Below are 144,179 nucleotides of genomic sequence, written 5' to 3'. Positions count from 1 at the left end.
GGACCAACTGAGCCTCCAGGATGAAATGGGTGTTGGAGGGGGCGATGGAGAGGTTGTAGAGGGCTCGGAGGGCGTCCATCTTGCATTGTCGGGTGGTCCCGGTGGGGCGTCGGAGGGCTCCAGCCAGAATGGGGACGGCACCCGACGATCCGATGATGGGCTTGTTGGAGTCGAGCGCGCTCAGGCCTAGAAAGTTGGCCACCACCGCCTCCAACGTCTCTCGATCCTCCTCCTTCGATTGGACCATCTTCAGCATCTTGTGCACGGCTCCCGCCTTCACGATAGCTGCTTTGTTGCTGTAAAAACTCAAATTTTTTTTTTTCAATTACTTCTCTGATCTCTTTTTTTGTTTTTTTATTAGTGTTGCTGAATGGCTAAATAAAAGAGAGAAAATCGGTCACAAAAAACGTGATTTAACCACCGTACAGTCTATAAATTAGCCAAATTTATTTTTGGTTGCAGGCAAAAGAAAAATGGGTTGCTAATCTGATCACCACCTTCCGAACCAACAAGAGAAGCCATCAACAAACAAAAAGAAAGGGCTGAGGATCAAGAAAACGTATAGAATAGCAACCCCAACTCCATCAATCCAAAGAAAAACAAAACAAATTCATTACCAATTTGGAACTCAGTCGATCAAATTATGAATCCCAAAATGCTGATCAACAATTACGGCTTCCATTTGCATGTTGGGACGGAAAAGGGGGTAAAAAACAAATTAGCACTTGTTTTGGTGAAAAAGAAGACTGAAACAAGAACAAAACAAGAGAAAGAAGAGGTGAAAAGAAAGAAAGAACTTTCTACAACAAGACAAATGAGAAAGTAACCCTTTCGCACCCAAAACACACGAGGGCGAAAAACGATAAAAAAAAAAAAGGAAGAGGAGTTGCTAACAGTTCGTTTCCGATGGCGAGATTGAGCAACGCGTAGAGTGCCGCGATCCGAGCGTCGGAACCCACCGACTCGAGCATCCCAACCAGCGGAGGGATGGCTCCCATCATAGCCAGCGTCACCCTCGCCTCCGCATCGTCCTTGCACGCCCTCCGGACGCCCGTCGCCGCCTCCACCTTCCTCTTTCCCTCCTCCCCTTCCGCCTCCAGCTCCTTCACCGTCCTCTCGAACCCCTTCAACCTCTCCACCTTCCTCCTCACCACCTCCTCCTCCGCCTCCCTCTCTCCTTCCTTCTCTTCTCTGGCTTCCAACCTCAACAGCTCCGCCAGCCTCTCCGATCTCTTCTCCCCTCCGTCCTCCGCCGCCGGAGGTACGGCCATCTCCGGATCGACGATCTGCCTCCTCGATCCGCCACAGCTGACGGCATCAAAGATCTTTCGCCGAAAGTAGGCACCGGAAATTGCGGTGCAGAGACGGTGGCGGCCTCTCTCCATCCCTCTCCCGCTAATCTCACCTGATCAGCCTTACCACGAACCTACATTGCTCAGAATTCCGTTCCCTGAACAAAACAAAAAAAAAAAAATCAGTAGCCGCAAGTCCGAAGCTGGGAGCAGTGCACTTCAACCAATTTCAATAACGCCATAACCCATCGCTTTGCGAGTGCTTCATACCTCAACATAACACATAACCGCATTCACAATCATACTGAAAGCGACTAATGAAGACTGGATTTTCTCTTGGCTTAGCCAAAAACCAGAAAGCCAGATCAGTAGAAGAGGGTGTGGGAGAGAGCAGAGAGTAGGGACTATGTAGAGTGTGCTGCTTGTTCTTATGAAAAGGTTTGGTGGGGCATTCCTCTTTGCTGCATTTTTAGCCAGCTGCCCACATATGTACATATGTATAACAATTATCCCTTAAAAAAAAAAAAGAATGCCAATCTTTGTTCCCCACCATTTTGCCCTCTCTCCCGTCCTTGCTTATTTCTTTATTTATTGGGGTGTGGGGTTACGAATTTAAGAGTGAAAAAGAGAGAGGCATCCTCGATCCCTCATTGCAAGCATCTCTTTTTCTTCTTACCCCTCGGAATTCTTGACTTTTAAAGAGACGTCAATGCCAAAGTTACGAAAATGCAGCAGCTGTCGATGGGAAAACGAGGACCTGGTCTCCATGATTGGTTGCTTTCGTGTCGAAGGTCGTTTTGGTCATTTACGCATGTAGAATTCTTTCGGGTCAACAGCACTGACGCTGATACGGAGGACCCAAAGCTGGTCTTGCTGTGTAAACACAGCGTGACCATCTTCTTTCCCGTTTTGACAGCTTGACCTATCCCAAAGGAAGAAGTAGGGATGGCAGTGGACCGGGGCGGGGCAGGGGACAACGTCTCCACCCCTGCACCATCTTAAAATCCTGCCCACCATTCTTGCTTTCATCCCTGGTTTGGATTTTAACGTTCATCTTGGCCTCCATCTCCGTTTCATCACCGGTTCGAACGGAGCGAGGCAGGGCAGGGTCTGATTTTTCCTCGATCCATTGTCATCCCTAAGGAAGGATTGGGGACAGGGTCGGGTGGGGCAGGGAAAGGCGGGGATCGGGGCAAGGTGAGAGAAAGCCTAAGTCCATCCATGCCTCTATTCCCGTTTCATATTCTTTATCCCTGGTCTAAACAGAGCGAGGCGGGGCAGGGCCCTATTTCCCCCGGACCACTGCCATCCCTAGGTAGAAGTGCAAATAGATCGGGTTTGATCGGAGTTTTTGTTCCCAATCTTTGGGCCTGTTTGTGTCACGAAAGAGAGCTCCATGATAGCTTTTACTGTAGAGTTTTTTTTTTTTTTTTGCGAAGATGAGTCTTACCCTCCCTCCTTACCCATGAGAACCATTACTATGAAAGAAAGGGAGGTCCAATGCTGATTTTGGGACTCCTTTTCCGTGAGGAAAGGGAATTCCGGGTTTGCGTTCCTGCTGTGGGTTCTGCAGAAACGCATCAAAAACTGTGCGTTTCTGGGAAAATTCCCAACTTTTCGCAAACGTGCCCTTAAAGTAGGATGTCAAAGTGTGATTTGCATTAGGATTTACGTGTTTAGGTTATTTTCACATCCCGATCAGATTCATGGGTCAAATATATGTTCTGGTTCAGATCTAATCTGATTTGCTGCTTTCACTTTTTGCATGTGAAAATCACCAGATTTTATTATTGCCATAAATATTGAATCCAGATTCTGACACTTGGATCCAGATTCAAATTCAGCCCTACTCACACTGCACTCAATAAAGAGAAATTGAGGATTGAGGGGGGAAAAGAAAGAGGCGAAATAAACAAAGCGGAAGTGGGCGTTTGACTTAACTGGGGATGTGTTTACATTGTAGTAAACAATATAAGAAACTGGGGCTGCCAAACTTTGGATTTTGGAGCGGAGTGGCACCATATAAATAAGTACACCAGTAACCCAGAATTGCAGGAACGCCAGCATTATCGAATTTGGTTATTAGTTTTGGGGTTCGGACTTCGGACGCTAAAGCTCCTTAATTCGTTGACACATTCTTCTAGACCGACTCTGGTCACCCGCAACGCTGAGTAGGAGAACATAAAGAAGTCGGATTTTGGATCTTAAAAAAAAAACACTGGAAAATGTTGACGACCGTAAGTGCGCGTGGGCAGCACTGTACGACGCCAGAGTTGTCGGTGGGTTTAAATGTGACTATGTGAGATCCCGGGAATCACATACGTACCGTACCACTGACTGTATGTCCCTTGGATGCCGTTCATCTTAAAAAACAGGATGCAGATGGCCGTGCCGTGTGTGTCAGAAAAAAAAAATGGCAGGCACCGTCCGAATGATAGACGTCTCATTGCCGTTGATCTTGAAATGAACGGCATTCAAGGCACCCCTCTACCTGATGGCCTCTCGAGAAAAGCAACCCGATCTCCACTTCTCCCAAACAACGTTGCATGGGAAAATTTCACCCCGGAGTTGGAAAGTCAATTTAGGGAGAGCAGATCAGGTGATCTGTCAAATCACTTTAAGAAAGTGATTTGACATCTTCACCGTCCATTGCTTCATCTCACAATTGCATTGTTGAGGTTGAGTATGCCACCAAATCACTTTTCTAACTTCATTGCTCTCCAATTAAAGAGTGTCCACGGGTTGTGTTTGGTTGAGAACCAGGTGAGACCAAACCCTTACCTGATTTGAGATGGTGGCACCGGTTTGGACACGGTACCAATCAGACCCAGCGTAAGAAAAACCATACCCGGGTTCTATATGGACTACAAGAGCCAGACCTGGATCATACCCGATAAAATAATATTTTTAACCTTTTTACATTGAAATTTTGTGAATTATAGTCGAAACTCGAGTTGCGCCTGGGTCTGGTATAAAATTTTGCAAACCATACTAGGCTCGGCATATTAATTGAACCTTTTGATTCCAATTGAACCTCCTTGCTTATCACCAAACCTTGGCTCAATAGGGTTTGGTATGAGTCTGGTCTGGGTCAAACTCAGCCCATTGACACCCACTCCATCTTTTCAATGAAATTTGTAAGACAGAGCCCGAAAAGTTTTGTCTTGGTACCCATAGTTTTAAAAGAAATTGCCAAATAACTAGAGATGTAAATGCTTCGAGAGTTCAGGACCAAATCCGAGACCGTTAGTTAGATTAGATAAGCAAAATCATATTTGAATGATGATTAGACTCACGATCGATTTTAGCATTTTTACATTCAAGTCCAAATCCAAGTTTGACTCAAACCCCAAATCTACTTCATCTTGCAGTGTAAATGGTTCGAATTTGGATCGGATGTCCTGAATACCAGATCCAGCTAATCAGATGACTAAACGAATTCTGATTCGTTTAGTTTGGTATGCTGAAAAGCTTATACTAAAACCAATTTTTCTACATGTAAATATCCATAAATCCAGGCATCCATCGAATTTTGGTAGCAAAAAGGCAAAGCCATAACTGCATCCATAGAATTGTGGCTTACCAAATCCGATTAATTTCAAAATATTGAATAAAATCCAATCTGATCAAAGATACATGATGAGCTCATTTGCATGGTTGTTGGTGCCCAAGTTGCTTTAGGGTAGGGATGGCAGTGGGGCGGGGCGGGGCGGGGGACAAGGTCTCCACCCCCCGCCCCGCCTCAAGATTTTATCCTCCAACCCTGCCTTCATCCCCGTTTCATGTCCACCCCCGCCTTCATCCCCGTTTCATGTCCTCCATCCCCGGTTCAAACGGGGATGAGGCAGGGTGGGTCAGAGATATTGCATGGAAAAGTGGTCGAGGCGGGGTTGAGGCGGGGATCGTGGTGGGGACGGGGCAGGGCGTGGAAAAGTGTACGTCCATCCCCGCCTTCATCTCCGAACGGGGATGGATTTTAACCTTCGTCCCCGCCTCCATCCCCGTTTCATACCCTTCATCCCCGGTCCAAACGGGGTGAGGTGGGGCGGGCCCCGCTTTTCCCCGGTCCACTGCCATCCCTACTTTAAGGCACGTTTGTGTGTCACGGAAAATGACTGTTTTCCTAAAAAACGCATCTACTGACATGTGTTTCTGCGGGGCCATCATGACAACACAAACAGCGGAAACGGCCATTTCTGCAAAAAAAACAGCGTGCCAAAATACATGCTCGAGGTGGGTTTTCTGCGGAAACAGTTCACGTGTGGGGATACGATTCTGTTTCCGTGGCAAGGATTTCCACGGAAGTGGGGGTGACGCAGCACCACCTTCCATGACACACAAACGTGCCCTTAGACTGCCAGACCCATCTCACCCTTGAGCCAGTTGAGCTTCATCAGCTGCTTGTCGATAATCTTTACATTGATGGGTTTTTCGCTTTGCACATGAAAATTAACATAATCTTGTGATTGGCTGATGTGGGGTCTGCAATCTGCTGATGTGGGTCCCATGCAACGCTATCATGTGATTGGCTGTGTTACATACCCGGGCACTTAAGCACTCTCTGGATTCCCTCTCGCTTTGTGCTATGCTTCACTATGTGATGGCATGGAATGGTTGCCCCGAGATGCAGAGTGGATCAAGAGCCCATCCCCATAGAGGGGGGATCCAGGGAGCTTTTAAGTGCCCCCGGTATGTGACGCAGCCAATCACATGACAGCATTCAATATGGGGCCTGCAATCTGCTGCTGTGGGTCCCATGCAATGCTGTCATGTGATTGGCTGGGTCACTTACCCGGGGCACTTAAGTGCTCCCTGAATCCCCTCTCCCCATCCCCAAGAGCCGTTTTCTTAGCTTGGACTCTATTGGCTGGTGATAACACCTTAAGACAGATTGCAAAAGGTGGATTTCGACCTTGTAAATCAAGGTGCATTATGTGAACAGGCGGGCGAACCGGCCACCCATATTTTCTGGGTATGCCCCTTCTTTCAGATCTTAATTAAGCATTCATGGCTTGACATCTCCATCCAAACTAACGAATTCGATGACTTCAGGCAATTGATCTTTGGACCATCTAGGCTTCAGACTCGGCAAAGTGAAAGAAATTAAAGATTGGTGATTTTTTATATTATCGGCTTGGTAGCAAATCTGGGAGTGATCACAAGATTTAGAACTCACACAAGCTCACTCACAAGATCACACGATTTAGAACTCACACAAGCACACTCACAAGATCACATGATTTTTATCGTGGTGTCCACAAAAAATCACACGAAGTTCTCTGAAGATGAGATTTTTAGGGCCATCAAAGGTTTGTCGAGGTGGAAAGCTCCAGGTTCTGATGGGTTTCATGTGGATTTCTTCAAAAAAATTTGGTCTTGTGTAAAGCCTGATGTTATTAACATGTTTGATGAGTTCTATCGCAACTCCAGATTGCCTGTTCAAACCCACTTGGCAATTATTTCTTTAATTTCGAAACATGTTGCTACTGATATCTCTAGGTTTCGCCCGATTTCTGTTATGAGTGTCCTTTATCGGATGATCGTCAAGGTGTTGGCTAATAGGTTGAAGGCCATGGCTCACCAAATATTTTTGAACTCTCAGTTTGCCTTTATCTACAACAAGAGGATTCATCATTCATTCATCTTGGCCTCTAAAGTCATTCATTCCTTACATCTTAGTGGGCAACCTTAGATTCTGTGCATTGGCCCTTCTTATTTCAAATGTTATTCAATTTTGGCATTGGTCGTCATTTTTCTGGGTGGGTGAGGGAATTGGTCTCCAATGCTCAGGTCATGATTAAGATTAACAACATTAGAGGTGGCCAGATCAAGTTGGGGTGTGGATTAAGGCAAGGCTGCTTTCTCTCGCCTTTGTTGTTCAATGTCATTGCTAAGGGTCTCGTGGTGTTGCTCAAACGTGCTGCGGAGAAGCGCCTGATAGATCATTTAGATGTTTCGGATTTCTCAGACCATATTCTTATTTATGTTGATGATATGATTATTTTTGGACGAGCAAACATGCAGCAGATGCTTAGATTCAAGCTTATTCTCCAATTTTTTCTTTCTCTTTCTGGGCTTTCCTTAAATGATAGCAAACACTCTCTTACTATGTTCAATGTTGAGTCTTCTATGCTTGCAGCGGGTCAGCGGATTTTTAATTGCGCAATCTCTGAGTTGCCGATGATGTATTTGGGCCTGCCATTACAAGTGAAGCACCTCTCTTCCGCTGCTTGGGCTCCAACTATTCAAAAAGTGAAAACAAGCTTTTTTCGTGGCAAGCGTCTTATCTCTCCATCGCTGGCCGTTTGACTTTAATCAGACATACTCTTTCTTCTATTCCTGAATTCTTCATGTCAATGTTGGTGATGCTTGTGGGTGTAGAGAAGCAGATTTGTCGTTTAATGGTGGATTTTCTTTGGTCTAGGTGTCAACTTCAAAGTAAGTGCCATTTGGTTGGTTGGCGAACAGTGGTCTTACCTAGGCCTATGGTTGGCTTAGGTGTTTTTGCTCCAAGACAGAGGAGTATTGCTCTTGTAGCTAAGCAATATTGGATGGCCCATCAAGCAGGTTCTCCATGTGCTCGTTTGCTTCATGCTAAATATGGTACTCCAGATTTATCTCTTTTTCGTCATAGAACCCGGGGGTTGGCGATCTCGCACTTGCGAAGCATATGGCTGAGAGCCTTATCGTTCTTCAGAGATCAAATTGGGGATGCGGGAAATTATGATCAGTGGTTGCAATAGGAAATTGCTCCAAATGGTGTGTTTCACACCCATAAAGTGTATAGATCGTTGCTCCCTTCGGGGGCTGATTGGTTACCTGAGTGTGTGTTATGGGCTAAGGGCCCTTCCCCCAAGATCTCGGGTCTTGGCTTGGTTAATTTTGCATGATAGGGTTCAGACTCACAGTTATTTAAAGAAGTTGGGATTTCAGTTACCTAGATGGTGTGTGCTTTGTCAAGCTGCTGAAGAAACTACTTCTCATTTATTCTGGTCATGCCCAATCTTTGTGGCCTTATTTAATAGGATGTGGAGATCTCTGAACGTAATTGTCAAAGAGGAGTCTTTTGCGCTTGATCTGCTCCTGGGCCCTATTGAAATTAGGTGATGCAAGCGGTGGAGACTGATTTGGAAGACGTGGTTGCTTACTACTTGGTGGTTTGTTTGGATGGCACTCGATGATGCTACTTTCCGTCAAATTCCGATCGTCCTTAATAATCTTGTCCATAAAATCCTGGTTGATGTATATGCGATTCTACATATGCATCTTAGAGACCTCTCCTTCCCTCTGAACAATGTTCACTCATCGGTGGTTTCTTCTAATCCAGCGGATCCTGGTTGAGCTTGGCTTTGTTGTCTTTTGCTATCTGTCTGTAGTTTCTTTTTCTTTAGCTTTTTATTTCTCTATATTTTAGTTTTGTTTTCTATATTGTTCGGTTCATGGGTTCAACATTTTGTTGATCTTCATGAGTGGTAATGTTGATCTTCTTTCGGCTCTCTCTCTCCCTCTCTCTCAATAAGAAAGAGAAAGAGGCTTCTTTATTAATAGTTTGAGTTGGCCGATTACAAGCTTGGAGAGGAAGCCTCTCTTTATACAAGTTTCCAACCGTTTTTAGAAATATACTCTCATTAGGAAGATGCTCTAATAAGTTTTTGTTTTCACATTGATTTTCTTCAAGTAACTAGACAAGGAGATCACGTTGACGCAAGCGGTCTTATTGCCACTTATCAAAATAAACTCGTTCACCAATGAAAGCAGTCTTATTGCTACTATTAGATCTAATTAAATCAATTGAGTAAACACCATTTTTGTACCCTGACGAGCAAGCTCCCTTCTTGACTCCAGATCTATGACTTTGCAAAACAATGGGTGAAACTCGAAGGCTACTTTGTTGTCTTGGGTGAATCTTTGCACAGAAAACAATTGTTTAGTCATGCTTGGCACATGTAAGATATCAATAAATAAAAGTTTAGAACCACTTGAATGACAAGTAGAGTTGTCAATATGAGAGATTTTCAAAGCTTTGCCATCACTGATATTCACTTACTCACTTCCTTGGTAATCCAAGTGAATTGATAAAGCATTCAGGTCTGGAGAGATGTGGTGTGAGGCACCTGAATTAGGGTACAATGAATCATCTCCGATCTTGACCGGTGAAGCATGACACACATGTGAAGGACCTGGTTGGAACTCTGAATTGATTTGCTGACATGTTTTGGCCATATGGACAACCTTATCACAAAAATTGCTTATGACTTGAGGACCAGCTGCATTAGAGTCATTTGCCGACCTGCTTGAGGAACCAGAGAGAAGTGCATGACCATTAAAATGACCTCGACCTCATCCTCTAAATCGGCTACCATGACCTCCTCTAAAGTTTTTGCAGGTATTATTTTAGCCATAGTAATTCTGATCTCTCTGAACAAAGTTCACCTCATGAACTTCATTGACTTCATCTTGGTCCAATAGTGGAGCCTCGTGAGTAAGGAGAAGGTTTTATAACTCCGTCATGGCGAAAGGATAAGACCGAGTTGAGAGCAAGACTTTAAGAGAGTTGTACTTAGTAGGAAGGCCCCTCATAATATAGCTCATTAAATTGTCTTTCTTTGAAGGCTTCTCTACCATAGCCAATTGATGAGCCAAGAGTTTGACTCTTAGCACATAGTCATCAATAGACTTACTTCCTTTCTTAAGAAACTGAAGTTGCTCTTTTTGTTGCATCACTCTTGCTCTCAAGTGAGCAGCTTAAGCTTCTCTCAAAACTTTTCACACATCATACAAAGTCTCAAGACCAACAACTTAAGTGTTGATGGGCTCAATAAGATAAGATATGATCTATCTCAAGAGAAGCTGGTCATGTCTACACCACACAATATATTTAGGATTAGGCACACTCTTATTACTGTGAAGAATGAACTCATTAGGCTTCAGTTTCGAGCCATCAATGTACCTATCCAAATCATATGATATAAGAAGAGGTTTAAATTGATATGACTATAAAGCATAATTATCGACAACAAGCTTAGTCCCAAGAAAATATCAAAAATTGTTGGGAGCGGGAAGAGAAGATATAATCGAACCGATGAGGAGCTGACCTTGTTCATGTTGCTTTGGGACGACATGATAAAATTTGCAAATGGCGCATGCCGATTATGCTGAACTTTATTCATCACCGGCCGAAAGCGATGCACATATGTGCATTGCATGGGGTCTATGGTGACACGCACATTGCTAAGTGGAAAGCTCATGCCTTGACTATGGCATGCAGCAACGCCACGAGGCAATGCTACATTGCTCGTTAGCAGCTCAGCAGGCAAATCTTAGTGTGTGCGCTACATCTCAAGTGCATTTGCTTATCTTCATGCTCCGTGCCATGGGGTCTCTTCGGCCACCCGCGGCTATGTGCTATGTTTTAGGAGTGATACGCCACCCGCAACCCATCTCAACTTTGTATCCGCAAACAGAAGCCATTCATGCAAAATTTATGTGTCACTGTCGAGTATTGTTAGAACACTAAAATGAGTTACCTCATCTGAAGGTGCTATGTCGGTGCCCATTGTAAAACCCGTAAATTTTTTATATTTTACAAGAAATAATAGTGAATTTAAGGCTAAAATATTATTTGAAATTAAGATAAAAATTAAATTATAATTTAAGCATTAATTAAGATTTAAAATAAATTTCAAGTTGAGAATTTATTCTGAATTAGGGTTTTAATTTTTATCAGATTTAATCTGGGTTTAAGTTGAACTTAACTGAAATTTGATTTAAGTTTTAATATTAGTTAGGACTCGAATTAAGTGTGCATTTCAATTTGAAGTCTTATTGAATTTTAATTTCAATTTCTAAAGTTTTATCAATTTAGATTTTGATTTGGGAAATTGAATTCAGATCGGATTTGGATTTAAATTTGAATTTTTTATAAATATGTCTCAAATGTTATAATTATATTTGAGTTTGATTTAAATCTAAATCAAGACTTAATTGAATGTCAATTCGAGTTTGAATTGTATAATTATTTGAATTCTTGTTGAAATTGAGTTTGGAGTCTTAAATCAAATTTATAAGTAATACATATGATTCTTCAAAGTATTTTTAATAAATAAAATAATAATTAATGATGAATTTTATGATAAAGAAGTGTAAAAATATAAATTAGCCTAAAATAAATTATAAAAAACATCATATAAAAAATTAAAGTTGATTTAGGTGAAATTCACATTCAGAATCAAATTTTGGAAAAAGATAGAATTTAATAAAAATAACTGGTAAATTTTATTGAAATAAAGTTGAATATGATTTTAAACAATTTTAGGATAATTTGATATGTATATAATATAAATTTAATAAATTTAAATTTTAGTTTCATAAGGTTGAAATCTAATTTACAAAAAAAATAAAATAAAACACTCAAAATGACGAGTCTTGTCAACCGTAGTGGAAATCGCTTTTGAGGTTCAATTATGAGAAAATGGCATTTTTAGAAAAGAAATTTCATAATTTAGATAAATTGAATAAAATAATTTTAGTTGAGTGTTATGCTATAGGGTATGTAAAACTTAGAAAAAAAATCTAAGTGTATGAAATGCACCCACACGCCCATGGGTCTCATCGACTCTAGTGAATTCTTTTCTCAAAAATTATTTCTGAAGAATTCAAAAATCCTTCGAAAAGAAAAAAATATATATAACATATAACTAATACACATCCAAAATTTCAATAAGAGGACATACCCTACATTTGAACCTAATTTAGATTTTATCTGGTGTCATTTGACTAAAACCTAAATTCTAGTTTTGAAAGAATTGAAATCCAAAATACCTAATTTAATTAATTAAAAAATAATTAAGTGGAATAAAAAAATTTATTCAACTAAATTTAATGAAATTGTAAGAGTCCATAAGTGGGCCATCCCATCCTATGTGGCACTCCTTTCCAACTTAAAAAAAACAAGGTTAAAATGAAAATCTAACTTTAAAATCAAAAGTTTATAAAACTTACAAAAAAATAATACGTGAGTAGAAAAGTCAAATGTTCCTAAATACCTAAGGAGAGACCTCCCAAGGGGGGAGGACGTCCCATCCTAGATATTTATAAGATGGGCTGAATGTTAAAAAGAAAGGAAGAAAAAAAAAGAAAAGTGCAAAAAAGAAAGAGAAAAAATACTTGAGAAAAAAAAATAGCAAGTCAAGTTTGACAATAATATTAATATGGAAAGGTTGAAACCCCCAAGGGGGTATCGACCATCCCATATCCCCCACTATATTTACTATATCATACTAAGTCTAATATGAATTATATACATGTAATAGCTATTCTAAACTAATCTAATAAAATACCAATAAAAAAAAAAGAAAAATTAAAATAAAGAAAAAAAGAAAGTAGAAGTATTAGAAGAATGAAAAAAAAGCTTGGGAAAGATCAAGGGCTGAGATTAACCCAGCTCTTTTCCTAACACCTAAGGCCTATAAACGCACAAGAGGGGCTCACGCCCCACCCCCCGCTCCCCCCACTTATTTGCCTCTCTTGGTTTTTTTGCTACTTTTTTCTCTTGCTCCCTTATTTCCTCCCCCTTACTCTTCTCTTCCTTCGTACGTATCCCTTGTGCTTCCCCTCTTGGCCTAACAAGGAAGACACCCACGTGAGTTGTTGGAATGTAAGGAGTTCGTTGGCATGGTCACCGTATATGTTGGGTAGCTGGTTCATGGTTGAACTTCGATTTTGCAAGCGTAGGAGCTTCGATTTTGCAAGCGTAGGAACTGATTTCGCCAAAGAGGTAGGGGTTCTATTCTCTACACGTAAATTAGAATTTATAGGCATGAATTCCTCTAATTTTTTATAAGGGCATACCTTAAATCATGCCTCCCTGACATGGGTTTGGCTTAGAATTGTCCATATATAAGGTTGAAATGAGCTTTCGAAAGAAAATCCCTCTAAAAATGGATTTCTCTAAAATTGGGTCTGAGGACCCGATCTAAAATTTTTGTTAAAAGGAGCAAAAATTGAATTCATGTAAAAAAAATTACATTGGACCTAATAGAAAGGGGTTGATTTCATTTTCCCCTAAAAAGAATTGATTTACCCCCAAAAGTAGCCAAATTTTAGAGTTAAAAATCAGAAAGAAAACATATATGCATGCTATCAATTTTCTCAGAAATAAAATTTGTAACTTTTAGAAAATACATGTATTACTTAGTTGTTTTCTTGCAAATTTTGGTTATAAATAGTAAACTAGGTTCACGTGAATCTACTGTGAAAATTAGCATGATTTTCATTATATATTTTATATAAAAATATGTGTTTTATGCTATCGACTTTCTTATAAATAAATTCTATAATTTAAAAAAAAAACACGTAAAGCCTATTTGTTTTCATGCAAATTTTTGTTGGAGATCATAGTTGACATTCATGTGAGTATATTGTAACTATTTGCATGATTTTTTTATTTTATGCTATAGAAAAATTACATGCTTTATATGCTTTATTTCAAAATTACCGAAACTATTTTTGAGGAAATAGGCTTCAGAAAGATGGGTTTATTTTTTGGCCTAACAGCTGAGAAAATGAGACTTGTCCATGGTGGATTAATTAAAAGTGGTAAAGTTATATTTTTATGATATTTTGTGACATGTTCATGTAATAAAATTCGAAAATTTTAAATTTGGGTGGACTATTTTGGCCCACCCGAATACATATACCCGTTAATACGTACTTTTAACCTGACAGCCGACCATTAAATCGCTCGTATCTCCCTCGTTCGGATGAGTTTTAATGAGTAATTTATTGTGTTTGAAAGCTCACAAAATTTTACAGCTTCTATGAAATTTTGAGTTGTGTTTATAGAATGAGCACTGTTCTGTGATAGTTGAAACAGAAAAGTATATGTCTGCACCAAAATATTCGTAACTCTCTCATTCAGATGAATTTTTATGAATAGTTTATGACATCGAAAAGCTAACAAAATTCTCTACATACTTTAAAAATTTTATTTTTGTCCGACGATTATAGGATTTTCTATAACCTCTATAACAGTCAGATAGAGTTAAGTTTTTGCAAGTTTGTAACCGGTTTAAGACCCGACAATCGATTGCTTGTGAATCTTGTGCATTTTTGTGTATGCCCATGTGAATTCATATTATGCTATTTATGGACCGTTAAAAATGAGTTTGCTACAGGTAATTTAAGTGCCTCTCGTGAATTAATGGACTGAAGAGTTCGCTTAGCAAATTTATGTGAATATTACAAAACTGTGCATGTTGTCTTTTTTTTATATAATGCTGACATATAATTGCTATTAAAGATGGGAGTGTTTGAATACATTTAGCTGCAAAAGAAATTCATTGTTTCATTAGTGCATATGGGCTAGAAATTGAGATGAACTAAGCATGTGCAGTATTTTCGAGCCCAATGCTTAATGCGAATTATTAACAAACTATGCATGCTGTAATTTATTTTCATATGACTGCCATGTACATGATGATGATAATGTGAATGATTGGATGCATTGAGATGTAAAGAAATTCAATGCTTTATGTTTCACATGTGATTAAGTTTGAAATGAAAGAACGACATGTGCAATGATACTTAAAATGTATGTTTTCAAATGTGCATCTATGGGCCCTGAAAATGTTGAATCCCTTAAGTGGATTCTTATGTTGATGTTGTATGTAAAATAATTAACTTAAAAGTTTAAACATGTAACACTAAAAGGTCGATACTTACTAAGAGAAGGTAAGTGGTACTAGTTTGGCTTCGTGGGTATTAAATTGAGCATGAAAAGTTACTCCTCCTCAACCACGAAGATAAGGGAACCCTCTACATTAGACTATAGCATAGAGGATACAAAATCTCATGAGTAAAGTCTGATACATCGAGGATGGTAGTATGGGAGATTCTCTCGCTTTTGGCATCCCTCACCCGACACTGGTGAATGGTGCCCTGTCCGGCCAAAGCCACCCTTATTTGAAAATATTGCCTGCACCGTGGCCCCGACCCATGACTACTGCATGTGTTTGTACTTACAAGGATAAAAATTATAACCTAATCTGACTGTGCATTAGATAGGTATGGCATGCATTATATAAGAAAGAAAATTTAATTAAAGATAATAAATGGCTCATTTATAAAGTTGACTTCTGCAATAGTAAGTGCATGCATTTTTAACTGTTCATGCATCTTTAATTATTTGTATTTAAGTGAATGATTAAGTGAAAATAATTTCGTAAATGCCTACTTGAATGACTTGTTGGATATGTAAACATGTAAATTTTGATGTAATTAGTTCTATTTGAATGTATGAAAGATCGAAACGAGTCTTGCTTACGTGTTTTAATTTATGTGTTTTGAATAGCTCTATTCTACTGAGACATTGTTGTTTGACCCTATTGATTTTAAATATTTTCAGGTAGCGAATGAATTCATAAGCGATGGCAAGAGGTTGCGACGGGAACAAAGCCAAGCCTTTCCCACTCATTCAGTTATTTTTGGATTGCGAGCATTTATAAATGCTCAAAACTCTAATTTAAATTTTAAAATGGATTATTATTACAAGATTTCAAATGTAATGGATATTTATTTGATTTATGAATGTTTAATTTTTTAAATTAAATGCATGTATGGAAATAAATGTGATCGAGAAGTAATGCGCCAAGTTTTTGTCCCATTTGAATTTTCTGCTATAATTTTATAAAAGTATTTAAAAAAATCATGGTTTTCGGGATTCAAAGATTTGGGGTGTTACACCCATAAGGGTCTGCTCGAACTTCGGGGCTGCACATTTCCATATACGTTGAAAATTATCAAGTCAAGATCAAAATCTCGCTGACACATTCATATATGAGGAAGACTCTGGTGTAATCATTTCGGCGAAATACAAAGTTTATGTTTGGGAACTCTATTGAGAACAAAAGCGATATGTTTTCAAGTGATATTAGGGTTCCTCCTATTGGTGGGGATCAGTGCCCATAACACCTATATAGGAGACATTTCTCTTCACTTGCATTGGTGCGCCACCATGCAGTCCAGAGTAGGTAACCTCTATATCTCGTGAGTAGCACATCAAAATGCACGGGAGTTCTTACAAGTATGAAAAATCTTCATGGGCATCTCAGGCATGCACGAAACCTTCTCTTATCACCCACCTTGCCGCCCAACCTCACACTCTTGCAAGGGGCTCGACGAGTGCATGTCAAGCGACAATGATTTCTCTTAGTTAGGGAGCTTCACTATGTCATACTATCAACTAGCTTATGCTAGGGGCTTAAAGGTCTTCTTCATCGCAGTGGGGGTTACCCGTGGGGCGCGTGCTGCGCTCTGCGGGGCCCGCAAGTCTAAAAAATCAATATGTTTCTTGTTCGGTGCGTCTTTAGAATTCGATGTTTGTGATGCTTATTCGGACTCATAGTTGGCTCTATCGACCCTCGACTGGTCATCACAGGAAGGCAATACACACGTCCCTCATAAGTTTGAATGCTCGTATGCCAAAGACTTTGGCATCGCCCCCACCCTATCGACCCATTTGACTGTTACTTTAGATATTTCGTTGTGCTATGCGTGCATGAGATATATGTGTCTCAAATTTGCTTTTGTCAGGCTTAAAGCAAGTTGCATGCCTCATGACAAAAAATGCCCATCAAATTCTTTCTCCGCACAAGACAGGAAGACATGGAGAAAAAGGATGTAAGACTATGTTGATCACGAAGAGATGAATCTTGACTATGATACCATCACAAGATTTAGAACTCACACAAGCGCACTCACATGATTTTTAGCGTGGTTTGATCCTTCTGAATGATCTTAGTGTCCGTGAATAGGCCTCTCTCTCTCCCTCATAATCATAGAGAAAGAGAGGCCTTTTTATTAATAGTTTGAGCAGGCCGATTACAAACATGGAGAGGAAGCCTCTCCTCATTCAAGTTTCTAACCTTGTTTAGAAACCTACTCTCGTTAGGATGCTGCTCTAATGGGCTTTCATTTTTACTTTGATTTTCTTTAAGCAACTTGCCAAGGAGGTCACCTTGAGGTTGATCCCTATCACCAAGATATTTTGTGCCTTGTGGATTCTTCTTGGATCATGTCCTTCAACAAGCAGAACAATAAAATGTTTCGGTCTAAGGTGTACTATCTGTCCTGTCAGCTGTGTAAGGACACCTACTATTCACTGCCAGGGTTGCCTCAGTCGGAACCGGGTGCAATATGATTGCACAAAAATTATGCATTAAGCACCCGATAGCCCTTCATCAAGTCTTGTGTCCCACACCTGACAGGCCCTGTCCCAAGATGGAGGGTGATCAGGTGATTTGTGCAATCATATTGCAATTGATCTTTTCATGGGTCGCCTGGCACAAACAGAACCCTAATTGGATCGGTGACAAGAGGATTGACCGATGATGCCTTGTCAACTGCCAACATTCGTCCTTACATTAATGAATTATTATTTTTTATTTCTAAAAAAAATTATACAGCAGCACCGCGGGTGATTACTATCCATCTCAACATTTCTCAACATGGATACCACACCCATCTCGAGAAATGCCAAGATGGGTGGCTGTCAAACAGGTCTCTGCATGCCCACCATGCAGCTACACTGCATATAATGTGAAGTCAAAAGAAAAAGGCTTAGCATCCCTATAGATATAAATAAAATCTTGATGATGAATTTGCCTTAATCACCTTTTGTGGAGAGAATGTCCAACTTCTGTGAGAACGGGAGGTCTAGCTAGGGCTGTCAAACGGTTGGTTTGAGCCTGGAACCTGACCCAACCTGTACCCCCATCAACTAAGCATGGGCATAAAAATGCTGACCAAATGTTATTTGTCCTGACCCATCCCAGGTAATATGTGGGTCATGTTTAAGCTTCAATTTTTGCCAGATATACAATTCGCGTTTCATATATGTATTTTTAAGTAAATTAAATAGCTTTGGATTACTCGAGTTGGGTTCAGGATTCCATTTTCTCATCCCAGAATGCGAACCTGACTGCAAGTTATCTGAGTGGGTTTGGGGTGCACCTTGATGGGTCGAATACCCAACCAGTTTACAGCCTTGTGTCCAAAGAAGGCTTCTGGACTCCAGAGATATGGGCTCTCTCACTCTCTCTAAAGCTTGAGTGATGCTTGTTTTTCTTAGAGTTAGTTATGTCGTACGAAGAGCAAGGCCTTGTTTTTTTTTTTTTTTAATGTGGGTGTCTGTTTTCTGCAACACAGCTTTGTACGCAGGAAGAGGTGAACAAGATCATGGAGATGTCGAAGGTGGCGCAGAAGGCGTGGGCGAAGATGCCACTCTGGAAGCGAGCTGAGCTGCTTCACAAGGCCACGACCATCCTCAAGGAGCATAAGAACCCGATCGCCAATTGTCTGGTCAAAAAGATCGCCAAGCTGTTACGACAACGAAGCGGTATATGACATTTCTAGAACTAGATTTTGATGATGAACAAGTGAATCAACTGCATTTTCGCTAAAGCAATGAAGAAAGATAACAAGAATTAAAGAATTTGATGAAGAATCTTTGAATACTAGTGTGCAAATGTAAATTTTCTTAAATGTCTTAGATTCTTGTAAGAGCCTTACTTAGAGTGCATATATCACTTGCATTACACCTAAAAATTCTTTTGAAAAACTTTTCTAAAAGAACCCTTGACGAAAATCATTTTAGAAAACTCTACTCATATTTTCATGTTCATAAGTCGACCAATAGACTCATCAGTCAACCAACTTTTTTGCACTAATTTTTTAAAGCAAAAATGACAACTTTCTGAATTAATCGACTAATCGACTCTTAGTCGACCGGAAAGAATATTTGTTTTCAGAAAAAATTAGCATGAGTCGACTGAAAGGTTTTTCAGTCTACTGATGATTTCATCAGTCGACTAACTTTTCTTTAGTTGACTAAGTTTAAAACTCCAGATTTTAAAATGGTTCTGTTAAACACAGTAGTCGACCGATGATAACTATTAGTCTACTAATATTTGATTTCATTCAACTAACTATTGTTCTAGTCGACTAATATAATTGTTTTCCTGTAACTTTTAAAAGGTGTGCCTTTTCACTTTTCAAACAAATTGACAGTTCAAAAGTGACTGTTTTGACACTCCTTCATACCCTCAACGTATGAGATGTTTCAACTATAAATATGAGTGCATTCCACACTCAAAAATATCGAATTACATTGAATTACAAAGATCGAATTCTTTGTTTTTCACTCCTATTCATTCAAGTATTTGTTTTCTCACTCACTTGATATTTTTACTCCAGTTTTGCTCAAATTCTTTTGAGAGATAGTGAATTCATGAGTTGAGTATTTCAACAACCTCAGAAGCCAATTACATTTCATCTGCATTTATAAGAAAGGCTCGTAGGTTGATTATAAGTTTGCTTATACTACAAGAAAATAGGTGATTAGCGACAAAATAATTCTGTCGCTAGTTAGCATCAAATTAACGAGAGAAACACATTCATCGCTATAATCAATAAAATTTATGAAAATAGCGACAGAATATATCCCGTCGCAAAATTCGTCGCTAATTAGCGACGAATTTTGTGAGAGAATATTTTGTCGTAATGGACGCACCATTTAGCGATGTTTTTTCGATGGAAAATATTTCTTCGCGATTTAGCGACGGAATTGGCGATGGAATATATTTTGTCGCCATTTTTGTGTTTTGCTTTACGGTGGCTTAGCGACGGAATTAATCTGTCGCTAAGTCATCGCTAAATGTCGCATAACCCCTAATCTTAACCCTCTTTTTCTTTTCTTCTTTCGCTGCTCCCGCTCGTCGCCCTCTCCCTCCCGCCACCCTATCCATCCCGTCGGCCTCTCTCCGACACCCACCATCCACCGTTCGCCGACTGTTGATCCTCGTCGGCCTTCCGTCGCCGCCCGGAGACGCGCAAGTAAATTTTAAAATTTCGGCAGAGGGTCGACCCCCTGCTGGTCCGGCAGGGGGTCGACCCCGTGCATTTCTGGAGGGGGTCGACCCCTAGCTGTTTCCGAGAGGGGGTCGACCCCCTGCGTTCCTGCAGGGGGTCGACCCCCTGCGGTTTTCGACAGGAGGTCGACCCCCTGCGTTTTCTGGCAGGGGGTCGACCCCATGCGTTTCGGTAGGTCATTGGGTGTTGGGCTTCTCAAGGCTTATGCAAGATGTTTTCATTTACCTCGATTTTTTTTCGGCAGGTGGTGACTTCATTTTAAAACAGTGTTTTTTGCAGATTTCTCAACGGAACTCGCTTGTGCTCAGCCACCCGTGGTAAGTGACAAAAACAATGCAAATCGGGTAAATACCCGTGGTAAGTGATGCAAGCGCATCACATGTTAATTTATTAGATGTAACACTTTATTGTTCACACACTCACTTAGTTGTTGATATCTAGGGTTGCTTTGTTGGAGTTCAGAGATCATGTTGAGCATGATTTTAATGTATGAGAATAGAAGTGTTCTTATTTTTGGAGTACGGATTTCATGCTAGGCATGGTAGTAATTAGTGGAATATTGAAGTGTGTTTGTTGCAGGTACATGTTTGACATTTGTTTGATATGAATGATTTCGATGTATTGCAATGTTTGATATAATTGTATCCATGCTTGCATGTAGTTACTTTCAATTTGATTATGACTTTTATGTGAAATTGTATAATGAAAGCATGTTTCAAATGAATGTATCGTGTCATTAATAGTTTGCACATGAAAATATTAAGTTATCAATGCATGCATCATAATTCTTGTTATTGTATGACATCATATATTGCATGATAAATTTGATATCTTCTTCATCATAGCATTCTGATGGTTCTCTTTTAACTCGTTAGGTTATTATTCGTAACATCATACGAAAATGACTGCAAACCGTGAATGGATGTACCATAGGATAGTGGACAATGAGTTATCGCATGAATATATGGATGATGTTGAAAGTTTTATTGAATTTACAAGGACAAGTGTCAGTACAGTGGATCCCACATGTCAGATTAGGTGTCCCTGCAAGATTTGTAAGAATAATTGATTTGTAGAACCTCATGGCGTTAGACATCACCTATACAGGAAGGGTTTTGTGAGTGATTATCAGAATTGGACGTTTCATGGAGAAGAATTTAGAAACAATTTTGATGCACGGGTGAATGTGGTGCATAATAATCCATATATAGATTTGATATTTGATGCCGCAGGAACAGAACTGGGTTCTGCTATGAGTTCTAGTGATATAAGAACCGCCGTAGATGAAGAATCACCAAACGATGCAGCTAGTAGATTTTATGATTTACTTAGAGATGTTGATAAACCACTTTAGAACGGTTGCGAGAGTCACACTATCTTGTCTGCAGTTCTTCAACTAATGAATTTGAAGTCCGAGTATAATTTGAGTCAATCATGTTTTGACTGTTTGTGCATGATTGTGAAGAGTATGTTGCCCAAAGATGAGAAATTGCCACAAAATTTTTATCGTGCGAAAGTTATGGTCAATGCTCTAGGTATGAGGTATAAAAAGATTGATGTGAATTATTTGAATATATTGTAATACTTGATACGAATGATTTGAATGCATTGTAATACTTGATGTGAATGATTTGAATGTATTGTAATACTTGATGCGAATGAATGAGTTGTATTGCAATACTTGATGTGAATTATTTGAATTATTTGTATGTACTGTAATACTTGATGCGAATGATTTGACTGCATTACAATACTTGATGTGAATGACTTGAATGTATTGTAATACTTAATGTGAATGACATCTCAAGAAAATATTCCTCTTCTACCAGTTTGGAAAGAAGTTTCCAATCATCTACATGAGCAGATTATTGGAGAAATAAAGAATGATGCCCAAACTAGAAGACAATTGGAAAAATATATTGCAAATATTGCTTTCATATCAAAAATAGAACCAAAGAATATCAATGAGGCTTGTGATGATGAATTTCGGCTTTTGGCTATATCTGAAGAACTTAACCAATTTGCTAGAAATGATGTATGAGATCTAGTTGATAGACCAAAGGATCATCCAATAATTGGAACAAGATGGGTCTTTCGAAATAACTAGACGAAAATAGCGAAGTCATTCAAAACAAGGCAAGGATAGTAGCACAAGGCTATAATCAAGAAGAAGGCATAGATTTTGATAAAACCTATACTCCAGTGGCTCGATTGAAATCAATTTGAATGATGCTTGCTTTTGCTAGCTACATGAATTTTAAATTATATCAAATTAATGTTAAGAGTGAATTCTTAAATGGATACATCAATGAATAAGTTTATGTAGAACAACTATCAATTGAACTTTGTTTACAAGGAAATGGTCAGTCTGATATGTTACTCAGAAGCTTTCATCCATTCAGTCTGATATCGCTGAACTCAAGGAGATGATCAAGCAACACTTCTCTTGAACTTTGTTTACTGTTATTGCTTTGATAAAACAACATTTCTATTCCTGAACATTGATAATTTTTAGGTTGTAATATTTTGAACTTGAATTTGCATTTTTGCTTATACTATGACTGCACTTACTCCTTTTGATTATGATAAAGAGAGAGAAAAAGACAAACATGGAAATTGCATGAGAAAACATTGAAAATTGCATAAGAACTTGATACCAATTTCATAAAAAAAATAGAAATGTATGGAGTAATGATGGAAATACAAAACAATCAATGTGTGATATATATGCTTTGATTATGCTAACTTCTTATGTTTTAACAACATATTGATAGGGAGAGTAAAATCTTCATATATGCATCTAATGCTCCATCTTTGACTAGTTTGTCATCATCAAAAAGGGGGAGATTGTTACGATAACGAAGCCATATATGACATTTCTAGAACTAGATTTTGATGATGAACAAGTGAATCAACTACATTTCAGCTAAGACAATGAAGAAAGATAACAAGAATTAAAGAATTCGATGAAGAATCTTTGAAGACTAGTGTGTAAATGTAGATTTCCTTAAATGTCTTAGATTCTTGTAAGAGCCTTACTTAGAGTGCATATCTCACTTGCATTACACCTAAAAATTCTTTTGAAAAACTTTTCTAAAAGAACCCTTGATGAAAATCATTTTAGAAAACTCTTTACTCACATTTTCATGTTCATCAGTCAACCAACTTTTTTGCGCCAATTTTTTAAAGCAAAAATGTCAACTTTCTAAATTAGTCGACTAATCAACTCTTAGTCGACCGGATAAAATGTTTGTTTTCAGAAAAAATTAGCAGGAGTTGACTAAAAGGTTTTTCAGTCTACTGATGATTTCATCAATCAACTAACTTTTCTTTAGCCGACTAAGTTTCAAACTCCAGATTTTAAAACGGTTCTATTAAACACAGTAGTCGATCGATGATAACTGTCAATCTGTTAATATTTGATTTCAGTCGACTAACTATTGTTCCAGTCGACTAATATAGTCATTTTTTGTAACTTTTAAAAGGTGTGCCTTTTCATTTTTCAAACGAATTGACCGTTCAAAAGTGACTATTTTAACACTCCTTCATACCCTCAACGCATGAGATGTTTCAATTATAAATATGAGTGTATTCCACACTAAAAAACATTGAATTACAAAGATCAAATTCTTTGCTTTTCACTCCTATTCATTCAAGTATTCGTTTTCTCACTCACTTGATATTTTCACTCTAGTTTTTCAATCAAATTCTTTTGAGAGATAGTGAATTCGTGAGTTGAGTATTTCAACAACCTCATAAGCCAATTATATTTTATCTGCATTTATAAGAAAGGCTCGTAGGTTGATTGTAAGTTTGCTTACTTATATTTTTCTGTAAAAGGAAAAAAGATTTCCTTGGTTTAAAGAAGGTGTTTGCTTTCAGTAGGGTTGTTACTGAAAGTGAGACCAGATTTGATCTGTATGTTTTTGTGGTGACACAAGGTTGATAGTGGAAATCTCAAGCGAGTTTTGCTTCAGGACTGAGTGTAGGTCAAGAAGACCGAACTAGAATAAAATCATGTGTTCTTTGTGTGATTGCTGTGTGAATTCCAAAATCCTTCAAAATTCCAAAGACGTTATTTAAAAACACTATTCACCCCCCTCTAGTGTTTGTTACCTTGATCTTACAGTACTTTCACAAGCCTGCAAAGAATGTTGTGACTGAGGTGGGTATACTGAATTTAGATTTGCTTGAACTTGAATTGTGGTTGTTTACTTTGATTTCTTGTTGATCTTGCCTTTTTCACCTGTTATTAGGTTGTGAGGTCGAGAGATCTGGTGTCTTACTGTGCAGATGAGGGCATAAGAATCCTGGGCGAAGGGAAATTCCTCATCTCTGATAGTTTCCCTGTAAATGAAAGGACTAAATATTGTTGGTCTTTGAAGGTTTATCTCTCTCTCTATGGCTACCTTTTGCAACCCTTTCTCTGCCTCGCCTTCATTCTTCGTTACACTTCTCCTGTTGTATTTCTCTTATTTAGCTGCATGGTGATTGGCTTCTCGGTTCCTCATCCTTGCTCCTTCCCCCCGTGCCCTGGAGGTTATCTCACATTCCCCGCGTTCATGTTTTTTTTTGCTATCATTGCCCCCGACAGCGGTCTGTCGGGGTGTGTGTCGATCCACTTTCCTATCTCTTAGCTCCATCTGCATCCCAGTCCACATCTCCTAGGTATGGAGATTGGCGACGCTACTCGGTTGCTGGATATCTCTCTCTCTCAACATCTTAGCTGCTATTTCTATCGACTGTCATGGATTCAACTATTTCTAGTCTCCATTTTGTTTTGGGGGATATTTTTTGCCCCTCCTCCTTCTATTTCGTTCGGTTCTTCACATGATGACTCTCCCACCAAAAATGTCTGGTGTTCCTCCATTGGTAATCATAAATAAAGGAGGGTTGTCTTTCCTGCCTCAATTTCTCTTGGTTGGTCTCCTCGTAGATTGCCTAGGTTGTAGCAGCCACAAGTCTTTTCAAATTTTGTGCATGAAGCTCATTTGTTAGAATATTAGGGGCCTCAATTCTGCCCCCAAACGCTTGTTTTTGGCAAGTTGAATTAGATGGGCTAATCCTGACCTGTTTGCCATTTGTGAAACTAAAATGACTGACATCATGCTTGCGACCGCTTCTTCCATTTAATGGGGTGTATATTTTTTCTTTAAGCCCGCAGTCAACCATGCCAGTGGTATTCTCCTCTTCGGTAAGAAGTCTTTAAATTTATCTCAGCTAGATGTGGGTCTCTACTCTTTGTTTGTTGCCTTCAGCTTACAGTCGGTTGGTCGGAGAGTAGTGGTATCCATGGTTTATGGACCCAACCTTGTTTCCAAAAGGTATGTGTTTTGGGATGACCTTGACAGAGTGGTTACTTATAATGATCAATGCCACTTTATTATGGGAGATTTCAATTGTTAGCTTTCTCCTCATGATTCTAATTCTATCATCCTTCCTAATCCCTCTATTTGAGGCTTCCATGACTTTGTTCATCAACATCTCCTTTATCCTCTTTCTCTTACCGGCGAGCGCTTCTCTTGGTCGAATAGGGGTCACGCTTGTGCTGTCGGGTTCTTGACAGGGTATTTATCACCCCTTCTTTGTTGGACCTCATCCCTGACATTAAATATGTCTTGCTTGCGCCCTCTATCTCTGACCATGGTCTGCTCATCACTCTTTGGGGGGATGACTTCTCCATCACCAGGCGCTTTGTTTTTTTAGCAATGATGGCTTCAAGAGCCGAATTTCAATTCAGTTATTTTAGCCTCTTGGTCTAAACCTTCTGTCGAGCACTTGGATGCTCTTTGGCTTATTAACAAGCTTTCGCGTCTTGCTAAGGATATTAGGACCTGGATCCATAATTGCAATGTTGTGAAATTTTAGCATTTGGATGCCTGAGAGTGTGAGCTTTCTGAATTATACCAGTCTATATCTTCCTTTGACACTTTTTCTGAACCTCAACTTTTGAGTTTCCAAGCCAGGTCTATTGAGCTATCTATGTTGTTGAGTAACTGGAGAGTTAGGGATGAAATCCGTTGGAAGCAATGATCCAGGGTGAATTGGCTCAGAACCGGTGATGGCAACACTAAATTTTTTCACTTCTATGCGTCCCATTATCATCGGAGGAAGACTATCCCTTTTATCTCCATTGGGAGTGTCTCTTTCTCTAATCAGCTTGTCAACTCGGCCGTCACGCGCTATTTCAAGTCTATTTATGCCTCTTCGGTGGTTGCAGAGGAGAAAATTGGGTCTGTCATGCTACAAATGATCTCTCATGACCAAGCATGTGCTTTACAAAGAAGATTCTTGGATGTTGAGATCCTTTGTGCTATCAAGGATCTGTCTGGTTGGAAAGCGTCCGGCTTTAATGGGTTTCATGTTGCCTTTTTCAGGATTTTATGGTATTTTGTCAAACCAGACATGGTTAGCCTCTTCGATGAGTTTTATTGCAATTCCAGACTGCCCTATCTTTTTCATTTGGCCATTATTTCACTTATTTCTAAAGATGTTGACGCTTCAGATATCTCTTGGTTTCACCCAATGTCGGTGATGTGTGCTCTTTAGCATATGATTGCCAAGGTTTTGGCAAACAGAATGAAATCAGTGGCTCAACAGATCTTCTCGGACTCCCAGTTCACTTTCATTCATAATAAGAGGGTTCATCATTCTTTTATCATGGCAACCGAGGTTGTGCACTCTTTGCATCTTTGCGGTTAGCCTTCTTTCGTTCTTAAATTAGATTTTCATAAGGCCTTTGATTATGTGAAATAGCCCTTCTTATTTCAAATGTTATCGAACTTTGGGTTTGGTCGTCGGTTCTTTGGTTGGGTTAGGGAACTAGTCTCGAATGCCCAGGCTATGCTAAATATCAATGGCACTTTTGGGGAACGGTTCAAGTTGGAGCAGGGTCTGCATCAAGGTTACCCTCTTTCGCCTTTATTGTTCAATGCGGTTGTCGAAGGTCGTGTTATGCTGCTTAAGCGGGTCGTTGCCTGCAGTTTCATTGATCCCTTACTGGTTTAGGACTTTCATGCTCATGCTCTTATTTATGCTGATGATATGATCATTTTCGGCCGCGCTAGTGTTTAACAGATGCTTCAGTTCAAGCTTATTCTCCACCTTTTTCTCTCTCTTTCCAACCTTTCTCTCAATGAGCAAAAGTGTTCCCTTTCTATGTTCCACGTCCAACCCTCTATGTTAGCTGCTGGGATGAAGATTTTTAATTATGTTATATCTGAGCTGCCTATGTTGTACTTGGGTTTGTCGTTACAAGTTAAGCACCTTTCTTCTGTGGCCTGGGCTCCGACGCTTCTTAAAGTTAAGCGCAAATTACTCTCGTGGCAAGCTTTTTATCTCTCGCATGTTGGGCGCCTAATTTTAGTGAAGCACATTCTCTCGACCATTCGGGAATTCTTCATGTCCATGTTTCTGATGCCTGTGGGTGTGGAGAAGCAACTGACGCGTCTGCTGATAGGCTTCCTTTGGTCTGGTTGTCATCTCAAGGGTAAGCGCCACCTGGTTGGTTAGCGTTCGGTGGTCTTGTCACGTTCTATGGCCGATTTAGGTGTTCTTGCGTCCAGACTCAGGAGTATTGCCCTGGTCTCTAAGCAATGCTGACTTCCTCATCAACCAGATAATCCTTGTGCTAGTTTTCTTCTTTCTAAGTATGAGCCTCCTTCGCTCCTTCCAATTTTCCTTCGCTCGTGACATGGAGCATTTTCCTATCTGCGTAAGTCATGGTTGTTGGCTTTAGCTTTCTTTAGTGATAATTTTGATGATCTTGCCAATATTGGTAACAGGGTGCATTAGGCTATTGCTCTTACCGAAAAGTTCCTGACTAGCAAAGTCTATAAATCGTTGCTTCCCCCGAGGGCGTCTTGGTTGCCCAAATCTGCGCTCTGGGCGAAGGGCCCTTCACCTTGTTCTCGAGTCCTGGCTTGGTTAATCTTGCACGATAAGGTCCAAACTCACTCTACCTTAAAGAGGTGGGGCATCAAGCTTCCGAGCTGGTGTGTGCTTTATCATGCTGCTGAAGAATCCTCGTCCCACCTCTTCTGGTCTTGCCCTATCTTTTTGGAGATCTTTCATAGGACTTGGAGGCACCCAGAGGTCCTTGTTGTGGAGGAGTCCTTTGAGCTAGACCTCATCTTGGGTCAGGTCTGCTTTCAACGCAGTAAGAAGTGGCAGTTAATCTGGAGGTTGTGGTTGTTTACCACTTGGTGGTTCGTTTGGATGGCGCGCAATGATGCTCTTTTTCGAGAATCTTCGGTTGTTATTAATCTTCTTGCGCAAAAAATCCTAGTGGACGTTTACGAGATCCTACGTATTCATCTTCCCGATCTAACGTTTCCTCCTGCTGTCACTCCGCTCCCTCCGGACCTTATTGGTTTTGCGGCTCTTGTGTGAGCCGCTTGTTTTTCGTTTGTTTTGCTCCTGCTTGTTTCTGTTTTTGTTCTCTTTAGGTTCAACTTTGTTGACCCTTTATGTGGCTTCGTTGAAATCTTGTTTCGTCTCTCTCTCTCTCTCCACCCAACAACCAAAAAAGAAAAAAAAACCTTGAGGCCGTACTACTCAATGAGAGAGAGAGAGAGAGAGAGAGAGAGAGAGAGAGAGAGAGAGAGAGAGAGAGAGAGAGAGAGAGAGAGAGAGTCCTTTGGTTCATGGTTCATGCCCCACCCACAAATAATAGAGGTACCACTCAAGGTCCCATTTCTTCCAACTCACAGGGTCTAGAAGTTTCATTGTCTAAGCTGTACATTCAGAACCTCCACCACATTGAAAGTATTGAAGGTTTTTGGTTTTTATATCCTTGGCCCTTTTCATACAATCATACCTGAGGGCGTTGGAAGTTTAGATCTCTGCCTTTGGAGGGAGTTGGGTTTGGTCCCTTTGCTTGGGGCAACATGATTCATAGTTTTTTACCTGTATGATTAGATCCTCCAGATTAGCAGTGCAGACAGGTTGGGTTCAGGCCGGATCTTATTAGATTGAATTTGAATCCAGATTTGAATCAGATTCCATGAGGTAAAGCTGATTTCAAACCCAAAATACATGTGATAATACTGGATCCAGAAAAAAATAGAAAAAATGATATTTACATGTAAAAAAAGCATTCAGGTTGGATTTTGCTCCTAATCAATTCTAGATCTGACTTAAAATTGTTGATATGAATTCGACCCAAATCTGAGAGTAATCCGATTGAACAGGCCCGAATTACTTAACGGATCCAAAACCGAAAATAACATACCGGACAGATTGAATATCCGACTGTATGTCACCTGTTTGCAGCCCTATCAGTTTGTAAAGGTTGTTAACGTAAGCTTCCACTAATAAGTTTTCCTCTTGGGCATGTTCAGTGCTTTTACACTGAACTTGTCAAAGCTGCTTGGACTCCTTAGATATGGACTACAATTTATTCGTCATTAATCAATATTTTAATATTGCCTTCAGTCGAGAGAGAGAGAGAGAGCCGAAAGAATATCAACATTAATACTCATGAAGATCAACAAAATGTTGAACCCATGAACCAGACACAGAAGAAACAAAGCTAAAATATAGAAAAAACAAAGCTAAAGAAAAGAAACTACAGACAGCTAGCAACAAAACAACGAAGCCTACTCAACTAGGATCCGCAGGATTAGAAGAAACCACCGCTGAGTGAACGTCGTTCAGATGAGAGGAGAGGTCTCTAAGATGCATACGTAATATTGCATATACATCAACCAGGATTTTATGGACAAGATGATTAAAGATGACCGGAATTTGACGGAAAGTAGCATCATTGCGTGACATCCAAACAAGCAACCATGTCTTTCAGAGAGAGAGAGAGAGAGAGAGAGAGAGAGAGAGAGAGAGAGAGAGTCGTTTGATTCATGAATCATGCCTCCTCTGCAATAATAGAGGTACTACCTAAGGTCCCCATTTCTTCCTGCTCAACAGGGTCTACTCATTATCCAAGCATCCCATTCATTACCTTCACCGCATTAAAGGTATCTTGCATTTTGAGTCTTGCCCCAATTTTTAATACCTAACGGTCTTGGAAAATTAGGTCCTCAGTGGGAAGGTGTTTAGTGAGTCCGGATCAGGTGCAATTACTTGACACAAAATTTGAGCATTAATCACCTGATTGCCCTCCATCAAGCCTAGGGCCTCACAACTGACAGGCCATGTCTCTAAGATAGAGGGTGATCACAGGTGGTGATTAGGTTTAGGTGCATGCACCAATATTTGTGCAATAATATTACACCTGATCTTGTCAGGTCTTTAGTTGGGTGCAGTCCCTTTGCTTTGGGACATCATTCGTAGTGTTTATTTATGATTAGATCAGATAAATTTGTCACATCTCAATTGATTACAGCCACCTTGGCAAAGCATGAAGCATTTTCTGCGAGCTCCACCGTGGCTACGCAAACACTGCCCTCTCTTTCCCCACTTTCAACGTGATCTCACCTACCCCTCCCTTTCTACAGAAAGCTTTTCCGTTTGAGAGGGTTCGATTTTGTTTCAGTGGAAGAAGATTTTGCAGCTTGATCTGTCTTAGGGCTTAAACTAATTTGCCCTAGCAGCAACAAAGGCTGTTGTACTATAACGCCTGGATTTGCGGTGTAGTTATACTTGTAAATTTTGGGGCATATTATATTTAATTGCAAAGGCTCTCAGCTATATGAGATACCCCAAAATCTTTAATTAAGCTCATGAGACATGGTTGAACTGATGCAAACTAGTTATCATCACATCACAGTCAGAAATGCCGTCGGTATTTTGAGAATGTCATGATCAAGACAATTTTTTCAAGTCGATGTTTTAAACGATCAAAATATGAAACTACTTTTTTTAAATATCATGGTATTGTCGCTTAAACAGAAGCATTGAGATTTTATCTTGATATTTGCATCTATGTCAGCTATATTTCAGGAATTCTCTGTCTATCAACGGGGGGCTCTGCGTGGTTGGTAAGAGATATCAGTGCACGTCTCCTTGTGGTGGGACGTTGAAGGTTCAAACCCCAGTGGTACGTTGAATATAACTGGTGGGGTCTGCCTAACCCCAGCTTGCCAAGGAATTGAACAACGCAAAAATTCTTATAAAATCAAATACTATAACACATCTATATGGTCAGTTTCAAGAAAAAAACAGGGAAAACAACCCTTCAAAAGCCCCATAGACTGCAGTAGACACGGATCGATGTAAGCAGCCACCCTGTACTAATATATATATATATATATATATATATATATATATATATATATATATATATATATATATATATATATATATATATATATACACACACACACACTGGTTTTGCCCCGTTTTCTCGTTTTGCCCCATTAGGCCTATTCAAAAGTCATAGTTTTTGGTGTTTTTTCTCACATCTAACACCATAGATGTGATCTATAGGTTTTGTTTTAGTGGAAACAGACTTTTGGATCACCAGAATCTAACTTGTATACAGTTTTTTTCGGTGATCCAAAATCAATGGCTATAAAGGCATCAAATTTTCCTGGCTCATAAAAATACATTTTTCATCGAAAAACATGATCCATTAGTCTATTCCCACTAAATAGAGCATACTAAACATATCTAACGGTTCAGATCTATCATAAAACACTTCAAACTATAGGGCTCAACAAGGCAGAATATGTTCAGTTCTCTCTCTCTCTCTCTCTATATATATATATATATATATATTATTTATTCATTATATTGATATCTTGCTAATAAAAAATCCTCACGATACCTTTGACTGCCATGATTTTGCCGTTTTAAACTTTTGTCACCATGGTTCACATGTATATTTTTACTACGGAGCCTACTAGGTATATGGTTTGGAGGGTTTGGGTTCACATGCGATCCATCCACAGCCATGGTGGCGTTTGATATTTCTTGACTGTTCATATGCGATTTATGATTCATCCATGGTTTTAAACAAAATCAGCGTTCCTTTATATTTCTTGTTATTTTCTAAGAATGCCCGTTGAGATTGCGTGAAAGATATCATGATTTGGAAAAAAAAAATGCCGCGCTTCCACAATGTGCTGTTCTTGGGAACCATCCATTGTTCTTTTTTGAAAGGCAAGCTGGGGTTAGGCACACCCCCACCAGTTAATATTCAACGTACCACTGAGGTTTGAACCTGCACCGTCCCACCAAGGGGACGTGCACTGACAGCTTCTACAACCCACGCGGAGCCCCTCCTACCAAGTCATCATGGTTGCAGATTAATAAAAATAAAGTGAAATGCCTCTCTATGGGTGCATTTATTTCATTTAGCTTTCATGGAATAATGCTGAGTTGGCATCACTTTCCTACTCTTTTTTGCCGTGTTTCAAAACAAACATTCAATCATCATGGTGGGAAAGTACCATGCTGAGACAAAGGAGCTTCAGTTTTTATCACCATGTTTCTTTTTTCACATCAAAAGTTGTTCACACCTCCTTACATATGAAAAAACTTTCATGGGAAGGCCATCATGGCAAGACTTTTTAACAAGTCTTGTCACTTCTCTTGAAAGGGTGATCCCTTCCAGGAAACAAACGAGGCCTAATGGAATTGCTTGATCTGAGTTTGCGATAGAAGTCTGAAAATTGCATTTAGGATGCGTTTGGTATCAAAAGAAAGGTTAATCAGTTTTTGAAGAATTCATAGGATCAGCTAATCAAGCATATGTTGGAGAGATTTAGGCTCCCAAGCACATACTGGTGTCATTGATTTGGTAAATTCATACCCTTTGGATTTCAGGAAACAATTTCCAATCTGACTTTCCTTTTGAGAATTGGAGACGTAGGAATTTGGAACAAAATTACTAACATGCTCACCAATTGACATTTCTGGCTAACAAGCCGGTGGATCTTGAGATTCCACAAGTTTGTGTTTCCTAATACTGTATTTGAGGTAAGTAGGTTAAAAACTAGACAAATTATCGTGATATTTAGAGGTTTATCTTTTTTTTTTTGTTAAGCTAAAAAAGATCCCATCACTGACCGCACATTGGCAGAGGCCTATATCCAGCTTCAACCTTACAGCAATGGAGTTTTGAACTTGTGACATCCTGTCATCTTGGCAACGTTCATAAGTTGCCCCTACCAGATGAGCGGAGCCTTTGTGGTCCTGATATTTACAGGTTTAATGATGTTAAATGAAAGTTTTAATATAAAAAGGCAAGCTATGGGGAAAAAACAAAATGTGTTATGCAAACTTACATGTTTTGAGTTTGAAACTAGGGATATATCATCAACATGTAAATGACCACCAAAAGTAGTAATGCAACATTGGCAATGTATACCATAATCACTGATAATTTTTTAAGATTAAAAAGAAAAAGCTTTTTTTTTATATACAAGCTGGGGTTAGGCAGACCCCCACCAGTTATACATCATACCATTGAGATTTGAAGTTGCAACGTCCCAACACAAGGTGACGTGCACTAACAGCACCTACCAAACAAGCGGAGCCCCTGTTGGTATTAAAAAAAAAAACTGCTGAAGGCATTCTTTTCAACTCGCAGTTGGGATTGGCTTCATTTCAGTAGGCTCATAAGATCGCTCCATGTTCTAAACATTGAATCCCCCATCATGAAGCAATTAAAAGCACAGCCTGGTCAGCACTCAAAAACTGCTGCATGTCAACTGCAAGTGACATGAAGGCATGTTGGCAACATGAGGACAAATCTCTCCCGGCTCAACAAAAGTCACAGCTTAACATGCTTGGTATGGTTAATTTTTTAAATCAATACAATGACCAAGGATATCTGTGTTGGTTTATGATGAAAAGACATTTTTTTTTATATTTACATGGAGAAACCATGCTGGCTCTACCTGCCATACTTACGATCACTGTCCTGGCAGCGTAAAACTAATGGTATATTCAAAATCAAGTGCAAGAATTGCAGATTATGTCCAAATGGAAATGTCATGTAACTTTATCATCCAAAACAGATTTACAATGGAAGTATAAATGAGCATTCCAGAAGCGATCAATATAGACAAGCCCTTTTCAAACAAATCATCCAACCAACTGCAACCAAATTACCAGCATAATTCCTTTAATTGATATAGTGACATCAAGATAAAAAAAGATATGACCATGGAACTGTCAATTTCCACAAGTAACTTTGTTGAGAAACAGAGGGGTTAGACAATTGTTGGGTTCATCACCCAAAACAAAAACGATGAAACTTATATAGCAGGACCCATTACTTCTCTCTTGAATACTATTTTATTCTTGGCACTTAAAGGCAGTCATTAGGAGCTGGATACAAAAGTTACCTCAATAATGTCATAGGAAAATGCTGCCATCCAAGTAGATCAACAAGATCTACAAACTAAAAATGAGCTATCCAGGAAAGATCAATAACAAAAAGAGAACACTATATATACATATATATATATATATATATATATATATACTGAGTAAGTTTAGATCAAGCAAAAATCACCAGCAGTCACATTTTTTGCCGGGGCCCAACTTGGGACCTAAAGAAAATGGGATCTGACTGGAGCATTCCCCATATATATATATATATATATATATATATAGCTTACTCAGTAGATAACATGCAGTAAATTAACTATTTTTCATGCACAAATGTGTTTTTATAGAGGGGTGAAAAAACAATGGCTCATATCTTGCTAAAACTTGACGATTGAAGATTTTAATTTTTTCATAAATTGATTCGCTCAGAGCATGTTCCTTAGTAAATAAACAATTATGAACACATCCAGAGGTTCAGATTTGACAAGAAACAACTGTAACCATGATTTTTGCCAGGACCTAACTTGGGGCCTAACGAAAATGGCGACTGACTAGAACATTTTCTCTCTATCTATATATATATATACCCCTGCTTCTATGGTGGTACACACTTTATTTACATTGATGTAAGCTCAAAAAACAGAATCTAACCTTTGGATCATGTTTAGCATATCCTATTTACTATTTCCATGTGTTAAATTTGACTGAAATATGATGTTTTATACCATTCTAAACCATCCTTATTTTCATGAATTGTGAGCCATTGATTTTTATTGTCTCCAAATGAAATCTTATGATGCATTAGACATAATAAAACCTTTTATCATAGTAAATAAACTATACTAAACACATCTGTACGGTTAGATCTATCATTTGATAGTAAAATCCATACAAACATGATTGTGTACCATCATATGATATCATGGTACAGAACCACCATATATATATATATATATATATATATATATATATATATATATATAGAGAGAGAGAGAGAGAGAGAGAGAGAGAGAGAGAGAGAGAGAGAGAGAGAGAGAGCAAACAGCAACCACCTTACCAGCATAATTTCTCAAATCTATATAGTGGTAACAAGATCCAAAAGAAATAACCATGGAAATGTCATGTAATCCTTGAATTTCAACAAACTTTGGAAAGTTACACAGGGGTTGGACAATTGTTAGGTTCACGGACCAACATAAATCCATATAGCATGTAATCCTTGAACTTCGACAAAACTTTGCTAAGTTACAAGGCATTGGACAATTGGTAGGTACATTGTTTCCAATCTCAGTTCTTTTTCAGCCCCAATCACTCGATAATTCTAGATGCATAAATTACACTTTTTTCAGGTCACAAAGAAAAAACACTGAGGTTATATAGCAGGATCCGTTGCTTCTCTCTGAGTATAATATTTATTCTTGATACGTAAAGGCAGTTTATTAGGCTAGATACAAATGCTATTGCAATAATGTCATGGGAAGATGAACATTACAACTATACATGCATCAATACATATTGATTTCACATAGGAAGATGCTTCAACTAAGAGATGCACTCTATTTTACAGCAATTAGAAAGTTATGCTAGAAGCGTGCCCAACATCGAGTGCACTTAGCCATGCAATCACCTTTACAGTCCACATTATAACCAAGGACCTTCGGATTTCGGAGGAGGAGACTTCTTAGAGATTTTCCATTGATGCCCCATTGTGTCTCTAAAGTTTCCACGTTTTGCTTCATCTCATCAAGTTTACACCCTAGAACTTCAGGGAACTTTTTGAGCAACTTGTGAATATCATCATCGGAAAGTCCCAAATTTCTCAGGTAACCTAATACCTCATTCACCAGATCAATATCGGGTACCATCTTTGTTACTCCTTCACTCCAGTAAGGGGAACTAACCCAACCAAAGGATTTGTTAAGAATAACATCCACCTCATCAGCATTAAATTTTATCAAGGATAGGGAATTCCTACACGCATCCCACTTCTCCCTTTCCTCAGCATCCAAATGAATAGCAGACTGGGTTTGAGAAGCACAAACTATCCATTTCTTAGGCACATGCAGTGTATGACAGGCACTTCCAGTGATCATACTTTTTCTTCCAATCTTCCACTTTGAAAGAGGTGAATTCAAGTTCAATGGTCCATAAAAAGATGCAGAGGCAGAAAGATCAAACTGGAACAAAAAGATTCATGAAAGGATTCAGAAACCCAGTGTTATTAGCATATCATGTAGGAAGTAAAAGTGGACAAAACACGAGTTCAATAATTTTACATGATTAACACACAAAAACATGCACATTCATGCAGTAACTTGTTACATTGTTAGTCATACATACCAAGGGGAAATACTTCACAGGAACAAGTGACATAAATGCTGAAGCAAATGCATTGGCCATCATGTATTCCTGGCGAAAGAAACCAAAGAATTAAAGAGCTCCTCATTACAAAAAGAATTATGGGCAACATAATAGAAGGCGGCTTTAACCAATACTCTGTTCAATGTATTGGATATCTAGATGACACCACTGAGTGGCACAGTTGAATACATGTATTTTATGCTTTAGTATTGGTCATTTCTTTTGTGTTATTCTCATAATACCTATTGACGTAATGTTCAGTTTGGTTTTAAACATATCAGGGTTCTTAGTGATATGTATAACATTATAAATGTGCAGCCCCTCACATGTGAAGTTATTAGGGGCCACTAAATCTCTCTTGGACTTTTTCTTCTCTCCCCTTCTCTTACATAACAAAATATTTTGTGGTATCAGAGATTGAAGGGAGATGTTTGGCATGATTCATTAACCAAAAGTGAGTTCTTCTTTTCAAAGGTTATCATTTCTTGCATGCCATACATACATACATACATATATATATATTTATTTTCTTGACTTCCCTCTCTTTTCTATATGTCGCAAGCTTGAGACCTACATGACCCAAAATTCTTTTACTTGGCATTTTCATTTCGCTCTATGAAACACCACCTAAAATATGAGCAGAAAGCCACTTTTTAAAAATGCCAACCAATCAGACAGGAGGATTGAAGCAGTCCTTGGGGAATTTCAGCTTCTAAGGATTTGATACATCGTTAATAAACAAGAACAATTAATTTTCTTCATTTTCAATAGACCTTTCATAGTGTTTATCTAATCCAATTTTTGTTAACTATTCTAAAAAAATTCATCATTCAATTTGGTTTTGAACTAAACATATACGGGTTCTGACTGATGGTTGTTTCATTTCCCATAAAAACAAATTATGTTTTTTTTTTCAGATTTTTTGGTTTATAAGAAATAAGGGTTACAAAAGAAACAAAAAGCCTAAAAACCTCTTAGTAATAACAACATATCATGGTATATTATTGCATTTTCCAAAATGACAACATTTTAAATATTACATGATATTTTCCCTTTAGAATTTTTCTTAATCAATAGCAAGCACATTATAATATGTTCAGTATGTTGGTGATATCTATGACTACAGTGATGAGCAATGGGAAACATAAAGACAAGAGAAAGTGCATCTATCTCAAATGTACATTTTAGAGTGAATTTGTGAAGTAACAAAGAAGTCAATAGAGTGTTTATAACCAGTAAAAGGAAAAAAAAAAAGAATGTTTATAATATCAAGATCTTCAAAAGTTTCATCTCAATTGTTCAGTAGGAACCAAAACATCTTCCCTGAGTCAATCAAGCCCCTGTTGAATCTTCAGCTAGCCACTCTAGAGCCCAGAATTCGGCATAAAAAGTATCCCCATCTTTTCCTCTATTTTGTTTTCATTTGTTTTCTCGTGGTCCCTATTCTTTTAAACAAAGGGTGGTGAACGATCGGTCTTTTTCAAAATTCCCTGACATCTCAACAAGGGATCAAGCAATCGAGACGCAAGATGATAGATTTCATCTGGATAATATGATTCCCACGAGTTTCTGGATGCAGCAGACCTAAAACAAAGCGGAATCGGATAAAAGATAATCCAGAATCCGATGTAATGCTGGATCTTCACCTTCGAGAGGAGAGGAAAATTCTCTCATCGTGTGCATCTGAATAATTGGTTAGTGAGTTTGTTGGTAACTCTTACACACAGGAATGGTGGCGGATTCTGCAAATTACCATCCTCCCAGTTTCTTAGAAATTGACTATCTATTCAAAAGCTAAGAAAGAAAATCACGGCCACAGACGTTAGAACCAGGCCACAACTTCATCCTTTTTTCAACTTTCCATCTCTCATTTCATAGTAATCAAACAGTAAGGACGGAGAAGAAAGGGAAAAAGGGAAGATGGGGAGTAAGTACTGACAGGTAAAACCTTTTACTTGGTACTCAACTGTTCTGTTCTGCTTGCCAACCGCCAGGAACAAATTTTTCTTTTTTTTTCTGTTCTTCTTTTCCCTGGTCGTTGAAGATAAGGAGGAGAATGACGGAATGAGAGAGAGCCCCAGCGAATGTCCCATGTAGGGTGTCAAAGGGTCGGGTTTGGTTCGGACCCAGGCGAAACCAGACCCAGACCTGATTTGAAATGATGGTACCAGGTCCGAACTCGGGTCCAATCGGACTCACCATAAGAAAACCATACCGGATCCTATAAGAATCACTTGAACCATACCCGGTAAAATAAAAATTTTAATCTTTTTACATTGAAACTTTGTGGATTTCAATCGGAACTCTGGTCGGGCCACTGCAATTGGAACAGATATGGTTGGATATTCGATCCGAGTCTGGCATGTTATTTCTGAATTTGGGTTCTTTAAGTAACATCCGAATGTGCCTTCAGATTGGATACGGATCTCTTCAATCTGATTACTTTCGGATTGAGGTTGCACTTGGATAAATTTTTTAAGTCAGATCTGAAATTGATCCAGATCAAAATCCAATCCAGTTGCAGCTTTTACATGTAAGTAGCTTGTTTTTCTTCCGTTTTTCATGGATTTAGTATTGTCAATTGTATTTTGGATTTGGATTCAACCTTACCTATTTGGATCTGATTCGGATCCAGATCTACTGTTTGCATTTCAGATTCAGATTTGACAGGATCCAGCACGAATCTGACCAAATGCCGACATCCCTCTCGGTGCAAATGGGTCGAGTTTCATCACAGGTCCTAACTGGATCTGATTCATACCCATATTTGAATCCCAGTCAGACCCTGAATATCTATGGTTTGGTTTTTATTGTAGCCGAGCTGAACTCCAGTAGGCATTATAAATCGCACCCGACTCAGAATCGAGTCTAAACTGACCTGTTTTACTTCAACGTGAAGAACGAGAGTTTATCCATTCCACCGGATCGTTAAAGTACTCCGAAACACACCCAAAAATCATTGTCGTGTCATGAAAAAGATTGAGCAATGATTTTTTCTTTATAGAAGCTTCTATCGGACCCGGACCCAGACCCATGTTAGATCTAAATCCGGTCTCGGATCCAAACTAGCAGGAGTTGATACCATGTTGTCAGTATTGTTGCGTATTGGCCATACGAATCGTATCGGCAGAGAATCAATACGCTTTACCCTGAATCGTCTATTTCTTAATAAATGTAAAAAAATACTTAAAATTATTTTTTAAGTAATTTTTAATAGCTTTAACACGTGTCACATTCTGATTAACACAGTATTTTTTTAAATTATTTTTTGTCCGATTCAGAATTATTCACTTGAGTATCGGTATCTGCCCGACTCACCTGAATTGTTGGCCAAATCGATACGATACAGGGCCTTGGTTGATACACTATCATGTTTCCATTTACAACCATATGTTTGTTTTTTCCCACAAGAAAAGGCTTTCCCACTTGAGGTGTTCAAGCTTGGCTTATTCTTGTATCGAGCCATGCCAAGTTTGAGTTCATAATCAGTTCAAGTTAAATGAGCAGAGTTTTTGCTGACTTTATATATATATATATATATATATATATATATATATATATTTATTCCGGACATACTCCTTGCCCCCAAAAAGTCGCCACACTTAAGCCCTGTGCAAGGGGTGACGTCTATGAAATTTGAACTTAAGACCGCCTACCTAGAGGCCTAGGCTCCATCGCACTACACCAAACCCCATTGGTACTCAAGCTGGGTTGTTTATAAAATAATACATTGTTTTAGATCTCGAAGAAATTGGATTACAAAAAAAAATTTACTTATAAAATGTATCTAGTTTCTAAAACATATATTTTATTATTTAACGAGCTTATCTAATCGCGGTTTCAAGCCAATATTTTCACGAGTTTACAAGAATACAGTACAACAAGATTTTCCCATGCCAAGATTTTTTGTTTGGAGAACGAGAATGTTAGCATGGGACGTCCATGTCCCAAGTATCCAAACACCGCCTTCGTCTTTCCATGTTTACTGCCGCCAGCGTTTTCTAGAGAAGCTTGCAGTTTCCAGATCAGACTTAAAAATGCGCTAACAGACACAGACAGAGAGGGAGAGAGAACTAACGTTTGATTCCTTCCCACGCACGAAAGCTTGGAAGAAGAAAGAAGAAGAAGAGATGGTTGGCAGGATGTGGGGGATCGCTAGGTCGGCATCCCGCGCCGGAAAAACCCTCAAAGCTGCTCGTCAAGCGGATTTCTTCTCCGGAACGGGGTTCTCCGGCGTCTTCCGGTTCAGATGCATTTCATCCCAACCGTTGCTTTTGGTCAGACCAATGGCTGTTTCCGGCAACGAGTTGAAGCCCTCCAGTGTCTCCGACTCCATCGTCTCCGGATTCGTGCGCCACTTCCACTCCTCGTCTCCTTTGCGTTCGAGCGCCTCGAATTCCGGCCAGGTTATTTGCTTCCCCTTTCCGACGATATATTCTTTATGTTCGGTTCTCATATTCTGCGAGGCTGATGCCTTTAACAAGCTTGAATGTTGGCTCCCAAGAGAAGGGAATCTTCTGGTGTGTGAGCACTAAATCGACCAAATACTTTTCCTCTTTTTGATTACTCAAGTATAGCCCAGATTGAATGCGTTAAACTAGTGGGCAATCTTGTCAAAGGATGACTCCTACCACCTCACCAACTATACTTGATGACAAGATTTGCAAGAGCAAAGTTTTACAATGTCTCAAGTGTCAGTAAGGCGTAAAGTGCAAGGAGTAATAGAAGGCGCAAATCTGAGTTTTTCAAAATGGCGTTTTGGACTCGGTAGATGATTCAGTGATCATTATTTATGTGATATTTATTTGCGGTATTGTTGGTTCATCTTGAATTTTATTGCTAATATCACGAAGCCTTTTTTAGTTATTTTCATGCAGTCTTTTAACTCCTCCCAATGTTTTCGTCTTTATTTCTATCTATGTTTCAACTTGCACTTGTTCTTGCAGATCAATCAATCAGAATTCACCGAGATGGCCTGGGAGGGAATAATTGGTGCCGTAGACGGTGCTCGGCAGAACAGGCAGCAAGTAGTGGAATCTGAGCATTTGATGAAGGCTCTTCTTGAACAGAAAGATGGTTTGGCTCGTAGAATATTCACCAAGGCTGGAATTGACAACACATCAGTTCTGCAGGCTACAGACCAGTTTATCAACCAGCAGCCAAAGGTACATCATAATTTGCAATATGATCTCACCTATTGCCAGTTAGCTTTTTAATTCTCTTGGTGGTGATTGTGGCAGGTGATGGGTGATACTAGTGGTCCAATACTAGGTGGTAATCTAAAATCTCTCTTGGACGATGCAAAAAAGCACAAGAAGGACTTTGGTGATGATTTCTTGTCAGTGGAGCACCTAGTGTTGGCATTCCTTTCAGATAAGCGGTTTGGGCAACAGTTATTCAAGAATCTCCAACTCGCTGAAAAGGAACTAAAAGAAGCTGTCTTGTCTGTTCGAGGAAATCAGAAAGTAACAGATCAAAGTGTGTATCCTCTTTGCTTTTGTGGATAACATTCAATTACTTGTGTACTTTGATTCTATTTGCATCTGCATGGTGGTATATAGGCCTTTTTTTTGCCAAGTTCTTGACCACATTCTTACTATGTAATAGGCTTTTCCCACCTGGAATTAGCAAGAAAATTTTTGAGATCTTGTGATACTTGGATTTTGAACCTTGGTCGTGGTTTAAAGGAGAACTATTCTGAAATTCGTTTGTTTAATGGAATGAGAACTATCCTAGCAGAAAAGGCAAAAAATTACTTTAATAAGGAAATTCTGGAGTTGGAAGAAACAATATGTCCGTCATTTTTTATTTTCAATTGCTGAATTCAGTGATTTGTCCACACTATTCTTATACCCCTCCCCCCATGTGTGTTCATTCATGTGCACATGTTCATGCATGTGCATGTTGCTGTAACTGTTCCAAATATTGTGGTCTTTCTGGCGCTTAAGTGTTCATGCAACTGTGATGCTTCCTTTTGTTTATTGCAGTATTTGTCATGATTGAAGCATCCATTTTTCAGTTTTTCCTTTCAGCAATCTACATAAATATGTTGGGCTGCATATGACGGGACAAGCATCAAAGTGAAGATAGTAAGATACCTTATCTAGTGGAATTTTTATGGACAATAATTTTTAGAAATTTGTGAAGTGGAAATTTTGTGACAATTATATTTTCAAAATTTGGGAAATAGAATTTTCATAGACGATTATATTTAAAAATTATGAAGCTAAGCTGGCCTTTGGTTTCACCTTAAGGGTTAGAGCTTGATAACAGAGCACAGAGCAACCCTTAGATGAGAGAAATTTCACATCCATGGTCGAAAATTTGGGAAACAGAAAAAAGATTTAAATTTAATTTAAGAACTCTAATTTTTTGGAACAAAGAATTTTTGAAAGTTTTTTGAATCTAAAGTTCCAGTACTTTCAATTTTTAAAGAAGTCTCATCGGCAGTTGAAACATAGGCTAAGTTTGAGTTAGTGCATATTTCGAAAAAAACATTCTTATGTGTAGTCATACGAAAGGAAGCTCCCGAGTCAAGAATCCAAGAACACATACCTGGAGGAGAGAAAGAATCAATGGCGACACTTGACGTAGAAGATGATGACTTAAGGATTTGTTGAAGCAGTGTTGTATGGTACTGTACCGTATGATATAGTATGATAATATCGTACAATACAATACGATACGTACCATACGATACAGTACAATACATATCATTAATTTTGGGTTTTGCGATACGATATACCTTTGACGCACTTTAAAAAGGTCGAAAGTTACTTTTTTCATTTTGGGTTTTAAATACCTTTTGAGAGCTGATTTCTCCATTTGTTTAGAGGCCATTAGAAGTGCATTTTCATTGTTTTTTCACCCAAAGAAGTAGGTTAAGGTAAAAAAAATGCATTTCTACCATTTTTACACTCAAGAAAATGGGTTAAGGTAAAAAATCTTTATTATTTGTAAAATTACAAAGCTACTTTCCAAAAAAAATTTGCTTCGTGGGGTGCTGCCCCTACAACCTCCTGCCAACTTACTGTGAAGTTGGATCCGTGAAAATTAAAGATTTATATCAAACTAGAATTCAGGCCTCACACTCCTCCAATAAAGATGGCATAAGATGATCCATCATGGCAATGAGACACTCAAGTAATGAGTGGAAACCGATTGAAAATCGAGTGCCACTATTGCCATAAGATTTTTGTTTATATAATATAAAAGTATGAGTCTTGTGACATGTTCTTAATTGTAAGATATTTAATATTTTTGCATTGTTCTTGTGAGACAATTGATGTTTGATGATGTCTTAAGCATCTTATAGAGACATAAATGCTTCATATGCGATTTTGTGGTTGTATTTTATACAATTCATTATTGTTAATTCCCTTGCTTGCTTTGCTTGCTCAGTTCCTTGTGATATGATTCTTTTTAGAATTTTTGCTATTTTTTCTGATTTTTCTTGATTTATGCATTTAATTTTTTTTTTTATTAAAAAATTATGATAATTTACTATACGATACGATACGGTCTTAAATTGGGCTCGACTAGTACGGCTAACGATGCGATACTTACAGCCTTGTGTTGAAGTGTCTCTGTTAGTTGACAAGTGATATCTTTAAGATCTCCACTTTTACTTGCATTTTTCTTCTTAGGTATAGATTCTTCAATGGAGCTACCTTTTTTTTAAGCTTTGGGTATGTCGGTTTAATATGACCTGGTTAATTACAAAGCGAAACAAGCTCTTTTAACCCTCTATTGTTGTTTTGCCTCCCAAAGTATGGAGGTTTGTGAGTTCTTACATTGTTGTGGGGCCTATACACCGCCAACACTTCATCTCCTCCTCTTGTCATGCCATGTTGAGTTTCTTCTTGGCATATTTCGGCAAGAGCATCTTCTAGAAGCAATAGAGAAGGGATTATCTCACTTGTTCATACTCCGGGTGTATACCATGCAAAAATTGAAAAAGTATTCTTTTTTCATTTATGCACGCCTTAGTTCTATATCTTTGGTGGCAACTCACTTAGGTTCTAGAAGTGCTAACTCATCCCATAGAGAGGATAAGATAGTAAAGTAGTCTCGTACACTCATGTCCCCTTGCTTAGTCGTTCTAATATTTTCTTGCAAGAAGTATTGTCTTATAATACCTTTTTGGGTATACATGTATTTCATAAATGCCCATGCCTCATTTGCCTTTTTAAATTTGGCAATGTTAGGTACATATTTTAATATCAACGTTGTTTATAAACATGGAATAATGTTAGGCACATATTTTAAATTTGGCAATGTTAGGCACCATGGAAGAATCTTAACATGATTACTCTCTCAATCTTCTACTTTTAATTAATACTCATTAATGGCTTTTGTTTGATCATCTCTTTTAAAAGGTTTTTCTTTGCCTCATTCAAGTTTGGTGAGCTTTAGTTCAGTCTCGGGAATAGTGCCCACTGAAAAGAAGTGTATTCTCCTGTTACGGGTCACGGGTCTGGAGATCCAGACCCGTGATCATTAACGTGTCATTAATGGCACTGTGTGTAATTTATCTTCTTGTAAAAAAGGGTACTTTTGTACCCTAGTCTTATACTTTGTATGTTATTATAAATGAGATCACATAGCAGCCGACCCTGCGTATTAGGGGTTATTGGCTTTTTTCATTTTCTACTATCTCTCTCTCTTTCCCTGTCTCTCAGCTCTCACGAGTGGATTAAAATCTAACATGGTATCAGAGCTACGCTACAGCTGAAGCTGAAATTGATCCAAAAAGGTACGTCTGAAAGATCCCTTTCTCCTCGATAATTTTTTTTCTCTTCTTAAGTCAAGAAAAATACTTTTGTTTTCCCCAATCTCGTCTGCATCTCTTTTCTGGTTTACCCAAGTTCGATCAGATCACCTCTTTTCTGGTTTCCCCAATCTCGTGGTTTCCCCAATCTCGTCTTTCCCCAATCTCATGGTTTGCCCATTTTCCCCAATATCGTCTGCACTTGCTTTATCGAGAGCACATGTTAGTTCAGTAAGTGCCCTTATATTGCCTCTATTTGTGCAAGAGTACAAGGTTGACTGGATATTGCTTGTTGTGCTGCAAAAGAAACTTCATTTGCAGCAGCTTTTGCCTGCATAATCGCTGCAGAAGAAACTTCATTTCTTCTCCTTCTTGTCTGAGTTACCCAGTTGAATATCTCTTCATTCTGCCTTTCATATATTTTGCTAGTTGTCTTTGATCACAGCGTGACCTAATCACACAATTGGGTTTTTTTTTTTTTGATTCAGCCACACTTCTTTTCGTTTCACAGTGTGAATTCATATTCACGTTTTTTTTAATTTCTGCTTTTTATTTCACAATCCAATATTCAATCACTTATGAAAATCAGAAATCTGACAAATTTTTAATTTCTGCTTTAAATTCAGCCACTGTCGTCGGCCATTGATCTGAATTAGTTTCTGCAAAAAAAAGAAGAAAAGGTTACAGAAACTGTAGACAGACTATGCTAAACACATTCTTAACATTGTAAACCATGGATTCATTCCCTAGTCACTCGGTTCTTTCTTCAAGTTTCCTCAGTCAACTCGTGTCTGAAAAATTAAACAATGGTAACTTCTTGACTTGGAAGAGACAAATCATACCTTTTATTAGGAGTCAGGATCTTTCTGGACATCTGGATGGATCTATTCCAGTTCCTCCTGAATTCATATCACAAGAAGTTCTTGCTACAGGGGTTACTTATGCACGAGGACGAGAAAGCTATGATATCAAGGGAAAAGGAGGACAAGAAAGAAATGGTCAAGGAGGTCGTGGATTATTACCTACACCCAACACATATACCAACTCACAAAGACAGAGGCCAATCCCTACATGCTTTCTATGTAACAAAAGGGGACATATCAAAGCTAACTGTTGGTTCAATCCTTTAAATAAAGGAAAATCAATCCAAACTGAAGCAAAAAGAAACACAGACAGTTAAGGACCAATGGAGAAGTAAAGGAGTTATTGTTGTCAACTTTAACAGAATTAAATCTGAAACAAAACGAGCAAGGTACTTGGTACGTGGACTCTGGCGCGGCGACTCACGTTACTGGTGATGCAGGTAAGCTCCTAAAACTTATTCCTTATATTGGTAAAAGCAGTATAGTTACTGGAGATGGATCACACCACTCTGTCTCTCATATTGGAAACTCCATTATACCTCTGTCCGAATCTTCTATCAATCTTTCAAAAGTCCTTTATGTTCCTGAAATCAAGAAAAACATCGTTTCAGTTTCTAAACTTGTTGATGATATCAAAGCCTCAGTTGAATTTACTCCCTCTTCTGTTCTTGTCAAGGATCTCTGCACGAAGGAGACGTTCGCTAGAGGAAAACGACAAGGCAATATGTATGTCTTTCAAGAAGATCCTTCAGCACATATTCGCTCTGCAGATCCAAACTTGAAGCTCCAATCATCGTTGCCTTCTGAAAATTCTACTTGTGTCTTCAGTGTCTCTGAATTTAATAAGCCAAATCTTTGGCATGGTTGTCTAGGTCATTGCAGTAGTAGTTTCATTGAAAAGCTTGTTTCAAATAACCTCATTCCCAAGTCAAGTTTAAGAATAAATGTCGATGACAACAAATGTTCTAGTTGTCTCTTATGTAAGAGTCATGTCTTACCGTTTCATTCTATTAATAAAAGAGCTTCAAGACCTTTTGAGACTATTTGTTCTGATGTTTGGGGGCCTGCTCCAGTTGCTTCCATATCTGGAACAAGATATTACCTTTTGTTTGTTGACAGTTATTCTTGGATATTTTTCATGAAACACAAATCTGAGACCTTCAAGTTGTTCCGAAACTTCCATTCTTTTATCAAAAACCAATTTTCTGAAAACATCCTTAGTTTCCAATGTGACGGAGGAGGTGAATTTTCTTCAATTGACTTTACTAACTTTCTCCAAAGTAACGGGATAAGGAAAAAGGTGTCTTGCCCACACACATCTCAGCAGAATGGAATTGCTGAAAGAAAGCATCGCCATATTGTTGAGAGTGCGATGAGCATGATGCATGACAGCAGTCTCCCGATCACTTTATGGACAAAAGCTTTTCATTCTGCAGTTCATGTGATAAATCGTTTGCCCATGACTATTTTGGAAAACAAGTCTCCTTACTTGTGTCTTTTTGGTGTACATCCCAATTATCATGATTTGCATGTGTTTGGTTGTTTATGCTATGTTCATGTTGATAGTTCAATGAGACATAAGTTTCAGGACAAGGCTCTGAAGTGCAGGTTTGTGGGTTATGCCGATGACTATAAAGGGTACATGTGCTATGATCCGGTGAGCAAGTGCATCAAAATATCAAGAAATGTCATCTTCGATGAATTGAATTTTGATTGTCGATATACTAGTTCTTCAGAATCAAAACCTGAAGTTGAGGCTTATCATCCTTGGTTGAATTATGAACTTCTCCCCGGAACTAGTGAGGTTTGCTCGAACTGTACTCAAAAGAATAAGGAATCTATGTCTACTGATGAAGTGGTTGCTCATGAAAATACAGACCCCCCTTCGAATCCACAAAGGTATAAAGGTCTTGTCTACGCTCGACGAGAAAGAGAGCCGCCCACCATAGTTAATTCGGACATGGACTCATCCTCTACATCCAACATTGCTGATAATAGAAGATCCACACGTACTCGTCATCCAATTGAAAGATGGGTCAGTTATGAAAATTTCTCATTAGATTTTCAACTCTTTCTAACAGCCTTGAATAAAGAAGATGAACCCACAACGTTCTCTCAAGCATCAAATTCCAGAAGATGGATTGAAGCAATGAATGAGGAGATGAAAACTCTACATGAATGTGGTACGTGAGATGTCGTGTCAAGACCACCTGACAGAAATGTTGTTGGTTCGAAATGGGTATACAAAATAAAGTATAAACCAGATGGGTCTATAGAGCGATACAAGGCGAGACTTGTAGCCAAAGGTTTTACACAGGAGCAAGGACATGACTATGATGAAACTTTTAGTCCAGTGGTGAAGATGGGAACAATCAGGATTATACTTTCTTTAGCTATTGAACATCAATGGACTATTAGCCAACTTGACGTGAAGAATGCCTTTCTTCATGGAAATTTGAGAGAAGTATACATGGAACAACCCACTGGCTACGCAGAAGGTGATCCTACAAAATATGTATGCAGACTAAAAAGGGCAATATATGGATTGAAGCAGGCATCTCAATCTTGGTTCGACAGTTTCTCTGTTGAAATTCAAAAATATGGTTTTAAGAAATCTCTTCTTGACCCCTCCTTATTTATCTTTAAGAACCAAGACACAATTACTCTGTTGTTGATATATGTAGATGATATCATCATCACTGGTAATTCCAATGAACACATTAAAGAAGTGAAACATCTCTTGAATCAAAGGTTCAAAATGAAGGACCTTGGCAAGCTACGATACTTTCTTGGAGTTGAAGTCGACAGTACTTCTGAAGAGATGACTCTCACCCAACATAAGTATACCATTGATGTTCTAAATAAAGCGGGTATGAAAGACTGCAAGCCCTTGGGCACTCCTAGTGTCCTTTTTCAAAGGCTTAGGTCTCAAGATGGGGATCCATTTGATAATCCCACACAGTATCGTAGCATAGTAGGTATGTGACAATATCTCACCTTTACTCCTCCAGATATAGTCTACTCGGTGAATTAAGTCTCTCAGTTTATTCATGCACCATGTGAAGGACATATGGAAGCAGTTAAACAGATACTTCGATACCTAAAGGGAACTGTTGGGATGGCCTCATATATCAGAGAAAGACAAATGGGCAAAATGCACATGAGATCACTGTTTATTCTGATGCGGACTGGGCAGGAGATCCAGATGAACGCAGATCGGTATCCGGCTATTGTGTGTTTGTTGGGATGAATTTAGTTTCTTGGAGTAGTAAGAAACAAAAGGTTGTTGCCAGATCTAGTACAGAGGCTAAATATAGGTCAATGGCAGCCGCCACTGCTGAAGCTACTTGGATTAGACATTTACTGACAGAAGTAGGGGAATCAATCTCTCGATCACTTCTTTTGTGTGACAACCAGAGTGCCATTAGTATGTCTTTTAATCCAATCCATCACAGTCGTGCCAAACATATTGAAATAGATCAACATTTTGTGAGACAAAAGGTAGAAGAGAAAGAGATTGAGCCTGAATTTGTACGAACCACAGATCAGGTGGCGGATATATTTACAAAAGGATTGACGAAAGACAGATTTTGGATGTTAAAAGGCAAGTTGTTCATGATCCAAGATCATGCACAACTTGAGGGAGGGTGAAAAGAAGTGTATTCTCCTGTTACGGGTCACGGGTCTGGAGATCCAGACCCGTGATCATTAACGGCATTGTGTGTAATTTATCTTCTTGTAAAAAGGGTACTTTTGTACCCTAGTCTTATACTTTGTATGTTATTATAAATGAGATCACACAGCAACCGACCCTGCGTATTAGGGGTTATTGGCTTTTTTCATTCTCTGCTATCTCTCTCTCTCTCTCTCTCTTTCTTTCCATGTCTCTCAGCTCTCACGAGTGGATTAAAATCTAACACCCACTTAGTTGTCAAAAGTTGTGCCTAGGCTGGCTAGGCGTAGGGCCACCGCCTAGGCTTTTGGGTCTAGGCGGTAGGGCTATGTTTTTTTTACCTGGCTGTCCATGCCTAAGCTGTAGAGACATAATTGTCATGTTTTTTTAAATTTTTTTGTCTCTTTTCTTTTTCTTCTTCCTCCCGCTCTAAAAACTTTTTTTTTATTCTCTCATTTTCTTCTTTTGTTTTTCTTTTTTACCTTATTTTTTTTCTTTTTCCTCCTCCTCCTTTTACCCCTCCGCTTAGTTGTCAAAGGCGAAGCCTAGCCGACGTAGTCTTTCGGTCTGATGCGCAGTTGCACACACATATATATGTTTTATGTGTAATTGTATATAATTATATATATTAACATATTATAAACATATATTATATATTTACAATATTATGTGTTTATATTATATATATAATTATATATATCCATATCTGTGTACTTAATTCATATATAATCTATAAGCGTATTACTTATCTATTTGACTGTTTTTATGTAATATAATTGATTTACAGTGTTCAACATGTTATTATTTGTCTATTGCTTATTGATGATTGATTTTATGTTGTGTACATGTTTGTTACTATGTCACATAGGTGCGGGTGCGGATGCGGGTACGGATGCGACACTTTAAAAAAACTTGGGTGCGGGGGTGCGGGGAGGATATATATATCATTTTTAATAGTTTTAAGTTAACACTATGTGTATTTGTGTGCATTTATGTATTTATATATATAATATAAATAAAAATGAACTTGATTAGGGTTAACTGAATCTACTTTTGGATAGAAATGGACCTCAGTGTGGTTGACTTCACCTAACACAAAGGAAGTTGTGTCCAAGTGTTGCACCGGCCTGGGTGTGGGTGCGGTGCCTTGTTAGAAGAGTCCATGTGACATAGGTTTGTTATTAATTTTAGTAGTTTGTTTACATATTTTGTATGTTTTTTTTATTTGGAGTACTGCCTAGCCCCCCCCCCCCCCCCCCTTGCCTAGGCCCCACGTAGTCTTTTTAGGGGCTCACCACCTAGGCTCCGCCTAGCGCTTTTGACAACTAAGAGTGCCCATCATATATCTTCAAAGCTTCTTTCCTTTGAGGTTGTTCTCCGTTTAAGAAGCCTCTATTATGTAGTTGGTACCATTGAGTTTGAAGGAAAGGTCTATCTTAGCATCATGCCCCATGTTGAAGTTGAGGAACAAAAGAGAGAGAGAGAGTGGCAAAAAACATGTTCACCTCGATCTTCATGGGTACATGGTCCCTTGATTATCACAAACAACTTTTTCCAAGATCGTTCGGCTCTTATACCATGTAATGAAACAAGCGAAAACAAAGATATAATGTACGCAAGTCCACTTAAGGGACAATACAAAGGCCAAAAGGCAATACACAAGCACAAAAGTGCATACAAAGGCTACAAAGAGCCATGATAGAACACAAGAACATAAAAATATAAATATTATTGATGATAAATGCTTAGGAGAAGCATATTAACAAAAGAGGGGGGAAGCCCCCTATATATACAATAGGATGGGGCCTTGGGGAGCTCCCAAGAGTTGCCCTTACATAAAGAAAAAAGGACAAAAATAAAGAAATAGAAAAATAAATACAGAAAAAGACTAAACTGCCCCTAGTGGACAGTCCCTATGCTTGTGTGAAATTGCCAAAATGCACCTGGTGGTCAATACCTATTATAACAAGAAAAAAATATAATTATGTATATATAACTATGTATACATATTTTAATATGAACTTCATGCTCTTCTTTTTTACAGAGGGTGTTACCATTGTTCCTTAATTCGTGTTCCACTTTGTGATCGGTATTAACAGCATTAAGACAAATGGTAGGTTGCTATGTATTAGTAGGGCATACATATTGGCTTCAGAACCACATATAGGTATTTACCTATTTAGGCTCACATTCGAGTCCTCGTGTCTGCTTCCTGGAACGAGTAAAAGTGCCTTATCAAATCCAGCAATATGAATAGTCAAGTGGCGACAACGCCAACAAGTGAGCTGAGGAAAATAAACTGACTTCTAAATACTTGAATCTTAGACATGGTGGGAATGCATTTGTCCCTTTCTTTTCTACAGGACTTCATCATCAAAACATCTTATCCTGATGTCCTGGTTATGCAATCTAAGTGTCAAATGTTTAAATGTCCAACTGTTCTTTGATAGTGTGATCCCAATCATAGGCTTTACTTTTTCTGCTGCAGTTCTTAAATTCATCCTTGATAATTGCCTTTGAGTTGGGTGCTTTGCAGGAAGAATCCACTTTGTCGAGAAAAGCATAGAAAACATAAGATATTTATATAAACACACATGTATTATATATTATAAAGTATGTCTATACGTGCAGCACCAAAAGCACCCATAAAGACCCCGCGTGTACTCGGTCATTCTGGACATTTCTTAAATTGATATTACAAGCTTTCTATGCCTTTCTTTTTTCAGATTGAGTCTTACAGCTAATTGCTCTGAAGACTATCGCTGCTTGGGGGATTTCAAGTCCTGGAATATGAAACCATATACTTCTATATCTTGTGTTGTTTCACTTCATGCTCTCCTTATTTTGAACATCTTCCTTTTTTAGATCCTGAAGGAAAGTATGAAGCGCTAGAGAAGTATGGGAATGACTTGACAGAGTTGGCAAGGCGAGGAAAGCTTGATCCTGTTATAGGTCGTGATGATGAGATTCGTCGTTGTATTCAGATCTTGTCAAGGAGAACAAAGAATAACCCTGTTATTATTGGTGAGCCTGGTGTTGGGAAAACTGCAATCGCTGAAGGGTACTTTCTGATATTACTTACTGCCTCAGTGGTTGTTTTCTAGCCCTAATAACTGGGTAGCCTCCAAATGCTATCATTGTCATGATAAGAGAAAGGATAATCGCATCTTTCCCAATTGAGTAGGTTTGTCATACACTGAATAACATTGTACTTGAAGCTTTCTGAAATTATAATTCATGCATTTAGGTACACAGTTCTGTCATAATTCTTGCCTAAGATATCTTGAAACATGACATTTTCCATTTTGAACAAATCACCGACCTGTTTTATCACTTCTGACTGAGAATGATTTTGCTGCTCTGGTCAAGTTTAGTATTTGTTAATATATATATATATATATATATATATTTATACATGTGTTATGCATTGTAATAGGTAATACCCTCTAAGGGTATTTCTGTCTTTTCACTGTCATGTAATAGGCTGTGCCCATTAGGGGCACAGCAGTCTTTTTGTATTTTATTTTTTATTTTTCTGTTTTTGTATTTATTTTTGTTTGAGGGCATTATTGGAAAATGCCCGAAGAATCGTTGGAATCTCCCCAATGGCTCTAAGAGCCTTGTAAATGCCTATATAAAGGGCTATGTCACATAGGTGCAGGTGCGGGTGTGACGATGCGGCACTTTAAAAAAACTTGGGTGGGGGGAGGGTATATATATTGTAACAGTTACTAATGAAACAAAAATAATTACCATGGTAGGAGTATAAACTAGCAGGCCTGGGTTTAGGTTGTGCTGAACTCAGCAACACTGCTGAACCCAGCAACCATGAGAGCCGAACCCAAGGTTGGGTTCGGCCCTTGCCAAAATGAGGGAGGAGGAGAAGGAGAGAGAGAGGACAAGGAGGAGGAGGAGAAGGAAGAGGAAGAAAGAGAGAGGAGGTGATGGAGGGAGGAAGAGAAGGAAGAAAAGGGAGGAGGATTACCTATCTCCGCAGGTGCCCGTAAGAGGAGGAGGACTTCTGCGCTACTTCCATCAGTAGGAGGTCGAGGAGGAGGAGGGGTGGGGACAAGAGGAGTAGATAAAGGGTCGAAAATGGGGTGGGTGAGTTCTGTTTTGTGCAAATGTGCGCCCTCCCCTCCCCCTTAAAACACAATTTTTTTTTACTGAAATAGACTGGACACTTATAATCTTGGGTGCGATTGACCGCACCCAAGAAAATTTGACCACACCCGATGCGGCTTTAAAATAGCAGCATCGGGTGCGGCGACCCTTTAGAAGAGTCCATGTGACATAGATAAAGGGGGTTTTGGCCCCTCTTGTATTATGCTTCCGTTAAACCTTTATAAATTATATTTTTTATATTTGTGCTCTCTTGCCCACTTTGTGAGTGGTTTGTGTTAGCCCTTTGTGGCTTATTGTATTTGTGCACACATTATTCTCTTGTAGCCCATTAGAGGCATCCCTTTTGTGCACATTTTGATTTCATTACAATATTTTGGCTAGATCATGATGTAAGGAAATATATGGAAGCACACAACACATGCTACTAAGAGCTTACAAGATCACAATTATACAAGTGCATATGCATAAGTCTACTATGAGACAATACAAAAGCCTAACAAGGCAACAACAACGATAAAAAATATAATCCTTTATTGATCAAAATGCTTAACACAAGCATTGAAGAAACAAGAGGGGTTCGACCCCTATTTATACACAAAACCCAAATTGAGGGGAGACCATTTAGGAGCTCCCAATGGTCATAAATGTGACTGTTGGGCCTCCCAACAGACCAAAGAGCCCTTGGCCTTTTGGTCAAAGACAAAAAACAAAAATAAAAAAATAAAAAAGAGCTACATGCAGTCCCTAGTGATTATTTTATTACAAGGGAAAAATACTAAAATACTCCTGACTCAAAAAGTAAATTACATGCCATATATATATATACACACATTATTTTAACACTCCCGCTTCCAGTTGTAGCTTAACACATAATTTGCATTTTTATTATTGGGTTTCACATTTGTTCCTAAACTGATATCAGAAATCAACATTTATCGGAACATTAAAAATCAACATCTAATATTGGGACATATGGGAAATTCGCATCAACTGATGCTATATTCTTGATATATCAATAACAACAGTTGTGTCACAATACCACCCCAGGCAAAGTGACTGAAAATTTCCTAAAATTATGGTCAAGAGGTGAACCACCATATCGGGTTCAGGGGCACAAACGCACACAGAGTTTTAGTATCCTCACGGTTTTTTCAAAATTGTCATCCAGGATTCCCACTCTGGAAGGGACATCTATGAAGAAAATTAATTACACTGTTTATCTATTTTATATTTTTAACAAAAGTTAAGTTTTTTACGTAAGAACCGTTTTGCAAATCAATGTGCAAAACCCCCTGCTACAATTTAACAGTGCAATTAGAAAGCTAATAATTTCAGAATGAATTTTGCAATGCATTAAACAAGTCTTGAAGCAACACATGCTTCTGACCCTACAGTGGTTCACATCTGACCACAAATGCATTTTAAGCAAAATCCTTAGTGAACATGCATACATGTCCACAATGCACATTCATTCACACACAACAAGAACGTACATATAAAACAATTTGCATATGCATATGAACAAATGCTTGCAATATACATTTTTCATGATCCATTTTATGCACATGATCATATTCATGCATACAATAATTTTCATAACTTACTATGCATATGACATAAGCATTGCAACATGATCATTTCATGAATAACATATGCAACAAGTACTCTGAAATTGATACGGATCAGATCTGAACATAACTACATAGTTCATGAAGCATATTGTACCAACTGGGTCATACCAGAGTTACCGGAAGCACCTAGGTGTACGGGGAAGCGCGCTTCCCCGATATGTGCTTCGGAAGCGCGAAACGTTGCGCTTTCAAAACGTGTGGGGAAGCGTCCCCCTTTTTATGGGAAGCGTGCTTCCCCCACGCTTCTCCCTCGCTTCCCCATTTTTTTCATTTTTTTCGCTTCCGGTTCGCTTCCTAGGTCGCTTCCGAGACGGTTCATAATTTTCTTCTAAGTGGTCCCCCGCTTCCCCGCTTCCTAAAATTTTGAAAGTGCCTCGCTTCCCACTCCCGCTCCCGCTTCCTCGACTGGTAACTCTGGGTCATACCTATGCTGCAGCTCATTCACATGACAACATGTTGTCCTTGGCATTGGTAGCATGTTTCTACTGCGGAAACATGCAGTCATAAGCTGTGGACAACAAACAATATTGCAAAAAAATGTGCATCATTGTTCTGCCCTACAACAACCTACGTATATCATATATAGAGCACATTTAACAACAGTAGGATAACTCATTTGACAACATTGAGAACAAATAAAATCCAGCCAATTATGATAGCATGCAGGAAATATTTCAACAGGATGCTATTAAAGATCAAAAATCATGATTTCAAGGCTGGTTCCATGCTAACTCATGTGGCAACATCCAACCAACATAATGATAGCTATATCATAGATGAAAACAAATATAGACAACCTAATCAATTCCACACAGGGATTGGTTTAGGTAAAGCAGGAAATGAATAACAAATCAGTGGAGATCAACACTATCGGGTATAGCATATTTCATTTTCTGCATAACAGCCAACGAATAGCTAGATTAAACTTCCGGACAGGCCTTACACAGTTCAGCATAATGGCCAAGACAAAAACTCGATTTTGCGAACTCGGTTTTGGAGAATCGACACACAAGAATAGTCATCCAGCACAAAAAGAACAGCTCGGACAGATCTGGACCAGATCTGTCCAAGCGGAATAAAGTGGTAGATCTGTCCAGATCTACCTGCATAAACGCAATAGATCTGATCCAGATTTGTCCACTAGCGAAGGCCTTCAAGTCTGTCCAGATTTACAGATTTACCATATGTAGTTAACAATTTCTAGAATAAAACAAAAACTGCACTACAACAGATTTTAAGCCAAAATAAAAACTAGTTTTGAATCAACCTAACCGCATCCGAATAGAGTTTTAAACATAAAAGCAACTACGACAGCCTGCAAGTATCTTTAATATAATAAATTGATGGTGCTGGAAAAATAATTCTGCTATACATCTTAACAGGAAAATCAGCTCTAAATATTTTGTACCGCCAATAGATTTTCAGCATAAACAGATATGTTTGATAGTCTATCAAACACAGTCATATTAGCAGTCAAGTGAAAGGAAGATATGCTGAAAAAATAAATTTGTTGCAGTCATACCAGAAATTCGGTTCTTCTATTATTTTTAACAACCAACAAATTTTAGTGTACGTACATGTGCCTTAATGGCAATTTAAAAAAAAACACATTCAATACGGCCGCAATAAAGACAACATGTGTAATATCGTGTGTTTTTCTATAATATTAAATTTTAAAACTTCATAAAATTTGGCTAAGTGTTTTATAAAGTGGATAGAAATCTTCGATTTTAGGTGGAGTCAGCTGAGTCTAGGCTTGACCTAGGACCCATTGATAAGACCTAAATGAGCCAATTAAGATTTGGTAAAAACTTTTCATTTTTTACCTTTAAAATCGAGCAAAATTCGGGTTAAATTCAGGTGAAAATTTAGAGGCAAAATTCAAGTAATATATCATTAGATGCGTCTCAAACTTTTGAAAACATTGATATTTTGTTTTTCTGAATTCGGGCTACGGTTGGCCCGAAAATCACATTTTTTAAAAAATGACCTGCCTCGATGTGACCATTTTTGGATTGGATTGGATTCGATCCATATGATCCAAGTTTATATGGATTTTGACCTAGTCCAAGAACTATATTAATCAGGATATGGTCCAGTTTGAGATCCATATGGATATTGAATATGGATTTGGATATTGGATTCAGATCTAGATCCAAAATCCAGGTTCAACGAATTTAAAGTTTCAAATTCAATATAAAGGTTTAATTGATGAAATTTGAAGTTTAAAAAGACTCTCAGAGGGGTGAGATACCCTCTGAAACTTTTTGGAAGTTAATTATTTAATAAATAATTAATAATTAATTCTGAAAATTTATTTTTGGAAATGGTGCACCGCTAGGTAAGGATACATCATGGTGGAACGAGGATGTCAAATTAGCTATTAAGGTTAAAAGAGAGTGTTATAGATATCTAAGTAAGAGTCGTGATAATGAGAATTTGAAAAAGTATACGATAGCAAAGAAGGAAGTTAAAAAAGTAGTTCGAAACGCGAGGGATAAGGTATATAAGGAGGTTTATGACAAGTTGGATACCAAAGAGGGCAATAAGGATATTTATAGGCTTGCAAAGATGAGAGATAGGAAATCGAGGGATCTGGGTATGATTAGATGTATCAAAGATGAAAGACAAAGGGTTTTAGTCAAAGATGAGGAGATTAAGGAGAGATGAAAAGATTATTTTGATAAGCTATTTAATAGAAGTCATGCTCAGGATCTTGGAGACTTGTCCATTCCTTTTCATGAGATGAATCATGACTTCATGCGCAAGATTCAAAAGAAAGAAATTGCTGAAGCTTTGAAGAAAATGAAATCAAGAAGGGCAGTTGGCCCAGATGGTATACCTATCGAGGCTTGGAAATGCTTGGGAGAGAAAGGTTTAGAATGGTTGACAAATCTTTTTAACAAGATTTGGCGGACAAATAAGTTGCCTAATGAGTGGAGGAAGAGTACTTTAGTGCCTCTATATAAGAATAAGGGTGATATACAAGATTGCACAAATTATCGTGGTATAAAACTCATGAGTCATACTATGAAACTTTGGGAGAGAGTGATTGAGTCTAGGTTGAGGAAGGTTGTCATGATATCGGAAAATCAATTTGGTTTTATGCTTGGAAGATCAACTATGGAAGCTATACATCTTCTTAGACAACTTATTGAGAGAAATAGAGAGTGGAACAAAGATTTGCATATGGTTTATAGAGAGTGGAACAAAGATTTGCATATGGTTTTTATTGATTTGGAGAAGGCATACGATAGAGTACCTAGGGACGTTCTCTGGTTGACAATGATGAAGAAAGGTGTTTCTCTCAAGTACATTAGTATAATTAAGGATATGTATGAAGGAGTAGTAACCAATGTCCGCACTTGTGGAGGGATGACAACCAATTTTCCTATAACGGTTGGGTTACATCAAGGATCTGCTTTAAGCCCTTTCCCTTTTGCTATAGTAATGGATGAGCTTACGAGATCAATTCAAGAAAATGTGCCGTGGTGTATGTTGTTTGCTGATGATATTGTTTTGATTGATGAGTCTAGAGCTGGGGTTAATGCTAAGTTAGAATTATGGAGACAGACATTGGAAGCAAAAGGTTTTAAGTTGGGTAAGAGTAAGCTAGAATATATGGAATGTCGGTTTAGTAAGCAACGAAGTAGTGATGGGAGTGTAGTGAAGCTTGGTGAGCAAGAAATACCGGTGGATGATTGTTTCAAATGTTTGAGATCTATCATTCAAAAGTATGGAGAAATTGATGGAGATGTAAATCATAGGATAAAGGTTGTGTGGATGAAATGAAAAAGTGAATTGGAGTGTTGTGCTATCGTAGAATGCCATTGCGGTTGAAGGAAAAGTTTTATAGGACGACTATTAGGCCCACTTTACTATATGGTACGGAATGTTGGGCTGCCAAGAGACATCATATTCAAAAAATGAGTGTAGCTGAGATGCGTATGCTTAGATGGATGTGTGAAAATACAATAAAAGATAAGATTCGGAACAAGGTGATACGTAAGAAGGTAGGCGTTGCACCCATTGAAAATAAGATGAGAGAGAATCGTTTACGGTGGTTTGGACATATTCGGCGAAAGCCTAATGATGCTCCAGTTAGAAGGATGGAGAAATAGAAAAATATATTAGTTAAAAGAGGTCGGGATAGGCCTAGGAAGACTTGGATGGAGATGATAGGAAAGGATATGAATGCTTTGAACCTCACCGAGGACATGGCATTGGATAGAAATGATTGGAGGAGAAGGATTCATGTGGAAGACCCAGAATGATTTTCTTTGTTGGTTCATATCGCCGACCCCAATTGTTTTGGGATGAAGGCGTAGTTGTAGTTGTTGTTGTTGTTGTTGTTGTGGTTGTTGTTGTTGTTGTGGAGTTCTACAATTGTGGAACTCTACCTAATGAAGAGTAGATTCTAGAGGGGGTGTCACCCTCTAGAAATACTCAAAAAAATAATTAAAACAATAAAAGTAAATTAAGAGATAAAAGTAGTTAAAAAGAGAGAGAGAGAGAGATCTACACTTGTAGAACTCTATCCTCAACCAGATCTGGACTCTAGAGGGGCGTCACCCTCTACACTTGTCAAACACAGTCATATCAGCAGTCAAGTGAAAGGAAAATATGCTGGAAAAATAAATTTGTTGCACAGTCATACCAGAAATTCGGTTCTTCTATTATTTTTAACAACCAACAAATTTTAGTGTACGTACATATGCCTTAATGGCAGTTTTAAAAAAGCACATTCAATACGGCAACAATAAAGACAACATGTGTAATATCGTGTGTTTTTCTATAATATTAAATTCTGAAACTTTATAAAATTTGGCTAAGTGTTTTATAAAGTTGATAGAAATCTTCGATTTTAGGTGGAGTCGTCTGAGTCTAGGCTTGACCCCGGACCCATTGACAAGACCTAAACTAGCCAAGTAAGATTTGGTAAAAACTTTTCATTTTTGACCTTTAAAATCGAGCAAAATTTGAGCGAAATTCGGGTTAAATTTAGGTGAAAATTAAGAGGCAAAATTCAAGTAATATTATCATTAGATGCGTCTCAAACTTCTGAAAACATTGATATTTTGTTTTTCTAAATTCGGGCTACGGTTGGCTCGAAAATCACATTTTTTAAAAAATGACCCGCCTCAATGTGACAGTTTTTGGATTGGATCGGATCGGATCGGATCCAATCCATATGATCCAAGTTTATATGGATTTTGACGTAGTCCAAGAACTATATTAATTAGGATATAGTCCAGTTTGAGATCCATATGGATATTGGATATGGATTTGGATATTTGATTCAGAATCCAAAATCCAGGTTCAACGAATTAAATTTTTAAATTCAATATAAAGGTTTAATTGATGGAATTCGAAGTTTAAAAGGACTCCCAGAGGGGTGAGATACCCTCTAAAACTTTTTGGAAGTTAATTATTTAATAAATAAATAAATAAATAAATAATTAATTAATTCTGAAAATTTATTTTTGGAAATGGTGGAGTTCTACAATTGTGGAACTCTACCTAATGAAGAGGAGATTCTAGAGGGGCGTCACCCTCTAGAAAGACTCAAAAAAATAATTAAAATAATAAAAATAAATTAAGAGATAAAAGTAGTTAAAAAGAGAGAGAGAGAGAGTTCTACACTTGTAGAACTCCATCCTCTATAAAAACTCAAAAAAAAAAAGAAAGAAAGAGAGAAAGAGGGAGGGAGAGAGAGAAAATCGTGGGAGAGGAGAGAGAAAGGGAAAAGAGGAAGGAAAGAAGAGGACTTCCTTCCGTTCCGATCGTTTGATGTTATTTTCGGTCTCTTTTTCTGTTTTCGAACGAAGGTACGGGATTTGTGTGGAGATTCTAAATGGAAAAATAATAAATCTGATTTTTCTTTACATGTTCGATCACATGCCTTGATGTACGTGGGCATGAAACTCTATTTTTGCAAACACATGGCTTATTTCTCCTGTTTTTCATGTTTTAAATATTGATTTTTCTTTGCAACATGTTGTTACGTATATATGTTTATATACATATGCTGATATATATATATATATATATATATATATATATATATATATATATATATATATATATATATTAGAATCAACCATGTTTGGACCAGTTAACGCAGTTCTGGTTTGTGCCAGATGTGACCTCAAACCAGGCCTGCCGCCGGCCCTAATATATATATATATATATATATATATATATATATATATATATATATATATATATATATATATATGCATGGGATTGATCATGCGAGGTCTAGACCAGACTTGTCGCAGATTCCAGCATGTTGTCCTTGTAAATGTTGCGTTCTTCAGACCAATCGATTTAAGTGCTTACGTATCCAACATATTCACATGTCACAACTTTGCGACTTTTATTGTTAAAAAGAAAAAAAGAATCTTATTTATGTTCAAGTGCTAGTCTGCTGTTTATCAATGGATTGAGTGGTTCATGACTGCAATCTTTCATGTATTTTTTTAGTCAGTTCTGTTAAGTGTTATATATATGTGCAACTCAAAATAATTTTTTTGTTTCTGTTGCTATCAGATCTGCCAGTCATATGAGTATGCAGATATGAAGCATCTATATATACATGTATGCAGATTTGGCCCAGATCTGCCAAGACTCTAGTAGGCAGATCCGGTGCCGATTTGCCGAGCTTAGGCTTGTTGTCCCGGTCAGATCTGTTGTACTTTTGCACATGCAGATATGGTATGATCTGTCATGTACTTACCCCCCCTTTGGCTGGACAAAATAAAAATACCTTTAGAGCCGATTTTTCTGTTATAATGCATGGCAGCGTTAATTTATATTTGCCAGCCCTGTTAATGTTGCACAACATAGCTACTTCGAGGCCTTCATAATTGCTTTTATATCAAAATCGTATTTGATGTCATTGGGTTGGTTAAAATTGTATTTAATGTTGTCTTATGCCTGCTGAAATTCTGATTTGTTTAAGAACTTGTTTATGTGAATTAATCTCCAAACCGAGGTTGTGAGATCAAACATGGACTTGGCTGTTACACTTGTGTTAAGCTTGTCCAGAAGTTTGTATATTAGTAGTTTTGTTGGTTGTTATGCAGGGAAAGAAAATAAACCAAAATCGGGTTAGGCCATTAATGCCGATTTGATAAACATCAATGTCTTTTTGCCTGGGTACATAAAGTTATAAACCGACCCCTGTGTGGGTCGATAACAAGCTATTCGTGTTTGTTTTTCATCAATGAGATGAATGTCATTAGGTTGTTCGATGCTGTCCTATGGGTTGGCATCAAAACAACCTTGATATCATAATTTTTGATCCACGTTGGCACCCTAATAAAATATTTTCTGCATGCTGTCATGATTAGCTAAAGTTTTAATTGTTTCTTAATGCTGCCGAGTGAGTTATTCTAATGCTGTTAAATATGTTCTGTTTATAATTTTTTTTTTGTGGGCCGTTATAAGGCAGAACAATGCTGCACATTTTTGTGCAACCATTGGCTGCATATTCATGCATGAGAAACATGTTGTCGATAGCATGCTAATGTTGTCCTGTGCATAGGGGCAGCCTAGCTTTGGCTCGATAGTTATGTGATGTATCTCGAGCATGCTCAAATTGTCAAAAGTATTTATTGGTTATTTATGCTCATGAAATTGAATAATATGTTGGCATAAATGTGCATATCATGAACACGTAAATTCTGAAGTTATTTTAATGTTGCATTAACATGATCATATGCATGTTTGGATGTTATTCATGAGATAAATCATGAAAGCAAAATGCATGTTGCAAGCAAGTGTTCATATGCATATGCAAATTGTTTCATATGTACATTCTTGTTGTGTATGAATGAATATGCATTATGGACATGTTTGAATAATTATAAGGTTACGTGTTGATGGAGGATTTTTGCATAAGATGCATCGGTAGTCAAATGTAAACTACTGTAGGCCATGTGGGCCAGGAGCATGTGTTGCTCTAAGATTTATGTTTATGCATTGCAAAATCCATTTTAAAATTATTGGCTTTCTAAATTAATTGCACTGTTAAATTATAACGGGCCAAGGTCCCGTGTTGTGTTTTGCATGTTGATTTGCAAAACGATTCTTTTGTAAAGAATTTGACTTTTGTTAAAAAGATAAAAAGAGATAAACAATGTAATTAATATTTTTTTTCTTCCTGGACGCCCCTTCCACAACGTGGGAATCCTAAATAGCAGTTTTGGAAAAACGGTAAGGATACTAAAACTCCGTGTGTGATTGTGCCCCTAAACCCAATATGGTGGTTCGCTTTTCGGCCACGATTTTAAAGAGTTTTCAGCCACTTTGCCTGGGGATGGTGTTGTAGATACAATTGTTATTGGTATACCAAGAAAGTGATATTAGTGGATGCTGATTTCCCTGATGTCCTGACATTAGATGTTGATTTCTAATATTTCGATGGATGGTATTGATTCCTGATATTGGTTGAAGAACAAGAGTGAAACCCAGTAATAAAATACAAATTATGTGTCATGCTACCACTGAAAACCTAACTTGGACTTTGGGAATTGTGGTGCCTGTTTTGAGTATCTGAGGGTTTAATGAAAACTGAAACTAAATGCAAAAAAGGAAAACTCTGATAATAACTTAATAAGCTATTCATGCATGTGCATTGAATCATGCATATTTACTGTTCTGCATTAGATCATGCATTCTTACTTGTTTCTGTTTCATGTGAGAAATTGTTATAGCATGATAACTGCTTTCAAATACTTGAATAATAAATGGTTTATGAGTTTGTAGTTGTTATATTTTCTTTGAAAACTTGCATGCATTTTATTTATGTTTTTTCTTGCTTATTTGGATTTTTAGATAAATCCGTACAAAGATCTTTGATTCTTACTCAGTACTTTCTATATTTTTCACAGGATCTGAAGCTTAGTGATGATGACGACTCTCACAGGGAGCCTACGAGACTGCGTGACTTCTGTTATTCTTGGATAGTGTGGCTCTATGATTTTATACTTGAATTTAATTTTGTTCTCAGACTTTTATTTTTTTTTTGGATTAATAAAATTAGTTATTTTGATTGGATGGTTCAATGTAGAGATCTCTTGTGGTTTGTAAATTGTTAAGTCTGTGAGACCCCACATCCTTGAGTTTTGGTTTCCCAATTGTTTAAAAGAAAAAATCACTTTTCAATGGGGATGAGTTGGGGTCATTAGAGTATGTTGGAAATCTGCGACAGGTCTGGTTTGAATCAAATCTGATCTAAACCAGACCACGATAGGTCAGCCAAACACACGGTCAATCCCCCCTCCTTACACACACAAGTCTATGGCCGAGCCCGCATATATATATATATATGTGTGTGTGTGTGTGTGTGTGTGTGTGTTGGTTAATGCTCAAGGTCGTGGGCAAGAGGATCCAAAGCCCACGTCCGTTTTTTGTGCTCAAGGAAGAAGAAGTGGGTAGGGCAAGAGGATCCAAAGCTAACACACGTACACAACCACTTCACCCTACTAACAAAAAGCAATTCCTATTAACTAGGAAAACTAACATATCGTGGGCATTGGATGCCCTACCCACTTCTTCTTCCTTGAGCACAAAAAACGGACGTGGGCTTTGGATCCTCTTGCCCACGACCTTGAGCATTAACCAACATTTTCCCCGTTAATGTGAAAGGCCTTGCACGCCTATGGATTCTCTGAACATCAAAAAATTTTTAGATGACAAGGCTTTTGTGAAGCCATCAGCAACTTGATCATTTGTAGAGAACTACTTCACCTTTTTCCACTGCATCCCTTATAAAATGATATCTAAGCTCAATGTGCTTTGTCCTACCATGAAAAGTAGGATTTTTAGCAATAGAAATTGTAGACTGATTATCACAATAGAGCTTAGTTGGGAGATTTTGCTCTACATGCAGATCCTTCATAACACGCCTCAGCCAGATTGCTTGACAGGTAGCAGATGTAGCCGCAATATATTCTGCTTCTGAAGATGATAGCGCTATTGAATTTTGTTTTTTTGAACACCACGACACAATGCCTGAACCAAAACTGAAAGCAAACCCGCTTGTGCTTTTTCGATCATCCATTGAACCTGCCCAATCACTATCAGTAAATCCAATCAAATTAAAGTCAGTAACATGATTATAAAAAAATCCATAATTGATTGTTGCCTGTATATAGCGGAGAATCCTTTTTGCTGCGCCTAGATGTTGCGCAGATGGATTGTGCATAAACCTTGAAATCATACTGACGGAGAATACAATATCTGGCCGAGTGTGAGTTAAATACATTAATCCACCGACCAAGCTTCTAAAACATCTTTCATTTGCTCTTGCCATTCCATCTTCCAAACTCAATTTTTCATTCGCATTCATCGGAGTTTCACAAACTTTGCAATTCAACATCTTTGATTTTTTGAGCAGTTCCAAAGCATACTTTTCTTGAGACACGAAAATCCCTTCTTCAGATTGCACGACATGAAGACCAAGAAAAAAACATAGCATCCCCAAATCTGACATTTCAAATTCCTTCATCATACTATGTTTAAATTCTGCAATAAGCTTAAATGAAGAACCAGTGTAGATAATATCATCTACAAAGACACTTACAATGAGCAATTCATTCCCATTTACTTTAACATAGAGTGTAGGTTCACTATCACTTCTTTGAAAACCATTTTGGTGGAAGAATTTATCAAGGCAACTATACCATGCACGTGGAGCTTGTTTTAGCCCGTATAAAGCCTTTTTTAACTTATAAACTTTTTCTTCCTTTCCTTTAACAACAAATCTAGGTGGTTGATCAACATACACGACTTCATTTAGAAAACCATTTAAAAATGCAGCCTTAACGTCAAATTGATAAACTTTCCATTTGAATTGAGCTGCAATCGCAAGAATCATTCTCACAGTTTCAAATCTTGCAACAGGTGAAAACGTTTCAGTAAAATCAATTCCATATTTTTGCACGAACCCTTTAGCAACTAACCTTGCCTTATATTTTTTAACATTTCCACCAGCATCATACTTGACCTTATAAACCCACTTTACTCCAATTGATTCCTTTCCAGGTGGCAAGTTGGAAAGCTCCCATGTGTCATTCTTCTTAATGACCTCCATTTCTTCTTTCATTGCATCTAACCATTTTTTATCTGCGCATACTTCATCATATGATGATGGTTCTAGAACAATAAAAGCAAAATCACATTTATAAATATCCTCTAGAGACCGTACCTTTTTCGGAGGAGTGTCCACATCAAGTGTGGACTCAATATTTTCTGTGAATTCATCTCCCATACTTGACGTTTCTGGAGATAATGCTTCAGTAGTATGATTTGATTGCGATACCACTTCATCAATTTGCAACTTCACGCTTTCATTGTTGGTCCATTCCCAACATGCTTTTTCATCAAAAATAACATCCCTTCTTATAATCAATTTTTTACAAGAAGGATTATAGAGACGATATTCCTTAGTTTCATTACTATAACCAACAAAGATGCACTTTTCACTCTTCTTATCTAACTTGGTTCTTTCAGAAGAGTCAATCATAGCATATGCTATACTGCTAAATACCTTCAACATACTTACATTTGGTTTTCGATTCCACCAGGCCTCATAAGGTGTTTTGTTTCGAACTGCCTTTGTTGGAGAAATATTTAAGATATGTACTGCACTTTTAACGGTTTCTGCCCAAAACTCATTTGGCACCTTCTTTCCACTTAGCATGCTGCGTGCCATTTCTACCACTGTACGATTTTTCCTTTCTGCCACTCCGTTCTGTTGTGGTGTCTTTCTTACTGTCAGTTGCCTGCGAATACCATGGTCTTTGCAAAACAAACCAAACTCATCAGATGAAAATTCTCCTCATCTATCTGTGCGCAATGTTTTTATAGTTTTTCTTCTCTCATTTTCAACAAGGAAGTTAAATTCCTTAAATCTATCAAATGCATGAGATTTATGAGTAAGAAAGTACACCCAACTCATTCTAGTAAAATAGTCAGTTAAAAGCAAAAAATATTTGCTATTGTTTAATGAAGGAGTTCTCATGGGCCCGCATATATCAGCATTAACTAATTCAAGAGGTTCCTTAGCTCTCCATGCTTTTCCAACTGGGAATGATAATTGGTGTTGTTTACCAAAAACACACCTTTCACATATCTCATTTGTACAATTAATGGTTGGCAAACCAACCACCATATTTTTTTGATGCAAGAGTTTCAAACCATTAAAATAAAGATGCTCATACCTCAAATGCCACAGTTTAGATTGATCAACACCATTTGCCATAAAGGCACAATCATCTATCTTGATCATTTCAAGTGGAAACATTTTATTTTGAACCATATCTATTTTTACAAGAACTGTACCATTCTTGTTTTTAATCTCACAGACGTCATTTTCAAATAAAAGAGTGTAACCCTTTTTAACCAATTGCCCTACACTCAATAAGTTCTGAGCCAAACCAGGAACATAATACACATCTTGAATGTATCGTTCATTACCTGATTTTGTCTTGATTGCAACTGTTCCTTTGCCATTGACGTCTATTTTATTGTTGTCCCCAAGCCACACATTCAACTTCACAGTCTCATCAATATTCTTAAAAAGACTTCTATCACCGGTCATATGATTACTGCAACCACTGTCTACGAACCACATTTCACTTTTGCAACTGTTAGTATTCATGCTTGCAAGAAACAAATTTTCATCTGCAAAATTTGCTTGTTGCTTTGCCTTTTCAAAACATCGGGCTTCAATATGACCAAATTTCTTACAAAAATGACATTGTTTCCCTCTAAAGAACAAATTTTGATTACCTTTTTTTGTTCCATCATTCCTTTGAGGAGTATCATAAAACCTTCCTCGACCTCTTCCACGTCCACGAAAGGATCCTCTAAAACTTCCTCGTCCTCTACCTTCACCCTTTTGATCAAACTGAGTATTCTTTTCTTTTGGAATTTCAACTTTCGATTGAAAGGCCTATTCCAATGTCTTTTCTGAGGACCTATTTATGCGATGCTCATGGGCTAAAAGAGACCCCATTAATTCATCAATAGAATACACAGATAAATCCTTGGACTCTTCAATTGCAATAACAACATGATCAAATTTAGAAGGTAAACACCTTAAAACTTTTTCTACTATTTTTTGATCATCTAAAATTTCACCAAAGGTCTTCATTTCTTTTACAATAGTAGAGAGTCTAGAAAAGAAAGTTTGAATTGACCCACTGGTTTTCATAGAAAACGTTTCAAACTCTCTTCTTAAGGTTTGAAGTTTAATCGTTGTGATCTTCTTATCACCATGAATTTTTTGCTTTAGAAGTTGACAGGCTTCTTTTGACTTGGTAGCACCGGCAATAGTTGGAAAAATGGTTTCAGACACAGCCTGTTGTAGTACTAACAATGCCTTTGCATCTCTCTTTCGAGCTTCTTTGACATCGATTTTTTCTGTTGCCTTTGATCCTTCAACATCTGCATAGCCATTTTAAACCAACTCCCAGAGGTCTTGTGAGATAAAGAAAGTTTTCATCTTAATATTCCAGAATTCATATTTTCACCATTAAAAATTGGCACTAACGATTGTGACAAATTGAGAGAGTTAGAATTATTTGCCATACCAAACTTACTCAACAATTATCCTTCAAAAAAAATTTCGAATCTATAGGAACTCCTTGTTTCGGCAATGCTCCTATTGCGTTTTTCTCGAACGCCCAGCTATGATTCGAACCTGTGCTCTGATACCAAGAATTGAGAGAAACGTAGGGTAAAAAGCAAAAGTGCAAAACTTGAAATATCACAAAGTACAGTAGCTGAAAAACAAAAACTTCAACAATATATTAAGTCACCAACTCCCTTTTCTCTCTAACACACTCTCTCTACATCTCTCTACACTTCTCTACATTTTTAACATGAAGAGGTACCACATTTATAGAGGGCAAAAGCCCTTTACACGAAAATAGAAACCTAGGCTAAAAAGTAGGAAAGCTAACACACATACACAGCCACTTCTCCCTACTAACAAAAAGCAATTCCTATTAACTAGGAAAACTAACATATCGTGGGCTTTGAGTGCCCTTCAAGAAAATCGTGGGCATTGGATGCCCTACCCACTTCTTCTTCCTTGAGCACAAAAAACGGACGTGGGCTTTGGATCCTCTTGCCCACGACCTTGAGTATATATATATATATATATATATATATATATATTGAGCATGTGTTTGCTATATCAATAATTTAGACATGGATTTATACATGAATAAACAAGAAACAAAACATGCTTTCATCAAAAAAATCGAGTTACATACAACCGTGCATCGAGGCATGTGTTTGTATAAGCTTTAAAAATCAGATTTCTTATTTTCCAACTAAAATCTCACATAAAATTGTTTTAGCCTATTTCTTCTCGTTTGAACAAAGAGAGGAACCCGTACCTTAGTTGGAACCCAAAAACATACCAAAGAATCGTCATATAATAGGTTTGAAGGACGGATCTTCCTCTTCCTCTCTTTCTCTCTTCTCTTTTTTTTTCCCTCTCTTTCTTTCTTTTTTCTTCTTCCTTCTCTCTCTCCTTCTCTCTCTCTCTAGAAAATGAAATCTAGAGAGAGAAACAAGTTAGACCCTTTAATTTTTTTTTTGGTTTTCTAGAGAGAGGGTTTAGTTCCCCCTATAGATGATAGAGTTCTACAAAATGCATAACTTTATCTCTCTAACAGTTCGTATTTATCCTCTTATTATGATTTATTTTATTTTTTTATTTATTTATCTCTAACAACCTTTGGGTCTTTCTAGAGGGTGATGCCCCCTTTTAGAATCCCCACAAAATAGGTAGAGTTCTCCAAATATAGAACTCCACCATATCCAAAATAAAAATTTTGAATTTTATTAATTATTATATTTTTATTAATTATTTATTATTAAAATATTAAATAATAAATTTTAAAAATGTTTCAGAGGGTGTCTCCCCCCTCTGAGAGTCTTCTTGATATGGATTTTTACTCAATTTAACCTTTTAATTGAATTTAAAGCTTTAAATTGGTTGGACTTGGATTTCAGATATGGATCCAAGATCCAAGATCCAAATCCATATCTAAAATTCATATGGATCTTAACTTGGACCAGATCCTAATTAATATGGATCTTGGATTGGGTCTAGATCCATATCAACTCGGATCAAATAGATCCGATACAATCCAAAAAATGGTAAAATAGAGGCGGGTCATTTTTGGAAAAAATGCGATTTTTGGACCAATCGTAGCCTGATTTCAGAAAAACGAAATATCAATGTTTTCAAAATTATGAAACGTATCTAATAATATACTATTTGATTTTTGCCTCCGAATTTCACTTGAATTTTGCTTGATTTTCACTTGATTTTAAAGGTCAAAAACAAAAAGTTTTACAAATCTTATTTGCCTCATTTTGGTCTTGTCAATGAGTCTTAGGCCAAGCCCTGACTCAGCTGACGTCACCTAAAATCGAAGATTTTATCAACTTTATAAAATACTTAGTTAAATTTTCAGAATTTACAATAAAGAAAAAACACACGATATTACACTTTCACTTGTTTATGATGGTCTTCAATGGCTTTGGCATGAACATCTCCTTCTAAGACTTTCTCTTGACCTCTTAGTTTTGTGAGCTTGAGTTGGGGTTTGGGGATAGTGCCCATTACATACTCCCAAAGTTTTTTCCCTTTGAGATTGTTTTCCATGACAGAAGCCCATATCATGTAATTTTTTCCATTAAGCTTTAAGGAGAGGCCAATTTTGGCCTCCATTGTGTGAGCAAGAGAGGAAGAAGTAGAGAGTGAAAATGAGAAGAGGAGAGCACGATCCCTTAGGAGACTTTGTCACGAACATAATCACTTAATGACAACCTTCCACAAGTCCAAGAATATTATAACTATGATACCTACTAAGGGCTCACAAGATCAGAATCATTCAAGTGTATATGCACAAGGCAACAACAACAATAAAAAATATAATCCTTTATTGATCAAAATGCTTAACATAAGCATTGAAGAAACAAGAGGGGTTTGACCCCTATTTATACACAAAACCCATATTGAGGGGAGACCATTTGGGAGCTCCCAACGGTCATAAATGTGACCATTGGGCAGCCTCTCAACAACTCTTTGGTCAAGGACAAAAAACAAAAATAAAAAAATAAAAAGGGCTACACGCAGTCCCTAGTGATTATTTTATTACAAGGGAAAAGACCAAAATACCCCTGACTCAAAAAGTAAATTACATGCCATAAATAGTATATATATACTATTTTAACACATGATATATTTGGTTATTTTAATCATGATATGCAAATGCATGGTGCTCCAAGTTCTTGTTATGGTATGGATGTATTCGTCCACATGCAGTGACAATCTTTAACTACATTGACTCCTCTTGAAGATGTTTCTACTAATGTATCTCAGCATCCCACTGTATTTCTTTCAAATAAGAAAACTTGAATTGATTGAACTTGTACCAAAAGGAAGTTGTGTTTCAGATAAGGGGTTGGCAGAAATTGAGTCAATAGACGAAATTGTTTTATATTTAAACTGGTAAAATGGTGTAAAAAGGTGAAATTGAAAGGAATGAAGAATGGAGAACATAGTGAGAAAAGATGTTTTGGTGTAAACTATCTCTAATGACCCCAACTTATCCTCGTGAAAAGTGAATTTTTTATTTTTTTTAACAATTGCGGAAACCAAACCCAAGAATCCAGGACCTCATAGACTTAACAACTACCAAACCACAAGTTATCTTGCATTGAATCAACCCAAGAAATAACCAACTTTATTAACCAATAGAGTGAATGTCATATAATAGAAATAAATAAAGTATGCAACACAGAGCCATACTGTCAAGAATATCAGAAACCGATCACGCAACTCGTAGGCTCTATGTGACAGTTACCCCCATCATTGAGCTCCTGGTCCTGAAAAATATTTTGAAATACCGGGTAAAAACTAGAGATTCTTTGTACGAATTCCTCTAAAAAATCAAACAGAAAGGAAACAACATAAACCAAATTCATGCATAAATTCAGAGGAATATCACAACAATTTCATAATCAATTTACCATTCAAGCATTTAGAACAAATATCATGTAATGACAATTTTTATATGAAACAGAATGAGTAATAATGCATGAACTAATGCAGAACTGTAAAGATGCATGATTCAATGCACATGCATGAATAACTTATTAAATTATTATCAGAGTTTTCCTTTTTTGCATGCATGCCCCTATTAAATGCACACAATTTTAGTTTCACTTTTCATTAAATCCTCGGATACTCAAAACAGGCACCACAGTTCTCAAAGTCCAAGTTAGGTTCTCAGTGGTAGCATGACACATAATTTGTATTTTATTACTAGGTTTCACCCTTGTTTCTCAACCAATATCAGGAATCAATACCATCCATCGAAACATTAGAAATCAATATCTAATGTCGGGACATCAGGGAAATCAGCATCAACCGATGTCACTTTCTTGGTATATCAATAACAATAGTTGTGTCATAACACCACCTCTAGGCAAAGTGGCTGAAAAACTTTTTAAAATCATGGTCGGGAGGTGAACCACCACATCGGGTTTAGGAGCATAAACGCACACATAGTTTTAGTATCCTCACAGTTTTTTCAAAACTGCCATTCAGGATTTTCATACTGTAGAAAGGACATGAAGGAAGATAATTAATTACACTATTTGTCTTTTTTATCTTTTTAACAAAAATTAAGTTCTTTACACAGGAACCGTTTTGCAAATCAACATGTAAAACCCAACTCGAGACTTGGCCCGTTACTATTTTAACAATGCAATTAAATTAGAAAGCAAATAATTTTAGAATGAATTTTGCAATGCATAAACAAATTCTTGGAGCAACACATGCTTTTGGCCCACATGGCCTACAGTGGTTCACATTTGACCACAAATACATTTTATGCAAAATCCTTAGTGAATATGCACACAAAGTTGCTCAAAACAGTCCACAATGCACATTCGATCACATACAATGAAAATATACATATAAAACAATTTGCATACGCATGCAAATATATGCTTTCACATACATTTTCATGATCAATTTTATGCATAAGCTCTCAAACATGAACATGATCATATTCATGCATACAACAAAATAAACTTCATAGTTTCCCATGCCCATGACAAGCATTTGCAACATGATAGTTCAATGAATAACATATTCAACAAGGTACTCTGCAATCCATATGGGTCAAGCTCTAACCAACCAGGCCATACCTATGCCTCAACACATGCACAAGCACGCTGCCGCTGGGCATTGGTATGCTGTTGGCAGCATGTTTCTACTACAAAAACATGTGGCCACAAGCTGTGGACAACGGACAGTGTTGCGCAAAAATGTGCAGCACTGTTCTGCCTTACAACAGCCCATATAAGCCTAAAACAACACATTTCACAACATTATAACAGATCATTTGACAATATTAAGAACAATTTAATATTCAGCCAATCATGACAGCATAAAGAATATAGTACGAAGGTCGACAACCACGATCTCAAGCTATTTCAATGACAATCCATATGGCAGCATCAAACAGCTTGATGACAACCATATCATAGACAAAACAAAGCATGGATGGCCTGCTCATGATCCTCATAAGGGTTGGATATGAGCTCGGGCAATAAAACAACAAGTTTATAGAAATCAACACTAACCGTGTATAAACAGGTTTCATTTCTTTTTCTTCATTAACAGCAAGCTGATTTGTTTTTATAAGAGGTGATTCGGCAGATCTGTTCAGATATGCATGTGTATAGCAGCAAATTTGAACCAGGGCTGTCTCAATACAAACACCTGCAGACCTGTCCAGATCTGCATGCGTAAACACAGCAGATCTGATCCAGATTTGTCCATATGTAAAAGCCTACAGGTTTGTCTAGATCTACCTGTGTAAACATAGTAGATCTGGACCAGATCTGTCTACATGTATGAGCAAAATGATTTTGACCCATACAGGCCAAACAAAAAATATTCATCAACAAAGGCTGTATTCATATATACAACTCATAAACAGTTTTAGCAATTCCTAAAAACCAAAACAGAATTTTAACAATTCATGTGTCGATATCAAAACCAGTTTTGAACAACCTAACGGTGTCCAATATAGTTTTGATATAAAACAATCATGACAGCCTCAAAATAGCTTTACTATGAAACATTGATAGTGCTGGAAAAATAAAATAACTTTGTTATACATCTTAATAGAAAATCGGCTTTACTTTTTTTTTTAACAGCCAACTGATTTTTAACATGTAAATGTCTCAATGACAATTTTAAAATATAGTCATTTCAGCAGTTATAAACAGCATACTGGGACCTGCGACAGGTCTGGTTTGGATCTGATCTGATCCCATACCAGACCTCGATGTGTCATCCACATACCTGGCATATATATATATATATATATATATATATATATATATATATATATATATATATATATATATATATATTTGGCATGCTGTTGCCATAAAATCAACAGTTTATACATGGAGTTATATATGAATAAATAGGAAAAACAAGACATGCTTTCATAAAAAATCGAGTTACATGCAATCGTACATCAAAGCATGTGTTTGAATATGCTTTAAAAATCGGGTTTATTATTTGTCCAGCTAGAATCTCACATGAATCTGATTTAGCACTATTTCTCTCCATTCAAATCAAGAGAGGAACCCGTACTTTGGTTGAGAAACGAAAAAAGAACCAAAAAAGTTCGTCAGACGATCGGAACGGGAAATGGACTTCCTCCTCTCCTTCTTCTTCCTTTCTTTTCTTTTTTTTTCTCTCCCTCTCTCTCTAGAATGTCAATTCTAGAAAGAGGTTAAAAAATCCAGCCCTTATATAGGTTCTTCTAGATTTTATTTTTATTTTCCTTTTTTTTGTGTTATATTTTTAATGGGCTCCTCTAGAGGGTGACGCCCCTCTAGAGTCCTCATACAATAGAGAATAGAGTTCTACAAGTGTAGAACTCTATCTCTAACTACTTCCCATTATCATATCTATTTTTCTATATTTTTTTTATTTATCTTTAACCACATTTGGGATCTTTCTAGAGGGTGATGCCTCACTCTAGAATCCCCTTATTAGGTAGAGTTTCCACCAATGTGGAACTCTACCATTATCCAGATAAAAAAATTAAAAATTATTAATTATTAATTTTTTTATTAATTATTAATTATTTAATTATTAAATAATAAATTTAAAGAATATTCCAGAGGGTGTCTTCCCCTCCGTGAGTCCTCTCAACATGGAATTCTTACTCAATTTAACCTTTAGATTGAATTTAAAGTTTTAAATTGGTTGAACCTGTATTTCGAATTTGGATCTGAATCCAAGATCCAAATTCGTATCCAAAATCCATATGGATCCCAACCTGTACCAGATCCTAGTTAATATGGGTCTTGGATTGGGTCCAAATCTATACAAACTCGGATCAAACGGATCTGATCCGATCCAACCCAGAAATTGGCAAAATAGATGCGAGTCATTTTTGAAAAAAATGCGATTTTTAGGACAACCGTAGCCCGGTTTCAAAAAAATGAAATATTAATGTTCTTAGAATTACGAGATGCATCTAATGGTATACTTACCTGATTTTCGCCTTCGAATTTTACCTAAATTTAACCTGAATTTTGCTTGATTTTAAAGGTTAAAAACAAAAAGCTTTACAAATATTATTTGTCTCATTTTGGTCTTGTCAGTGGGCCTTGGATCACACCCAAACCCAACTGATGTCACCTAAAATTGAAGATATTTTCCATGAATTTTATCAACTTCCTAAAACATTTAGCCAAAATTTCAAAAAATGCAGAATTTAAAACTATGGAAAAACACACGATATTACACTTATCATTCATTAAATGAAACTAGCAACATATTACAAGGCATCTCCCCTGGTTTTCCCTTATGACTGTGATGCAACATACAAGTTATGCCTTTGGATGAAAGATGGGTTTTGAATCAGCTTTGTATATGAAAGTGAAGGTATAAGTATGCAGTTATGAATCACATTAAGTGTTTGATCTTAGCTCAAGTTGAACATTGGCAGTGGCTTAATACGTGCAAGTTTGATGGGAAGTGGCGCTTCCCGTGGTTGGCAGGCGAGTAACGTATAATTATCCTCAAGAAAGGAAATGAATATAATGTATATACTGGTTTTTTATATAATATATTTGTTAATAAATGATTTTAATGATTAGAAAATCATTTATAAGTCTCTGGATCTTTTAAAAATTAGATTTGAACCTATGTAGTCAAAGCCCCGACTAGTCTGCCTAGTCGGTCTAGGAATAAGTAAAACGCCTAGGCTTTACAATTCCTAGGTGGGTAAAAGGTACCAATTTTTCTGACTAGGCAACGACTAAGGCGCCTAGTCGGCGACTAAGCTGCCTTTGCCTAGGTACGAGGGCAGTTTAGCCATTTATTATTCTTATATATATTGTTATTTTTTGTATATATATATATATATGTGCATGTGTTTGTGTGATTTGTTTTGTGAAATCATGAAAACATGCTTAGTTATTATGTGTATGTGTGTGTGTGCGCGCTACTTTGTTTTTGGGATTTTTTTGGTGAAACATTGAAAGCATGCACAATTAATTTTAATTGATTATGTTTTTTATATATGTGTGTGTTACTTTGTTTCTGATGAATTTTTCTATAAATGTCTGAAAGCATGGTTAGTATTATGAATTATGTAATATGTTATTTATATGTGTATGTATTATTATGCTTATGTGAAAGGTTGAAAGCATATTTTGTTGATTATATTGAATATGTTATGAATAATTGAAGAATATATATATATATATATATATATATATATATATATATATATATATGTATATTTGTGTGGGTGTACAATTATATATATGTATATTCTGGTTATATATATATTAAATATTAATATATTTTGTGAAAGCATGTGTAGTTTTGTATTTGTGTAATGAAAACATTTTATTAGTAAAAGAATTAAACATATTTTTATGTATATTTTGTGTACTTTTTTATATTTTAATTGGGGCACCGACTAGTCCTCAACTAGTCATTTTAGGGGTCTACCAACTAGGCACCCCCTAGTGCTTTTGACTACATAGATTTGAACTACTCGATCAAATCTGATCCAAGTTCCAACAGCTCAAATGATGTCACATGCTCTGCCTAAAACGGTTGCATCTTTCCTTTTCTTTATATCTGGTGATTTAATGTAATTGCCACCATCATGGGAAATTTAGTAAATTTACTTAGAAAAGGCAGGATGTTGATCATATCGACACGGCACTGGTCATTTAAAAAGTTCATCTGATATGTGTGTCATTTACTCTGAGTGCTGACAATTAATGCATGTAACAACCATTTTATTTTGAATTTGTTAGGGTCCAAATTTGTGGTGAGCTTGTTAACATCCATAAAAGGCCATGCAAGTTAATCTCTTTATATTGAGCATGATACAAGGTTTGGTTTCAGTTTCAATAATGTTGGTGGAATTTGATGAGAGGCTCTTTTTGATGATGACTTACCAAATGTAATCAGTCCTATTTTTCTTCTTGGATATAGCAATTGGCATGTAGGCATTGTGGGGATCTTTCTCATCAAAAGTTTAGAGATGAATGTTGTCCATCATTCATTATCCTTCAAAGTGCACTTCTCTACCGAACAATTTATTTCTTGTGAAGTAGTCCATTGTAACCATCAACCAGCAGACTTCCCTCTCTTCATTGATGTCCGAAACATCAGCTCCTTCCTTCCCAAACTGGTCATAATACATGAAGATACATATCTTGTGCCCATTTCCAAGAATTTCAATGGATTTCACTTATCAAAAGTTATGTAATTTCTTTTGAAATTGTCTCGTTTTTTTAATAACTACAATGTGCTGTTTATGTTGGTTAAAATGTACTTGACAAAGATTTTAGGAAGTATTCTTGCAGTTAAAATGTCATTGTTCATCTGTTGTTTCTTCTTTTACTCTCTTAAATGATATTTTCCATATTTCAGATTAGCACAAAGGATTGTGCGTGGGGATGTGCCTGAGCCTCTCATGAATAGGAAGGTCAAAAACTTTTCTAGTCAACTTCTCTTTTCTTTTTCCATTTCCATTTAACTTCTAATCTTTATTAAACTTTATCATGAATCCTTTGGTCTGTTAATTCAGTACATACATTTCCTTTATGGTATTTGCTATTGCTTTATTTGGATTATTACTTGGGAAATAACTGAAATAACTGTGAATGATATAAAATTCTGCTTGAGTAAATCTTGCTTTTTAAAGTTCCTTGTCTAGGTATTAGGATGATTCCTTTGTTGTGCAGTGTAAAAGTGATTTTCAATTTGAAATACCTATGATAATAGTGATGCTTTCCAATAGGAGGTCATTAAGGCCAAAGGGTTATTCCTTACACAACACTATGTACAAATAAGTGGAGGACATTGTTCATCAGGATTATGGACTACTGCAAGTTTCCACATCCCAATGTTCCAATACACTGGAGTAGGATAATTAAGAGATTAAAAGGGACTGCAGGGCTATGACTGAGTTTGCAGCTGAAGGACTGCAGGGCTATGACTGAGTTTGCAGCTAAAAGTGCATTATTTACAAAGCATAACTGACAGAAGAAGATTATTAAGTTTTAAAGTTTGTAGAACTCATTAGTAATACAAACAGATTGACAGATTAGACTTGAGTCAGGCACTTGCCTAGGCTTGTGTCCAACCTTCACCAGTGCATTTCAATTCCTGGCCTGAATTCTATTGGATCTTTGTTGATCAATCCTGTCAGGTCTAGATAATCATAACCCATTGTCCATACCTAAGACACTGGGTTCTATGATATCTAGCTTCCAAACCTATCAGATTTAAATGGGTTGGTCCAGTGTCCTGCCTTATGTGGTCCAATTGGATTGTGTTTGTTCCATCGACAGGTTTCTTTGAACACCAAGTTGGTTATCATTGTCTTGTATTAGGATCTTCAGTCAGAGGAGAAATTGGATTAGGCACAACGTATTTCTTCTTGGTATCTAGTATTAACAGCTGTCTATGTAGGTTTTATCAGTCATTGAAAAGAAGTTTTAGATGCTAACGTACAAAGGCCATCTCCTTGTTATCATATATTAGAAGGATGCTTTTTATCGCCTTCTGTCCTGAACGCATTTACTGTTCCAAAATATGCTGAAAAGATGTGTCATTCTCGTTGGTGATTTGATGGTTCTGTTCAGTAAATATTTCTTTTTCCTTGTACTATTGTGGAATTCATATTTGTTTATGCTCATTATTCATTAATGATTTGTTTGTTTCTTTATTCTTCTACTCACTGTCACCCTATCTTCTTCATTTTCAGTTGATCTCATTAGATATGGGCTCACTTCTTGCTGGTGCTAAATTTCGTGGGGATTTTGAGGAAAGGCTGAAAGCTGTTTTAAAAGAAGTTACTGCATCAAATGGTCAATTCATATTATTTATTGATGAGATCCACACAGTTGTTGGTGCAGGTTCGTGGATGTGCCTTTTATGATTGTTTACATGTATGGCTAACGGATTAAAGCTTTTTTTGGTTCCATGAGCATGGTAGTGGTCACCACTTATTTGCATGAACAAGATTTTGAAGAATTCCTTAGAGATGATCCTACGAGTAATTACAATCTTTTGGAGGATTTATACTTGAAAATCTTCGAAAATTTCCAATGAATGAAAAATGGAGAAAGCTGAATAAAATGGAAAATCTCAAAAAATAATAGTATGAACAAAGACCCTTTTTTTAAGGTAGTATGAACAAAGTGTTAAAAATAATTGTACATATATATATTTTTGCGTCTATTTACATACATGTATATATGTATATAGCAGAGTTACCGGAAGCGCCTAGGTGAAAGGGAAAGCGCGCTTCGGAAGCGCGAAACGTCGCGCTTACGAAGCGTGTGGGGAAGCACCACTTTTAAATGGGAAGCATGCTTTACGAGGCACTTTGAAAAAGGCGAAAAATCACACGATCTTCAATCTCCAACCTTGCTCCGATACCATGTGAAAATATCTCAAAAGAGATATAGTGCTAAATACACACAACCACCACAAAGGGAGAGGTGCACAAAGACACAAGAACACTTAGAACAATGTACGCAAAGGTACAAAAAGAGAACCCAAATGCAAAAATATAAAAAAATTTATTGAACAAGTTGGAGAACAATGCTCCAAGCATTGGATGATTTTACAATAGGGGTTTAACCCCTTTTATAGAGGAGAGGAAGCCTTGGAGGGGCTCCCATTAGTCGTTGGAGCCCCTCCAACGATTAGATTTCTAACCGTTGGAGGGGTCCAACAACTAGTGTTGGACCCCCCTCCAAGGTTGATTAAGTCAACAAATAAAAAAGAAAGAGAAAAAAAGAAAAAAGGAAAAGAAAAAAATAAAAAAAATAAATTACAAACATATTTACAAATGTAAATATGCGTAAAATAAAACAAAAGACAAAAAATACCCCTGGGGTTACATGAAGGAAATATATATATATATATATATATATATATATATATATATATATATATATATATATATATATATATATGTAGCTCTCGTTATATACATATAAAAATATATGTACATAGGAGATACAATTTAACACATGTTACCAACACATTCTCCCTCAGCGAACGTCTTCTTCATGTGAAGATCCTTAACATATACATGAGTAAAAATAACATAAATATTAGTATCATCGACAAGTTTGGAAATAGAGACAAGGTTCTTTGTAATATTGGAAACTAATAAAACATTAGAGAGATTAAAAGTATTAGAATGCGAAAGAGGTATAGAAGAGTTTCCAATATGTGATATTAGATGGCGAGTACCATCTCCTGTAATTATACTAGACTTTCCAGAATTAGGAACTAACATAGAAAGCTTACCCTCATCTCTTGTGATATCGCTAGCTCCAGAATCAATATACCAAACTCCTTGATCATTCTGCTTCAAATTCATCCCAGAAAGTGTTGCCAGAAGTAAATTTAGATAAGGTTTTGATTGTGAGGACTGACCTTCCAGTCCTTGATTGTTTTGAGCAGGAAACTGATTATTTTGATTGTTGTACCAACAATGAGCTTTAATATGTCTAGACTTTTTATAGAGAAAACAAGTGTGCGGACCGCATCCCTGGGATCCTTCAAAAGGTGGTACGTTGGGAAGAGGTAACAAGTCGTGACCTCCATTGCCTCCCTGGTTCCCTACACGACCACAACCTCTATTTCCTATCCATCCTCCCCGTCCTCTTCCACGGCTGGCATTAGTAGAGAGGACTTCATAAGTTTTTGTATTACCTGTCTCATCCATTATCATTTTCAAGGTATTCTTATATCTAAGAAGCTTGGCTTTCGTAACATCCAATTTGGGTAATTCATCATGCCCTTGCAGAGTAGTGGAGATAACATGATATTCTGGTCTAAGGCCAATAAGAAGTTGTTCCACAATCTCTTTTTCTGGTATGTCTACACCTACCAATGCAAGCTGATTTGTAATATATTTAATCTTGTTGAAGTATTCCATAATGCTCATTGTTCTTTTCTTCAGACCATGAAACTGCTATTTGAGATTCATGATGCGTGCCTCGAAAATTTGAGAATATGTATGGGCAAGGTGCACACATAACTGTCCAGCAGTGCAGTCATTTGAAATTCCCAAAAGTACCTCTTGCGATAATGTTGATGTAATGTATGCAACAAGGGCTTGATCCCTTTTCATCCACAAAATATATTCTGTATTCAGAATGGTAGTGGTAAACACCAGAGCCCCTTTCTCATCCTTTTGTTCCTAGATCACATTTTGAGGTGGGATTGAAATTGATCCATCAAGGTGACCTAAAAGATCATGACTCCGAATAAAAGGAATTATTTGGCATTTCCAGGTGAGAAAATTAGAATTTGTTTACTTTTCAGACATAAGTTGCCCAAGGAAATTGGCAGATAAAAGATTAGAAGTGGGATCCATGAGTGAAGAATTCAAGAAAATAAAACAAGATCAAAGAGTGCAACAAAAATTCCATTATGTTGACATCAGATTGAACAATTTTTTTTTAAAACATCAGATCTGATAAAAAATAAACAACGATTCCTGAATCTAATTCATATATGATTGTCGTTCTGAATCAGTTCTCTTCAACAAAATATATAAATTTTAATTCAGATCTGATTGACGGCAGATTTTATCAACAACGGATGACGATCTTGAATTTTGATTCAGATCTGATTATCGTCAGATCTGGTCAACCACGAATGGTGATCTTGAAGAAGAAGGGAGAGGAAGAAAAGAGGAAAGAAGAAAGGGAGAAATAAGAAATAAGAAATAAGAGGAACTGACAGGGAGAAATAAAAAAAGAACAGATAAAGAAATCAAACCAATCGATCTAGTCACCTTTGACAAAACTGTGCAAAGCCAGGAGAGAGAGAGAGAGAGAGGTCGATCTTCTTATTTAGGTCTAATCTCCTATTTAAATAGAGATTAACCATAAAGGAAAAATTACAGTTAGGTCCCTTAATATTTCTAAAATATCAGAAGCACCCTTAAGCATGGATAAAACATTACTTAGTCGACTTATCTCAACACTCCCCCTCAAGATGGAGCATGGATATCAATCATGCTCAGCTTGCCACAACATTTTGAGAAACTAGGTCTGGCAAGAGGCTTTGTAAAAATATCTGCAGCTTGATCCTCAGAGATTACATGCTTGGTAGAGATATGCCCAGCTTGAACCATATCTCATATGTAGTGACAATAACTTCAATATCATTTGTCCTCATGAAATACCAGATTATTAGCTATATATGTGCTGCCTTGTTATCACACATCATTACCATAGGAGATAAAACCTTCACTTGAAGATCAGTCAGTATTGTTCAAACCCACATTAATTCAGTTGTGGTTTGGGCCATCGCTCTATATTTTGATTCCGCACTTGACCTAGCAACAACAGTTTGCTTCTTGCTTCTCCAAGAGATTAAGTTACCTCACACAAATACACAAAATCCCGAGGTAGATTTCCTATCCTCTACAGACCCAACATAATCAGCATCAGAATAAGCAACTACCTCCAGAGTGTCTCATTTCTTGAATAACAGCCCCTTTCTAGGAGAGGATTTTAAGTACCTACGTATCATCATTATAGCGTTCCAGTGTACCTCAGTTGGTTTGTCTATGAATTGGCTAACCTTGCTTACAGCCAGAGCAATATCAGGTCTAGTCACTGACACATATAGTAACTTTCCTACCAATGAGCAATAGCATTTGCTATCAACAGGTTTTGACCCTTCATCAAACAAATGAACTTTGTTGTCCATGAAAATATTTGTAGGTTTAGCTCCCAACATTCTTGTCTCTTTTAGTAAATCAAGAACATACTTCCGTTGTGACAAAACCACACCCTCACTGCCTTTGGCTACTTCTATTCCCAGAAAATATCTAAGAGAACCAAGGTCTTTTGTGACAAAATGTTTTTGAAGATGAGCCTTTGTAGCAGCAATATCATTCATGTTATCACCCATAAGGATGATGTCATCCACATATACCACCATAACTATTATGCCTGAGGTAGTTTTCTTAATAAATAATGTGTGATCTGACGTTGATCTATTAAAACCAAACTTTGACATCACCTCAAACAACTTTTGGAACCATGCCCGAGGACTTTGCTTTAGACCATATATCATCTTTTTTAATCGACACACTTTCTGACACTCCCCCTTAACCTCGAACGCAGGAGGTTGTTGCATATAGATTGTCTCAGACAAATCTCCATATAAAAAAGCATTTTTCACATCTAACTGACACAAACGCCATCCACGATGAACAACTACAGAAAGAACAAGACAAATGGTGCCCATTCGTGCTATAGGAGAAAATGTCCCGAAGAAATCAATACCATATGTCTTAATATAGCCTTTTGCCACTAACCTGACCTTATATCTTTCAATTGAGCCATCTGAGTTGTACTTGATGGTATATACCCATTTACATCCAACAATGTCCACATCCTCTGGGGGGTCAACGAGTGTTAAAATATACATGTAATCAATATATTTATATATATATAAATATATATATATATATATATAAATATATTCACCCATACCCGATAAGGGGTATTTCTGTAAAATTGCCCAATAGGGGCAGTATAGTCTTTTTCCTTTTTCTTTTCTTTTTCTTTTTTCTCCTTTTTCTTTATTTTTTTCTTTTTCTTTTTTGTGCATTAAATGCACCTTCATTGGGGGCCCCAACAAGGAGTCGTTGGGCCCCCAACGGTCACAAATGTGACCGTTGGGAGCCCAACGACACCTTGTTGGGTCTCCCAATGGTGCCTTTTCTCTCCTTTCTCTAAACCCTCTCTCACTCCTCTCTTGCCTATAAATAAGTGGGGTCTCCCCCTTTGTAATGTGTGGCTTCTTCAAGCCCTTTAGTGCATTTATAAGATTTTATGCTTTCTAGCCATTATTGGCTTTTGTGTATGTCCTCTTTTGGACTTGTTCTTTGATTTCTATGTGTGAATGTCCATTGTAGGACATACATTTCTTTTCCGCATATTTCTTTACATGGTATCAGAGCCAGGTTGTGCTCTTGATTCATATTGCTAGTTGTCTTGTTCTATCTCTCTTTGCTTGTCCTCCATTGTTGATTATATAATGGAAAGAGAACAAAAGATTGATCTCTCCTTCAAGCTCAATGGTACTAACTACATGATGTGGGCCGCCGCCATGGAGAACAACCTCAAAGGTAAAAAGCTTTGGGGATACGTTATGGGCACCATTAGGGAACCTCAACTTCAACTTACGAAAATAGATGGTGATCAAGAAAAAGCCCTAGAAGGAAATGCTCGCATGAAGGCTATTGAAGATCACCAATCCAAGGTTGAAGATTGGGAAAGTAAGCATGCAAAAATTCTTGCATGGTTCATGAACAACGTGGAGCTAAAGATTTGCGCCAACATTGCTAAATTCCGTCTAGCAAATGAAGCATGGTTCTTTATGAAAGGTATGTATACCCAAAAAGACCTTGCTCGTCAATTCTTTATCCAAGAAAAAATTTGTACCATTAAGCAAGGTGAAATGAGTGTAAGAGATTACTATAGCACTCTTGGCCCTTTGTGGGATGAGTTATCTCTTCTTGAACCTAAATGGGTATCAAGTGAAGATGTGGAAATGCGAAGAGAACAAATGGAGAAAGAACACTTTTTCCAATTTTTACATGGGCTTAGGCCCGAATATGAACAAGTGAGGTCCTCCCTCCTTCATAGATCCAAACCTCTTCCTTTGGAAGATGCAATAGCTGAAATATGCCAAGAGGAAACACGTCTTGGTATGATTAGAGGAGGAGATGAAGTTCTTGCCGTGACTAAACCCGGCAATCATATGAAAACCTACAAGCCTCCACACTTTGGGAGGCAAAATAACTATAATGGCAATTATAGGAAAGTCATTTGCCATCATTGCCAAGAACCGGGTCATATAAGACCTAATTGTCCAAAGATAAATGAACCTCCAAAAGGTAAAGTTGCTATTATTGAAGAAATCCCGCAAAAGAAGGAGGAACCAATGAAAGGGAAAGAGTCTTTCTCCCTTGCTCAACTATCCGAAGCACTTCAAATCCTACTCAAGTCACCATCAACTTCGGGAGCCGCCATTGCCTCTTCTTCTCCTCCAGGTACGCCTTCGTGGATTCTTGACTCTGGAGCATCTTTTCATATGACCCCTATTGAAAATGGACTATCCAATGTATGTAGCAACTCCAAAAATTCCTATGTTTCCACCGCCGATGGTACCTCTTTACAAGTTAAAAGTTTTGGAACCTTAGATTTTTCAAAAGATTTTTTTGTGCCAAATGTAAGAGTAGTACCTCAACTTAATTTAAATCTTTTATCTGTCTCTCAAATATGTGATCATGGATGTGAAATCTCCTTCTCAACCCAAGATTGCTCTATACAGGATCTCCAGTCCGGGAAGCGGATTGGGCAAGGCCATAGGAGGGGAGATCTCTACTACATGACCAATTTGAAACTTCCTACTAACTCATTTTGTAATCATGTCCAAGATAAAAATATAGAAACTTGGCATCAAAGACTTGGATATCCAAGCTTCTCAAAAATGTACTCCTTTCCTTTTGGAAAGAAATTTTGTAATGAAAAACATTTTGTTTGTAAGAGTTGTATTTTTGGAAAAATGAAATCCATCCCCTTTCCAAAGAGAACATTTGTGTCAAAAAGACCCTTTGAACTAGTTCATTCGGATGTTTGGGGTCCTTCTCCGGTCATATCAAAAGGAGGATACTCGTATTATGTTACTTTCATTGATGATTTCACTCGATATGTATGGATATATTTTCTCAATCTAAAATCCGAAGTCTTTAACTTTTTTAAAAAGTTTCATATGATTGTCAAAAATCAATTTTCAACTAATATCTCCATTCTTCGATCCGATTCCGGTGGAGAATATCTATCAAATGAATTTCAAGAATATTTGGAAACCAATGGAATTTGTCATCAAAGGTCATGTCCTAGGACTCCCCAACAAAACGGTCTAGCCGAAAGAAAGCATAGACATATCTTGGAAACCTCTAGGACTCTTCTCATTTCCAAAGAAATTCCAAAATGCTATTGGGCCGAAGCCGCCTTAACCTCTACTTATTTGATAAATAGGATGATATCCTCATCTCTACAAAATATATCTCCATATGAAAAACTTTTTGAAAGAACACCCGATTTTAATAGATTAAGAATTTTTGGGTGTAAGTGTTTTGTCCTTACACATAAAAGAGATAAGTTATCTCCCAAAGCTATCGAATGTGTGTTCTTAGGATACGGAGAAAATCAAAAGGGTTTTAGGTGCTTCGATCCCAAAAGCAACAAACTATATGTATCCAAAGATGTTACCTTTTTAGAAAATGAGAACGGTTTTGAGAAAAATAAAGATATTGATGAAAGCGAATATGCTTTCTTATTTGATCTTCTCTCTCAAGAAGATGTGACTCCCCACGTTGAGGATGTTTATAATGATTTAGAGGATACTCCTCTTAGTAATGTTGAAAATGGAAGTAATGATGTTGAAAATAGGTTAATTCAAACCTATGCTAGGCGTGGTCAATAAACTCCCATTAGTGCATTAGAAAAATATTCTCAAAGTTCCAACATAGAAGAAACCTCTTTAAGGAGATCTAGCCGGATCTCCAATCCACCAAATAGGTTTGTTTCCTATGAGTCCCTAACACCTAAATATAGGGCATGCCTAATTGCATTACACTCTTATCATGAACCATCACACTATAATGAAGCCAAAAATATTCCTCAATGGGTTGAAGCCATGAAACTAGAACTTAGTGCCCTTGAAAAGGCTAAAACTTGGGAAATATCTTCATTACCCACTGGAAAGAAGTCTATTGGATGTAGATGGGTCTTCAAAATTAAAACTAAAAGTGATGGGTCATTAGAACGTTATAAAGCTAGGTTGGTAGCCAAAGGGTATGCTCAAGAGTACGGAATAGATTATGAGGAAACCTTCGCTCCCGTAGCTAGAATGACTAGTGTTAGGACTCTTATTGCAGTTGCATCCGTTAAAAAATGGCCTATCTATCAATTGGATGTTAAGAACGCATTTCTTAATGGCGAATTAAGTGAAGAGGTCTATATGGATCCTCCACCGGGAGTATCTATTGGTGAAAACAAAATTCTTAAACTAAAAAAGGCACTATATGGGTTAAAACAAGCTCCGAAAGCTTGGCATGACAGATTTAGCAGTGTAATGACTAGTTTGAATTTTCGTTCATGTTATACTGACACTGCGTTGTTTGTGAAAAGTGCAGGATCTTCAGTAGTGATTCTACTACTATATGTTGATGATATGATCATCACTGGAAGTGATGAACAAGGAATCCATGATATTAAGAAAGTTTTAAAAGAAAATTTTGATATGTCTGACCTTGGTTTCTTAAGATATTTTTTAGGTATTGAAGTTGCCTACTCTCCCCGAGGGTATATTCTCTCTCAGATGAAACTTGCTGCTGACATTTGTTCCAAATCTGGCATTTCCGATGATAAGAAGGCAGACACCCCTGAGGTCATCAATGCAAAGTTAAGGTTGGAAGATGGAACACTTCTCGAGAATCCTACTCCCTACCGGCAACTTGTTGGGGCCCTGACCTACTTATCCATCTCTCGGCCAGACATAGCTCATGCAGTTCACTCAGTCAGTCAGTTTCAACATGCACCTACATCTGTGCACATGAGTGCAGTCTTAAGAATAGTCAGATACATTAAAAACACCATAACTAAGGGTGTTTTTCTTTCCTCTTCATCATCTCCTGATTTAATTGCTTATACTGATGCTGATTGGGGAGGAAACCCTAATGATAGAGTCTCAACTACCGGTTTTTGTGTTTTCCTAGGTGACTCTATGATCTCTTGGAGATGCAAGAAGCAGCAAAAGGTGTCATTATCCTCAACTGAAGCGGAATATCGTGCAATGGCCACTACAACCATGGAGCTTGTATGGCTTAGAAGTCTCCTCAATGATATGGGCGTAATCATCTCCACTCCTTCGAAGATGTGTTGTGATAACAAAAGTGCCATTTACATTGCAAGCAATCACACCTTCTATGAGCAGACTAAACACATAGTGATGGACTGCCACTATGTTCGAGATGAATACTTAAAAGGAACTATAGCACTGCCCTACGTCACATCCGAGTACCAGTTGGCGGACTTCTTCACTAAAGCTCTTGCTACTCCTCGCTTCATGTTTCTTCTCAACAAGCTTTCGGTTGTATCCCCGTAAAGCTTGAGGGGGGGTGTTAAAATATACATGTAATCAATATATTTATATATATATAAATATATATATATATATATAAATATATTCACCCATACCCGATAAGGGGTATTTCTGTAAAATCGCCCAATAGGAGCAGTATAGTCTTTTTCCTTTTTCTTTTCTTTTTCCTTTTTCTCCTTTTTCTTTATTTTTTTCTTTTTCTTTTTTGTGCATTAAATGCACCTTCATTGGGGGCCCCAACAAGGAGTCGTTGGGCCCCCAACGGTCACAAATGTGACCGTTGGGAGCCCAACGACACCTTGTTGGGTCTCCCAATGGTGCCTTTTCTCTCCTTTCTCTAAACCCTCTCTCACTCCTCTCTTGCCTATAAATAAGTGGGGTCTCCCCCTTTGTAATGTGTGGCTTCTTCAAGCCCTTTAGTGCATTTATAAGATTTTATGCTTTCTAGCCATTATTGGCTTTTGTGTATGTCCTCTTTTGGACTTGTTCTTTGATTTCTATGTGTGAATGTCCATTGTAGGACATACATTTCTTTTCCGCATATTTCTTTACAACGAGGTCCCATGTCTGTTGAGACAGTAAAGCATCCATTTCATCTTGCATAGCCTGCTTCCATTGGCTCTCGAGAACTGTCTTTTGATGACTCATAGGAATAGTTTCAGCCGTTAAGGTTGAAATAAAAGTTTTCATCTAATTTTCGAGTCTAGCATCAGACACAAATTTAGATATAGGGTATAATGTACACTGTCGTGTCCCTTTTCGCAGAGCGATTGGCTTGTCATCATCAACATGAATGTCATTGCTGTCAGGAGTACTTACCTCAGGAGAAGAAGTAGATGGAGGCACTAGAGGAGTTAGAGCTCTACGCACATACACCAATGGAGGATTGTGGAACCGTGAGGGAGGAGGAGTTGGATTCGATAATAAAGGCACTGATTCCAAAGGAAAAGGAGGAATAAGAAGTGGAAAAGAGTCATCTTAATCAGCTTGCAGCTGAGTACTAGCACTAGAATAGTATGGAAGGGACTCCAAAAAAGATACATCCGCACTGATATACTCCCGACGAGAGATTGGATCATAACATCGATATCCCTTTTGGTTTTTTGGATAGCCTACAAATATACACTTTCTGGCTTGAGATTCTAACTTATTACGGTCAGGTCCAAGTTTGTGCACAAAGCAAATACACCCAAATACCTTGGGTGAAAGAGGAAAAAGAGGTGCACTCGGATACAGGATTTGTAAAGGAATTTGGTCTTCCATAGATGATGAAGGCATGCAGTTGATCAAATAGCAGGCAATGGTAACTGCATCACCCCAATATGAAGCAGGAACTTTAGATTGAATCATAAGGGTGCGAGCTACGTCAAGGAGATGCTTATGTTTTCGTTCAGCCGCCCCCATTTTGTTAAGAAGTATAGGCACAAGAGGTTTGAGGTTGAATTCCATGATCCCGATAAAATTGCAATAGTGCAGTTGTTTTAAACTCAAGAGCATTATCAGTGCGAATAATCTTGACAACTGACTCAAACTGGGTTTTTATTTCAATGACCAAAGATTTTAGAATATTAGGAACTTCAGATCTTTCTTTTATTAAAAATACCCAAGACAACTTAGAAAAATCATCGACAATAACAAGATAATAATGACGTTGGGTCCTGGTAGGAATCTTACTAGGACTCCATACATCTGCATGAAGAAGTTCAAAGACCTTATGACTGGACTGACTCTGACTAGAAGGAAACGAACTCTGATGATGTTTGCCCAACTGACATGCTTCACACTGGAATGATGTAGTAGACGGAATTTGAGAAATGACACGACGAAGCTTCGACAATGAAGGATGACCGAGATGACGATGCCACTGAACAAGACTTGAGGAAGAATCAACTGCAGCATAAATGTTCTCCACAGGATGATGTAGATAGTAGACTCTGTTTTCTTCATAGCCTCCACCAATCTTCTTCCCCGTCAGCAAATCCTGAAAATGACAACACACAGGATCAAATTTCACCCTACAATTTAGATATTTTGTAATGCAACTCACTGAGAGTAAACTTTGAGGAAATGAAGGAGCATGAAGAACATTTTTCAATTGCAGGGAAGAAGTTATAGACATTTTCCTGACCGATAACCGGGGAGGAACTCCCATCAGCTAAAGAGACTTCCCGATGTGCAATAATAGCCTTTAAAGCTGAAAAATTTTGCGAGTTTCCACATAGATGTCTAGAAGCACCAGAGTCAATAATCCACTTACTTTCACGGGAAGAAAGATGGTCTCCGGTAGAGTAGGCCACACCAGCTACAGGAGAAGACGAACCTAAAGGACGATGAGAGATCAACTTCTCATATTATGCATGGCTAAGACTGATAGGTTCACTAAGGGAATTAGATTCATGCTCCACCTCTAGTTTTGTAGCATTAGCTTTTGGAACGTTTGGCTTCAATGGAGGAAATGCAGGTCGTCCATGTTTATCCCAACAACGATCTTATAAATGTCTAGATTTTTCACAATAGGTACATTGCAGTTTTCCTCTACCTCTCATAACTTTTCTACGACCTCTGCCTCTAACATTAGAAGTATTTCCTCGTCCATAACTAGAGGGGACAACTAAAGCAGATGACTGAGATGCAGGTTGAGATTGTGGAATAGAGATGGCCAGTCTACTCAATCGATTATATGCATCAGCAAGAGTAGGAACATCAGACCCGATCAATATTTGGACTTTAGCAACAGTGAACTCTGATGATAGACCTGTGAGGAACCGAGCAACCATAGTCTGCTCTTGATGATCCTTTTGTTTTGAGCAACACAAAGGTCTGTGAGCATTAAATGTCTCAAAGGCAACCTTAACAGAAGCATAATACTGGGCCAAGGTTTGATCACCCTGTTGTAGATTATATATCTCCTGTTCAACTTGGAGAATGCGACTCACATTTGTCTCTTGAGAATATGTTTCTCGAAGATTATCCCACATCTGTTTAGTTGTGTTATAATAAATAAGGCCATATGCAATATGAGGTTCAATGTTATTCATGATCCATGACATAACAATGTCATTATATTCTTCCCAAGTATTATATTTTCCAGTTTTGTCATTTGGCTCAAATTCCAGTAGAATATGCTTCCTACGATGCCCATGAAATGAAATAGGGATCTTCGAAACACGAGCTTAGATTCACAAGGGAAAGTGTCATGAATGACACTAAAGCATAACCCTTAAAAAGGGTATAACTGAAAACAAAATAAAAATAAAAAAGTATTCTTTATTGATATGAAAAACCAATTGCTTAAGAAGCATTGGAATTGAATACAAGAGGGGCTTCACCCCTTTATATACACAGCTGAAAGAGGAGGACTCAATAGAGCTGTTGCTGTTGGACCTTGTCCAACAACTCTATTGCTAGTCAAGTCTAGACAGGACTTGACTGGCAACAGTCATTCTAGTTCAAACTGAACTAGATGACATAAAGACAAAAAATAAAAATAAAGGAAAAAAGTTACAGAAAAGAAAGAAATGAAAAATATATTTATATATATAATAATATTATTATATATATATATGTACAGTTTTACATTTTAACAGTCCAAACACCAACATCATAAACATCCTGGACCACCTTGCATAGTTTGTTTCTCATTCAATTTAACGGAAGAACCATACGAGAAAGGGTTAGCAAAGGCTTTGTATTCTCCAATAGCTTCATTTTTGTAATCAGATTTTGGAGCGTCACCCATAGTAAAAAAATTCCAACAACTGTTACCAAACAAAAAGAAACTCAATAGCTATTACTGATGCACAATAAGCAGATCGATGACAGTAATCTGTCTCCACCATGACGTTCCAGATCCAAAAAAAAAAACTCCACACTATGCAGGTCTACACAAAAAAAAAATGTCTACTTCATGCTGCCAACAAAAAAAAATTATGATACCAGTGTCTATTCCACGCAGTCATTCCACCAAAAAAAATATAAACGCAGATAACAATGTCTGCTTCACGCTGCCAATAAACCTTTGAGATCTATATCAGATCTAACAAAAAAAATGATAACAGCGTCTGCTTCACGCTGCCAACGAAAATCTTAAGATCAGTCTGCTCCACGCAGTCATTCCACCAAAGCATAAACACAGATAACAGCGTCTGCTTCACGCTGCCAATAATCTTTGAGATCTGTATCAGATCTAAAAAAAGTGTTTGCTTCACACTGCCAACGAAACCCTTATTAAGATCAGCGTCTACTTCACGACGTCTGTACAACATCCATACCACTCACCAGATCGGAAACCCATGGATTCACCACGACTTGTAGATTTGATTACAGATCTGAGTCATGACATTTGTCAGACTACAGATTTGTTATCAGATCTGTACCAAAAGGAAAAGACTTACCCGATCTTCTGCAGACAATCTGCCTTCACACACAAAAAAAATTACCTTCACGCCCGATCTTCTACACACGATCTGCCTTCACGCAATCACACGATCCACCTTCACACGTTCCACCTTCACACGTTCCCAAGAACGTACTGCTTTGATACCATGTGCAAAGCCAGGAGAGAGAGAGAGAGAGAGAGAGAGAGAGAGAGAGAAGTCAATCTTCTTATTTAGGTCTAATCTCCTATTTAAATAGAGATTAACCACAAAGGAAAAATTACAGTTAGGTCCTTAATATTTCTAAAATATCAGAAGCACCCTTAAGCATGGATAAAACATTACTTAGTCGACTTATCTCAACAAATAGCGATCCCAATCAACTTTGCTCTGATACCATAACAAAAATATCAGATCATGAACAAGCCTCAATCATGTTACCCGAGAAAAGAAGAGAAGAGGAATTAGGGCTGCAGCGTTCCCATGTTGAATCCTTGCTTAACGTGGGTTTCATTAATCACAAATATTTATAATACAGTCAATTGTACATTAGGACAATAATGCCCTTAAACAAATAAAATATACAACCAAGAGAAAAGGATAATATGGTCCAGCACACAAAAAATTACAAATATCACGTTCCAACATCTCTCTCTCTCTCATTCTCTTGTGGCTGCAAGGTACAAATCCAGAGTTATATTTCTCTCATAGATCAAAGATATGTTGTAATTGTATAGCGATATCTGAAAATAACTCTTGTGAATGCCCCTAAGTGCTCATGGTATCATTATGAATACACAATCCAAAACTGTGAAAACCTAGAAATTTCCCTCTTGGTTCAACCATGTGCTGTAGTTTGCATCTCAAGGAGAATGGCAGAGGGTCAAACTAAGTATTGTGACCATAAGATGAAGCTTTCTTTTTTATACCCATATTAATATATGACATGTTAACTATTGGTGTAGTGTATCATCCAAAGTATGCCTGTTACGATGTTTAAATAACATGTTTGCATTAATCTAATTGAGTTTCCAGTCTCCCACATTCATCTATTGTTATATGATATTTATGAATTTATCTAGTCTCAATCATGATTAAAAAATGTTGCATAATTTTACTTCGCAAGTATTGGGTGAGATGAAGCTAGAAGGTTTCTAAAATTTCGTTTTACACATTCCTTTTATTTCCAAATCTGCTCTCTCTCTCTCTCTCTCTCTCTCTCTCTCTCTCTCTCTCTCTCTCTCCCTCCAAATATGGTGTCATCTGGGCTGGCTTCCTGTCATCAATCGAGATGCTTGCAGCACTGCAAAAGTTTTCAAAGCACTAACTGTTCTAGTCCTTTCATCTCTTGTCTGAGATGATTTTGCCTTTTTTCAAGAGTTATTTTAGTGTACTTTGGCTCATGTTCCAGTTTTTTTGATCTTTGATTTTGTAAAAATATATAGCTGTTGTGAAAAGCTCTTTTTTGGATTCTGTTTGTGGTTATATTAAATGATACTACTGGTTATTTACCCTTATGATATCTTTTGATATATGAGATCATTGATGTTAATGTATGTGAGTGAGATGTAATAGAAGTTTGGCCTTTAATAAGTCTCAAAACGGAAAGTGGGGTTTCATCCAGCAGTCAGGTATCATTAGAAACCTCAAACCATCATTTTGAGGCTCCATTTTGAACAGTAACTAGTTTTTTTTAATCACACTATTTTTTATAGAATCATGAGTAATCCTTTTAATCCTGTTCCATCAATTTAGGTACTGATTTAAGTTTGATTCACTCTCCTAGGATTGGTTTCTTGGATGTAACCTCACTCTTTGTTCTATTCATATTTTTCTGTCAGCTTTGTGTATAGAAAATGACCCGTTGTCTCCAACTCTCCATTTGAAATTAAAGTTTTCTTTCAAAGGAAAAAAAGGACACAAAAGAAAGATACCCATACCAGTTACCCTGGCATCTGGTATTGGTATTCATCATTTATTCAATAAGATTTGTAGTTTGTGTTATTACATTCTACTCCTGGTTCAGTAAACTAGTTCCTTCAGTGTTCTATATTGTTAGGATTGATATTTATCTGTGGTGAGAAATTTGATCATTGCAGTACTTTCTTAACCTTTATGGATGCAGAAAGGAGCAATGAAGGGAAAACTCTGAACTGTGATTAACTGGCCAGTGGCCACTGACTGGTGTTTCACAAATCCACCATAGTGTTAGTAGCAACTCTGTTATGGCCAATTTAATGACTATTTTCCTGTCAACTTTATGGATGCAGGTGCTGTGAGTGGAGCATTGGATGCAGGAAACTTGTTGAAACCAATGCTGGGCAGGGGGGAGCTTCGATGTATAGGAGCCACGACATTGAATGAATACAGGAAATACATGGAGAAAGATCCTGCTTTAGAACGCAGATTCCAACAGGTGTACTGTGGTCAGCCATCTGTTGAAGATACTATTTCCATTCTTAGAGGATTACGTGAACGCTATGAGTTGCATCATGGAGTTAGAATATCTGATAGTGCACTTGTTTCAGCTGCAATTCTTGCTGATCGCTATATTACAGAGCGGTTCCTGCCTGACAAAGGTAAAATAGGTCCATGAAAAGTTTCATCTTTTAAAGTTTGGTATTCTCTCCTAGTATTATAGTATCCTCAATAAATTATTTGCCAGGTTGGAAAATTTTTGTTCTGACCGCTGTATATCATGCACGCAGCTATTGATCTTGTTGATGAAGCTGCAGCAAAGCTGAAAATGGAGATCACATCTAAGCCTACTGAGTTGGATGAAATAGATAGAGCAGTAATGAAGTTGGAGATGGAAAAGTTATCCTTGAAAAATGACACAGATAAAGCTGCTAAAGCTCGTTTGAGCAAACTAGAAAGTGACCTTGGGGTGCTTAAACAGAAACAGAAGGAGCTAGCAGATCAGTGGGAACATGAAAAAGGCCTTATGACGCGAATCCGATCAATCAAAGAGGAGGTATGGTATTGATTAGTTGTTTTTCATTGTTACCCATTTCGTTATTGTATCTTTCACTTTTCTTGCCCCAGTAATCAGTATCTTATCTAATTTCCTCAGGTGGATAGAGTCAACTTAGAGATGCAAGCTGCAGAACGTGAGTATGACTTGAACCGTGCTGCAGAGCTCAAGTATGGAACCTTAATGTCGCTTCAGCGGCAGCTTGAAGAGGCGGAGAAAAACCTTGCTGAATTTCAAAAATCTGGGAATTCATTGCTTCGAGAAGAGGTCGCTGATCTTGATATTGCGGAGATTGTGAGCAAGTGGACTGGAATCCCACTATCAAACCTACAGCAGTCTGAAAGAGACAAGCTAATTTTATTAGAAGAGGTTCTCCACAAAAGAGTGGTTGGCCAGGATATTGCAGTTAAATCCATTGCTGATGCAATTAGGCGGTCAAGGGCTGGTTTGTCAGATCCTAATCGTCCAATAGCAAGCTTCATGTTTCTGGGTCCAACAGGTGTTGGCAAAACTGAGCTTGCGAAGGCTCTTGCTGGTTATCTTTTCAATACAGAAAATGCCCTTGTGAGGATTGACATGAGTGAATACATGGAAAAACATGCTGTTTCCCGCTTAGTTGGTGCTCCTCCTGGGTATGTGGGTTATGAGGAAGGGGGACAGTTGACTGAGGTTGTTCGCAGAAGACCTTACTCTGTTGTGCTCTTTGATGAAATTGAGAAGGCACACCATGATGTTTTCAACATTCTCCTTCAGTTACTAGATGATGGAAGAATAACTGATTCTCAAGGTCGCACTGTGAGCTTCACAAACTGTGTTGTCATAATGACATCAAATATCGGATCTCACATCATTCTAGAAACACTTAGAAACGAGCAAGGTTCAAAGGATGCTGTCTATGATATCATGAAGAGGCAAGTTGTGGAATTGGCTAGACAGACATTCCGTCCAGAGTTCATGAATCGTGTTGACGAGTATATTGTTTTCCAACCATTGGACTCCAAAGAAATTAACCTTATAGTTGAGATACAGGTAGAATTTTCTACTTTCTTTGAAATGATTCAGAATCTAATCTTGCTCTTTCATTATTCCATTTTACCATGTAGGCAACTTATTTTTCAGTATTCTGTGAGTAAAAGAGTCCCTCATGAATAATGATTTTGTTTGCATTCCTCATCTGTCAATTTTCGTCTTTGTGGAGTCATTTGAATTGCCTACTGCATCTGGTAGTTTCAAACACTCGATGTCAAGACAAGTTTTTACAATTTAGCATTCCATACCAGCTGGGGCTACTTTTTGCTTAAAGGAGTTGGAAAAATTCTCTACCTCAAACTTGACAGTCTTTGTGCAAATACATCTCTTATTTTTTCTTATTCTGGCTGTGTTACCTATGTTGTGGCTTCTTAAGTGAGTGATTCACTTACATAATAGCGCCATGCTTTGTAATGCTTTCACTTGAAAACTTCATCAACACAAAACTTTGATTTCAATTCATTTAAAAAGTTATCTTAAGTAATGGAATGATTGTGTCGTGGGCCCATCTTGGTTCTCATCCATCATTATCTGAGATGGAGTAATTGTTGTTGATGCAGCTTCATCGTTTGCAAGTTCGGCTTAAGCAGAAGAAGATTGCCCTTCACTTCACTAGTGCGGCAGTTCAGCTCCTAGGCATGTTGGGATTTGATCCAAATTTTGGTGCCCGGCCTGTCAAGCGAGTGATACAGCAGATGGTAGAAAATGAAGTAGCTCTTGGTATTTTAAGGGGTGATTTCAAGGAAGATGACTCTGTTCTGGTCGATGCTGACTTCTCTCCAGAAGCGAAGGATGTCAATCTTCCAAACAGGTTGGTGATTAGCAAAATTGAGAATGTTTCCCCGAAGGATGAGTTGGTAGCAAGCAGCTAACCTCTCTCTCTCTCTCTCTCTCTCTCTCTCTCTCTCTCTCTCTCTCTCTCTCTCTCTCTCTCTCTCTCTCTGTTACTTTTAAGATACTTGTCTGCCTCTTGTAAAATTTTCTAATAAGGTAGCATGTCAGCGGACTTGAATGAGCATTTCTAGTTTGTTTTGTTTTATTTTGTATGCATCTTCTTTGTACCTTATGTAAGTTGTCTTACGATGCAAAAATCTTAAAAAAACGCTTTGTGAAAAGAATCACGTTTTATCCCTCTATTTACCGATTTCCACGACCATAAATGTGTCCTATCTAGAGACCGGGATTGGCCCAGCCTGGGCTGGGTTCGGGACAGGGAGTTTGACCCTGGCTCGGTAATTGTTTGGCCTAAATGGAACCAATATCTAACCGGCTTGGGTTGGATGATCTATGGCCCTGTCGAGTGGCCTGCTACTTGGTTAAGATAAACGAAAAGAAAATTTAAGGGGAAAAAAAAACTTGAGAGACATTCACTCTTGTTTTTTCAAAACAGTACTAGGGTTGAAAATCTTCTTCACGCATCGTGGAGAGAGAGAGACTCTTAATGAGGTTGATCGATTTATTTTCACTGCTCATCTATTACTTCTGATCGTCTATGGGAGTATGGGTATACTCTCTACTATACTATTTTGAGTCTGGATCCACTCATCCCTTAAGTCATCCGTATCTTCATACCCCTCTTTGGGATTTCATTGATGCAACTTGTTTTGGTCAGATCGAACTCCATATATGTGATCTACATCGTCCATTTAATGAAGATCAACACTTGAATCACCAGAATCAGACTTGTTTGCAGGATTTTTTGACAATTCAAAAATCAATGGCTGAGAAAGCATAAAATTTTGTGACTTAAATTTAATTTTTTTGTAAAAAAAAATACAATCCAAGTGTGATTCTTAATAAATCAATCATACTGAATCCATTTATGATGTTAGATTTGATCAAACCAACTTGCGTAAATAAGATTGGAGGGAAGGGGGATGAGTGGAACCAAACTGCCAATTTATGCCCAAAGTAGCCCATGGATGCTGTCTAATGAAATGATAAAACCTAAGTAGACGAGAATGATATTCAGGGCCACATGTATGCTCCCACAATATTCATCAGAGAGTTTTACATCACCTTTTTAATAACCCAATACAGGCCCCCAACATTGTAAACTATGGAGGAAAACAATCGACTCATGGTGGAACTTGCAAAACACAAATCACAACATAAGGATTCATTAGTACAAGAACTCAACATTAGTTACATGTATTAATGACAATTTGTTGCAATTTCACAAATAATCGCGATTTACCAAGGTTGTCCAATTTTCTATCCAATTAATCAAAATTTCCCCAGGAAATACGATTTCCTTGTTTGGCATGGCCCTCCTCCCCAAGTGGTGCTTGGAAAATTGGAGTCTCAGTTCCAAGAAGAGGCTATTAACCTAATCTCTAACCCATGTCCCTACACCAGTGACAAGAAAATCTCACGATAAAAAAAATATGACTATGTCTAGATTTGAAAAAATACATAAAAATGTAAAAAAAACATTCACAATATACAAATACAAATATCATGTTAATAACGTGATAATGTCCTGATAAAAACATGATATTTTAAACCTAATGATAATATGGCATTTGTTTCAGGATTATGTCCGTTTTTTTTTAATTTCACGATAAAAATGGAAGATTTCTCTTGCGATAAAAAATGAAGATTTTTCAAAAGGTAGCTGATATTTGTGACCGTTGAGAACCAGCAAGAAGTCTCCAGGAGGTGATGCCCAAACCCCATTCTCCTATCTAGCACGCCACTTCCTCAAATGGTAGAAAACAAAGATGGAAACTGTCGCAGCCAATGGCATTCTACTGATCCAAGTGAGTCCAAAGTTTAATTCTCGACCCATCACCTACAATCAATTTCATTGTCTTTGAGCTTACCTAGAACTTTCATCTAGCCATTCTAAGCCCATAAACTATTACCTCCATGCACAGGATAGAACCCAAATACATGAGACCCCCTGAGCCCTATTGTTTATGCTGAATCACTACAACTCACCATTTTGTCTTCTTTAAACTCCACCATCATTTCGCCAGTGGTGCTTCATTCATAGTCCTCACCATTCTGATACCTAAAGCCCCAAACTATAATGTGAGGGTGAGGGAAGTTGGCCGCCAAGAAGCCAACTGTTAACTCTGCATACCTGAAAAGGCCTTTCCAGAGAAATCTGCTCAACGTCTGAAAGTAATATTTTCTCCACTCCTGCTGGTTGAAACAGAGATAATAGATGGGAAGAGTACCCGAGATAGCACATCTTCAATTAGAACACCACAGGAAGGAAAGAGGGAAATGGAATCACGATGGGATCCAGTACCCCGGCTTGAAAAGAAAAGGTGATACAACAAAATTGTTGATGCTATGGACTCCCAGCAATAGGCTGACCAGGATAGAATCTTCCTGTTCGTTTTTTTTTTCATGAGGAACGGGGAAACCAGCCTCGGGATCAGAGACTGCGACACTTACGGTTGCTTTCCCAGCAGTGTAAACCCATGGTGCACCCTTCACTTCCAGGGAGTCACCTTTGCTTTGGTACAAGGGGCATAATGCCCTTGACCATTCTTATATGCAAGGGGATGACGTCCGTCAAAATAGAACCCCGACCACCCGCCTAGCAGCCAAGGCCCCCTCCCACTACACCAAACCCCTTGGGGCCATCAAGAACAGTCTACTGAAAGCCACCTTAATTGCAACTGAAAGAAGTCAAAGAGAATATCCTTTACCTGTCTACACCATAAGTCTCCAAGATCAATAATACACATGAGATGAGAATGTTGCAAATGATTGAATAAATGCCTTTTCTAGATCTACCGCTAGGATAAAAGCTGGATTCCTAGTTGCTACTAATAGCTTCATGCACTGAATTACTGAACTCCTAGATCCCTCTTTCTGTCGTGAATGTGTAGTGGTCCATAGGTAATAATGAAGGCATGATCAGCATCGCACTCTTGGCCAAGGTATTGGTATTGATATAAAGGCAATGGAGAGTAAAAGGATGGGTCTGAATCTAGAGATATCTACCATTTAGTACAAGGGATGATCGAATGACTTCTGCCATAAGTATCCACCTTGTGCATCATCTCCATAATTTCTGTTCAACACTCATCCCGCTACTATTTGATATAAACTCAGGAAAACCATCAAGCCCCAAAGCTTTATGAATTCCATGGCCAAGACTGATTTATTCACTTCAGCTTCAGGAAAAGGTGATTCTGGCAAGCCTATTGGTCTCAACCAAAAGACTATTCCAAGGTAAATCAAGCAAGACAATTCCCTCCCCCTCTAATCCAAATCTTTTCCAAAAAAAAATTTGTTGCTCCAATCAATCCCTTCCTCACAATGATCTTGTTGATAAAATGAGCAATGCAATTTGTACTACTAGACAATGCCATCTGAAATATTAAATCTTTCATAGACTCCAACTCTGATTTGAATCTACCTTGCACTAGTCGAGGACTCCAATATCCTAACTTGAATCCCTTGTAACCCTGATTCCATGCCTCCATCTGCTTTATTAGACCCTCTCTCTTCCTGCCATTATGAAATTCTGTGCTTGATATGTAGAGCCTTGCAGTCACCCTAAATCCAGCCCACCTTCCTTGGACATACTCTTTCCAAAGAAACTAATTAACTCGTCAAATGCAGGCACTTTTCAACACCATGGTTTGAATCTGAATAGACTTCTGACACGCTTCTTGTTGTCCCACCAGATGCCATACTATACAATGATTCGAAACCTACGCTGGGAAGTAAGAAGCTATCCAGTCTCCTCATGCATGGATTAGGCTTATTCCTAGACTACACATTTATCCCTCCAAATGGCACATCAAATAGGTCCCGTTCCATGGTTAATAAACTTTTACATTCCTTCAAGTAAATTTGCTACCATCTCTAGATAAAATGTCACACTAAAATCATCCAAGAACCACCAGACCTACAGAGATTGAGTACACACCAGATTAACGAAATGTTATCCTCGAACCTTTCCACTTTCCACCAGAAAACCAGAAATTGAGTACTTACCAGCCAATACACAACACCATTTCCACCTTGTTCCAAAAACATAACACCTATCATGCCCTTGCACCTATGAAAGCATGAATTTAGCCCTTTCATAAATCAAAATTATACATCCTGATTGCACTCCCAATGTATTGCTGACAGTCTATCATTAAGACCCTACAATTCTTTTCTTTTTTCTTTTTTAGGAGACACCTACAATTCCAAGATGTGATCATCTGGATAAACTGATTTGTCTCCTTGATCCTCATCTCAATCTCAAGGAGGCTGCCTTCATGAAAAGGTCACCTAATAATGCTCTGAACTTCCCGCCCAACTTCTTAAATGCCTCCAATCTATACACATTTTCTCTCACTCCGACCGCCCACGTCATCCTTCACAGCAGCTGAGCAGTCACCCTGAGTAAGACCAAAATCCTCCTCCAAGCCCACAACAAGCCTTTCTTCAGCATGATTTTGTTGAGATCTTTAAGCCTATTGAAAATCCAACCCTGTGAACAAAATTATCACGTGAAGAAAGACGGCCTATTTTAACTACTTGAATCTACAAAAGTGTGCATGTACATTGCAATATGTAACACTAACGAGACCTATTTGGCATAGGCAATGAATCAAGTATATAACAAATGTTTATATTAAGACCATAAAAAGGCTCATAAAGTATGCTAAAGGTATTTTATCGCATGGGCTGATTTCCCATAAAATTATTTTGTTAGACAAGATATTTTAGTACACTATTCAATTTATCTGGATTTTCTTATACAAATTGCACTAGTAAACATATTCTAAAAGGTCAATATTCTAGTATTGCATTTTTCTGGAAAAGAACTTGCTATCATCGAAAACTAAAATGAAAAACTGCAACATATTCAAGCACAAAAGATGAATAGAAAAAAATGGAAATGTTTATGAGATTGAAGAAATTCAAAGTCTGCTCTTTGCTGTGATAATAAAATCACATTAGCTTTACTTACAAATCATATTTTTAATAAGCATCTTAAATTGCAGATATGAGATATCTGATTTTCAAGTTGCAGATATCTTGACAAAGAGGCTTTCAAGAAACAAGTTTTAAATTTTTAAAGGACACATTGCACATGTTCAAACATGTTATGCAACACGAGGGTGAGTATTAGATGATCTATATAATGGCACGATTGCAATATCAATCAACATTTTCAACAACAAACTAAGTTGTACTGTCAACATCATAGAGTCGTTTCAGTGACAACATATAATTCTCTTAATGACAAGCCGAAAAATCTCTAGATTGTCACTAAGACTAGTTACCATGTCACAAACACTTCAATAAAAATTGGCCAATCAACTGTATCACAATTATTTCTTTCAAAAAAAGTGTATCACAGTTATTTTGACAACTTTAATTTTTTTAGCTATATCTTAACACCTTGATATCAGATTTCAATAGTTTTTAATGTATCGGAAAGTTGAAAACTTAAACTGTCAGTTCTACCTTGGGATTTTAGACAGCTTAACTTTATTAGTATGCACATTTGGTCATGCAATAGCAGATCTATAATATTAACTTACTATTAATCATTACAAGAAATATATTATGGTTATGTTATCATAGTTAATAAAGCAATGCCTTGTGATTCTTGGATTTTCTCAAGATCCAGTGATCGTAAATCACAATCACAACACAACACTTTCTCAAGGTTAGTGAAACATGAGAAAAACACAAGTTGTGATTGTAATTGCTGTCTGAAATTGTGTTTTGCCTTGAATCTTGTGAAAGTTGGTCACAATCACAGTTTCTACTTTCTCAGTTGTGATTGTTCATCCCCACCTGTGACCAAAGCAAACATGCCTCCATTACTCACACTAGAGAGACTCAGAGGTCATGGCAAATCTTCTCCATCAAGTATTTTCTACCTCTTCTTTTTCTTTCAAATAATCAAGCTACGGGATTTTGTCCAAAGGCTGTTCCAATCCGGTGGATCATCTTACAAGACAACCAAATCTCATACTGACTAACATAAGAGAATACATTATTACATACTCCTATCCTCTTTTGCTTTCTTTCATAGTCAAGCTTACAATACAATCATAAAGCCCACAAATCCCATATTTCTAAAGTCCTAACCTTAACAGTAGCCATGCCAAAGCATTATCAACCCTCAAATTAACCATATTCACAAAATACAACTTTCATTTTCCGTACCCATCCAATTAGTCAATCTTCAACTTGCCAGCCTAAAAGGTCACTTCCTCATAGTGGTAGACTATCCTAAATCTGTTTTAGAATCTCTAATATCATTGACCTTGTAACTATGTCACCTGGGTATAGGTGCGGTTGCGGGTATGGGTATGGAGGATATGACACGGCAATTTAAAAAAATGTGGGTACACACTGCTATATATATATATATATTCAAAATAAACTGAATATAATATATTATATACTGAAAAAATATAATATATAATATAATATAGGACATGAAAAATGGCGTGTCCAATACCCGTACATGTGCCAACACGGGTACGCCACCTAAAGTGGTGTGTCCCAGACTCCCAGTAACATAGCCTTATAATGATATCTCCAAGAACTAAATACAATGCCTACTAGGGCAAGATCACAACACAATCCAAAAAGGGGTACTCACAAGAGTCACAACAGCACACGCTCATAATATTAAAATAGATATTTTATTAATCATAGGATTAAGGTTGGATGGATGAAATGGAAAAGTGCAACTAGAGTGTTGTGCAATCGTAGAATGCCATTGCGGTTGAAGGGGAAGTTTTATAGGACGACAATTAGACCTGCTTTACTATATGGTACGGAATGTTGGGCTGCCAAGAGACATCATTTTCAAAAAATGAGTGTAACTGAGATGCGTATGCTTCGATGGATGTGTGGAAATACACTAAAAGATAAGATTTGGAACGAGGAAATACGTAAGAAGGTAGGCGTTGCATCCATTGAAAATAAGATGAGTGAGAATCGTTTACGATGGTTTGGGCATATTCGGCGAAGGCCTAATGATGCTCCAATTAGAAGGATGGAGAAATGGGAAAATATATTAGCTAAAAGATGTCGAGATAGACCTAAGAAGACTTGGATGGATATGATAAGAAAGGATATGAATGCTTTGAACCTCACCGAGGGCATGACATTGGATAGAAATGATTGGAGGAGAAGGATTCATGTGGAGGACCCACAATGATTTTCTTTTTGGTTCATATAGCCGACCCCAATTGTTTGGGATGAAGGCGTTGTTGTTGTTGTATTAATCATAAGAATGCATAAAACATGCACACCTTAATAGGGACCAAAAGTCCCATACATATACAAGATAGAGAGAGACCAACTAGCCGTTGGAGAGATCCCAACAGATAGAACATCTAGCCGTTGGGAGGCACCGATGGCTAGCTGGTCAAAATGACCAGTATACCCTGGTCAACACAATAAAATACAAAAAAGAAAAAGAAACCTAAATACAATCTAATAATAAATAAATATATATATATATATATATACATACATAAACATACATCTCTTAACAGACCTCATACCCAATCTCAGGCAAGAAAGGTTTTGCAGGCTTACAATAAGGAAATTTTTTAAAAACTTTACACAACCAGACTTTCATTTTTCATTGTCACTTCCACCAACCCCTTCTCCCTTGCCAAATCATCTATCAACGCCATCATAGATGGCAATCTACAGAGCACTTGATAACCACAAAAATATCTTGAAAGCATGAGAGAGAGAGAACGGATATGAAACATCACATATTTCAACCAAATACATGCATAACTGGAGCAACATGAAAACTACATGCATTTCAAAAGAAGGTTGCACAAAATTCAGTTTGATCACACATGTATACACACATACACGCATGCAAAAGAAGGCAAGTAGACAGTAAAAATTGCTAGGATTTGACTGAAGATCTCTCTGCTAAGACAGCACAACTTCTACAAGTTTGTGAAAATGACATAAGCATGTATGCAAGTGTGTTTTGTGTGTGTGTGTGTACGTGTGTATACATTCTCATCATTTTTTGCAAACTTTTAGAAATAGAATATCTGAGAGATTCCCATTCATTTGTTCTCAAAGAAAATCATGGTGTTTTAGTAAAACATAAAGGAAAAGTCAACTGAATATTTAGTTTTATTCCAAGATTGAAATATTAACATGAGAAAGTTCTGAGAATCTACCTCTCAAATAACATATGTATCGAGTTTTTGATACTTGAACCTGCAGGAGCCTGGCCGCTAAGACAGGGATGAGCTGGTGAATCTTGTGATAACAATATTATTGATTATTCCGACAAGTTCCCATGATAAACCAGAGCAAAGCAACTGGAAATTGGCAACCTACAAGGGGCCACCAGTTACACATAAAATTGAAAATAGCACCCTATGGCTATGATACAATCAAAAGAAATAACCATAAATTTACAACAGTGCTGACTTTCATGTGTTCAACCCTTAAACGTAGGGGATTGTCAGCATCTCCAAGTAGGCCCTTAACGCCAATGAACGTCGTTATGAATCTCACCCAAATCATGAAAGATGGAAACTTAAGGAATAGAAATACCAGTCTATCATTTCTACAAACATGAAACAACCCACAGTCACTATCTACATCTTGAAACCATGAAGGCCGCCTCTTCATAATTGTTTAACAGGCAGAAGTTCTCACATGAAAATTCCTGAAGCCAATTTGTTGTTTCTGTGCCAAGAAGATATGTAAGTCTTTCTGTGTGCGTGTGAACCTGTGTATGCTGGCCCCAGTGTCATTTTTTCCTTAAATTCCACAACTCCCCATGGAGGCATCGGTATAAATTTACGCTCTCCACAAACCATGCCTATAGAGTTGTTGATGAGAAAAAAACACAAAAAGGAAATGCAAGTGGAAAACCATGCATCCGAGAAGCCAACAGCTCTAACCAATAAAAACCACCAGATGCAAACATCAGGTCAGACACTAATCACGATGTTTAGAGGTCAGCTGATGATGAGTGAAAACAATTTGTCTAACTTAGCTAAACTCACTAACATAAAAAGGTCAACAGTAGTGGTGCCAGCCATAAATAGAAGGGAAGAAGACCCTCTAAGATCCAAATGCTTTATTTACCCATGCCAGTCAAACTGTCACTTTAACACGAAAGCATGGTTTCAAGAATGTTAAAACCTGATGCACGAAGAACTATTAAAGAAAAGCCAACACAGGCAAATCATCCTATGATGAATTTACTGAGATGTTCTTTACATCAGGAGGAAATAGAAAAAATAAAGGAACTCCCTAAGTGGAAACTTCTACACGCAGAGCTTGGGAAAATTTGTTCATGTTCTCCAAAAGACCATGTCAATGGGCACCCTCATTTTTGCTTGAAAAAAACTACAGAAAATTTATTATTCCTAAATTTGAGTTATCAGAGTCTTCACACATGCAGGAGGTATCACATTCGTGCCTTACTCACACTAATCGTTCTTGAATTCATGTCATTACCCAAATGGTGCTAGAACTCTTCTGGATGAGCAACGCACAATTAGGGTTGTTACTCCATTGAGCTTAAAGATTTGTTAACACTACTATCTCAGAAAAGAACCAAACGCTTCTCTAAATTTCGAACAGAAAATGAAAATTTTGACGATCAAATGAAAATTAAAAGGCAAATAGAGACGCTCCAAACTACACCAAGAAGATAAGAGAAAAAAGAAATATTCATAACTAGAGAGAAGCAAACTTGCTTTTTCCAAAAGTATACAATAGGGAGAGAGAATGGGAAATTCATCACTGCACGTGTAATCAAAACTTAGATTACTTTTTTTTCTTTTGTTGTTGGTTTGAATCCCCTCTTCTCATACCTCATCATTATTATTCCTCAATGCCCATTTTCCACACCCAAACCGTACAATACACCAGCGTACTTCTCGGTCGACCCATTAAAGAAGGACTCCTTCAGCTTCCTAAACGTACAGGAGGTTAGCAGGCTATCAGATCCCGCCTGATGGCAAATTCCAATCCTCTCGACATCCAGCAACTCGGCAAGCTTGTTCAATCCCCCGTGGAGGCTGTTACAGAACTTCATCAAGTGTTTGATGTCGTAGACGGTCGGAAAGTACATCTTGATCAGGTTGAAGAAGCCCACCTGCGTCTCTGGCAGGTTCTGGCAAGTCAAGAGCTTCAGCAAGTACCCGAAATCGTACCCGCTGTGGAAGGTAACCCAGTGGACGGAGTCGTTGAGGACGATGCCCGACGACATCAGGAGCTCGGCGAATCTTTGAGCGCCGATTCCCTCCTCGTTGTTCTTCTTGAAGTCGATGCCGCTCTGCTGGAGAAGCTCGATGGAGTCGTTGGCGTAGACGTCCTCGGCGACGTTGAACTCCCGGAAGTTGAACTGCCAGACGCAGAAGCGGTCGGTGCCACAGGAGGGGAGGTTTCCGGCCTCGTCCGAGAAGGTGAGGCCCAATTGTATCAGCTTGAGCATGTCGACGTTAGCCTTGAGGGTCTTGTAGTGGTACTCAGAGCTCGTCTTGAAGTTCCCCACCGGCCGGAGGACAATGCCCGGAAACTCGGTGTCCATGGCAACGTAAGGATAGTCGTCAACGATCTCCCTAATCAACGAGAACTCCTCCTCCAGATTATCCGCCCAGACCTCGCGGATGTGGATCGAATCGCTCTTCGGAAGGATCGACATAATCCACCCCCCCAACACTCACCCAAAATAAAAAACACACACACACAAAGAAACAGATTCGACGGAGAAAGGCGAAAAGAGGAAACCCTAGAAGATTGGTGGGCAACAGAGGAAACCAGCCACCGATCTTATAGGCAACGAAAACCCTAACCCCTACCCCCAGATCGAAACTCCCGAGATCAAATCTCCGATGGGTGCTTGAAGAGGAGGAGGAAGAAACCCTAGAGCGCGAAGGATCCTGTGGTGGAGGAGAGAGGAGGAGCACAAAGGAGAAACCCTAGATCGGACGGTGGGAGATGAAGGGAATCATGGCGATGATGGTGGAGATGGAAACCACAGAGAAAGAGATGAGAGAGAGAGAGAGAGAGAGAGAGAGAGAGATGATGACGATGAATGATTAATGGGAAGATTGGGGAAGAAATGGGCACAGATCTGATTGGGTAGATATCTTTCCTTCCACTTCTTTTAAGGTTTCTAAAACTTTTTCATCTTTTCTCTCTCTCTCTCTCTCTCCTTCAGCCTCTTTGATATCTTTTTGGGTGAGGATTAGGAAAGAACGAGGAAGAGGAAGGGGGTGGTGGGGGATGGATCTGATTATTACTGGGGGGCGGGGGGGAAGTGGCTAGTGACGAAGCGGCCGCCTCCCTCAAAAAATTTATTGGTTATTATCAAGAGCATATCTAGTTATTAAAAAATAACAGAGATCCGTTTCCCCAAAAGAACTTGTAATCCAAAAGAAAAGTTTGCAACATATAACCAAATGAGCCCTAGTTAAGGCTACAAGAACACGCTAAAAAGACACGGGACACGTTTTATTAAAAAGGTATATAATACGATATGACACGAAAGTGAATGGCCGTGTCGCCTCTCATAAAAGTCCTAGTTAAGTTGGGTGGGCAACGAGCCGGTCCGGCCGGCTAATGGACCGGGCTGGCCGTTCAATTGACAAGGCCGGGCCAAAAGCTCGGTTTGGGCTGACCCATTGAGAAAACCCTGACACAAGTAGCCCATGGCTTAAATGGGCTGGTCAAGCTGTATACGTGTATATTTACATATAATAATATATATTTTATATATAGAGAGAGAGAGAAACTTGTGTAGGTGCATGACCAAAACGAACTTGCGTTGCATCCTAATACAGCAGTGACAAAAGTCATCATTAAAGGGACCTTAACTTTTTCCGCTGCTAAAAGTCTTATTGCGAAAAAAATGACTTCGAGCGCAATGAACGCTCAGTGCAAGTTCATTTTGGTCATGTTTCGAGGTGGTCGTGCATCTATTGACTACTATATATATATATATATATATATATATATATATATATATATATATATATATATATATATATAATTTATTTATATATACATAATGTTCATACACTCTTTTTCTCACACCACATATATATATATATATATAAAGCACCCACTCCCTAATTACAACAGTCAGATCTGTTAAGATCCAACGGTTATGTTGAATGATTAAATAGTACATGCCTTCCAATTATTATTCAAAAACCATGTTTATTTGTGTTTAATTAGAGGAAGGGTATCCATTTTCAAAGCTAGAAATAAATGTCTCTCCATTATTATTATTATTATTATTATTATTATTATTATTATTATTATTATTATTATTATTATTAACTCTCTCTCCGTCTCATTCATATAAGAGCGAATGATGCTTTGTCATGGATTGAATTGGATCCATCATGCTCTGTCATGCAAGCCCTCTTTTTTTTTTTTGCTGAACCATATTGCAGGACTATATCATGAATGAGCTGAATGGCTTATGCTCTGCATACGTATGTTTTTCTTTCTTGGTTTTTTGCATGGACCATCATACGTACCAATATCATGGATTAATTGAATGGATGATGCTCTGTTAACTTATTTTTTGTTGGACCATCACGCATGATTATATCATAGCAATATCCATGATATTGGTATGTACGATGGTCTGTTCCATGCAAAAAAAAAAAGATCATGCATGATAGAACATCATTCGTTCAGCTCATCCATATATAGGCACGCAATATGGTTCAGCGAAAAGAAAAAAAGGCTTGCATGAGAGAGCATAATTGATCCAATTCTTCCATGATATATGCAAGCATGATGGTCCGACAAAAAAATTAATGCATGACAAACCATCGTTCGTCCCTACATGAATGAAACAGAGAGAGTTACCAATAGGGATAGGGATGCACACAAACCGAGTTTGAGCTAAGCCTGGCTTGTTCGAACTTGGCTCGGTGCAAAACATTTATGTCCAAGCTCAGCTCGAGCTCAGAGCCGAGCTTGAATGACTTTGTCCAGGCTCAACTCGGTTCCAAGCTCGAGCCAAGCTCCAAGGCATTCCCAAAAAAAATATTTTTTAAAAATATTGTTGAAAGTGGGTTTTGAACCCTAACCCTCTCTCAAGTTTTCCAAGTAAACCAATGCACATATTTTAATCATTAACATAAAAAATAATATATACATACTAAAAGTACTCTATATTAACAATATACAACAACAACTACACCTTCATCCCAAAACAATTGGGGTCGGCGATATGAACCAACAAAGAAAATCATTCTGGGTCTTCCACATGAATCCTTCTCCTCCATTCATTTCTATCCAATGCCATGTCCTCGGTGAGGTTCAAAGCATTCATATCCTTTCCTATCACCTCCATCCATGTCTTCCTAGGCCTACCCCGACCTCTTTTAACTAATATATTTTTCCATTTCTCCATCCTTCTAACTGGAGCATCATTAGGCCTTCGTCGAATATGTCCAAACCACCGTAAACGATTCTCTCTCATCTTATTTTCAATGGGTGCAACGCCTACCTTCTTACGTATCTCCTCGTTCTGAATCTTATCTTTTATTGTATTTCCACACATCCATCTCAGAATACGCATCTCAGCTACACTCATTTTTTTAATATGATGTCTCTTGGCAGCCCAACATTCTGTACTATATAGTAAAGCGGGCCTAATAGTCGTCCTATAAAACTTTCCCTTCAACCGCAATGGCATTCTACGATCGCACAACACTCCAGTTGCACTCTTCCATTTCATCCACCCAACCTTTATCCTATGATTTACATCTCCATCAATTTCTCCAAACTTTTGAATGATAGATCCCAAATATTTGAAAGAATCATCCACCGGTATTTCTTGCTCACCAAGCTTCACTACACTCCCATCACTACTTCGTTGCTTACTAAATCAGCATTCCATGTATTCTGTCTTACTCTTACTCAACTTAAAACCTCTTGATTCCAATGTCTGTCTTCATAATTCTAACTTAGCATTAACCCCAACTCTAGACTCATCAATCAAAACAATATCATCAACAAACAACATACACCACGGCACATTTTCTTGAATTGATCTCGTAAGCTCATCCATCACTATAGCAAATAGGAAAGGGCTTAAAGCAGATCCTTGATGTAACCCAACCGTTATAGAAAAATTGGTTGACACCCCTCCATAAGTGCGGACATTGGTTATTACTCCTTCATACATATCTTTAATTATACTAATGTACTTGAGAGAAACATCTTTTTTCATCATTGTCCACCAGAGAACGTCCCTAGGTACTCTATCATAAGCCTTCTCCAAATCAATAAAAACCATATGCAAATCTTTGTTCCTCTCTCTATTTCTCTCAATAAGTTGTCGAAGAAGATGTATAGCTTCCATAGTTGATCTTCCAGGCATAAAACCAAATTGATTCTCCGATATCATGACAACCTTCCTCAACCTAGACTCAATCACCTTCTCCCAAAGTTTCATAGTATGACTCATGAGTTTTATACCACGATAGTTTGTGCAATCTTGTATATCACCCTTATTCCTATATAGAGGCACCAAAGTACTCTTCCTCCACTCATTAGGCATCTTATTTGTCCGCCAAATCTTGTTAAAAAGATTTGTCAACCATTCTAAACCTTTCTCTCCCAAGCATTTTCAAGCCTCGATAGGTATACCATATGGGCCAACTGCCCTTCTTGATTTCATTTTCTTCAAAGCCTCTGCAATTTCTTTCTTTTGAATCTTGCGCATGAAGTCACGATTCATCTCATGAAAAGGAATGGAAAAGTCTCCAAGATCCTGAGCATGACTTTCATTAAATAGCTTATCAAAATAATCTTTCCATTTCTCCTTAATCTCCTCATCTTTGACTAAAACCCTTTGCGTTTCATCTTTGATACATCTAACCATACCCAGATCCCTCGATTTTCTATCTCTCATCTTTGCAAGCCTATAAATATCCTTCTCGCCCTCTTTGGTATCCAACTTGTCATAAACCTCCTTATATACCTTATCCCTCTCGTTCCGAACTACTTTTTTAGCTTCCTTCTTTGCTATCATATACTTCTCCAAATTCTCATTATCACGACTTTTACTTAGATTTTTATAAAACTCTCTTTTAACCTTAATAGCTAATTTGACATCCTCGTTCCACCACGATGTATCCTTACCTAGCGGTGCACCGCCTTTAGACTCACCCAATACCTCCTTAGCAACCTTTCTCATGCCACCCGCTATCTTATTCCACATAGATTTTGAATCCTCCTCAAGACACCAATCAACTTACTTAACTACCCGCTCTACAAACATTCCTTGTTTAGCTCCTTTCAGTGCCCACCGCTTAATTCTAGGATCTATCCTATGTCTATCCCTTTTGCGGCATTGTCTAATTCTAAGATCTAAAATTAAGACTTTATGTTGTGTAGCTACACTTTCTCCCGGTATAACCTTACAATCAATGCAACAACTCCTATCTCTCTTTCTAAGTAGGAAAAAATCTATCTGACCCGTATTAACCCCACTTTTAAATGTTACTAGGTGAGACTCCCTCTTCCTAAACCAAGTGTTTGCTAAGATCATATCATAGGACAAACCAAAATCTAAAATCCTTTCTCCACTTTCGTTTCTTTCTCCTATACCATAGCCTCCATGGATACTCTCAAATCCATCCCTACTAATGCCTACATGCCCATTAAGGTCACCGTCGATGAAAAGCCTTTCTCCATAAGATATCCCTTGTACTACTCTATCTAAATCTTTCCAAAATTGACGCTTAATGGAATCATCTAAACCTACTTGAGGTGCATAAACACTAATAATATTAATAATATTCGTACCTAATACTAATTTAATAAGTAAAATCCTATCACCCTTCCTACGGACCTCAACTACATTATCTATAAACTCACGACTCATAACAATCCCTACTCCATTCTTATTCTTATTTATTCTTGTATACCAAATCTTATATCCCCAAGGTTCCATCACTTTTGCTTTCTCACCTACCCATTTGGTCTCTTGTAGACATAAAATATCAATCTTTCTCCTACACATAACATCTACTAACTCTACCAACTTACCAGTTAAAGATTCTATGTTCCAAGTGGCTAACCTAATTATATGGTCTTGGACTAACTTCTTTACCCCCACCCGTCCAACAAAGTAAGGGAACCCTTGCCTATTTGACACCACACCCGGGCGCCGATGTGACGCGTCGCTTCCGGGCGACGACCTAGCAACCCTTGCCCATTTATCACTACCTCCGGGCCTATAGAGTACAACGCGTCGCTCAGTAGGGAACGCCCCAACGAAATTCTCATATTGGTTCATATTCATAGGGTATGACTAAGTTTTTATGTTGGCTGTCACAGACCTACTGCAACCCTTCTCCTTTATCTGGGCTTGGGACCGGCAGTGTATAATTAAATAGTTATACACAGGCAGAGTTTCTATATTAACAATATGAAAAGTGAAAAAAACAGATTCAAACTATGAGCCTTTTATAAAAAACCAACAGACTACCCATTATGTTAATAATATCTTGTTGAATAGAATTGCAAATATATTATATATATACTTGTATTGAACCTTATCGAGCCTACCGAGCTTTATCGAGCTCGATATGCTGATCAAGTTCAGCTCATATGCTTGTTCGAGCCTTAAAACCATGTTCAAGCTCAACTCATTTAAAGCACAGACCAGCTTCCAACCAAGCTCGAGCCGACCTGTTCGTTGTGCATCCCTAGTTACCAATAATAATGGAGAGCCATTTATTTCTATGGCTACCCTTCCTCTAGTTAAACACTAATAATTGAAAGATATGCACTTTTTAACTATTCATCGTTCTATCGATCACAGTTACAATTAGAGTGTATATATATATATAGCAATTGGGTGCAAGATTGCTGAAAGATATTTAAAAAAATTTATGGGCTCTCTCTTCACCCTTCTTGTCTTCCTCCTCTCCGATTTCCCTCTTCTCCCTCTCTCCCCCTTCTTCTGGCGACAATGCACCTGGTGATGATGGCACCACCTGTAATGCCCATAATTTTTTGAGAAATTTTTGTAAATGTCTTTATATGTGATAATTTGATAATGATAATATGTATTAAATTATATACATGGATTAGGTCTTGGAATAAGACTTAGAAAAAAATAAAATACATTCAAAATGCTAATGGGTCCTATCGACCCTGGTGAAAAATATTTTTGAAATACATTTATGAAAAATAAAACTTTAAAAAAATGTAATTAAGCCAGACGAATTGTAGTTTAGAAGAAGTTCACATACATTTGAAAATAATTTAGGTTGCATTTAGAGTCATTTCATTTAAAACTTAAATTATAGTTTTAAAATAATTGAAATCCAAAATAATAAATGAAGTTAATTTAGAAAAGAATTAAAATAGAATGAAAATTTTAATTCAACTAAATTGAATAAAATGGTAGAGGTCCATAGGTAGACCATCCCAACCTATGTGGCACCTCCTTATTGACTTAAACAAAAGAAAATTGAAGTTAAATCTTTAAATTTAAAGGTTTTTAAAAGTTACTAAAAACCAAATTTTTGATCAAAAGTCAAAACTTTCCTAATTGCTAAGGAAGGCCTCCCAAGAGAGGGGGGGGGGGTTCCCATCCTAGAATTTTCTAGGATGGGAAGGCTAAAAAATCAGAAGGAAGTTTAAATTGAGAAAATGAAAGAAAGAAAGAAAAATGCTTGACAAGGTCACACTTGCATAACAAGCAAGCAAGCTTAACCCTAAGCAATATAAAAAAGTTGAAAACCCTTATGGGGGTATCTACCAGCCCATATTAACATAATGTATATAGTATACGATATATATTATATATTATACATGAAATTAAACTAACCTAAGTCTAGTATATAGAAAAAAATAAGAAGAAAACTAATAAAAGCGCAAAGGAAACATGAATTGATAAGAAAGGAAAGATGATTTAAGATTGGATCAAGGGCTGAGATTATCTCAACCCTTGACCTAATCCCTTAGGTCTATAAAAAGAGAGGAGAAGCGCATGCCCCCCTTATTTTTTCTATTTCCAATTTGGTTTGTGTTTTCTCTCTCTCATCTCCTTATTCTCCCTCTTGCTTCTTCTTTTCTTGTGGTTTTCCTCTTGTGCAACCAAGAGGTGAACCTATGTACATTGGTGGAGCAGGTTGATCATCTAGACGTAGCCACCGCACGAATCTGGCAGCCGGTTCATTTGGGAGGATCACTTTTTTCAGTCTAGAAGGGTATTTTTGAATAAAAGGTAGGAGGTTCTATTCTCTACACGTAAATTTGAACTCGTAGGTACGAGTTTATTCTGATTTTTAATACAATAAACCTTATACCAAACCCCCATAGATGAGATGGGTGTTGAATTTGTTGAAATTAAAATAGAGAGGGTTTTCGGAAGAAAACCCCCTTCAAAAATCATTTTTGTTAAAAATCATTTTTTTCTTGGATTCAAATTATTAAGATGTCAAAAAGAAAAGTCTTTATAAAATCTGATTTGAATTAGTGAAAAGGGGTTTAGTTTGGCTTTTCCATTGAAAAAACAGTTCATCCCATAAAAAGAATAATTTATTTGAAAAAGAAATGAATAAATTTGTGTATGTAATGTGTTTTGAGCTTTTAGAAACAAAAACCATATTTTAGTTAAAATAGGATAAAAAGCTATTGTCTTTTTGTATAAATCTTAGTTAGAATTCGAGATATATTGTTCTTATAAATATAGTATATTAATTATCATGTTTTGTTATTTTTGTCATGAAAAAATATGCATCTTTATGCTTGAAATTGTGAAAATACCAAAATTTATTTATGAGAAAATAAGGTTTGGGAAGACGGATTGATTTTCCAGCCTAATAGCTGCGAAAATGAGATTTGTCTGTGATAGATTATATAAAAATCATAGGCTAATATTGTTGAGATTTTATTCAATAAGTTCACATGAAAAAAAAATAAAAGTATGAATTCGGGTGGCTTATTTCTACTCACCTGAATGCATATTGCCTGCTAATACGTATTTCTGGTTTGACATCCGACCGATAAATCATTTGTATCTCCCTCGTCTAGAAGAGTTTTTATGAATGGTTTATTGTATTGAAAATCTAACAAAATTTCACACAACCAGTGAAATTTTGAACTATGTTCTTGGACTGAGCTCTGAACTGTAATAGTTGGAATATAAAAGTACAGGCATGCACTTAACTAGTTGTATCTCCCTCATCCGAAGGAACGGTTTATGGCATCGAAAAGCTGACAGAATTATCTACAAACTTGTAAAAACTCTAGCTTTATTTAATGATTGTGCACTTTTATATGACAGTTGTAACAGTCAAACAAAATTGAGGTTCAACGGGTTCTGAACAGGCTAAAGGCTCGATTAATAAATAAGTGTGATCTCAATACGGCTTTCGAGTATGTGTTTGCAAATCGTATTATGCTGCATATCTACTATCAAATTAATTTTTATGTAGGGATTGAGTGCTTATCATAGGGTTGCAAATTTATAAAATCATTAAAAAAAATACATAAATTTTAGGATACAAATTTTGGGGTGTTACACCACCTTCTTTCAAACACGATGCACCCAAGCCACAGAGCTGGCACCACCCCAACCCCCTTTCCCCTTTCTCGTCTCCCTCTTCTCCCTCTCCTCCTCTCACATTCAATGAGGATGACGATGTTGGCACCACCTTCCTCCGACGACGATGCACCCAAGCTCCCTCTCCCTCTGGCAACCTCCTGCTTGCTCACTCTCTCCCTCTTCGCTTTCTGCTTCACTCCCTCTGGCGAAGTGTGCATCTCTCTATCTACTTTCTCTTGTAATCAGATCGAAAAACCTCATGGTTTTTGTTTTCTTTTTATTTGTTTCATGACCAAGACCCCTGAAACAAAATTTTTCCTAAGACTTCGTTCCCCCTGAGAAGAGTAAAATTATAGACTTTTTGTTAGAAATGATCCTCTAACTCTAATTTATTTTAGTTATTGAGTTACTAAACCATACCTTATCAATAGAGATGCTACTTATACTGGAAAGATTCATTGTAACAAAGTTGATGCTATGTAAGCAAATGTTTTAAAAATACTTTCTGTATATGTATTATAGGGTAAGTCAATTGGGCTTTTGAGGATATTCCCCTAATTTTTTTTCACTGATTTTGAGAGGATATTCTTGTAGTTATAAAGTATTTAAATTACAAATAATGCATTTGAAAGAAGATGATGAGGAAATTATAATCTTATAGGAACCATGAGAACAATTGTTAAGTTTGAAACTTTATTTTTCTAGCATTTTATGTTTGAAATCATGCATATCTTTCTTGAAGAAGAACACTTAAACAATGTTTTTCCTCTTTGACAGGTATACAATGGACCAACTTCGATTTGGGGACCATTTGGAGGCAATCAAGTTCATTTGCAAGGATTTCTGGAAGGAGCTCTTTAACAAGCAAATTAATAACCTGAAGACTAATCATATTTCTAAAGTATGTTTGAAACAAATGATGGAGTTCTTAGCAGTTCTGATGGATGATTTTTTTTAGGGTACTTTTGCGCTTCCTTTGGCTTACATGTGTGTCACTTGACTCATCTCCAATGTATGGTGATATATCACAGATATATTCTGCTGCACATATGGTGGATACTAGGGCAACTCAATTTGCAGACATGCATCGGTATTTCCCTTGTGGAATCATTAGAGGAGCACTCACAACTTTGGGCATGCCATGTGCACTTTCTGCAGATATTTCTAATCTTTCAGCATGTGAGTGCACATTGAAATTTGATTGGTATGATCCATTTATTAGATTTGTTACCTTATGAAAAGTGTTGTTTTGCTTTAAACTGGGCTCTTTTGTTGTTTGGATCAAGGTCTAAAGTAAATGGTTTGGTGTTCTTGGGCACAAAGGGAACTGACAATAGAAATGAAGTGAACATGTGGATATGGATTTCTTAATGGAGTTGAGGCTTGGTTGGAAAATATCTGCAAGTTTTTAAGTGGTAAATGTTGATCTTGAAAATTCATCTTTGGCCCCTCTATCTTTTTTTAAAGCCTATAACCAGGTTGTTCATTCTATGGGAAATTATAGACATCCTCATCCATCTAACACGGCATGGTATGCACCAACAACATTGTTAGAGTAAAAAATTTGTTTGGGTTGTTATTTGTTAATGACTCTTGAGTCAAATTTAAATTCCCATTGTAAGTTATTATCACCTTAATTGGTGTCATGATCACAAAGATCAGAATACACAAATGCTTTGAAGTTGGACCATGCTTGGGTGGGGTATTCTTGTTCCATTCAGTTGGAACTTATGAAGTTGTTAGTCAGTGGTATATGAAATGTGAGACTATCCTATCTCCATATAATCTGTGATCATTAGCTTCCATGAGGACCATCATTAACTGAGATCTTCAAATGAAACTAAGTTCTTTAAGACTCTTGATGTCATGCTCTATGGTTTTGTTGATGAATGAGTATGGATGCATGATGTCCCAGCTTTGCCCAACAAACAAGGGAGCCATAACTCTCTCACCTTCCTTTATCTAGCATGTACACTTCCTAGTCCAACTCCAACCTTGTCATCAGCAACATCACTCGCCACCACCCCCATTAATAGCCAACACCTACTGGTCTCCTTCCAAACTGAACCAAGCCCAAACCCAAACTAGTTTTCGGTGTGCAGAGGTGCTAGGGAACCACCTTGACCTAATTAGGTCCATGGACCTAACGGTGGTCCATGGTCAGCCACTCAGCCAAGGGCTGGCTTGAACGGAGACTAAAGCCGAGAATGTAAACCAAGAGGTTAGACTGTCCAAAATGCATGCCCAACCCCACCTGTTACCTAGGCCTAATCAAAGGTTAAGTTTATGAAGAAAAGGATACGTGTTTCCAAGTGCAAATCATGCATGACAGTATCATTTTTTTTGCACAAGAAAAGATAGTATCAAAGTTAAGTTCATAAAGAAAATGCATACTGCAAGCAATGACTTCGGTTAAGATCTAAAGCTCTCATGATTATTGTCATCGCACTCTTTCAAGGGTTGTATCAAAATATGTGCTTCAATACTGCAATAGAATGATTTTAACACATGGACACAACAATCTTGAATGCTTGAACACGCTAAAACAAAACACGGGATTTGGAAAAGGCTCACTTCTCTTTTTTATCCAAAATGATAAATAGGTTTTAAACAACAAAATTACATGAAAGTACAATTGAATTTCAAGGCTTGAGGAGAGAGGCATTCAAATAACAAAATTTTCCTAGCCATCTACACTGCAAAATCAGCATTCATGAAATTAAAGAATACAATGTTGAATGCACAATAACTTGCTACAAAAGAAAGTAATCAGGTGCTTACAACAAATCTTGCATTCTTCGATTCTCAACACAACATTAAAAAAAATTGTTGGAGCCTCCTCTTGAAGTGATCTAGACCTTGAAGTTGATGATGACCTTGGTGTAAAAGTAGCATCATTTGCCTGTGATGGTGGCAATGAGAATAGTGCTAATGCAGATATGGGTAATACTGATGGCGGGTCCAAGAGTGGTGGAAACACATGCGTGCCTAAAAGATAAAAAAGCAAGTTATAAGTTTATAATCCTAAATAAACATAAAATTCCAATTTTTGAGTGTTTAAAACAAGCAATAGTTAAGAAGAAAATGCAAATTCACAAAGTCATTAAAGGTACACTTTACCTGGGCACCAAGGTTGAAGAGATGTGGACAAGCTAAGTTGTAAACTATGTTATTGCAGGTCTGATTGCCTATTTTTATTAAAACAAGCTAATATGGAAACTCTATCATTCATCCATCTATATAGGGGCATGAATTGCTGAGCAAAAGAACTACATGAAGCAATTGTAGGTCTGATATTGCTTATTTTTACTAAAACATAGTTACTTGTGATGGACATGAGTTTTAAAAGTTATCAAACTATTGGGATGGCAAGCCAGCCAATCGACTTAGTCTTGCTTCATTTTTGCGAGATCTGAACAAGGTTGTAACAGATGATTGATCATTATTGTACATATCATTCACTGTAATCTCTGCACTATAATTGACATCATGTAATCCTGAAGAAACATACACATATAATAGTGTTCATGAGAAGAAGAGAATTGTTAAATAAGCACCCTCATGATGAGGAGTCCCCAAGGGAAGCAAGGGATTCAAAGCAAAGTGCCAAACAAGATAACCACAAACAACAGTAAATGGTCAAGGCGAGTGATGCAACTGTCTCTATCCCAGGCAATTAGGGTCATTTCAGGCTTGCCCAAATCAAAACCTCACATTATACTATAGAGTGAATATAGAAAATGGATCTTCTTCTGCCCTAAAAAATCTGTGTATTGCATTCAGGCCAAATGAGGCATCAGATTTGTAGCAGCTATAATCTTTTCCTTCTTGCTCCATCCCAGGGGCAAGTAGGAGGAGTCTTGGCCTAAGGCATGGTCTAGTGACTCAATAACTAAGATAAACCAAAGTTAGAGGACCTCTTCTTAAAATAAGTCTATGATTCTACTCTTCTCAAGGAGACTGAGACTTGGGAAAATTTTGTTTCGGGTGTCTTGGTTATGAATCGAATAAAATAAAAGCAAAAATCATTATTAATTTATGGGTTGCAGGTTTGTCGGTCCAATTCTGAGAAAGAGAGACACGCTTCACCAGAGGGAGTGGAATAGAGAGAGAAGAGGGAGGAGATAGTGAGCAAGTGGGGGGGGGGGGTCACCGAAGGGAGAGGGAGTTTGTGTGCATCCTCGCCAGAGTGTCACATCCTTTTTTACCGCGTCTTCCTATCTTATGCAGAGAGAGAGAGTTTGATGAGTTTTTTGAGTCATGCGGCATGCAACTTGCCTTAGGCAAAGAGCTACTTAAGCCTGACAGAAGCAAATTTAAGGCGGTTTATATCTCTTGCACGCTTAGCATAGCAGAATGTCTGAAGCAGCAATGTCGAACGGGGCTAAAGTGGGGTGATGCCAAAGTCTTTGATGTATGAGCATCCAAGCTAACAAGGGATGGGTGCATCACCTTTCTGTGATGAGCACACAAGCAAACAAGGGTCGTAGAGCCAGCTACGTGTCCAAATAAGCATCATGAATATTAGAATGAGTATCGAGTTTCTGAGATGCACTGAACAAGGGTATATTGATTTTTGTGACTTGCGAACCATACAGAACTTAACATGTAAAACCTGATTTTTTTTAGAATTATCAAAATAAATAAAAGTAAATTTTCTTTAAAATAAATATGATAATATGATATTTTTTGTATGAATTTGGTCTAAATGGATCTTGGATCCAAACAAGATCATATGAATCCCGTATTTGGATTCAAATGTGACAAGTAGATTCAGATCCCAGATAGATCTGAAATGCAATTAGAATTCAATTGGATCCTAATGGATCCAAATATTGTATAACCCCAAATCGAGATTCGAAATCCAATTAACGGATTCCATAGATGTGTAGTATTTGGGAACTCAAAATCTGAAAATTCGAGACCCATTGGGAAAAACCCGAATAAGAGTATATTTAAATTAAATTAGACAAACTTGCAATGAAATAAGATGGGGTGTAGTGGAGTGGTTTGTTGTCACTTGGAGGGTTGACGCAGGTTCAAATCCCACCACACCCATGTGCATGACTTAACGAAGAAATCTTGTATGTTTTTTGACAAAAACCACATAATGCTTACACATGTATAAGTAAAATAGAGAAGACTCTATTTACAATGAGACAAAACATAATGTAGTGGAGAGGTTCGTTTCCTCTTTGGGGAATGACCCAGGTTCAAATCCCCCCATGCACATGGGTTTTTTCGTTTCAATATTGTGATTTCTTTTTACAAAAAAAGTTGGAATCAAATTGTAAGTTACATGTTTTAATTACTCAAGAGATAAACTAGACGTAAATTCTAAAATGAGAAATTACCATACATTTTCTTTATGGGTTTAAAGATAAGATAAAGTAAAAAGAGAGTGGAAAGTTTGAAAAAAAAAGTTTGAAGTTAGTTATTTTTTCTCTCTTCCTCCATGATTTTAGTGATTGACTTGTGTACATTGAAGGAAGGAAGGGCAAAAGGGGAAATGAGATTGAGAAATCAACTAAAGAAAAAGTAGTATAGGCATGAATGAGGAGAGAGGGCAAAACAAGAATTATCAGTTTTTATAGCTTTATCAAAAAAGATAATCTTGGATTATGGTTGAGGAAAGACGATTTTCAAGAGTTCAAAAAAAATAGCCATGAACTAAAAAGTTAAAAAGAAAAAGTCATGTGTGCCAAAAAGGTCGGCTACACAATTTTGTAGTTGTATATATATATATATATCATCTCACTCATCTCTCGATTTCTCCTCTCTCTCTCTTCCTCTCTTCTTTTCCTCCCTTCTATTTTCTTCTTTACTGTAATACAAACCATACTAGAGTTGCTAGACGAAGGAACAATTGGAGGAAGGCGTGCAAACGTAGATCTGGCCAAACCGTGCATGAGTATTTGGTGACTCAACTCATCGAAAGAGGTAAGGAGCCTTATATAGGTATGCATGTGTTCGGTGTTATGTGTTCATACCAATTAATCTCAGAAAAATGATTAGATCTCCCTCGTATGTTGATCAAAAATCTCAAACAAGGACTCTATCCTAATCTACACATTATGTATTTGAATATGGTGTATTTATTTGATTTATTTGAATATGTATCCTAGGAGATATGTTCATTATAACATGGGACTAGTTATGTCCTGTTTGTAGGACTGTGCAAATGTTCTAATTTGACCTATTTCAAAAGAATATTTATATCTCCTAGAAGATGAATCCAAAAAATATTAATGAGCATTTGATCTTGATCTACATAGTCTATAATTAAATATGGTGTATTTATTTGATTTACTTAAATCTGTATCCTAGGGGATATGTCCATTGCAAAAAAGGACTAGTTTTGTCCTGTTTGCAGGTCTGTGCAGATGTTCTAATCCGACCTGTTTCAAAAGAATATTTATATCTCCTAGAAGATGAATCCAAAAAATATAAATGAATATTTGATCTTGATCTACATAGTCTGTAATTAAATATGGTTTATTTATTTAATTTACTTAAATCTGCATCCTAGGAGATATGTCTATTGCAAAAAAGGGACTAGCTTTGTCCTGTTTGCAGGACTATGCTAATATTCTAATCTAACTTATTTTGGAAGAACATATGTATCTCCTAGAAGATGAATTAAAAATATATGAATGAGCAATTGATCTTATTCTACACATTCTGTATTTGAATACAGTATATTTATTTGATTTATTTGAATCTGTATCCTAGGAGATATATCCATTACAACAGTGGACTAGTTATATCCTATTTGCAGAATTGTGTAGATATTCTAATCTAACATATTTTGGAAGAACATCTGTATCTTCTATAAGACAAATTTTAAAAATATAAATGAGTATTTTATCTTAATCTACAGTTTCTGTACTTGAATATGAGGTATTTATTTGATTTATTTGAATCTGTATCCTAGGAGATATGTCCATTGCAATAGGAGACTAGTTCTGTATTATTTGCAGGATTGTGCAGATGTTCTAATCCGACCTATTTTGAAAGAATATATATATATCTCCTAGAATATGAATCCAAAAAATATGAATGGGCACTTGATGTTGATTTACACATTCTGTACTTGAATATGATATATTTATTTGATTTATTTGAATCTATATCCTAGAAGATATGCTCATTGCAATAGGAAACTAGTTTTGTCCTGTTTGCAAGACTGTGCAAATATTCTAATTCGACCTATTTTAGAAGAACATTTGTATCTCTTAGAAGATGAATCCAAAAAATATGAATGAATACTTGATCTTAATCTACACATTTTGTACTTGAGTATGGTGTATTTATTTGAATCTATATCATATAAGGTATGTCTGTTGCAACAAGAGACTAGTTCTATCCTGTTTGCGAAACTGTACTAATGTTCTAATCTTACCTGTCTCAAAAGAACATTCATATCTCCTAGAAAATAAATCCAAAAAATATGAAGACTCTATCTTGATATACACGTTCTGAACTTCAATTTGGTATATTTAATTGATTTATTTGAATCTGTATCCTAGGAGATATATCCATTGCAACATGGGACTAGTTTCTATCATATTGCAGGGTTGTGCAGAATTCTCCAATTGTACCAGTTTTGGTTCGAGACGGAGGTTGCAGTTCCACAGAACCCTTGTAATGTTATATGAATACTCCTGAAACATTATACTTGATACAAGTCATGTGTTGGCATAATAAGTGGGGTACGATGCTTACACCCTAATTAAGAATTAATATTTAAATTAATTCTAGTATAGGTACTCAACTCGGATTTAAGCCATAATTCTGAAAATTTTAGTGGTGCCTATTGGGCACTAAGGTTGGTAATGTACATACACTTGATCACTCTGAGTGGGAGTTTGGAATTTTAGAAATCCCTTGTGGTGCAATGACTCGTATAAAGAAATAAACAAAACTTAATATATGCACAAATAACCTAACTATGAGATTCTGGGTATACCTGAAAGACGTTATATGTTACCGGTTTCCTGAGATTTTGGGTATATCTGAAAGATGGTATAAGTTACAGGTTTCTCAGGATTCTAGGTACACCTGAAAAATGGTGTATGTTACCATACCCATGTTCTACCTTGGAGAGGGTAGATGGTATAAGCTTCGTAGGACAATTATGTTTTTGTGAGAGCAAGGTGTCTCACCCGGTCCCTAGTCCTCGAAGTTAGGGGCCCAGGACTACCAATGCGTCCTAGGTGGTAGATCCAAGTCTTCTACAAAAGTTAATAGGGTGCATCCTAATTCTAATTGCCATTTGGAGAGTACTCTCTCGGTCGCAAACCATCCCCTTTGGTTATCTGTAGAGCTAACCACATGGGATATTAATTTTAATTGAAAAAGCATAACAGACCCCCGTGTGGTTTCGGTCTGCTATGATGTTGAATGACTGTACGTACTCATAGGGTAATTAACAAGAAAAACATAAAGTTTGTTCACTTTTAAATGTCTTTAAGTACATTTAATGCTTGAAGTTGCAATTATTATAAAATAAATGTGATTCATTCATGTAGTGTGTAGCTTCATTAATGTTTTTCTTTGTATTTTATATGTTATAATATAGTCGTGATTCATTTATTGGATGAGTAGCTTCATTAATGTTTTCCTTTATGTACCAAACCATGAGTTAGTTGTATTGAATGAATTTCATAGAACTTACATAGATTTTATCATTTCATTATCATTATCCGAATGTGTTATACATCATATATGTACACATGACACCGAGCTCATTCATATTGATATTATGATTCATACTCAGACGGGGAGTAGTCTGACCCCATCTGAATCATTATTTTTTAGGTAGTGATTAAAAATATCAGGGAAATTGCGAACATCACTGCGGGTGAAGCCATGAGATTCATTTTTGTGATCCTGCATAACTTTGATAAACCATTTAATATTTTATTAATGAGTTTGTATTTATTTTGGACATATCATTTATTGATGGTATCAAATGTTGCAAAAGTATCATGATCTGTTATACCCTGTAACTCGCCCAACTATTTAACCAGATAAGTTAACCATTATTTTGATGTGAAGAAAAAAAAGTATTCTAAAATTTTTGAGTCAAATTGTTGGGGCATTATATAGCGCGCACCCCACAGGAAATCCCTTGCTACTATGAAGAAGTCTTTTTAGCCTTCGGCCTAAGATAGTTGCTAGTATGATGTAGTGAAACTCCTTATCCAAGAGAAATCACCATCATGCACTCGTTGAACCCCTCACAAGGATGTGAGGTTGGGCTGTAAGGCGAGTGACAAGAGCTGGCCCCACACATGCTTGAGATATTTATGAAAATTTTGCATACTCGTGAGCACCCCCATGTACTCTGATGTGCTACTCATGAGATATAGGGGTTTCCCAATCCGGACTACCTAGTTGTGCACCAATGCAAGTCAAGAGGAAGGTTCTCTATATAGGTGTTATGAGCACTAACCTCTCCAATAGGAGGAACCCTAATATTCCTTAGAAACGCACTGCTTTTATTCCCAATAGAATTCTCAAACATAGACTTCGTATTTTACCAAAATGACTGCATCAAAGTTTTCCCTAGATATGAATGTGTCGACGAGATTTCAATCTTGGCTCAGTAATTCTCAACATACATGGAGATAAGTGGCCCCGAAGTTCGAGCGGGCTCACATGGGCACCAATATGGCACCTTCAGATGAAGTAGCTCCTTTTTGTATTCTAACTTCACGAGTGTGTTCCCCACATATGATTGCGTAGGGGAATACTCAGCCATGACACATGAAATTTGCATGGATGTCCTCTGTTTGCAGACTTCAAGTTTAGACAGACCACGGGTGGCGTAGCACCCCCAAAGCATGGCACATGGCCACGAGTGGTCGGAGAGACCCCCATGGCATGGAGCATGAAGTTGAGCAGATGCACTTGAGATATGAAATGCACAATAATGCTTGTCTGTAGAGTTGCTTATGAGCAATGTAGTGTTGCCTCGTGCCACCGCCGCATGCCATAGCCAAAACATGGGCTTCCTACTTAGCAACATGCATGTCACTATAGGCCCTACCACAACACATATACATATGCGCCACTTTTGGCCAGTGACGAATAAAGTTTGGCACATTCACTCCCACTAGAACAAATTGATGTCCTCATTGATACTTCTCCAATTGAGAGGCGACTAAAGTCGAACCACAAAAGATGAAGTAGAACATGTATCCTTCAAAAGTTTGTGTGTAAGGCAGCAAATCAGATTCGAGTTCTGAGATAGAGCTCAGTGCCAGTTTCTTAGAGTATGGCGTATAAAAGCCACCAATGATGTGCGAAGTGGGAATCACCACTCACAAAGATGTGTTGTGTAGCAAGTCGTCAGATGGTTCCAAAGTTGGAGGTGATCCAGTCCTCTTGAGTTGAGCGAGTGTTTGGCAACATTGGGTATTTGGCACTCGAGGTGGTTCATTGAGCAAAGCAATGCGACCACGAGCAGACATGACCCAATCAATGTAGCAACATGACCCAGTGGTGATGAATAAAGGCCATCACGTTCTTCACTAGAATGAACTCGACGTCCTCGTTGATACTTCACAGATTGTGAGGAGACTGAAGTTGTCATGAAGTTATTGATAGCAAACAAGGCAAGGGCACTATGGAGAGTGGGAATCGTCACCCACGAAGATATGCGGAGTGGACAAGCCGCCATGAAGTTTCAAAGTTGGAGGTGGTCCGGTCCTTTTGAGCAGAGTAGAAGTCTTTCAACCCACAGTGACCCGTTGAGCATAGCAACTCGACCATGAGCAAATGTGACCCCTGCAACGTAGTGAAGATGGTCAAGAGAGCGGAGTAGTTTTTAGCAGATAAGTTGGTCCTTCAGTAACTGATGGTCCTTTGAGGAGGGCCTGTAGAGCATTGACTTCTCTCAGTGAAGCACAGCTAAAGATTGGCCATGAAGTGTCTTCACAGTTTGCTCACATGCGCCAATAAGAGAAGGTTTGGCATTTGAAGGGTGTAGCACAAAGTGTTTGGAGTGTTTGCTCTATGAACACGAGAGGAGTGATGGAGCGACTAATACTCGCATCATCTGAGTAAAGGTGAATATTTGTGAAACGATCATCGAGATATGACATCAAGTCCTGTTATAAGGATGAAGTGCCAAGAGCTAGCAATCCTGACAATGCCATTTGTGACCCGGTACAAGGTAGGTGAAGGGACCAGTTAAGTGAAAATGAACCAAGCAGATGATGTTGACGATGGGAAGTCTGCAGAACCCAACAATGAACCAGTGCGAGCGACACTAAGGCAAGATGCCGAGTAGATGAACCAAGTGTGTGGGGGAAAAGAGAGGTATTCTGATGAGTCTTCTCTACTGAGAAGGTGTATAGAATCAGCCGATTGTGCCATGTAGTCCCCATACCGCATCATTGCGTGAGCAAGCTCCACATGCGAAACTTGCTCATAAGAAATTAGACTGAAGTAGAACGCATTCCCTTAATGTGCTTAAAGAGAAAAGGGTCACCATAGTAAGGTGATGAACTGATAAGCGATATCCCATGCAAAAGTGAGTAACTGTAGAAATGAGCATCACCACAAAGCTTTATGAAGCATCCCATAACCGCCTCACAAAACTGGGTAGCAGCATCCATCAATAGAAGAAGGGGCGTGTAGCAGGTGGGTCACTTTCTTGCGACTCGAGGCAATAGAGATTGGAGTAAGTGTATGAGTCACTTCTGAGTCATAGAACTTGATCTTGCAACGATCTGCCTCTGACAGTGTTACAAGTACCCTCAATGAAGATGATGGACATCTAAGTATAAACTTTATCATAACTCACACTTACGGTGTATTGTGTTTCAATCAGCCTGTCATAAATTGACTAGTGAGGGATGACACAGAGAACTTGAAGTGTTCACACAAATGATACTAGCACAGAACAAATAGGATACAGAGAACTTGAAGTGTCACAACATTTTTATCTGCGTCTTCTTGTCTTGTGTGGAGAGGGAGCTTGATAGGATTTTTGGGTCATGCAACACATAGCTTGCCTTAGGCGAGGAGCTACATAAGACTGGCGAAAGCAAATTCAAGGTGGTGCCTGTCTCATACACACTTAGCATAACGAAATGTCTAAAGCAGCAGTGACAAATGGGGCAAAAGTGGGGCGATGCCAAAGCCTTTGGTGTATGAGTGCCCAATCTAACGAGGGACGGGTGTGTCGTCTTCCTCTGTTTTGAAATTGCTTCTAGACTTTGTTACGGTTAATCCAAAAAACCCACTGACATGCAGTTTTGGCATTAAATTTATAAAATTCTCAAGTATGACCTTTAAAATTCTATGTATCATTTTTTCTTCTCTTCTTCTTCAAACTTGGATCCAAATATTGTTACACAAATAGAAAAAGAATAAATAAAAAAAATAAGGGAGATAAATATTAAATAAAAAACCACTTAACCCGTTTGCCTGGCAAACCCATGTCATATAAGACCAAGAGTGTATTATAATTTTTGGTGGGTAAAATGATAACATCCTTGTATTAAATAGACATTAATTTCAAAGAAAGATGTTTTCTATGAATATTAGGGATGTAAATGGTTTGGATTCAGGTTGCATGTGGCTAATACCAGATCCGACGAATTGAATATTGGCTAAACCGATTAGTATTCATAATCAGATTCAAATGGAGAAAAGCTTGTATCGAATCCAATTCTTACATGAAATGGGATTCAGATATCGGTTGCATTTAGTAGCAAAAATAAAAAACAGTATCTGAATCCGATTCTATTCAGATGTGGCTGTGGTTTATAAAATCCAACTAAACAGAGTTGGATTTGGTCGGATATCAGATAATATCCTATCCATTGACATCCATGATCTATATAAACAAAAACTTGTGGCTTTTTCAAAAGGTCCAAATGTTAGGTGCAATATTTTTAATTATGCCAAAAGCCCAAGGGGGGTTTGGTGTAGTGGGTGGGGCCTTGGCTGCTAGACGGGCAGTCAAGGTTCGATTCTCATGGGTGTCATCTCTGCGGCAAGCCAATAGGTAGCATAGGCCCTGGAAAAGAGGTCCTAGCCTCGGAGTTTTAAGCTGTTGGCATGACGACTGTAGGTATGACAGGTTGAGTCAGCGTGACCAGGTGTAGGGTGAAGTTTCTTTGGGTTATAAATCCAAAAAAATTTAGGTGCCATTTTTGAAAATTCTCTTAATAGCAATAATAAATAATTGAATGTGAAGTGCGTCAGTCCAGGTAAAGAAAGCAAGGATGCATCCTCATGCCAGCAGGAAGAAGAGGGGATTTTGATGCACATACTCCATTACCTCATTTTAAATTCAAAATCCTAACGCTCCTCCTCGTTAGGAGAAAACAGCCAAAATAATAAAGCCGTTAGACTAATGATCTACCAAAAAAATATGAAATTAAATAAGGGGGTGCCCATCTTCCCAGTGAGGGCACCATCAATACCTTCAGTTTTGGTTGTTTCTTCTTCTTCTCTTTTCTTTAGAGAGAGACAGAGACATTTCTTTAGAGAGAGAGACAGAGAGAGTTTGCAATGGCGTTTTCAGGAACAAGGCAGAAATGCGTGGCCTGTGAGAAGACAGTTTACCTGGTTGATCAGGTCACTGCTGATAATAGGATATTTCACAAGGCTTGCTTCAGGTGTTATCATTGCAAAGGGACCCTCAAGGTGAAAATTTTCTCCATACCCACTTCACCCATATATGCTTTCTTTGGTTGTGGGTGCTTGGTTCATCTTCCTCATTTTGGATAGGACATAAACCTGGCAATTCTCTCTCTCTCTCTCTCTCTCTCTCTCTCTCTCTCTCTCTCTCTCTCTCTCTCTCTCTCTCTATCTATATATATATATATATATATATATATGTGGTAATGGTGTCATGATGTTATGTCATCTTTAGAAATCATAGGTGTAGGTTGTTTTGATCCAATTAGACATTATGGATGTGTTCAGCATGATCCAAATGTTAGGGATTCAGTGCTTAAATGGTGTTTTTTAATGAAAAAAACATTATTTTTATGGGCCAAAAAAATATCACACACCCTATAAAAACCTGTTTATGTGTCATAATTGGACAATCCAAGAGCAGATTTTCTGCTAAGAAAAAAATGTAGCTATGTAAGGATTGTTTCGTGAAAGGAAAAAAACAGAGGTGTTTGTAGTTTGTACACCAGGTCCAGTTTTTTGAAATGCAACATCTGATTTTTTAGAGTTCATCTTATCAAAGATGTTATATTCCATAGAATCTTAGACATAGGAGATATTCAGACAATGCATTCATCAATGGGCCACTAAATTTTTTGCTTTTTATCTTTGCAAATGATGATTACAACTTTTTCAGCAAATATTCTCCACAAATTACAGGGACCAAGATTTTTCATGTTACTTGGTGCATAGATAATTTTGCTTCCCTGTTGGATATCGTGGTATAATGATAATCCATCTATTATATTAGGCTTAACTTTTTCTGCTTCCGTGGCATGTGAGTAAAAGTACTCTCATCTGTCAGAACCAATGTTGTCAGTATCAGTGCTAACCGGCCTGAATTATATCGGCCATAAATCGACACGGTACAAGGTTGATTAGGCTTGTTTTCTAGAAGTTTAAAAAAAAAATGGTTAAAATTTTCTGGCTGAAAGTTGGCCGATGCAGTTCGATTAAGCTCTGAATCTGAATCGTCCGATTAACTTCAATCATTTTCAAAATGATTCAAGGCCTGATACGATATTGACAGCATTGGTTAGCACTACCAATAATCTCCTCCGGTATCATTTCTCTCACCCAAGAAACCTGTCATATAATAGATGTTGGGCTTGACCATTTTAACCTATGTAACATGGACACGCCATTTTTGGCCATGTATCTCTCGACACTAGATGACACGAGGACACGACAAATGGTAACACCCATTGATAGATAATATTTGTATTATTTTTTAAATTGTTTTCTAGATAACCGTGGAAAAGCCGCCTTGCTCACCGAATTCATTGGTGTAAAACCCCATGTTTCCACCAATCGGGGGCTCCTCTTGTCTGGTAGGAGTAGCTAGTGCATGTCACCTTGTGTGGGGACGTTGCAGGTTCAAAACCCAATGGTATAGTTGTATAATTGGTAGGGATCTGCCTAACCCTAGAGCTTGCCTTTCAAAAAAAAAAACCCGTGTTTTGCGTTGCCCACCTGCGCAACTGCGGGTTTAAAACCATTGACATCCCATCAACTTGGTGAAGTTCATGAGTCACCCAAGCAGGTGAAATTGTGGACAATTTTGAATTTTAAATAAGATTTTGATATTTTATCAAAAATCTATTTTCAGAAAAATTTGTAAGCTTGCGTCTAACTCGTATCGAGTCATGGTTAGTGTCGGTGTCTTTGCGACATAGGTTTTCACACATCCTAAGAACAGAGGATTTTTAACGTTGGATACTGATGGCAATCTACTGAGATGCAGCTCAAATTCATCACCAAATGTTTAACACCAAAGAGATCTTGTTAATAGAATTTATTTTCTTAATCTCACCCCTTTTGTCATGTTCATCCGGAACATGCATGCTGTATTGCAGCTTGGCAACTACTGTTCCTTTGAAGGAGTCCTTTGCTGCCGACCTCACTATGATCAGCTATTCAAGAGAACCGGTAGTCTGGAGAAAAGTTTTGAAGGTGATGACCATCTGAAAAATTCACCCTCTAATACAACCATATGTCTAAATTATGCTCATAACGCTTGAACTCATTCTTGTTTTCAATCTTTATACAGGGATACCAAAGATTGTGAAGGTAGAGAAGCCTATTGATACTCAGGTAAGATCTGATTTATTCTATACCCGGACAGTGAGAACCAATGTAAAATCGGTTCACTAAGGGCAAGTTTGGAAGAGAGAAAAACTCTCATAGAAAAAGAAAGTTTTGTCTATGAGAATCCTGCCTGCTAGCGTGAGGTTTTTATGGCTTTTCAGTCATAACTAGGAGCAGCATGAGCATGGCATGTATTTTTTACGCCAACCGAATATAAGGGCTGCTTTAGTGACCAGTTGAGCTGTCAATTTCCGCTCTTTGACCCAGAGTACGACCCCACGACACCTGAACTACTTGATTGACTGAACTGAGCTTGACAAACTAAGTAGAAGTTTTTGAGAGAGATCAAGAATTCTCGATATTTCTTAGATTCATGGACCAAATTCGATTCAATGGTGTCTTTCACTCACATTTTTTTCTACCAAGAAAGTTTTGTGAAACTCCTTGGCCCTAAGTTATCAGGTTTGTCATTTTTTCATTGAGTATAAATTTAGGCATGAAGTTGCCCCTTATTCCTCGACGAAAATTTGTCTTTAATCTTTCCACATGACAAAAATATACAGGTCAATCTCGCTCCATTTTGACTCATAAGTACAGGAAGTTTCCTATGAGAGTTTTTTATATGAGAAGTTTTTTTAAAAAAAAACTTTTAGCTCATTTGTGTAGCATGAGAAAAACAGAGTGGGAAAATGTGAAAAAATGAAAGAGAGGAGGAGGGTGGTGGTGATGGTAGTGGGTGGTGGTGAGATGGATGGTGGTGGTGATGGTGAGATGTGATGAGATGGGTGGTGGGGAGTGTAAAAATAAATTTTCTCTTGGTATAAAACATTCCTCTACCTCTCCTATGGAAGAATGTTTCCTGTGTACTTTTAAGAAAAATTCTCTCGGCAAAAAAGTCTCTCGTTTGAAAGGGTAAGGTTTTTTCATTTTGCATCACTTTTCCTACATCTTTCTCACTTCCAAATGTGCCCTAAGTAAATCCATTTTTCCCAAAAAAAAAATGACAAATTCAATCTAAATCGAATTGAATCAGATCAGGTCTTTTTTCAATCAGGTCATTTCAAAGAGCATTTTTTATTTAATTTTATTTGGTATCATTATAAAATTTTTAAATATATAAGTATATTGATTATGGTTGCCAATTTAGCCAGAAATAGCCAAATCAGCCCCTTGTTTCATTTCTTTAGGGGCCGATCCAATCCAAATCAGCCAATTCAGATCCATTTTGATAACATTGGTTAGAACAATATGGTTGCTGCGGTGCATTGTTTGTTGCAGTGACAACAATCTGATCATGTTTACCGTCCAATCCATCAAGCAGCATGTATCTTCATTCATTCATTTCAATGGCGACTTAATATACATCAGACAGGAAGACGTCTTCATATGAGACATCCGGCCCACAAGGGCTCCGCTCATCTGGTATAGGGGCGACTTGTGAATGCCACCAAGTTGAAGGGACTTCACAAGTTTGAAACCCCCAGGTGGAGTCCCTTGCCGTCGAAGCTGGGTGTACTCTTGGGTGGGCAGGGGGGGCCTCAAGGGTTTTACCAACCAATTATCCTGAAAAAAAAATGAGACATCCTATATTTGATGAATTCAGAATCTAGAAATGCATGGAATTGACCGTTGATCATACACAGGCAAATGCCAACAAGGTGTCAAGCTTGTTTGCAGGCACAAGGGATAAATGCATAGGATGCAAAAAGACTGTCTATCCAATTGAGAAGGTAACTGCTACATCATCATCATCCACGACTGACGTATCGACAATTCCCTTTCTCTTCCCTGATTCTTGTGTTTCACCATGCAGGTTGCCGTGGATGGACACTCATACCACAAGAGCTGCTTCAAGTGCAGTCATGGCGGTTGTACAATCAGCGCATCCAACTACATTGCCTATGAGGGGAGACTGTATTGCAGGCACCACCATTATCAACTCAATAAAGAGAAAGGGAACTTTAGCCAGCTTGACAGGGAGAGGGTGGCTACTGAGATACCTTCTAGCACTGAAGCTGCTGCATGACCATTCATAATGCTGTATGTCCTTTTGTTTTCTTCCTCTTGCTCTGCCACCTTATTGGTATTCAGTCCCATAGTTTTGCTCCTCTCGGGCTATAAGATTGAAACGTAAAAGATATGAATGCTCATGTTGTATGTTTTTACCCCCTTTCAAGTGCTCAGGCTCAGAACTGTAATGTTGAATATCTCTCTCTCTCTCTCTCTCTCTCTCTCTCTCTCTCTCTCTCTCTCATGGACTTTCCATTGGTCATTGGTCTTATGAAAGCCAAAGTAGGTTTTTTGTTAGGCGAAAACACCCCCCTCAATCACTGACTGAACATTAGCAGGCCTCCGGTCGATAAAACCCTTGAGGTTGGATACAATAAGAAGTTCGCGGCTGCTTACTTTATCCAGGCATGGGATAAGTTAGTCGAGTAAAACCCTATTATTGGCGGAGTTGGCAAGCGTAAATTTGGTTAGACATTGATTAAACTATGTAACCTGATACTTTTTGTTGAGAACTGGCATTCCTTGGGCAGGTCATGCAAAACAATTAAAGAAAAGAAAAAGGACGCTCATGCAAAACAATTAACACTTTTTATTGTAATAAACAAATAAAGAAAATAAAAAGGAGTGTTTTTGGTCATAGACTTACCTCTTGTTATGTGTTTTTGTTCATATTTACATGGAGAAATCGCCCCCCAGGAACAGAGACCTAGCTGCACTGCCTGCGGTACTTATGATCACTGTCCAGACAGCGCAAAACTTCGTGAACTTACCCCTTTCCCCCAGGTAGTTGCCACACTTCAGCTTGCGCAAGGGCTGACACCCATGAGATTTGAACCTAGACCGCCTGCCTAGCAGCCTAGGCCCCATCCCACTACGCCAAACAACTTTGGGGCTCTTGGTGTGGTTAATAACTGAATTTCAGACCAACAAAACTTGGATAAGTTCAATTTATCAGGATACTATCAAGTAAAAATTGGTTTTAGAATATCACAATGTTTGGAAAAAAATTTGCAAATATCAAGCCACCAAATGAAAGATATTTAGAGGCATTTAGACGCTTAAAAAACTAGGTAAGCATGCTGTCTGCATGTGTGCATGTGGGGCGGGCAAGTGTGGAACCACAATAGACAAGATTTGAAACTAGTACCTTGTTCTATCATAGATTGTTTGATGATTCACATAAAAATATAAAAATGTGATTTCAAAAATAAGTATGCTTGCAACTTTTGTCAAAATTAACCACAGAACTATGCCCCCATGACTTTCCTGATCCATGACAACCCCCTTCCCCCCTCAACTCCAAGAAAAGAGTTAGATCTTCTAGGGCTTCCATGGACAATGTGGTAGTATGATAAACATTAAGGCCCTGTTTGGATTACAGGGGAAAAACTAGGTTTGGGGGCCATACAATGCACTGAAATTATGCTGAACATCCTAATCTGATGTTAAGAAACTTATTTTTTAATCATATAAAAGAATCAGCCCAATCTAGTCACATTAAATAAAAGCACTGGAGCAGATTTAAAAAAAAAAATGATCCACACATTTCTGGCTTATTTAAGGTACACTTAATGTTTACAGGAATTCAACATAGAACATAAATTAGACTACAAATTTTATGATATTTGAAAAAAAAGCATATTTTTCTTGTTAAGGGCTTGTAATATCATTGGCAAATCAAAATATTACCAGAACACTCGAGCATATATTCTCCTTACATTATCTAGATATATACATTCCAAAGAATATATTTCCAAATGCAAAGGTTCTTACATCCCAAAGCCAAAGAGTTTCTATAGTACATCAGAGCAACCATTTTGTGGAATCTAATGCAATTGATCACAAGAGCATATAAGTTATCAGCTAACCTAAGCTAATACAGTAGTCATTTGTTAATAGAGAATATCAAAATGAAAGATAAAAATTAGTAATGAAGCTCGGACCATGTATTAATGGTAAACACATGGTAGAAGGTTACATTAGAAAGATTGTTTATTTCAGAGTGCATTGTCTCCTTTTTTTCAAACTCTGAGGATAAATGACAAGAAGATATTGGAACATCAATTTGGAGGAGATGATGAAAGCCAGGCTTCATTTTGGTCATGCTACTAGGAAATGGAATTCTAGAATGGCAACTTACATCTCTGCAAAGCGCAAAGATATTTATATCACAAAGATTGCAGGAGCTGTTGAAATACCCTGTATTCTTTTTCTCAATGATCAACAATCAGATCAACCCCTGCGATAAATAAAAAAAATGTTCGGATTTCAAATGTGTCAAATGAAACATCTCTATATTTTTCATACATGAGCAAGTGATGGAAATCAAGTAATATCTTTTACATCGCACAAGTTTCAAATTAAAATATCATGCAGGTCAACTTCTAAATCCAAAAAACACGTGTAAAGGTGAAATTGCATTGATTGGAAAGAATTTTGAAAAACAATAACAATAAAGACTAGACTACTTCAAGTTGCCATAAGAGAAGAGATACTACACCAAGAACCTTATTTTATCAATTTACATGCACATGGAGAATGAAACTTCAGCGCATGTTCATGTGATTTGAAATAACTTTCTTTATCACATAATCATGGCATCAGTTTGTTGTATGCACACTAGACACAAAAACAAAATTTCATATCAATTGTTACAAACAAAGAAAAATCATCATTCACTAATGGGATAATAGCCACTAAGCAACAAATAAGTTGATAGATATATAGCATACAATCCATGAATTGCATACAGAAGGGTGAATAGTAGTGTATGTTTTCTTCTTGTATTGCTAAATAAATTTTAAACACTTTTGTGTTCATTTAGTCTTTTAAATGAATTACCTAAAAGACCTTTTAAGTTTGATAAAAAAAATCTTTCTATCTTCTAAAGAAACTAAGGCTTGGTTCGGAGCTGGTAGTTGGGATGGGAGTTGAGGATTTGGGTTTAATTCTGATCAAACAAATATGGTGGTGGTTGTTTGGGAGAATGACCTTGATAAGGTAATTTATAGAAACGAGAAAGGAGGTGAGATCATCTCCCCTTTGTATTTGCACTAAAAAACAGATTTAGCAACTACCACCTCTTAGAGGTGGTAGCTACCAAATCCAAGATTCGGTAGCTCCTACTTTTCCAAATACCTAAACTCCTTCCAGCTCCCAGCACCCAAACAGAGCCTAAAAATAGTTCATCGTTTATCCCTCGTTCAATTAAAATAAGTACTTACTACAGTTCCTTTTAGAATTCCTTATTTGTGTAATGTGTTGTTTTAAATAAAAGTACAATTTCTATGCTAAAAAATCCCATATCCATGGAAGCTTCAGAATTGCTCCTTTCCAACTTCAGAAATGGCTTCCAATGAACTGAGCTTCTAACCATATGTAGAAGCTTCTAGTAACCACGGTCTGGTAAGCATGGCTAAGATGATCATTGGTAGTAAGGGCAAGTTTGCCTGTGCAGGAAACAGTGAATGGCGCAAATTAGTTGAAAAACAATGACAGTGTTTCGAGAATGGATAGCTAGCTCCATAATGAAGGTTGTTGGCAACAACAGATAGTAGCATGTGATTTTGCGTGGTAGTGTAGTGTAAAGGGCTTGTAGGAGGACACAGGAGGCAGACAAAATAGTGAAGGAGATGTATGATGTAAGGCAATGCAGTGTGGGTTGGCTATGCGCCAATGGCAGCATGCAAGCATGGTGGTGCAGGGGCGTAGAGCATGGTGAGACAAGATGAAAGCAATGTGAGTTCAGCATGCAGTCTAGACCTGATCATCCACGAGTTGTTCCGGTTCTCGCTATCCAGGATAGGTCCTAATCTAAAATCTCTGCATAGAAGAAGGATATCCACACTGATGCAGTCTTTCATGGTGTATTGGAGCACTTTCACACGCAATCTACCGCAAAAACATATACTCGGCGTGAAAGTCGAACATTGGAGCACATTGGTGATCTCAAGATGAATGTTTGAAACCATGACGCAATGAAATTACCAATTAAAACGAGTTATACTAGCTTCCCCAATTGAAACATTGAAAAAATTACAGATATTCCAGGAAAAAAAGAAAGAAATTTCAGTAGCATGTCATATACTTGTAACATTCACCATTTTTTGCAGAAGCAATATCAGAAGAACCAAATCACTACTGAATGAAATCACATCCTCCAGATGTGAAAAGCTAAATGTCTCACTCAATTCTAGAAGCCTCGTCTCATGGAGTGAACACCCACATTCTAGAAAGCCGAAAAATTACAGCAATTGAAATATTACCTTCTAATTGATGAGAAGCACAACATCAACTGCAACCCAATAGCCATGATTTTCGGTTTCATTACACAAAAACGTGATGTCGAAAATGTACCGTTCGCTCACTCTAAGACGACGGAGGCCCCAACTCCTTGAGCTTCTCAACAATGGCATCTGCCTCCTCCTTCGTCACCCCCTTTATCAACAATGGCTTTCGCCTTGGCTCAGCAAGGCCCGGTGCCACACTCACCGAGCTAAGAGCGGCTTTTGGAAAGCCAAGTGACTTGCAGACTTGACTCTTAGCTCGACCCAGGATTCGATTCAGGTCCATCCGATTAATCGCCCACGTTTTCTTAAATTTCTACGTAAAATTAAAATAAATAAATCAAAGAAGAAAATTGTATAATTGACAATTGAAAGAAATTGCATCTTGTAAGAGAAGAGGATGCTCATGAGATTTCGGCATGATTTCGTTAGGTTGGATCGTGTTTTTGGGGTGAAAAGTATGATTTTTAAAGCATGAATATTGTGACCTAAATGGCATTGATTTTATTTTAACTGGTCTTATTCCATCAAGTTGGATCAATGGAGATCCAAACCCAAATTTGGTAGATTTTAAATCAACCTAAGTCCAGATGAACCATTTTCTTGGAGGGGCTTACGCTTTGGGTTCATCTGGATATCCGGTTCTTACCCAAATATAACTTGATGACACCCCTATGAAACTTCAGCCTACAAACTTTTTCTTGGTTTTAAACATGATGTTAAAACATACAAATGTGGTTAAATTTGGGTATGATCCATTTGCAGATGAAAATTGACAAGGCCAACTACCAATTTAAAAAAACTCTAGCCAAATCTAGAGGGTAAGAAAAAAAACACTTGCCAAAGATCTACTTTTGATAGATCATAACCAAATTCGACTAAGATCGTATAATATAGTTTCAAAGATCTGATTCAAGAATGAGACCCTGTGATACTGGGTCCCTTGAAAACAAGGTTAACCTATTGATTTCCAAGTAAAATAATGGGTCAGGTTAGACCCAATTTTGATGGAAAGTCAAGTATAATGGTTATCCTGTTCCAACATATATCCAAATAAACCCAAATTATTTGTTGTGGACCTAATCTAAATTTGTATATAAGTTATCCATTATGAAAATGTGTATCAGATCTCGTTCTAGATCTGATTTTGAATCTCACTATAAAGTATTGAATTCATTTAGCAAATGAGACCTCTGTAATATCGGATCCACTGAAAATGAGTAGGCCTAATGAATTTTCAAGAAAAAAAGGGTCGCATTAGACCCTATTCTAACACAAGCCCCAATCCAGCCAGTTTGGATCAGGCGTGTCCCAAGCACTCATTGCTATTGGTGTTTCTCTCTCTCTCTCTTTTTAATAGGATAAACCACCCCAAGATCATAGACCTAGTTGCGCTGGCTCTGCCTATCATACGGTCACTGTCCTGACAGCATAAAACTCCGAGAGCTTACCCCTCGCCTCCAAGGAGTCACCACAAAATTGTCATTGATGGTTACCATTCACAAAATTAGCAATGATCTACATACCCTACTCGACGAGCAACAGAAGAGAAGGAACCTTGAAAGGATAACTAACTGAAGGAACATCCTGCAAAACATATGATCCTCAGTTTGATGCATGAACTCATCAACCTGTTTGAAGTGATTTTTGGCAACCAAGTCATAATACAGGGGTCATTGCCATATAATTAAAATCACCTAATTTTACGTAATTATCAAAGCTGTATAACATTTTCTCAAGAACAATTTCATGGCATCCATTAACTGCAAGATATCTATTTCTAAATTATCCAGAATAGGGTTACTATAAAGACTTTTACAGATTCACCAAAATAGGCAATCGAATCATTCGTATCAAGTATTACAATACATTCAAATAAAATTTGTAATCATTCACACCAAGTATTGCAATACAATTCACATCAAGTACTGCAATGCATTTTTTTTCACTTACAATTTATTTTTTTTTAGAATAATCAAGAAAGATTTTATTAAATCAATGAAGAGGCCTCGACGTCAAACATAAAACAAAAAAAAGGGCTAACAAATGAGACAAAAAAATATAAGATAATCACCAAATTGTAAATGGAATATAATGATTAACCATAGGCGTAAACTTCTATATTAAAAAAAAATCAACTAAGAGTCTATGACTTACCCCATCTGTGCAATCTTTGATTTGCAACAGGGAACAGTCAAGTTCACCAAGAGAGAGAGAGAGAGCCAAAAGAAATTCAACATTACCACTCATGAAGATCAACAAAATGTTTTGAACAAGAACAAAGTCAAAACTAATAAAGAAAGCAGAAGAGAAAAAGAACATCAGACAGATAAAACGGGCTCACGCTGGAGCCGCTTGCCCAGATTGCGACAAAGGAGAGGTAGCATCAACAAGAGGAAGCGGAAGATCACTAAGATGCATACGCAAGATCGTATAAACATCTACCAAGATTTTATGCACCAGGTTTTGAATGTTAACCGGAATTTGACGAAAATGAGTATTGTTTCATGTTATTCAAACAAACCACCAAGAAGTAAGCAACCACGTTCGCCAGATGAACCTCCACCTCGTGTTGCGCCTAATACAAACCAGGCCCAAGATCAGATCTAGCGCAAAAGACTCCTCCTTAACAAACACTTCCGGATGCCTCCAGGTCCTGCTAAAGAGTTCCACAAATATTAAGCAAGACCAGAACAAGTGAAACGTAGATTCTTCTGCAGCTTGACAAAGCACGCACCAACTCGGGAGCTGAATGCCCCACTTCTTTAAATTACTGTGGTTCTGGATCCTATCGTGCAAAATTAACCAAGTCAGGACTCGAGAACGAGGAGAAGGACCCTTCGCCCAAAGCACATCCTCAGGCAACCAATCAGCCCCCGAGGGAGCAATGATCTATAGACTTTTTTGGTGAGGAACTCTCCGCTTGGTGCCAGCGCCCACTGGAACCACTGACCAAAATTTTCGGAGTCTTTAAAATAATCTCTAAAGCAGGCTAAAGTCCTCAACCACGATTTACGCAAGTGCGAGAGCGCCAAACCCCAAGTTCCCAGACGAATCGAGATAAGAGTAGGAGCCACATATTTAGTAAGAAGCAAACAAGCACAAGGGTTATCCGGTTGGTGGGCCAACCAACATTGTTTGGCGACAAGAACAATGCTCCGCAGTCTGGGTGCAGGAATGCCTAAACCAGCCATACGCCGAGGTAAGACCACCGAACGCCAACCAATCAAGTGAAGCTTACCCTTGAGTTGACAGTCAGACCATAGAAAACCTGTCAGCAAGCGCGTCAGCTGCTTCTCTACTCCCACAAACATAACAAACATAGACATGAAAAAATCTAAAATAGTTGAAAGAACATATCTGACTAAGGTTAGACGGTCGACGATGGAGAGAGAAGACGACTACCACCAAAGCAATTTGCGCTTTACTTTTTGAAGCGTCGGAGCCCAAGCAGCAGAAGAGAGGTGCTTCACTTG

The 144,179-nt window shown here is 37.7% G+C and overlaps 5 protein-coding genes across 5 annotated transcripts in view; 2 read left to right on the top strand and 3 right to left on the bottom strand.

Annotated features, from left to right (window-relative positions):
• LOC149842136 (U-box domain-containing protein 45-like) overlaps window positions 1-1,385 on the bottom strand; it is a 2,032-nt gene extending 647 nt beyond the window's left edge. The window contains exons 1-2 of the mRNA XM_090000592.1: window positions 895-1,385; window positions 1-296 (exon numbers count right to left, since the gene is read on the bottom strand). The exon at window positions 1-296 is cut by the window's left edge and continues 647 nt beyond it. Of these exons, the coding sequence (XP_089856718.1) occupies window positions 1-296; window positions 895-1,385 (787 nt within the window). The remainder of the gene's footprint in view (window positions 297-894) is intronic.
• Window positions 1,386-35,602: 34,217 nt separating this feature from the next.
• Window positions 35,603-38,860, bottom strand: LOC149842135 (Mitochondrial transcription termination factor family protein). Its single transcript, XM_089998930.1, has 3 exons — window positions 38,774-38,860; window positions 36,798-36,866; window positions 35,603-36,634 (listed from the first exon to the last, which is right to left on the bottom strand). The coding sequence occupies exons 2-3, from the start codon at window positions 36,858-36,860 to the stop codon at window positions 36,041-36,043; spliced, it is 657 nt and encodes a 218-aa protein (XP_089855056.1). The 5' UTR covers window positions 36,861-36,866; window positions 38,774-38,860; the 3' UTR covers window positions 35,603-36,040.
• Window positions 38,861-40,866: 2,006 nt separating this feature from the next.
• Window positions 40,867-99,131, top strand: LOC149842134 (chaperone protein ClpB4, mitochondrial-like). The gene is made up of 10 exons (XM_089998928.1): window positions 40,867-41,224; window positions 41,765-41,983; window positions 42,059-42,296; window positions 52,990-53,185; window positions 78,916-78,970; window positions 80,255-80,405; window positions 96,356-96,664; window positions 96,794-97,059; window positions 97,159-98,088; window positions 98,649-99,131. Exons 1-10 carry the CDS (start codon window positions 40,949-40,951, stop codon window positions 98,958-98,960), a joined length of 2,952 nt encoding a protein of 983 aa, XP_089855054.1. The 5' UTR covers window positions 40,867-40,948; the 3' UTR covers window positions 98,961-99,131.
• A 9,603-nt stretch (window positions 99,132-108,734) lies between these two features.
• LOC149842133 (putative CCR4-associated factor 1 homolog 7) lies at window positions 108,735-110,295 on the bottom strand. Its single transcript, XM_089998929.1, has one exon. The coding sequence runs from the start codon at window positions 109,724-109,726 to the stop codon at window positions 108,911-108,913; it is 816 nt and encodes a 271-aa protein (XP_089855055.1). The 5' UTR covers window positions 109,727-110,295; the 3' UTR covers window positions 108,735-108,910.
• Window positions 110,296-132,151: 21,856 nt separating this feature from the next.
• On the top strand, window positions 132,152-136,433 carry LOC149842132 (LIM domain-containing protein WLIM1-like). Its single transcript, XM_090000591.1, has 5 exons — window positions 132,152-132,286; window positions 134,176-134,272; window positions 134,370-134,413; window positions 136,051-136,137; window positions 136,221-136,433. The coding sequence occupies exons 1-5, from the start codon at window positions 132,152-132,154 to the stop codon at window positions 136,431-136,433; spliced, it is 576 nt and encodes a 191-aa protein (XP_089856717.1).
• The last annotated feature ends 7,746 nt before the right edge of the window (window positions 136,434-144,179 follow it).

This window comes from Nuphar pumila, chromosome 3, assembly GCF_984573655.1.
Source record: "Nuphar pumila chromosome 3, dmNupPumi1.hap1.1, whole genome shotgun sequence".
NCBI classification, from domain to species: Eukaryota; Viridiplantae; Streptophyta; class Magnoliopsida; order Nymphaeales; family Nymphaeaceae; genus Nuphar; species Nuphar pumila.
The sequence above is the reverse complement of the archived record's forward strand: the minus strand, read 5'-3'. Positions and strand labels throughout refer to the sequence as shown.

What these genes read in the sequence shown, in the direction of transcription:
- LOC149842135 (XM_089998930.1), bottom strand. Translation starts at nt 36,860, where the DNA reads ATGATGGCCAATGCATTTGCTTCAGCATTTATGTCACTTGTTCCTGTG. An exon ending in CTGTGAAGTATTTCCCCTTG is followed by an intron (nt 36,635 to 36,797) that starts GTATGTATGACT and finishes TTTTTGTTCCAG; the next exon opens with TTTGATCTTTCTGCCTCTGC.
- LOC149842133 (XM_089998929.1), bottom strand. Translation starts at nt 109,726, where the DNA reads ATGTCGATCCTTCCGAAGAGCGATTCGATCCACATCCGCGAGGTCTGG.
- LOC149842134 (XM_089998928.1), top strand. Translation starts at nt 40,949, where the DNA reads ATGGTTGGCAGGATGTGGGGGATCGCTAGGTCGGCATCCCGCGCCGGA. An exon ending in CCACACAGTTGTTGGTGCAG is followed by an intron (nt 80,406 to 96,355) that starts GTTCGTGGATGT and finishes TTATGGATGCAG; the next exon opens with GTGCTGTGAGTGGAGCATTG. An exon ending in GCGGTTCCTGCCTGACAAAG is followed by an intron (nt 96,665 to 96,793) that starts GTAAAATAGGTC and finishes TCATGCACGCAG; the next exon opens with CTATTGATCTTGTTGATGAA.
- LOC149842132 (XM_090000591.1), top strand. Translation starts at nt 132,152, where the DNA reads ATGGCGTTTTCAGGAACAAGGCAGAAATGCGTGGCCTGTGAGAAGACA. An exon ending in ATTGCAAAGGGACCCTCAAG is followed by an intron (nt 132,287 to 134,175) that starts GTGAAAATTTTC and finishes GCTGTATTGCAG; the next exon opens with CTTGGCAACTACTGTTCCTT. An exon ending in TCTGGAGAAAAGTTTTGAAG is followed by an intron (nt 134,273 to 134,369) that starts GTGATGACCATC and finishes ATCTTTATACAG; the next exon opens with GGATACCAAAGATTGTGAAG.